This window comes from Canis aureus, chromosome 14 (genome assembly GCF_053574225.1).
Source record: "Canis aureus isolate CA01 chromosome 14, VMU_Caureus_v.1.0, whole genome shotgun sequence".
Lineage (NCBI taxonomy): Eukaryota > Metazoa > Chordata > Mammalia > Carnivora > Canidae > Canis > Canis aureus.
The window spans coordinates 23,779,726-23,923,904 of NC_135624.1; the positions used below are offsets into that span (position 1 = coordinate 23,779,726).

Sequence of the window (144,179 nt, forward strand, 5' to 3'; positions counted from 1 at the left end):
GTCATAGCTCATTTTTCCCCTCTTGTATAGTCTTGTTTTTCTACACCTTTAGAGGTCTTGTTGCCAAGAATACTGCCTAATAATATTCTGCTTATTAATCTCCATCTCAGAGTTGTTTCCCAAGGAATCTGATTTGAGAAAACTACTCCTCTTGGTACTGAATGGTGATGCTTGGTTTGGACTACAACTGATGGATACTTACTGTGCCCTCTGCTTACTTAATGAGGTGAAGGAGATAGAATGATAAGCAGCTAACTGCATTATAAAAAAGAAGACCAACAAAAGCAGATTTTGTTGTCCCTTTTCTTTGCTTCGTTGGTGCTCCATGCAAACTTCTACTTTGATTGTATCATATTATATTATACAATTGTGTTGTTGTCGTAAGTCTCCTGCAAAAGGTTTTGAGCATTATGGGGACAAGATTTCATCTTCCTTACCTTTATATCCCTGGCATGCTGCCTGCAATAAGCAATTTGAGTCGACTTGAGAAGTAAATTAATGAACAAAAATAAGTAACACAATTTGGAAGTTTGACACACAAAAAAGTATGACTAGTAAATGATAAAAATTCAGAAAAGAGGTAAATTCAGAAAAGAGGCAGAATTTGAGCATGGCTTCAAAGAAATTTAGTAGATTTGGGGCATATGGGTACTTCAAACTGAGAAAGCAACATCAGGGTGCGTGTGTGTGCATGTGTATGTGTGTGACAAAGTGGATTAAGTAATTACATTTTGGCACCAGACTTCTATTCAAGATTATATTTGTATTAAACTAACACTACAACCATGCTGAGTTCCTCAAATGCATCCAGTGCCAGGGAGGAGAAGTGGTATTAAATAGAGAACCTAGCTTTGTAAAAATCACCTTGTCTAGGCTTAACAGTTGCCACATATAATCCTCAAAATGGACAGATCCCAAAACAAGCAGCATCTATAGAAGCCTTTTATGTGCAAAAGCCCAGTGATAAAACAGTAAATATTATTCTTTTCTTCAAAAAATCATGGAGTAACAGGTGTCAGTGACAAGAGGTATGGGAAGCAGTGACACATGGAAGAGTCTAACATGCCAGGTACAGTGACTGAGAAAAAAGCAAAGTGCTTTGGGGGCATCTTTCCCCATAGGGGCCAAAAATATCTCAATATAGGAGGTGCTGTTTCATTTGGGTTTTCAATAATAAGTAGCTTTGGCCAGATGGAGATTGGGAAAGGAAATTTCAGCAAAGGATACAGTATGTGCAAAGCCAGAGGATCATGAAACATCGTAAATGAATAATGGTAAAAAACAATTCAGTAGCAAAAACAAAATAGGTTTGCTTTGTGAGCAGGTTGGGGAAGGAAGCAGGTAAAAGAACAAGACAAGGAAAATTACTTTGAGCAAAATTTGGAGGGATTGAAGGGTTTCCGTATTTTACCAAGGCATTCTGGTTGAAACTTTTTTAGGCCACTGGACGCCAGGAAGAGACAAAGAGAGGGGCAGGGGGAGATTTGCAGTGTGAGGACTCTTTAAAAGGGAATTCAGGGCAGAAGATATTTGGAAAAGTCTGTGTCTTTGCATAAAGCCACAGGAAGATAGGACTTTACAGTATGTGACTCTCTTGGCTGCAAATGGAAATCTCAGCTCCTAGTTTAATGATATATATCAAAGGAAGTTTATGTATTGAAAAGTTTATGTAGGGACACCTGGGTGGCTCAGTGGGCTAAGCGTCTGCCTTAGGCTCAGGTCGTAATCCTGGAGTTCCGGATCAATCCCCACATCAGGCTCCCTGCTCAGTGGGAGGGTCCACTTCTCCCCCTGCTCCTCACCCAGCTCATGCTCTCTTTCTTTCAACTAACTAAATAAAAATCTTTAATTAAAAAAAAAAATTTTATAGAGTGCCAAATAACCTGTCACATTTTCTCAGTATCTTCTCTTTCAGGCCCTCAAAATAACACTAAAAACAAAACGAAAGAGCTCCAATGTCTCATGTGCATTATTCACTTAGCACAATTCTTCTCATAAAAAAAAAGGTCCAGGTGTGCCATCAAGGGGCAGTGTGGTGTCACAGCAAAGATCGGGGAAACTGGAGCCATGGGGTCTGGGTTAAGCTCCTGGCTTGCTGCTCTTTTCCTGTGATCTGAACAACGTCCTCAATATCCCTGTGCCTCAGCTCCTTGTGTATATGGTGGGAATAAGAAAAGCATGTTCTTTATAGGGTTGTTGGGAAGATAAATGAGTTAATATGTGTGAAGTGTTCAGAACACAGCCTGGCACATACTCCGTATTACCTAAATTTTTGTTATTATTATAAGGGGAATTTAAAAATGCTTTTTTTTTTCCTGCCTCCGTTTCAACCTCTCTTAAAGTAGTTATCGTTCTTTTGCTTCTCCCTAATATCTCTCTTTCAAACAAACTCTCTTGAGAGGAAGGAAACGTCCAGATAAATGCATCCTAACTGACTTAAGAATGTCAGATCTTGGGATGTCTGGGTGTCTCAGTGGTAGAGCATCTGCCTTTGGCTCAGGTTGTGATCCTGGGGTCCTGGGATTGAGTCCCACATTAGCCCCCCTACAAGGAGCCTGCTTCTCCTTCTGCCTGTGTCTCTGCCTCTTTCTCTGTGTCTCTCATGAATACATAAATAAATCTTAAAAAAAAAAAAATGTCACATCTTGCCGGTGGCATGGGCAATTCCCAGTGCTTGACAGTAAGTGATTGAGGTTTTATTATCCATGTCCTTCACCTTTGTACCTCTCAGACTGCAGCCAAGCCTGGAGCAACCAAAGGTTTAGGGCCAAACATTTGGACATGCTAATTGTGACCACTACTTTTGGCACCTCTTCATATATGGTCTGACACCCTTAATCAGATGTTACCCATTTGTTTGTTTCCAAACAATGTCAAAATTCCTCATGGGCAAATTCTCTCCTCTGCTTCTCTATGTTCACAATACCTGGCCCCGTTGTGAGCCTAAAGCAGGTGTTCAGCAAATACATGCTGAGCAACCCGCAGTGGCAAAGCTCTAGAATGGGAAATCACCAGTTGGTTGATGTCATATACAGACTGCATTTTCATCTTTTGCTGCAAAGCCCTCGTAAACGTCTCAAAGCTCCTCCCCCCACCATGTCCTCTAACCACAGACTTAAACTCGTACAGTTTTTCCGTCATCTGCACAGTTAGATTCTACTGCACGCAACCGTGTTAACATAACAACCTAACAGCTAATGTTTATTGATTGCTGCACTGTTTTAAGAGATTTACTTTCACTATCTCACTTATTGCTCACAGCGTTCTTGTGAGCTAGGTAATGTCGTTATCCTCATTTTATGGGTGGGGAAACTGAGTTTTAGAGAAATATGTCCAGCTATAGTTACCCAGCTTAGCAAGTGGTAGAACTTGATCTCCCTCAAGCCCCAAAGGCTGACTCCAGTTTTTCGCACTAAACTAGCATCCCGATGCATCCAGAGGCAAACCATTCCACTTCTGAAATGTACCGTTATCATTCCTCTCTCCCTAGTTTCATTCTTGTTTCCCTGACAAGAAGAGTCAGGACATCTCTCTGCCTCTCTTTTGCCATCTACTGCTAAGGAGACTGCTCTAATGTCTCATCCATATAGGTTTTCACATTATCTTAAATCTTCTGAACTATACTGTGCTTAATTTAATGTATTGTTTATATATGTTCTACTAACAGGTTCATTTGGTAGGCTTACCTCTCTGGAAATATAGCCTTCCTTCCTCCATACTATAGCACCAAGCTCAGTGCCAAACCCACTTTCAACACTCAGTATGGAGTTAACAAGTGGTGGATTCCCAGAATGTAATTGTAAGAATGCTGGATCCTGGGTTCCTTTATCAAATGGCAGCCTGATGGTTTATACCCACTAAAACTTCATCATCTGTGCGTGCAAGTCTCCATGGGGGCAACTATAGGCACAAAAGTGGATTGCCACAACTCTGTGAGTTGACGGAGGCATATCCAAGTGAAGAGTGTACTTTGATGTGATCAAATGCCACCTAAAACAATGTGACACAAATTTACATGAGAGGCAATAGAAAAGAAAAACAGTATTTTTGGAGAGTCTGTATCTTTTCCCATATCCACCTAACATGAAGGATAGGCAGGCCAGAGATGAAGAGCAAAGAGCTAGGAGTCACAATGAGCTAGGTACACATATCATCTCTAGAATCAGTTCCCAAAAGTTTTTTTTTTATTTTTCATTTTTTTTTTTTTAAGCAGTGTTGTCTCAAATGTTTACTTTCTCTCTCTCAGCTCCAGTGGTAAAGGTCTGAATTTCATAACTGCAATACCAGTGCATCCAGCGTGCCCGTCAAAATTCCCTTTGGTAGCAATTAACATTTATTTTACGAGCTTTTTTTCTATTGGGGGAAGTTTGGGCTGGAATAAGCTACAGAAGTGAGTGGGGCAAAAATAAATGGATTCAGAGTTGAACAAACAATTAAAATCTATGAAACTGTAGAGCAAACTAATCCATGGTGAACATGCTGCTCCAGAAGCTTTCATTACTTCCATATCTGCTGTTTTTCATCTAGACTCCAGGCCAAGACAGAAGGGGGTCTTTGCTACCCCTACTCACAGATTACTCCATGTAAAGTAACAAACACACAAAATAAAAATTCAGGTCTGCTCTGTAACAAGGTTGACATGTGGTTAATCAACTTTAGTGTAGATTTTAGGCAAAAGTATATACAACCTGCTCAAAAATAACAAATGAACATATGTCAAGAATCAAACAAAAACCAGAATTGCAGGAGAGAAAACTTTAGAGATTCTCTCTTAAGCAAATTTATGACGTCAAGGATTAGGTTAGAAAAAACACTAGTCTGGTGGGTATTCAAAGGCAATTGTCATTTAGCCTGGAGCCAAGTTCCTCTACTTGCCTACCATATACTCTGCTCTATCAGTGACTTTATGTTACTTAAATGGAGTTAAAGAATGCATCGGGGCATAGGTTTACCAAAGAAAAGTTAAAGGCTGATCTTAGTGGTTAGAAACCACTGGGGATTAGAACAGGAGTGTGAAAGAGCAGGAAATTTAACAAATGGCCTGTGGGCCTGTCACTTTGCATCATGTCTTGATTTGATCTTTTTCTGTGGGTTATCCATTCTCAGGTCCCCTTCCCTCCAAGCGCTATTCTGCTCTTTTATGCTCTTAAACCATTCTGCTCACATTTCGTACTACATAATTGAGACCACAAAGAAACCAACTAGGGATGATGTGAAACTCCTTTGTAAAAAAAATCATATGTGACATGAGTCCAAAAAAATAGCACTAAGACAAGGATTCAACCCTAAAACTCACTGAATCAGATTCTTCCAGAGTAGATGCTGCTTTTTGGAGAAGGTATTTTGTTTACTGTGACATGCACTGCCAATTCTTTTATGCCATCAGATGTGGCTTGTGACCTACAAATAACTCATCTAACTCTCAATTAAAAGAGTCATTCTCATTTGTGCATTTATGATACTTCACCCTGTCCATCTTGATTATGCTTCCTGGTATTCCATATTTCATGATTTTGCAAAAGCTCATCTGTTCCTGGAGTGTTGTTTTCCTTGGAAAGCTACATCTACTCTAGTTTTGTCATCTGTCACTCTCCTGAACTTCTAAAACACAAGATTTCATATAGAAGCTATTTGCCTTTTTGTGCTATAGACACGTCACATTCCAGTGTATAATTTATGAAATTCTAGAAAGAATGTAATATGTTTTTTAAGTTCATAAAATAACATACATAGGATTACGATAGAAACCAATGTATGGAAGTACAGTTATCAAAATACTAAACAGATTTGTGATGTATAATTATTAATGCATTTAAAAATAAGTACTAGCAGTTACTATAATTTCAATAGTGTGGTAACTTAAATAATATTTTGAAATATATGCAGCACTGAGGTGTGATATGAAAAACTAGAAATCCAGTGACAAGTCATAAGTGTTGCTAAAACCACTGTGTGTGTGTGTATGTGTGTGTTTTCTACATTCATAATGCAAAGAAACATGAAGTTTCAGTTAGAGCCAAGTGAAATTTCTAAATTCTACCCAGCTGAGAATGCCCGATTTATTACTTGAAGAAATTCCTTATCATCTACCTTATTAATGCAACTAGCTGGTATAATCAAATCACAGACACACAGCTTCTTCTCTTTATACTTCCTTCAGAGAATGGGCTACTTCTTAGCTCTTTATAGTAGCTGAATAAGAAGTAACTGAGTATAATGAAATGAAATTCAACAACTTAGGCATAGCTAAAATGTGCCAAGCCAACCACACGCATTCCCAGAGTTAGTTGGTTATATTGTTATTTGATATAATTTCTCTTTTGCTTTGTAATATTCTTAAGTGTTTGCATTCCTGTCTCTTCCAGTAAATTGGGTATTCTTAAGAGTGGACTCTGCATCAAGTTATCTATGTTTAGAGCTTAAATAAAGTGGCCATAACAGTACATCTGTGGAATAGGTTAAAATAATATAATGAGAAGGAAGAATTGATACATTTCCAAGAGAGTAAGAAAAGCCAAAGTTTGATGCAAGAATTTGGACTAGAGATTCTTGGAAAATTAATACAAATAGGAGAGCTAAAGTACAATGAGTGTGGTGGGGCTCACACATAATGTTCTTCTGTTCCTTTTTATAATTAAATTACTATGTCTTTCTCTTTTAGAATATAGCACAATCTGTAATTGTCAACAATGTGATAGAATATGAAATATTTCTGAGGATATTGTGGGAAAGAGAATGTAATAAGCCAGATAATCATCCTTGTGGAAGAATCCGAGAGTAAGATAAAGGAAAACCAAAGACAAATTGTAGAAGGAGTTACTGGACAGCAGAAATGGGATTACGATAATGTGGTGATATTTGAGTCTCATGGAGGCAAAAGTTTCAAGAAAAATTAAAGCTGATAAATTGAATAATTGGAAGAAGACTGATAGAAGTGCAAGTTTACTAAAGATCTGAAAACATCATTGAAGAAAATGTAGGGAAACAGAAGTAGTAAATATAGAGCTTTTCACCAATGACTGTAAATAGAAAATATTAGACAGCAGATTGCAGGAGTGTCAAAGCATGAAAATCTTATGGTTTTGCTTTTATATTACTTTTAAAATTTTATTTATTTTTTTGAGAGTGAGCAACCACCATAGAACAGGGGAGCGGGGCAGAGGGAGAGGCAGACTCTGACTGAGCCACCGGGCACCCCTTGTTTGTTGTTGTTGTTGTTGTTTTGAGACAAAGCAAAGTCTAGACAAGCCTTTGGAGAAGGGGTGGAGATGAGGGAGGATACAAACGAAAGATGAGCTAATTGACCAAGATGAGATCATTGAAAGTCTCTAAAGGGATAGGAAGGAAGTGAATTTTGAGGCTAATTGAGGAATGAAGTTTCAAAAGGAGTAGAGATACATATTTCTCTGAGTCAAAAAAGAAAGACAAAAAATGGGTGTAGTTACAGAGAATTAAAGTTCGTAAGTTGGTAGAGGAAGAGGCCCAGGAGAGATTGCTTGGATGTCTTCATTAAAGTATAAGGTGTAAATGGAGGAGAGGAACATACTGCTGTCCTTCTTAACCCAAAGCCAAGCTGGAAGGGTCAACCTGGGTACTCTCCCCCATGGAAATCTCTGAGGCCAAACAAGCCAGGTTGGCATGGAGTTCTCCAGCTTAGGAGAGTAGCCATGGATGAAAGAACAGGACTGAGGGTGAAACGGACCATGTACGAGGAGGACATACTACTAAAGCAGAAGAACATTTTAAGTGGCAAGAAACTGATGCATGCTTATGTGACAGTTATATCAGGTTTGTCTATTTCTCAGTTAAATATAAATTCAAAGAGTTAATGGATATAAACTCTTTAGGATTTGAAGTTAATTCCATTTGACCAAATGGAGGAATAGTGTGATGGAAAAGAGTTACTTTCCTTTTGGATCTTGGCATGCAGAAGCCAAGATTTGCAAATGCCCCATATGAAATCCAGCTTTTAAAATGCTGAGACCGTTGGACTTCAATAGAATTCTGACACATACGTGTAGAACAATTCTAATCCCATCCGGTTGCTCATTCCTTCTCTTGCATTATGCAGTGCTGACAGAGTGGCCACATTTCCCAAGAGCTCCCTTTTCTTCAACGCAGATGTTGTTCCAGTTGTGATTTTTAAAAACTGAATGTTGCAGATTTACCCATTGTTTTCTTTTCCTGCTGTGACTAATTCCAACTATGGCCAAAGGTTGACCTGGTCTCTGAGAAAAAGAGTCACATATCTGCCTTGTTCTTTGTCCATGGAGAACCCAGGGACTCAAGGGGACATCCTTGCAAATACTAGATACTCTCCTGTAGCTAACCAAGTACCAATTGAGACACATTTTTGAAAACAAGTCTACTTTCTTATTTTCATTATTCCTGACCTATGCACCATTCTTTTCCCTTAGAGGAAAATGCATTCTCTTAGATACTCACTTACTGTAGATTTTGTTTTACAGAGTGTCTTCCTTCTCAGACTGAAAGAATAATTCTAATGTATTTATGATAAATACTTTTTACGTGTAAATGAGGCTTCTTTTTTTTTTTTCCTGGCACATTTTTGGGTTAATCAGGTGTATCTCCGATCTCTTTACAGAATGTAGGCTAGAGAGTTGAGTGTAAAATGCTAAGAGATATTAACAATCCATTCAGATTACTGTTTTTAGAAAAGCATAGATGATAGAATGGGTAAAGGAAATTAAAGGAAAGCAAATGCAGACCAGATGTTGGATGGCAAGTTTCCACTTTGAGAATAATAAATGCAGGCACTGGGCTGCCAGATGAGGTTAAAGAGCACAGATACCAACTTAATTTAATAAAGAAAGAGATGCTCTTCATTAGAAAGGCCGGTGCCAATTGTGACAAAGGATGATTATGAAACTGCATTTTCTTACCCTGTCCTTCATTTTTATTGTGGAAAAAATACATATAAATAGACAGGATCAGCATTCACAATGACTCCAACTTGCCAGAGCTTTAAACATTTAAATACTGTAGTAAAGAAGGCCTAATATCCCTATGATTTTGCTTCCCTGGGGGTCTTTACCAGGAGTGGAGCATGGCTTAAAAGCCCCAGAGGGAAGGAAGAAAGTTAGATAAAGGAGGAAACTATACATAATTAACAGAAGCACTTGGGTTCAATCAATAAACTTGGAGAGACTCTATGTGGTGGTTACATTTATTTGGGTTCTAGATGAGAAAACACGAGTGCAGAGGCACTGTGTGTTCTAATGAAGTTCATAGTGCTAAATGGCAGATGAAGATTCTCTCCCCAGCTTCCAAGTATGACAACCAAAATGTCTTACACACACACAAAAAAAGTCTTACTCTTCTTCTCCATATTTGCCATGTAGCTGGTATCAGCACTGTGTTAGTTTCAAACACCTGCTGAAAAAAATTATCATAAACTTAGTGGTTTAAAATAGCATGTATGCACTGTCTTTGCGTTCTCTACATTAAAGTCTGATATGGGTCTCTATGGCCTAAAATTAAAGTGATGATCATGTTGTCTTTTCTTTATGGAGACTCTAAGGAATAAAAAATTTCCTTGTGTTTTATTTTTTGTTTTCATCTTCAGTGGCCAAGGAGTATTGGCCACCCATACTCCTTGGCTTTTGGCCACCTTCCTCCATCTTCAAAGCCAGCAATATTGAACCTCTCTGACCTTTAGTTTTTCATCACATTTACCTCTGCCTCTACTTCCCTGCCTCCTGCAACCACTTCTAAGAATAATTACGATTACATTAGGCTCACCTGAATAATCCGGGATAATCTCCCCATCTCAAGGTCCTCCACTGAATCATATCAGCAAAATTCTTTCTGCCATGGAAGGGGACATAGTGATAGGTTCCAATGATCAGGATTTGGACACCCTAGGACATTATTCTGCCTACCACAAGCATACAGCCTCTCAATCCTCCAATGAACCTTCTTTACCACCCCCCATCTAACTGTTTCCAGGGTTCATCTTGCTATGCTATTTGTGTCTTTTCTTCTTTTCTTAGTTCTGCCAACTGAATGCCCTACTTGATCCTTATTTTCCAGAATAGATCCATGGTTAAGAATTATTTCTCCTGATTAATTCCCTGTATGGCCTATGAGAATGAGTAGTGTCACTCAAAGGGAGAGGCAGACTGAATGATTTACTCTCTTTAGATAGCTCATAATGCCAACAAAATACATGAGCAATATTGTTGCAACAGCATGGGCAAGCAGGCTCTGAGATGGAGTTTAATGTGTAGGTATTCATTCAAGAGTTGAAATGCATCTCTGAGGAAGAGAAGGAAAGGAAACAGAAGAAGTTGAGCAATGAAGCAGGTCTCAAAATGGCCTCAGACAACCCAGTGGAGCCCTCCAAAACTGGAAGGATTCTTCAGGTACATCTTGCAGTGGGCTGGAAAAGTGGGCTTTTACCTCTGTACTCATGTGTTTCTGAATAAACATTGCCTCTCTCCACAGCTGAGGCAAGCCCTTTCCTGAAGGAGGGTCTCAGTGGCCAAACACTGTGCATACCAAATTCCCTTCTTTCCTGTTTTCTCTACTTTATTTTCTTCTTTTAATTGTCACTGTTGTTTCCCTTCAACTCTATTCCTTTACCTTTAATAGTTCTGTGTCTAGAATTTGCTGAGCATGAATACTGAATCTGTTCATTTTGCAGATGACACAGAACAGCTCTCATGGCTTATACAGTACACTCTTACTCGATATTCTATGGAAGTATATAATCACATCATAGGGGGACTCATGGCCAAGAGCATATTTAGTATGGTTTATGGCCCTCCAAAAAGTATTTGGGGTTTGAAAGATCCTTGTGTTTTAATCTCTTGGATTTCCCTTTGCTGTCTCATCACGATACAGAATTTTCTCCATATTTTATTCATTTATTTTTTCCTTTTATCATGATATCCTTCTGCATTTTTCTGTCCTCCCAAAGATAATCATTTTAGGATGTGTCATGGGTATAGTTTTGTGGAGGTTTTTGTGCTGTTTCAAAAATATATTGTTTTGTACACTACCTTGACTAAATCTCTCAGATAACCAAGTAAAACTTTAATTCTTCTGCCAGTATTGCTACACCTTCCCCAACCCCAACAACTAGCAATTCATCACACAAAGCTAGGAATCAAATACTGTAACTCTACGCCTTTATGGTTTCTTGCCTTCAACTGTTTTTTATATCCCCTTGCTAACTTCTCAGTTCAATATGCAATTCTCTAACTTTTCAACTGCAAGAATCTCTATCCACTTCCAGATTCTGCTTACTGTTTTCCCCAAAAGTTTCCACTCCATCAGTAACCAAAAGTGCAGTCATCCTGTTCCATAGAGCTAAGTATGCTTGAAAATCTTTACTAGTTCTTTCTTGGTTATTTTATTTCCACAAAATCCCTTGTAGGAACAAGAGTAGTTAGTAGTCACCAAATATGTGATCTCATAAAATACATTAGTTTATATCACCCAAATATATCTTTGGTTGTCTGGTTTCTATGTATTTGTCTATGTGATCCTCTTTGTTTGATGTGTTTTTCCTGAATCTCTGATTTATGAATCCTTCCTATCCTTGAATTTTTCTTTATAATTCCTCCTCTCTAAATCCTGCCCTGAGTTCATTTCTCTCCAGATGCTCATTATCATTCTCTCCTGCTCTCTCTCTCTCTCTCTCTCTCTCTCATATTTATGCATGTTTGCTTTTACTCTTGGTCTTGGGTAGCCCAAAACACATTCTACTTTGTATTGTATTAGCCAATCCAATTATAATATAAATACCATATACACAAGGACTCATTACTTTATATAGTACACTCTTGACAGCATCTTATACAGAACTCTGGGAATATTAGATGTTAGATAAATTAATGTTGAGCTGCATTTAAAATGTAAACACTCCTTGGTGGGCAGAGCACAAGGTTTAGAGTTGTCCAATCACTATGTCATACACCTGAATCTAATGTAACATTGTATGTCAGCTCTACTTCAATTAAAAAATAAAAATAAAATGTATTCTTGCTGATTACATTGAGCTTAGTTGAAAAGAAGTTGGGAATTGTGAAATAGCCATTAAGTAATCAGAAAACCACCAGAGAAAATTCTACAGCCAGAGTATCCATCCTTAGAAGTCACAATTAGGAACTACTCAGTTCTTTTCTAAGAATCACTCATTATTTTTACAGCTGGGGAAGCCTTGAGAAAATGTTCTAGTCTGAGAGATCACCTTTTTCACAGGCTGATGCCAAGCTAAAATAAATTCCATGAAAACAGAAATATTCCAAAGCGAACTAGGAAATAACAAACAGAAAATACCTTTTTCTTTATCTTTGTGAGTTTATTTTTATAACATTGATATTTTTCCTTTCCTCTAGTTTGGTGTCTCTTGTTAGGAAAAATAGGCACAAATTATATAGCTCATTCTCTATAGATGTCCATTTTCCTTATGTTGCAGACACTGTAGTTAGATCATTTATTACAAACACTTTGCTACAGAAAATCTTTCTCTCTTCATTCTTAATCTCAATCAAAACTAGAACACCTCTCTCCCCCCTAACTTTCTTACACAACAATATCAGTTGGTGTCCCATGGTCATAATTTCTTACAGATTAGTAGTTGGTGATATAAATAGCATTTAGCATGATAATTAGAAAAAAAATGGTTGAAACTATAGCCATTGTACTATGTTGGTATAGCTTATATAAACCATAAAATAGGTTTTGCAAAACTCTATTCTGGAAAACACTCATCCTGACTGTACGATCTAACAGCAAACGCGGAATGATATGTCCTTCTTAGAAATTCAATATATTCATTAGCAGTTAAGATTCGGAGAAGTCCTACTTAAAAGAAACCTATTAAAATGTTTTCATAGCCAGGGTTTTACTTTTGCTTTGTATGGCTCCCATCTTTTAAAAAAAAATAGATAATTTATTAGCATTTATAAGATGTTTGAGATCTGCAGATTTATAACAAATTAGACTTAGATAGATATGATAAGACTATCATAGTGTTTGGAAAAGACTGAGGTTTATTTCTTTTTCATGAGAAAACAAGTCCAAAAGTAGGTATTACATAGGTATTATGATGGCTCCATAAGGCTGTTGGGGAGATAAGCTCCTATTTTTCTACTCCACCATTATAACATGTGATTTTCCTCGTTACGGTCGTGGAATTGTAAAAATTGACTGATGGTTCTCTGATGCCTAAATCAGTGCTAGATCCCAGAAGAAAAAGAAAGCACAAGATGAAAAAGCCAAGATAAAATCCTTTTGAAGAGATCTTTCTAGAATTACCACTGATCACCATTACTTACACTACTTTTGTGCTTGGTCACATGGTTACACATAGTTCCAAAGGAGGAAGGAAATACAGTTTTCAATCCTAGGTGGGCATATTCCCACCGAAAATAAACTTCCATTACTCAGGAGAAAGAACAGTTTAGATGTCATGACGGGAAACTAGCAGTCTTTTCAACAATTACTGTAAATCTAAAGTGTTGAAACAAATAGCCATTCTATCAATTGCTTCTAGTTTTCCAGCCTTCCTTTATTCATGCCTTCTATTTTTTTTCCCACAGTGATTCTAGGTTGAACCATGTGAATTGCTTTGGCCATTAGGATAATTACAGACTTGCCATAAGTAGAGGCATAAAAAATACTTGTGTGTGTCTATTCCTCATTTGAATCCCTGTCATACCATGAGAACAATCCCAGGAAGATCTCTTGGAAAAAGAGAGACCATGTGGTACAAAGTCTTGTCATCCCAGTTAAAGATATCCTAGAAGAGTTAACCTTTCTTCAACTGACATAAATGCGTGAGCAAGCTCAGCTGAGATCAGCCACGCCTGGCTCAGATGGGCAGAACCACTCTGCTGATTCATAGACAGGAGAAATCATAAAGAGATGTTGTTTTAAGTCACTAAGTTTTTGTGTGGTTTGTTACATGGCACAACTAATTGTAGCTAGCTGATAGAAACCAGCTGTCTATGCTAAATCTTTCAGCCAAACAAAGTAGTTGAGGAAAGATTAAGTATTAAATTAAACTATTAAATAATGACCTACCCAGGATATGTTTGAAAAGCTGAGAAATATGGAATTTGTAGCAAAAGCAAGGGAAACTTTGAAATAATGGGTCCCTGGGGTGGTGAACCATCCTCTCTATCTCTTCTTACATTCAGCGAATGCCCCTCTGTACCTGCTGATCAGTGCTGTTAAGCAAGGTTCCCATCTCCATGAATGATCTGCAAACCCTATGCTCATTCTACAATATTTATTTGAATTTTACCTAACCCTGTTTAGTTCCCTTATAGTCCTCCACTCAAGTTGAAGCTAACTGATTAATTAAATAAAATACTCTCAGGATACCTGGGTGACTCAGCAGTTGAGTATCTGCCTTTGGCTCAGGGTATGATCATCAGGTCTGGGGATCGAGTCCCAGTTTGGGCTCTCTGTGAGGAGCAGGTTTCTCCCTCTGCCTATGTCTCTGTCCCTCTCTCTGTGTCTCTCATAAATAAAATCTTTTTTTTAAAGGTTTTATTTATTTATTCATGAGAGACACAGAGAGAGGGGCAGAGACATAGGCAGAGGGAGAAGCAGGCTCCATGCAGGGAGCCTGATGTGGCACTTGATCCTGGGACTCCAGGATCATGCCCTGAGCTGAAGGCAGGTGCTTACCCGCTGAGCCACCCAGGTATCCCAATAAAATCTTTTAAAAATAAATAAATAAAATACTCTTGGTGTAATGTTATGAAACTGGACTATTTATACATAATCGTATAGTATAAGATTTAGGCAGTGATTTCTAAATTGCCCATATAGTAAAAATTATATATAAACTATATTATATATAATATATGACATATAAAGAAATGTTACATATAGATATAGATAACTAGATATATGTCTTCCTGAATCTTAATACAATGAGTATTTCTAAATGTTTACATTTGAAAAAAATCCACAGGAAATTATGAGGAACACTTAAGATTGAGAAACATTGCCCAAAAGGATATTAATCTGCATTGATATTTCTATTGTGGAATAACAAAAATTGAAGGATGGGACACATTAGTGTATGTTAAATCACTTCGAAAGATAGATGCTTATTAAATACGTGTAATAGATCATGCCTTGCTACCTGAAAGTTGGAATAATGCAAACTTATTCCTTTAAATAAAGACTATTCATTACAAGTAATTTTTTTAAAACTTGACAATGGTTTGATGTTAGAATGCTTTTAATTTCAAGTAAATCCATCAACAGTGGCTGAAACAAATAAGGGATTGCTTTTTTGTGCCTGTCTCTTCAAATTACAAGGCATCTGGAGAGAGCTAGCTACTGGCAGTGGTTCAACAGCTCAGCTGCATCACGGTGACTGTCAGATCTTCTCAGCTTTTACTTACATATATACAAGGTGAATTGCAAACTTAGGCATCATACCCATGGATTTTAAGGCAGAAGGAAAGAGCAGTAGCTTCGGGGTACTCTCTAAAGCAAACGCTCTTCAAAAAGCCTCTGCTTATGTTTCATTTGTCTAGTGCTGTGTTAAAAAGCTATCCTTGGATAAAAGGGAGGCTGGGGAGATCCTAAAAATCCCTAGGCATTGTAAATGAAATACCTAAAGGAAATAAAGTGTTCTACAGACTGCCTAATAGATAATAAGCCTGCCAAAAGAGGCATTATAAAACCAAAAAATAACAACAATAGCAACAAAACCCCAAAAAACAAAAAACTGTACTCAGGATTTTCAGTTGTATGGTAGCAATATCTTTCATTGTATCACCATGAAAATTAAATAAGACAATTTCAGAAAAATTTATTGAGCTCTTACAGATATCAGGTAGCCTTGGCTTTGGAGACAAGTTAGAATAGTACAGAGTCTCTATTCACAGAGCTCACTTTCTAATAGGGAAACTGAGTGTAAATCAATAAATTCAAGAATTGATAAATCCAGGAAGAAGACAGAAGTAGGTTAAATTGAAGAAAGGGATTTATGGTTGCCAGGGAGAGTGGGGGGTAACAATGGTTAGGGAAGATCTTTCTGAGGCAGAGGAAGACCAGATTATTAGGAAGTAGGACATTCAAACAAAAGTTTTATCCAGGAAAAGGGGGTTGGATTTTGTGTGTGAAAACAAATTTAAGTGAGTGTGGCTAAAAATCAATTCATAGAGTAAAGAGTAGTCATCTGAGCCAACTCAGGCAAACCCTGCCTACAATTAGGGGCCTATATTTGGGTAAAGTATAGTGGAACACCATTGGTTGATATTTTAATCAGTGGGGTTTATGATTTAAGGAATGCTTTTTTTTTAGAGATAATGTTTATTTTACTTTACTTTTTAAGATTTTTATTTATTTATGAGAGACACAGAGGGAGAGAGAGAGAGAGGCCGAGACACAGGCAGAGGGAGAAGCAGGCTCCATTCAGGGAGCCCCATGTGGGACTCAATCCCGGGTCTCCAGGATCACGCCTTGGGTCAAAGGCAGGCGCCAAACTGCTGAGCCACCCAGGGATCTCTAAGGAATGCTTTTTAAAAAGATAACCATAGCTTCCCTGTAGAAGATAGAATAAAAGAATACAATATTAGAGGCAGGGAGACCAATATAGGTGGGAAATAGAAATGGCTCAGATTGTAGAAGTGGTAATAATTAGATTCAAGATATATTTTGAAGGTATATCCTCCTGGATCTTCTATTTATTAGATGTACTCTATGAAGGAAGTAGAAGAATTCAAGAGACAAAACAACCGAGTGAAAAAGAGTGTCATTTACTGAGATTAGTGAAAGCTTGTAGGAAGAGTCATTTGGGGGCATAGGGAGGAAAGTAGCTCTGCTCTTGCCAATATAATTTTGATGTGCGTATAGTACTCCCAAAAGCAAGCACAAAATAGAGGGTATGCATTTATGACTATGCAGCTCAGGAGAGATTTTTTAGATTAAACCATTCAAACCACTGTAGCAGGGCACAAAAGTGAAAAAGAACTGTGTGCTTGAAATGGTCCTAACCATCAACCATTAATAAAAGAAAAGGAGTCCACAAGTCTAGAAATGTGGGCAAAGATTCACAACTGCAGACAGGCTCTTCCTGAAATCTGTAGCATAGAACTAACGATGAGGACACAAAGGTGGTCAACCACAGTGAAACCCACAAAAGTAGAATAAAAAATGTGTGAAGTGTGTATGTAAACACACGAAAAGCAAAGTTGAAAGCATTTTTCCAGTGACTGTGATAGAAGAGTCTCCAGTGAATTGCTCATGTAATAAAGTCAATGGCATTAGAAGAGGAATTGTCTCCGTGTTGGTCCAGGCCTTTCGTCAGTTTGGATAGTTAGTGCACAACATTTCATGTGCAGTTGTCATGTCGCAAAGGGACACCACGTGACTTGTGGGACATCTCTATCAAGAAACCAACGAATCACTCCACAGATGCTGTTCAGAGTGCTTGCTTGCTCTGATGGCTGCCCTACAGTGTCTACTTAAAGGCACCTCAGTGGATCCGCCACACAAACTGACTAGCTACTAAAAGAATGTTTGTGAATGATGTGAAAAAAAATCCCAAAACTTCTGTTCAAACCAATTTGGTTGATCCTTTCATATTCTGAAGCACACAAAGAAGGTTTCCTGGGAGTAATTTCTGTTCAGTGTCCACATTTCATAACATTTATTGGATTTATGCAATTCTCTTGACTCCCCCCTGCCCCCAAAGCACTTTCATATGTGGGCTTACTTTAGACTCAGGACACTTCACGGAGATGGATAGGATAGCCATATTCATCTGCTTTTCTGAGCCAGAAGCTTCTTCAGAATGGGAAATACTTAAACTATAGCCAAAGAAACATCCATTAATGACCTGTGGAGGACCGGTTTCAGTTGGAACTACCTGCATCTGGTCATATCCTAACACCCTAAAAGTATGTTCTTTGGCAAAATTACTTCCAATATTAGGGATTTGGAATTGCAGCCAAACATTCTTACATATACAGATATACTGACCTGGCAGAGATGTTACAGGAAGGGGGTGAAATGTAAATCCATACGGCAGCTATACAATTTACGTATTTTGCAAGATGATGTATTCCTCCTTAGGAAATTGAGAAATAATAGTTACTTCAAATTATCCTCGAAGATCATACTTTATTAAAACTAACTGAACTATTAAATTTATAATATTTTTCTCCTATACAATAATTAAAAGCTGTGGCTGCTTCTCAAAAAAAAAAAAAAAAAAAGGAGGGGGGAAGAGGGGGAAGAGAAGAAGAAAATAAATTTCAAAAAGATTTTGCCTTTGTTTAGATATTTTTGTGGTACCTTTCATTAATGGCCATAAATAAAAACAATTCCTGATTATTTTTCTTCAAAGTTTTAATTTTTCTCTTTATTTAATTATAATTAGTTGTGATCTTCATTTTCTTTCATATGAATAAGAGAAAGAAATTTTGAAAGAAATTTTTGAAATTTGGAAAGAAAGAAAACAGCACTACAGAGAAACATATACTGCATGTCTTCTTCTTGGAAATCAATATTTAAACAAATCAACCCATAGACATATAGCTTGAAAATTACAGATTTGTTTTTAAGCTTCCTGTTTTTAAGCCTCTAAGACTGAAGTACCAGAAGCACAGTTAGCTATTGAAAAATCTTTACCTCAGAAAAAAAAATTTATTCCCTGTCCTCTTTGGCCACACAGTTTGCGTGTGTTTATGTGTGTTTTTTAATGTAGAGCCCAGTTGTGACATATTTGTTTTCTTTTGTATTCTCCCAACTGGCTGAAAATTAGTCAGATGAATAATCTGGCGTCAGTCTTCTGGTCCCTTTTCTGAAGCCTGGTATTAGCAGTCCAGCTCATTTAAATCTCTCCTTCACTCTAACTTCAAGCTCTCTCTGCAGAACTGTACCTGAGCACCATGTGCTACTTAGTTGCCTAAAAGAAAAACTCTTTTGCACAGAAAAATTACATTTATTAAGGAACACACCTAAATACTATCATTTCTGATAAAAGTGACAGTTGGAATCATTTGAGAACCGTGCAGAATTTTTCTGGCAGCAGTTACCCTTAACAAATGTACTGCGATGCTGTGTGCTGGATGTAGATTCCCATGGAAAAGGGAGTAGCTCCAAAATCCTAATAGTACCATGTGGTCTGGCCATGAACTAAAGCTTTTCAAACCATATGGAAACTCATTACTTCAAAGCACTTCCACAGTCACCTTATTTTATTATTATTTTCACATTAGCGCTATAGCATAAGGGAAAAGTGGAAAAATATTCCCAGCTTATAGATGGGGAGACGAACATGCAGCAATCATTGTTAATTTCCTTATTTCTCCTAATGTCACCAATATTCTCTTGGAAGTTTACCTGTTCATTACTTTTTAATAGAATCGATTGAGCTATTACTAGGATTTATTCTTTCCCCTCCATTTCTGGCATTAACATTCTAGACCACAATTTCTTCCCACATGCCTAGATTACTTCCATAACTTTCTAGATTTCTCCCTACCTATGTTCTCTTCTCCTTTTAGGTTGTGTTCAGAATTGATATAGTTATAAAAGTTTGGCTCAGTAAAAAAACACAAGAATGTTCCAAAGAAAGGGAACATCAGCCTGGAGTGTTCCTGAGGAACTACAAGATGTTTAGCTTCCCTGGAGATTGTCATAGAAATGTAAAGGGTTGTGTAAGATGAGACCATAAGATAAAGTGAGGAGCAGGTTATATATCGGCTTTTACATTCCATTTCAAGGAATGCTTATGCTGAAAGCAAGGACGTTTTAAGAGCTTTAGGTATGAAAATTGCATAATCAAATGTGGATGCTTACAAAATCAACCACACTCATGCTGTAAAATGAAGAAAATAAATTAGTCCATTGGGAGACTGTACAGTTTGGGATGGGAGGTAATTAATTTGGAAGCCTGTCAGTAATCAGGCCAAGTGATTATGGTATTCTGTACTAAAGTGCTGGCAATGGGGTGAGTAAAGGTAAGTTGCTTTAAAAATATAGAGGAAATAGACTTAAAACACATGAGAAGTAACCTATTAAAAAATCAAAAATAATTCATAAACTCTAACTTAAGCACTGGTTTTTAATGGTGATTTTTCCTCAATAGCGAACAACAAGAGTTAGGTTCTAACTTGGAAATGATGAGCCTGGAATGATTGGGTACATCCAGATGGGGATGTCTCAAGGACAGTTTAATGTACATGACTGAGGGTCAAGAAAGATATACACTTAGGTGTCATCTGTATAAATGGAGCAGCTGTTGAATGATTACACATATGGTTGTGTGTTATATGCAGGATGTTAAAAAGGGTGCTGTTTATTTTATCTATCTTCTCTACTTGGGGCACCAATTTGGGGTCAAATATATAAAACGATTCTTTATCCAAAGTGGGTAAGTTTAATTTTACTAAAGCGATGAAAAAGGTGGTATAAAGCCTAAAAATTAAATATACATAGGTACTTATGATGAACAAGACACTGTTCGAAATCACTTGCTTTTTGTGCCATGTAATCCACTTAGAAACTCAACAGTAGTCCCCACTTTACCTCAAAGACATAAAATAAAGGACCATCATTTACCTAGAAGTCCAAGAATGGAGCCAAATCATGTATACAATTTCTTGAAACAGCATGATTAATTCACATTTATTAATGATTACTCTATGTCTAGCATGACACTAGATGCTGTGTACTGAAGTCTCTTTTTTAGTTTATATTAGGTTACACTACATAACCCCAAATAATGAATGGCACAGTGAAATGTAAACATAAATACATATATGCACAGGTGCCCAAAGGAATCTACAACTCATTGGCAGCTAAGCTCAGTGTATTTCAGTCCCTCTTTTCTGAGAAGCACATAGAAGGGAAAGCCAGCCACCTGCTCCCAGTGCCCCTGAACCCTGATCCAGAAACAGCCTGACCTGGTGGGATATGAAAAGTTTATTCTCTAATAGTGAACAAGGTTTCAAAAGAGCTTCGGTGAACTCCTGTGATTTCCTATCCACATTTCATTCTTAAGGTAATTCTATTTGAATGGCCTTTTCAAAATTTAAGTTCTATATTCTCATGCTATTTCCTCATCTGGTTTGTTCAGTTGGACACTCAAAGGTCTTGTTCTGATTCCCCTTACCTAGTTACATTTGATAAATTGGCATTTCGCCCTCACTTCAGCTAGGCTGAATTACACTTTGCATTGCTGATCTTTCTGGGGTTGGGGGTTCATGCATTTCTTTAGTCTCCAGGCTGCTCCTTTGCTTCTCTACTCTGAGATCCATTCCCCACTCTCCCTGCTTTGCTCTGTCATGGAAGTCCGATTGCCGCACACTGCAATTCTGGATGGTGCTAATTAGCAAATGGGAAGTGTTAGCAGTACGAGGAGGAAGGGACAATCTAGGGTATTTTTTCCCTTCACTTGGATTTGGGCGCCAGCCTCTGGGGTGGCCGTGTCTCCCCCAGGATTCTAGATTTTACTGGATGTGCTGCTGACTCCTGACCCCTGTTCTTTCTATCTCCTTTAACTCTCCTGCCCAGGGGTGTTACTAGCCCTCTGCTTTGTTAATCTCTGGTTTGTTTCATTTGTCGTCTGATTGGCTTTTCAGCCACCAAAACTTTTATGCCTATTTTGCTGTATGCAATGTCCTCCATTGAACTACTTGGTATGAACCATGTTTTCTTGATCAATCCCAGATTAGTATACTTTTTCATCTACTTCTAGCTGAGGATCTTCCAGCTGAATTTGAACTGAATAAAGACAAGATAATGATAGTCCAAAAATAAGTATTTTCCCTATGATCCAGCCTTGACTTTTTTTCCATGACACTCTCTTTGGTTTTCGTTATTCTTTATATTCCTCTCTTCTTGACTCTTTTCTTAGGTTTTCCTCACTTATTAGGATTGCTTTTGCTCATTTATTACTCATTTGTTTGTTCATTTGTTGCCATATCCCATGCTCTTCCATTATTGGGGTTATGACTTTTTTATACCATTTCTAGCACACATTTGCCAAGATTTTTCAGGCTGTCTTACAAAAAAGGTTAAAATGCAGACTTTGTATATTCATTTTTCCATAGTAGATGTCAATTTTATTTTGAGTTCAAATATATTTAATGTGGAAAATACAACTCTTAACTTCCATAGCATTCCCTACAAAATTGTTAGCTACAGCTGTCAGCAAATGCTCAAGAATTCAAGAGTGGCTTTTAGATCTCTGCTAAAAGGGTGGCCTTTATTAACCTCCTTGGCTTTTGGCTTTTGTAAAGAAAAGATGTACTTCCAATGAATCTTGATTCGTCACACTTGCACAGAGTCATACACACGCACACTACAAAAATACAGCAAAACAATTTTTTCTACTTTTCCTTTTGCATTATTAAATCATTGTCTCTGCCTGGTGTTTATTTAACCACTTTTGGCATATCTACATATTAGTTATAGAAACATGTAACACATCCTGCCTTTTAAGGGATGTTTATCTTTTCTTCTTTCTTTCCCGATAAATAATGAACTTTTTGAATACCTTAATCCCACTTGAGTGTCTGACAATCCTTGCATAAAATTTGCATACAGTAAATGTGCAATAATTGTTGGTTAAATAGAAATAAATATAAAAACACTTAAATGTAAAATGTTTAAAATCAGAAGTAACTCCTTCTCATTTTGGAATACTGTTACCTATTCTTTTTTTTAATCCATCTTCAGTAGATAATGCTATTAGGGCTCTGAAAGTAACAAATACTTTCATAATATTTTGCTTGAAAAATGCATGACCCAGATTCCATAAGATTATGATGGAAATATCTTCCAGTGCAAAACTTGACGCATGGCAGGAGATCAACAAGTGAATGCTGGTTGAAAAAATGAATTGCCAGTCCCTGAGACTGTCTCATTTGTTTTCATAACTTCTACTTTATTCATATTTTTATCCCTTTGAACTCTTAGCACCAAGTATTTTCTCAGTATGCTTTTACAAATTGAATGAATGAGATAACTTTCACACGTTGATTCTCACCTACTTTGATTGCTTTGGAGTCTAAACCAAGTTTCACTGGTGGAAGAATGGAAAATATTATACCATTACCTAGGAAGTGTTATGTGGATCCTATCTTTGAGTCATGAATTTTACAGCTGGACTTTTATCATGTCATTAGTAGATGGCTCATGATCTAATTCCTCCTTGGAGCACAGGTAGAGGCCCAGTACACTCCACAGTTATATACCTCCTATATATAGTTTATTGTGAGTATTTGAAGGCAGAAATGTCATCCTGTTCATCTTTGTGCTTTAAAGGTTCAAGTCCCATCACATTGCACCACTGCTACTCTGGCCCTCTGAACATTTATAAGAGTCATAGGTATATAGTTGATATATAATAAATGTTTACTAAATGAATAATTTAATAAAATAATTGACTCATGCAATTGCCCTGAAAAGCAGGGGAATGAAGCAGCCAGCAGTACTTCCAGGAAGCAACTGAGAAACACCCTTTGGCACCCACCATTCAATCAACTTAACATCAGCCTTGAAGCTTAAGAAATAAAATTAAGGGCCAAGTAAGCATAGCTCAAGCCAACTACTTTTGCATTCCCCAGGCCACTGATTGCCTCACTAAATCTCTCACTTTGCTGAATATGTGAAATCAATTATTATTATAGGATACAAAAGACAGAAACTTTTTGGAAAATTGTTTTGATTATTAATAAAAGATGACAATGTCAAGGCATGAGTTACCACCATAAAACTCCACGTTAGCATTATTTGAATTCAGTAGAACAAAGACAAGTAGATTTGTCAAATTACAGCCCTGATTGTGTCTCCTATGCATCTCCATTACCCAAACCAGTGTAATGTTCTCAATAGTTGCTTTCTTCCAATAAGGGAGCACTGTAAGGTCTTATAAAAATACCTAACTTTCAGGTTCCCACAGAAACTGAGGGAATCACCCCAGATCTAACCTCCCACTCACCTTTGTCAACTTCACTGCCATTTTATTTATTTGATTTCTGCCCAGTTTCTTGGCCTCTAACTTCGGTCCTTCAGACCAGAAACCTTTGAAGCACTGTGCAGACTATCTGTTCTTGACTCTGTGCCAACCTTGGATATTGCCTTAAAGATTTGCCTGACTTGATTTCCAGCTTGAGAATTAGCATAGCTCTACTTTTATCGTGGTGCCCATCTCTGGTCCTTTAGAAGCTCAAACTTCAACCAACAAAGGCCCAGGACCCTTTTGCTTCCCCAAGAGGAATGAATGTTCAAACAGAATCATCTCCTTCTGTAAACAGTGATCTGTGTCCTTTTCCTCACCCTCTTTCCCCATTTAAAACCTCTTTGTTTGCATACTTCATTTGTCCAGTTCTTACTGACAGTTCCAGACTATCTCAGCCATCAACTCAGGAAGCTATACTAACCAATTTGTAACTGAACATCTCAAGCATACCTTGATATGCCTCTCATTTTCCCCTTATCTCCTCCTGCCTCATATTTGAATAATCTTTTAAGGTATAAATATGTTATATTAACTCTGTTAATGACTGTGATTATTTTTGAGAGCTCTAGGGGAGCTATATTATATAATTCTTGGTATCTCTCACTGTACTTGCAGAGTGCTTTGCACACAAGTAAACCACAGAATGGTATACAAATGAATATTTAAATGTTTAGCTGTTTTTGACCAATTATTCTTAATATTGGCTTCTTATGACTTATTACCTTGTGAAATATTTTGTTAGTTGCATATCTAGAAAGGTTGATAAATTCAGATCAGCTCCACCATTCTTGTGTAATTATTATTATTTTCTAAATGTTCAATAATTTAAATAGTACTTATGTACAATTAATTCTTGATTTGATCTATGGCATAGGTCTGTGCCCAGGTGCTTGGGAAATTGACTTTGACATGGAGGTTTGGATGCAGGCGGCTAATAGGGAAATAAACTAGGCAATAGCACCAGTGCTAGTGTGAAAAACAAAGGATTCGACAGAAAAAGTTGAACTCCAATGCAAGTGAAAATGAGGCCTTGGGGCACCTGGGTGGCTCAGGTTGTGATTCTGGGGTCCTGGGATCGAGTCCTACAACAGACTCCCTGCAGGGAGCCTGCCTCTCCCTCTGCTTATGTCTCTGCTTCTCCTTCTGTGTCTCTCATGAATAAATAAATAAAATCTTAAAATAAATAAAATAAAAAATGGGGGGGGGGAGGGAATGGAGCAGCCATAAGGACTAGTTATATGAGTGTTGGTTTTCTCAAAAGCATACTTGGAGAAAATGTTAACTTTTTAATGATAGATTTAATATATTAATATATGCCAAGTACTTAGTGTAATGCTTATCATATGGTCACTGCTCGCTGAATTGAAGTTGCCTGAATCTAGCTTGGAGGCAGGTGTGAGTAAGTCATAAATTAACTATGAAATGACCTTTATGGCTTTAGCAACTCTATAAGATCCCATAGTGACCACATTCATTATTAAGTAATCTGGTCTTAATCCTGATAACTGATTTTGAATTTATGACTCCTCTTTTACTCCCTCATCTACATCTCTTCAACTGCATTGTTAATCTTTTCAGTCCTGTGCGTGTCATATCAACTTCCTCCCGTTACCTTGTCTCATGATGTTCTACTCTATTTTCTTCCAGAAAGTGAACTGTCCCTCCTCTCTATAAAATCACATCTTAAATGTCCTCTCTCCCACTTACATAAGGCTTCCTTATGCAAGGATTACTTTGTTTTTTAGACTTCTTTACCTCCTCCGAAGTCTTGCACTTATTAATATGTATTACTCTTTTATAAATCAGGATTTTGGAGATTAATTTAAATACAGTAAAATTCACCTTTTGAGTTTGCCAAATGGCAAACTGTCATTCAACCAAACTACCATTAAGTTGTAGAACATTTCAACTACCATGAAAAGTTTCCTCATAACTATTTGTGGTCAGTCCCATCCTCCTCCACCCCCCATACCTGGTGACCACTAGCGGAGTTTCTGTCTTCACAGTTTTGCCTTTCCCAGAATTTCATTTAAACAGAGTCATACAATATGTGTTTTCTGGCATAATGCTTTTGAGGTCCATTCATTGTTTCATGTATCAATAGGTCATTCCTTCTAATGGCTAAGTAGTATTCCATTACATGGATATACCACAATTTGTTTATATATTTACTACGTTGATGGGCCTCTGGCTTGATTTCAATATTTAACTATTATGAATAAGTTTATGTAAATATTAATATACAGATCTTTGTGTGGAAAATGTTTCAATTTTTTCCCATTAATAATGCTGAGGGAAACTGCTGGATTATGAGGTATAATTGTTTAACATTACTTGAAAATTCCAACTTCTTTTTGTACATATTTGTACTGTTTTGAGTTATAAAAAACTGTGTTTCTGTTTAATCACAAACTAATTAAACTGGGTAAATATTTTTTTAACTTTAGATACCTACTTGCTATATAGTAACACGTCGGTGTGGTCTTAATTCGGATTTTACTAATGACTAATGATGTTGAGCATTGCTTCCAGCCAGCTATGTATCTCCTTTGGTGGAGTGTCTGTGTAAATCTTTTGCCCATTGAAAAAACTGGGTTATTTTTTCTTCTTCTTGATTCCTATGAGTATTCATATGTTCTAAATATGCCTCTATCAAACAGGTATTTTGACCATATTTTCTCTTCATCTGTAGCTTGTCTTTACATTCTCTAACAGTCCCTTTGTGAAGCAGATTTTATTTATTTATTTATTTATTTATTTATTTATTTATTTATTATTTTTTTAAATTTTCATGAGAGACACACAGAGGGAGAGGCAGAGACAGGCAGAGGGAGAGAAGCAGGCTTCATGCCAGGAGCCTGATGTGGGCCTCAATCCCGGGTCTCTGGGATCATGCCCTGGGCCGAAGGCAGGCGCTAAACTGCTGAGCTACCCAGGGATCCCCCTGTGAAGCAGATTTTAATGTTGATTAAGTCCAGTTATTTTTTTCTAGGTTTCCTTTGTGTCCTATTTAAAATATCTTTGTCTAATCAAAAGTCACAAAGTTGACAAAGTCCTCCTGTTTTTTCTCCTGGAAGTTGTACAGTTTTAATTTTTATATTTTTAAGTCTGTGATACATTTAATTTCTTCTATAAGGTGTAAGGTAAGGGCTGAGGCTCATATTTTGCATGTAGATGTGCCATTGTTTCAGCACTCTTTGCTGAAAAGACTACTTTTCCCTTCAAATTACCTGGGAAGTTTTTTGTAAATCAACAGAATATATACGTATGGATGTATACCTTTCATTATGGATTAGTGAAAAGATCATGATTTTGGGGTTATACTAACATTTAAATCCTGTCTCTATCATTTTCTATGTTTTCTAAGGCCATTTATTATGAATCAGTTCCTTAATCTGAAAAAATAATTAAAATATAAAATTTTTGAGGTTTAATAACTGTAAAATAAGCAAGACATATTAAATTTTTAGTGTCCAGGCAGTACTCAAAAGTGGTATTTGTGTTTACTTGTTTTTAACAATTTTCAAATCTTCCCTTTCTAGTTAGATGAGTAGTCTCTTAAGTCAGGGACTGTTTTGTTTTGTTTTGTTTTTTTCTAATTCTACAATTACAGCCACAATCTTCAGGGTAGATATTGTGTCCTATGGAGGATAAGATACTGAGGGTGGTTTGAATTCTCAAAGAAGATGATGAAGACCATGACCACTGGCTGTGTAAGCAAATTATTAAATTAATCAAAGTTCAGAGGAGATCAAGAATGTTGGGCTATCTCTATGCTCCTTAATCATGTACATACTGCTTTGTTTTATCCTCTCTCTGTTCAATAGGACATGAAATTCAACATAAATCCTACTGATTTAGACCAAAGATCAATAGCATTTTATTCACTATAAATTGCTTCATTATTTTGCAGGGTCTCTATTCTCATAACCTAAAATTAACCGTTTCTTTAAAATTGCCCAAATTCCAAAGTATAAGTCAAACAAAATTGTTGATTGCTTTGGGAAGGGTTTTATGAAGTTAAGAGGAGCAGAAATACATTGCTTTCAAGGAATTTGTTATTTAAAATGAATGCAAAAATGTTTGCAGAATAGATTGTTGAACTGGGAGTCAAATTAGTTTGGTTCAAATTCCACTCTGCCTTTGAATAAAAAGCAAGTTGTTGAACTGCCTTAACTGCCAACTTTATTATCCATAAATAGGAGCTAATTCACCTCAAAAGGCCTTTGCATGCACGAATGAGATAATAAATGTGAAAGCACTTTGTAATCACTAACATCCTATACAAATAAAAGTCATTGTTATTACGATGATTCAAAGCCAACTCTAGAAAGAATATGTTATTTGTTGATCAATGAAAATGACCCCTGGAGACCTCCTTCCCCTAGTCAAGGAACACTCTACTAAGATGTAATACTACCTGTCATTTCACCATGTGCACTGCATTGCTTTATGTTAAATAAGCCCTCTCAGATTTCCTTTTAAAATGGCAATACCTCCTAAAGAGTAATAATTAAAGTCACAGCTCAGAGTGCATAGGTCTCAAGGACTTTCTGTTAAATACCTGGCACCTGAGCAACTTTTACATGTGTCTTTTCAGCAGCTCTGACTAGGGCAGCAAAACATAAAAACATGAGTCCTAGAAGACTTGAAAAGAGTAAATGGGGAAAAAAAACCAACCTAGAAACTAGAGAATATGTTAGAGAGAGGTAGAAAAGAACAAGAGTCTCTTTCCAATTGTCCAGGGTAAGCCTTGTAAATAGCAGACATTAAAGATATATTGCACTGATAATTATAACCAGTATGTATTTTTTAAATTACTGAGGTATAATTGACATAAATAATTGCTTGTATTTAAGTGGACAATGTGATGAATTGGGGCCTATGTAGATGCCCATGAAACCATTACCACAGTCAAGAAAATGAACAAAACCCTCAACCCTCTGCCTACTGCAAATGTCATCCCTCTGGTTCCTCCCATTTTCCCTTCCATGGCCTACGTCCATCATTCCGTAGTACTTTGAATTTCTTAGCATTTTATGAAAATAGAATCATATGATATATATTCTTTAAAAAATCTGGTTCCTTTTTTAAAAAGATTTTATTTATTTGAGAGAGAGAAAGAGAGTGCACAAGTGGAGAGAGGAGCCAAGGGAGAGGGAGAAGCAGACTCCCCACTGAGCAGGAAGCTTGATGGGAGGGCTCAATCCCAGGACCTGGAGACCATGACCTGAGCTGAAGGCAGACATTTAACCAACTGAGCCACCCAGGCACCCAAATCTGGTTCCTTTCACTCTGCACAGTTATTTTGAGGTTGATCCAGGTTATACTATGTATGAAGTTAATTCCTTTTTATTGCTGAATAGTATTCCATTGTATGACTATCAGTTTGTTCTTCTACATGTTGATGGATGTTTGGATGATGCCATTGTTTAACTTTTATGAATAAAGCTTCTATGAACACAAGCATACAACTCTTTCTATAGACACTTGCTTTCATTTATCAGGTAACTATCCAGGAGCAAGACAGCTGAATTATATGTCAAGTATATTTTTAATTTTGTAAGAACTGTTTTCCAAAGTGGTTGCACCATTTTGCTTGACCACCAGCAGTTCATTGGAGTTCCAATTCCTCCATATTTCTCCAATACTTGGTATGGCCAGTGTTTTTTTGTCTTAACCATTCTAATAGGCATGTAGGGATATCACTATGGTTTGATTTACATTTCATTAATGACTAATAATATTTAGCATTATTTGATGTGCTTATTTGCCAACTATGTAAATCTTCTGTGGTGAAATGACTTTAAATTTTTACCTTTTTGTTGGTTTGTTTTATCTTCACATCATTGGACTTTGAAAATTCCTTATTTTGAGTACAAGTCTATTATCAGTTAAATGCTTTTCAAATATTTTCCCCAGTCTGTGATGTATCTTTTCCTTCTCTTTGTAGACTGTTGAATCTATTTCTGGACTATATTCTGTTCATTGACCTATTTCTCTATCTTTACACAAATACCACATTTTTATTACTATAGCCTTAAAATAAGTCTAGAAATCGGTAGTATCAGTCCTCCAACATATTCCTTTCTTTCAAAGTGAGTATGGCTATCCTAGATTATCTTTCCCTAAGTGTTTTAAATCTGTTTGTTAATTCAACAACAGGAGGAGGAGGAAGAGAATTCTGGTGGAGTTTTGGTTGTTGTTTCTTTGAATATTTAGATCAATTTGGGGGAGAAGTGACATAATGTTGAATCTTCCAATCTAACTTTATTTCTGAGCAATAAGTAAGGCAGTATGCTATCGTTTAGTTTTCTTGTTTCTTGTGCTTGAGGTTCATTGAGTTTCTTATATCTGTGAGTTAATAATTTCCATCAAATTTGGAAAATTTGCAGGCATTATTCCTTCAAATACATTTTCTCCTCTCTCCAAGGGATCCAGTTTTATGTATATTAAACCATTTGAAATTGTCCCACTACTTGCTGATGATTTATTCATTTTTTAATAATTATTTTTTCTGTCTGTTATTTATTATGGATAGTTTCCATTGTGTCCTCAAGTTCACTCGTCTACTGCTGCAATGTCTAGTCCATCCTTATTCCCAGCTAGTGTAGTTTTTATCACATAAATTTTAATTTTCACCAGTAGAATTTCAATTTTTTTCATCTTCCACACATCTACTTACTGTTTGAACATATGGAATAGGATTGTACTAACATTTTAATGTCCTTATCTGTTAATTCTAACATATGTGTCTGTACTGGGTCATTTCATTTGATTGCTTTTATTCTCATTTTTTGGTATACTTTCCTACTTTTTTGCAGGTTTCTTTTTATTTTTAAATGTATGTCAGATATTATGAATTTTATCTTGTTTGGTGTTGAATTTTTCTTTTCACTCCTTGTTGTATTTTGTAGTTTTCAGTTTTGTTCTGAGATGCAGTTAAATTACTTGGAAATAATATCACAGATTTCAAATCTTGCTTTTAAGATTTGTTGGGGCAAAAGATTTTTAAAAGCAGTGTTCAGAACAGGGCTAATTATTCCTCATTACTGAGGCATGATCCTTCTGTCAACCTTTTTTGATATCCTGTGAATCATGATGTTTTTCTAGTCTAGTTGATGGAAGCACTCTTCTTGGCTTTTTCTGACCTTTGGTTACCTTTACCTCTAATTCTTTCACGTGGATCTCTCCCTCTGTTCAGGTTGTTTCCTTGTGCATGTTCAGAATAGTATTCACCTGAAATGTGGCTTTATTTAGGAAAGGACGTCCTCTTAAGTTCTTCTGAGTTCTCTTCCCACACACCTCCCTCCTGTCTGAAACCCTGCCATAGGAACTCCAGTTGCCTAAGTCTTCCCAGACTCATCCCAAGGAGTCCAATATGTTCTGCCTGGGTTTGCCTACTGCAACTTGGAAATTCTCTCAAGGCTATGCTGTGGTAATCTTAGGGTTCACTCCACTGTTTTTTTTCTCTCTGAGATCACTCTTCAGTTATTCAGATGTCTCATGAACATTTTATAAATATTTTGTTGTTTTCTGGAGGGGTTAATCTGTTTCCTGTTGCTTCCTTTTATCCAGAAGCAGAAAGTCTATTGACTATATTAGGTAATTAATTACAACAAACCCCAACGTCTTTTCTAAAAATTAAGAATTATTTCTTTTGTACACAATCCAGCGTAGTTCTTGTCTGCCAAGTAGATGGTACTTCTTGATGTGGTAATTTATGGATCCAGGATCCTTCCAGAGAATGGTTCTAGCATGACCTAAGTCCCAGGAGTATTTTGTATTCATTGGTAGGCAGGAAAAGTGAGCACAAAGAGGATATATTATTTCTTAACTATCTGGACCTGAAAGTGATATCATTTTTGCTCACTTCTCATTGATGAAGACCCACAACTGCAGGTAATGGGGACAAGGAAATGTAGTCCCTGCATGAATAGCCACTTCCCATGAGCAACTTTATGCCATGGAAGGATTTTTAGTAGATGATAGTATACCTATACTATGTAGTTCTTATATTTTTTTAAAACACACATTTTATAAAACCTTTGACATACATTATTTTATCCTGCCAGTGTTGAGGTGTATGTCATTCATGTCTTTATCATCCCCAATGTCTAGCTGTAGGAAATGAGGCTCTCAGACTGAGAGACTTCCTTAAATTCACTTAACTGATAAGTGGCTTTATCTGTGACAAAAGCAATGCCTTCTGATCCCAATTTAGGTACTGTCCCCTCATGTCATGCCATTCTCAATGGATCCTGGGGAATTCAACTAGATTTCATTGTATATACTGAAAGCAACCCCTTCTATCCCTAAAAATATTTGAGATTGGTTTTCATAAAAGCTGTAAGAAAATTAAAACCATACTATTATTGTGTGATTTGTTTCAATTTGTTCTTGACTGTATTGGAAAGAAAAGTATTTGTACAAAGTGTATATATTGATTTTAGGTGCTATAAACCTTTTCATAAGTTCTTAAAATGCTGGGACCATATTATTTGTTTTAAAGATTTAATTAATTAATTTATTTGACAGAGCAAGAGAGGGAGCAGCAAAGGTGGAGGGAGAAGCAGGCTCTCCGCTGAGCAGGGAGCCTGACATGGGGCTCCATCCCAGGACCCTGAGATCATGACCTGAGCTGAATATATACTCTTGAATGTATAGCTTGGATACAGACAACCAAAAATTGTTGAACTTAACAAATAGTTATTTAACCAGTTAAGATTCCATAGTACTGTAACTGCTGTAAGATGATATAACTGAATGAGAGACAACTGTCTCTGAGCTGGTCCAGAAGTTCTTTTGGGGGGCTTTTAGGCACTTGGCAGATGGGCCATTTGAGAAGTCAACTTTCTTCTGCCTTGGATGCCTTCTCCAGCTTAATAGCATAGTTCCTACTCCACCGGAGAGAAATACAACTCAAAACAATCCTGTAACCAAAGAAATATCATGGTGCCCATCCAAGTTCTCAAGTGAGAGTAAGATGTATCAGCATGCCACCATGCTAGGATTTAGGGACAGTTGCATAATACATTTCACAATGAATAGACCCATCAATTGCCAAGATAATTTAATTCTTAAAGCAGTCAAAACCCATTAGCTTGAACTTAATTCAGCCTAAATAATATGTTCTCTCCCAATAGCCCAAATGGCAGAAAGACAATGCCCTAAATTATTATATGCTATACAAAGCCAAGGTATACATATTTTAAATTTATTCCATTAATCTTATGATTCTCTATAGCTTTATATGCCATTCTTAAATGTGTGCATCCATTAAGCAATTCATATTTTATCTTTCTATAATCTATACAGTTTGGAATTTTTTTCAATTAGTATTATTCATTGCCTATGATTGGGAAAATGTGGCTCAGAAATGAAATTAGGCTTCTGGTTAAGATGGAATAGCAAGCAGTGGATTTACTCTGCTATGTGAGACAAGAAAACATTCTCAACAAATAGAGGAAATAAAAGTTTGGAAAACATTGGAAATCAAAAAACGAAGGATGGTGATCCCTGAGAGATGAGAACCAAAGTAGCTGAGCCCAGTGACTGCCCCAGCCTACTACCTTGAGAGAATCTTCAGGCTTCAGTGCAGGGAGCAGAAACCCAGGCAGAATCCAGAAAACTCCCTCAGTTGAAGAGATGGTTCTGAGTCCAGGAAGAACAATGTTCTAAAATTTGTGGAGCGGGGTACTAGAGGGGTGATTGCTGCATAGAAAACCCTGGAGATTCTATGGCATTGGTGATATAGACTAATGAAACAGAAGAGGGAGCGTAGAAATAGACTTAACACATTTGAACAACTAATTTTGAAAAGTACAAAGGCTTCATTAAGAGATTAGTCTTTTCAATAAATGTTTCACAAATGACTAGGTAACCATAAGCCAAATCAGTGACTTTGATCCATATGTTGCAACACATACAATAATGAACTCAAAATAAATTACAATACTAATTTTAAAATTCAAAATGACAAAACTTTTAGAAGAAAACATAGAAATTCTCTATGACCTGGGGTTAAATAAAGATAACTATAGAGATGGTTATCTATTTAAAAAAAGATAAATTGGAAATTCATTAAAATTAAAAATGCCTGCTCTTCAAAAGACACTGTTAAAAGAATGAAGAGGCTAACCACAAACAAGGAAAAAAATATGCACAATTCAAATACCTGATATATAGCTTGTATCAAGAACTCCTAAAACTCAATAAGGAAACAAACCAATAAAAAATGAGCAAAAGATATGAACAGATAGCAATTCACCAAAGAAAGCAATTTAGCATGTGAAAAGATATTGTCAAGGGTAGGATCATTAGAGAGAAGCACATTAAAACCACACTGGGTTATCCTTAAACATGTATTAGCATGAGGGTGCCTGGGTGGATCAGTCTTAGGCCTCTGCCTTCAACTTAGGTCATGATCTCAGGATCCTGGAATAAAGCCCCACATCTGGCTCTCTGCTCAGTGGGAACCTGCTTCTCCCTCTTGCTCTCTCCTTGCCCCAACCCTGTTTCAGCTCTCTTCCTCTTTCTCTCTCAAATAAATAAATAAAATCTTACCACCACCCCCATTTTAGCATGACAAAAATGTAATAAGACTGAAAATACAAAGTGTGGGCAAGAATGTGAAGGAAATGAAATTGCATAAATACTGGTGGAAATGTGAAATGTAAACTATTTTTGAAATCAGCTTGGTAGGGTTGGTTTTTTTTTAGATTTTATTCATTTATTTGAGAGACAGAGTGCATGAATGGTGGGGAGGAGTGAGTGAGAGGGAAAGAAAAGAGAGAAGCAGGACACCCCCCCCCCCCCACTCCCTGCTGAGTGCAGAGCATAATGCAGAGCTTCATCCCAGAACTCCAGGATCATGACCTGAGCAGAAAGCAAATGCTTAACCAACTGGGCTCCCTGAGTGCTCCAGTCTGGTAGTTTCTTAAAATTTAAATGTGTACTTATCATATAGTATAGTCATTCATCTCACATATCTATTCAAGAGAAATGAAACCAAATGCCCATACAACTTGTATATAAATATTTATTTTTAATAGCCAGAAACTGGAAACTCCAATACTCATCAACAGTAGAATGGATAAACAAAGTGGTGTATCCACACAATGGAATACTACTCAGCAGTAATAAGGAATGAACTATTGATACATATAAACACATTGCAAGATCTCCAGTTATGCTCAAGGATGACAGATGGGTTAAAAAGAGTTCATACTGTATGATTATATTTATAAAAATTCTAGATAATGTGAAATAATATATAAGGACCAAAAGCAGATTGGTGTTTGTCTAGGAATGGCAAGTGGAGATAGAGCCGCGAGGAGAGGCCAGCGGAAAACATTACAAAGAGGCATAAATTGGGGGTATATGTGATGGTTACACTCTTTGTTTTGATTATGATGGTTTCACACAAATATATATATATACATATATGTCAACATAACAAATTATTCACTTCAAATATGTGCAACTTACTGTATGTCAATTATACAATAAAAAGGGTGTTTAAAAAAAAGAAGTGTCAATTATTTTTCCCATTAAATCAACAGATATTTACTAAGCAACTACCATTTGCTATGAACTATGTAAGATACTGGTGATAGACTAGTGAATAAAACAGAAGTGGTCTAATGTCACAGAGGTTCAGCTACTGGGGAGAATGTGGATTCTAAGAAGTCATTGCAGGAAAATGTGATACATATTGTGCTATGATTAAATACAAATTATTCAAATAACATAGGCATAACTATTATCGGCCTTGTTGTCCAAGTCCAGTCCTTATCCCAGAGGCCAGTAAATGTTCTAGGTCATCTGTAAATTTGATGGGCAGTTCCTGTACACTCAGGTGGATTTTTACCTCAAGCACCTGCATTTTTCTGCCTGAAGATTTTTCTTGATTGCTGGAACATGGCCAATTGGCACAGGGGAGAGGCCTGAGGTTCTAGGGGATAAGCACTATTGGATTAAAAAGATTCTTTAACATTTGGAAACCTGTAAAATCCAGTGTTTATACTAAATCTGTTATTGAACACAAAAATGTACTTTGCCTTTTTGTGATTTTGTAGTTGTACAATTAGTAAACACATTACACATAAGATGCATAGAAATTTAATTATGAACTCTGTAACTAGCAGTGATCTCCATAGAACAGCCAGAGTAGTAGTACAGTGCCATACATGTTTTGTTCTTGGTTTCTTTTTAGACTTTTTTGGACACAACTAAAGTTTTTAAAGTATTTAAGACTATAGAAAAATCAAGGGGAATAGTCTCTTTCAGAAGAAAGCACATCAAATCATATCTGTGATCATTATAATATTCCATTTGATGCATGGAATTCCTTTGATTCATGGATGCTTTATTTCACTTTTTAAGTGAATATTAACAAGCACTTGCTATGTTCCCAGCAGAGTCCCAGGGCCTGGGATGCGATTTCAAATAGAGTGATAAGGGCAGGTGTCAATCAGAGAGTGATATTTGAGAAAGTATCTAGAAGTAAAGAAGAGAGTCATGCAGATACGTGTGTGTGTGTGTGTGTGTGTGTGTGTGTGTGTGTGGTGAAGTCAGGGGAGCACTGCAGGCAGGGAAAGCAGCAAGTATAGAGACTCTGAGTGTGAAGTACGATTGTATGGTTTGAGGAAGGGTACTAAGATCAAATGTGGTCAGAATGGATTGCACAAGTACTAGAGTATTAAGAAATATGCTTGTTAACAGGGGCCAGATCATATAAGTTTTGCAATATGCTGTAAGGGCTTTCAATTTTATCCTAAGCAACAAGGAGAATCATTGGAAAATTTAGCTAAGTTTTAGAGGGATCATTTAAGCTACTCTCCTGAGATTAGACTGTGGCTGGGTCAAGGGGAAGGGACAAAAACAAATAAGCATCTTAGGCAGTGTTTGCAGTAATTTAGGTGAGGTAGAATGATGATGTGACCAGAGTAGAAGTGTTTGTAGTGGTAGAAAGTGGCTAGATGATGTATTTCTTTTGAATGCAGACTGAAGAGGTAATAATAATAATAGATTGATTGTGAAATGTTGGCAAACATGACAATATGACTCCAAGTCTTTGTGGAAGGATGGATTTATTACAAATTACAATTAGGAAAAGAGTGGGAAGGTACTTAATGGTGGGGTAGGACTAAGAGGAAATCAGAAGTTCAGTTTAGTACAAGATTCTATGAGACGTACAAGTGGAGATATTAAACATATATTGAGTATATAAATCCTAAGTGTAAGAGAGAGGTCCTGGATGGAAATACACATTTGGAAGGTATCAATAAGTAGATAATTAAAGATATAACATTTGATGAGTTCATAGAGAAAGTGAGCAAAGATAAAGAATTTAAGAAGTATAATGAAATGTCTTGGAGCACTCAGCTGTTAAGCATTTTAGGAGACGAGAAGAGAAAAGCACAGAGACTGAGAAAGGAGCCTGATATTATAGGAAGGAAACAAAGGAGAGTGTGATGTCCTGAACACCATGGAAAGAATGTTTCAGGGAGAAAGAGGTAGTCAACTATGTTAAGTGATTTGGTAAGTCAAATATACTGAGGAGTGAGAATTGAGCGTTGAGTTCAGCAATGTGGAGGCCTTTGGTAGCAATAATGTGCATCTTTTTTTTTTTTTTTTTTTATGGAGTGATAAAGGCAAAATTCCATTTGGAGTGGTGGATTTAGGAGACAATAGAAGATGAGGAACTGGAGACAGCTAGTCCAGATAATCTTTTCAAAGTTCTAAGCAAGGAACTTTGCTTTAAGGAGATGAGGGAGTTGGGGGTGATAACCAGCCAGGGGAAGTAAAATCAAAAGAAGTTATTTTGTAAAAAAAAAAAAAAAAAAAAAAATGAGAGAAATATCAGTGTTGGTGCTGATAAGATTAATTCAGAAGGTAAGAAAAGATGATGATACAAGGGAAAGAGGGCAATTGATAGAGTAGCATTCTTAGTATGTAAAAGAGAATATAACCTAACTCAGAGGAAGGGGTTAGCTTTAACTAGGGGCATGGGCAGCTCACTGACTTTAAAATAGGCGAAAGAATATGTAGATAGCAATATGGCAAAATGGATAGATATTTTCATATCTATAGGACTTTATAGAAATTCTATTCTGAATGATTCTATGAAAGGCAATGGTGTTTTATGCCCACTTTTGCCCTACAAAAGGCAGAGTTCAATAGTTGTGGCAGAGACCCGATGACCCCAAAAGCCTAAAATATTTACTGCATGATCCTTTTTAGGAAAAGTTATCTAGAGTTTGGAGCTTCTAAGTTCCAGCCTACTCATGTATTCAACAAATTTTTAGTAAGTGTTTACTATACACCATATTCCTTGTAAGGTAGTAGGACAAAAAAAAAAAAAAAAGCCTACTGGCATTATCTCCCATTATTTTCACTGCTCTCATGCCTGGTTATCTTCTTCAACACACCGTTGAAGTAGCCACTGCCAAGATCATTGGTAAGCACTTAAATGGTATGTAGGCTGGAGAGTCTCTATCTTACTCGTTCTCTTGGCCAATTTTGAACATGTTAATACATACCTAGATAGACTGGATAGACCCAATTCTCAAGACCCTACAGTCATCCTTCAATCATCTTTATATGGGAAGTTTCAACTATTTCAATAAACCAGAGATAATCACAGATGATGTACAAATCACTGTCTTGGGAGTTTGGAAGGTATTCACCAAAATGAAATAATGGAGGAGATGTTGGGACCATAGGAAGAAGTTAGAAATAGTGATTTGGGCTGGAAAGAAATGCAATTTTGAGAATCATTAGCATATAGATAATAGTCGAAACTATGGGAGTAGAAAAAAAAAAGAGAAATCTATGGGTTATTCAAGGAAGTTAAAAATAACCAGAGGACAATGGAGTAGTGCCATTCAATTCAATTAACTTATTTTCCCCTAGTTCTCACTATTTATCAGGATAAATGTAGAATTTGAGCAAAGTAATAGAGTCAAAAAGTAAAGAGGGAAACCAACCCCAACCTTCTATATTACTCAGCAAAAAAAAAAAGTATATTCATTGAATGAATATACAAAATATACTGTATTTAACTGTATTTTTTAAGAGTTTTTACTTATTTGAGAGAGAGAAGGACCGAGAGTGTGCAGCGGGGGAGGCGGGGGGGTGGGGGGGAAGGGCAGAGGGAATCCCAGACGGATTCTGTGCTGAGTGCGGAGCCCGAGTTAGGGCTTGATCTGAGGACCCTGAGATCTGAAACCAAGAGTCAGACACCTAACCAACTGTGCCACCCAGGCACCCCTTCATTTAACTGTATTTTGAATACATTTCTATGACCATAAATTATTTAGTGCCTTGTCATTACATTTACATAGCCAAGCGACCCAAGTAATATTTTTACACATTTTTCAATTTTTACAAAATTCATTTAGAATATTTTATTCCTTATCTAAATGCACTACTTTAGAGGTTATTTAAAAGTAGCATCGTGGCTTCCTTCAGGCCACTTTTCACATTACAACATGTCAAGAATGGCTGTATTTGTTGAATGATGGCCCGAATCTTTTTTAAGTCTTCAACTTTCCCACTTTTCTTTTTCTTTCTTTTTTTTTTTAGCCTTAGCATATCATTTCCCATGATCGCAGAATCAAAGCAATGTTGCCCTGTTATAATCCTTCCATCTTCTTGTTTCAATCTATAAAGAGCAATAAAGCTGTCAACTTCCTAATTCTTCCTCTGTCCACCTCTCTTTATGAGCCTGAGGTTCATTTATAAAAGGCGAAGCTGTTAGGTGCACTGTTGGTGGGCTGGGTTCTCAGAACTATACAATTTCACATAGAAAGCAGACTTGGGGTGTTTCTCTTCTTTAAAAAAATACTTCTAATAAAGGCAAGAGAAGCAGCTAACCCTATGGCTCATTTGATTAAAACACTGCAAATCACGTAGCACTGGTTTTAAAAAAAAATTGTGTGAAATAATTTAAACTAAAAAATAAGGGTTTAACTCAATACATTTTTTAGGCAAAGCTTTTCCTAATATATAAAAATGCTTTTATAATGTATTACTTTGGCCTTAGTTTCTCAGTTGCAATATAAGAGGCATTTTACAAAATGCCACCCCTTTCTAAAGTAATAGTCACCTAGATGAGGGTTTCTCGATCTTGGTCCTACTGACATTTTGCACATCAGAAATGTGTGTTTGTGAGAGGCTGTCCTGTGTATCTCAGGATGTTTAACATCCCTGGCCTCTTCCCATGAGATGCTAGTAGTGTCTCCCAAGTTGTAATAAGTAAAAAATGTCTCCAGACATTGTCTAATATTCTGTAAAGGAGAAAGGGGATAATAATGAAGGGTGTAAATTTAACAAAACTGATTTTATATAATGATGATTATTGATGAAGAGGCTTTAGAGTTTTAGCTTGTTTTATATTCAGTCTCTGTCCCTCCCTCCTTTCCTTCCTTTCTTCCTTCTCTTCTGTCTCCCTCCCTTTTTTCCTTCTTTGCTTTCATGGGTAAACCCTTATTCAACAAGCACTTTACATGGAAATCCAATGTGTAAAACCGGACATGAATGTCCAAGTGTAGAAGTCAAACAGATGAGCTACACTCCTTAAAATGCACTTATTATGATTTTTATTTTCTGTATTTGATGATGTTTTGACATCTTAAATGATGTTTTGACATCCTCCCTCAGCTAAACCTTTTCTAAGTAAAGGGCTTGACTGAGAACACTTAGTTCATAGACAAGCCAACCAATCTGAGTACTTCGCCCCAACCACCTCCTTGGTTAATTTCACACACTAAGCCAGTGCCCTTTTATCCTCTGTTCTACGTATCCGTATCCAGCAACCAGAGATCACCCCTATAGCCCAGAGCCTGCTGGGATTATTCAAATGAGTAAATCCCAAACTGTATCCTCTGCCCTGGCTTGCCTTTTCCCGTGGAATCCCCAGTAAAGGCTGTGACTCGAAATTTGCCCTCACTCCTGTTTTCTGCCACCTGACCCACACCTGGCACTTTCCCTGGTGGCCCAGCATGACGTGGGTCCCTCCTGGGACAGGTGAGTAAAAGGAACTTCTTCCCTCCAAGGCCCATTTTCATTTCTTCCTATGGCCATGCCAACAAAACCACAAAAGTCAATATCTACCTATTAAAAGTAAATGTCAAAAAATAAAATAAAATAAAACAAAATAAAAGTAAATGTCTATTTACTTTTCCATCAAATCCAACATGTAAAATTTTATGTTGAAGGCTAAGGTGTAAATGTCTGAGAGAGGGGTTGCTCTCTTTGACTGGTGTGGTCCTAAGACTGACTATATTAATCATGCTTTTTAAATGCTCTGTATCTTAGGATGATTATTTACATTCTTAGAACACTTACCCCCTTGACTCTGCCTTAGCTTCCAACTATCCAGTCAGTGACCACTGCCTGAACAGGTGCCGTCTATAGCTTGCTTTCTTTATCCTCATAAATGAACTAAGGTATGTATTATCATCCCAAAATCAGAGAAGTGGCTGATTGCCCAAATTCAATTGTTATTTTTTTCCCATTGAATATACGTTCTTAACTCGAATCTTCTTTTTTTAAAGATTTTATTTATTTATTCATGAGAGAGAGAGAGGCAGAGACATAGGCAGAGGGAGAAGCAGGCTCTCTGCAGGAGCTTGATGTAGGACTTGGTCCTGGACTCTGGGATCAGATCACGCCCTGAGTCAAAGGCTGATGCTCAACCGCTGAGCCACCCAGGCGTCCCTTAACTCGAATCTTGAATAAGAATGAGCTACTATATTAGGCTTATGCTATATTCAGTATGCACACCAACATTAAAGATTAAACGCTGTAAACCTGAAACTAATATAACATTGTATGTCAACAACACTCAAATTAGAAGATTAAAACTGAAAAAGATGTTTAAAAAGACTGTTGTCATCCTTTATTTTATGGATTAGCTTCAACCTTATCCATCTAAGTTGTATCAGTTTGCTTCCTCACAACTGACTGCCTTCAAACTAAAATGCAGATGTAAATGTGCCATCTTCGCTAAATAACATTCTATTATTTACCATATACAAAGTAAGCTCCTTAAGTAGCATATGGGGTTCTCTAAGATACAGCTTTTGCCTCCCTCTCCAGATTTTTAAGTCACTCCAACAGCATTCAATAGTTCATAACTTTTTCAGTGTCTACTCCTACCCTCCATGTGTTTCTGACCTAAGTGCACATGAATCTTTGCTTGGAAGAGACCTTTTTTTTTTTTTTTTTTTTAATGATAGTCACAGAGAGAGAGAGAGGCAGAGACAGGCAGAGGGAGAAGCAGGCTCCATGCACCGGGAGCCCGACGTGGGATTTGATCCCGGGTCTCCAGGATCGCGCCCTGGGCCAAAGGCAGGCGCCAAACCGCTGCGCCACCCAGGGATCCCGGAAGAGACCTTTCCTATTAGCTAATTCCTTTTTATCTTTTATGATGCAATTTATGGATTGTCAACCTTGGTAAAAAAAAATCTAACCTTAACTCCAGGTTATATACCCTTCTATTCTTAATACATTTACAATAACCTTCTATCTCTATCATTATCCTTAATGTAAAGGAATAAAATTATCTGTTTTGATGTGTATCTCCTCTATTATCTGATACATTTCTTAAGAACAAGGTTGTGAAATTAATTTTATTATCAATACATTGAATAGAGCTAGGAATATAGGAAGCATTGTATAAATCATTGTGGATACGTAGATTAATTTTATCTAAGTAACCTCAACTTACAACTAGGTTAAATTTTTATAATGATAGTAGACAAAAAAAAAAACAAAACCTCTTTTAAAAATAGGACAGTTTCCCTGGCTTGCCTAGAAAGTAGTATTGAGTGCAAATCTCAAGATGAGAAGGTGTGGAGAGATGTACAGAAATCTATCACCTTTTTTTGAAAAGCAATTATATGACACTTTTCTTTTTTACTTATTGCCATAGGCGGAATCATCTTTGAGGATAAAGGATGGCATATGATATTTCAGGGAAATTTAATAATAGTCAGATATAGAACATGACTCATCGAGCCTTTAAGTGGAAGGAAAAATGGTTTCAAGTTGCAGTTTCCAATTTAGGTAAATATATAAGACACCTGGAAGGCATATGTGTTTTAAACTTTGAAACTAAAGTAAATGAGAGGGTTGGGAGTCAGAAGTGAGAGAGTCAAATGGTTTGTGGAAAGTATAGATTTAAGTGATTTTGTTGAAGTAAATTATATTCTTATAAGACCAAAAATGGTGAAGTCTTTAGTATCTAAAAGCCTAAATGAGGTCAGTGGTTAGAAGAGAAAAAGATTTGCAATCAGGTAGGTACAGGTTTCAAGGTGGTGTTTGTTTGATGACAGCATTGTCCTGGTGTGGATGCTTTGTCCTTTACAAAATCTCAGTGATTCCTCATACCATGCTCTCATTTCCTAAAATTATTTGTCTTTCCTTCCCGATATAGTCAGAAGACTGCAAGACTGCACTGGAAAAGCAAAGGAAAATTATGTCCTCCTAAAACCATGTAAACTTCCTTCCTTGACTCTGGCAACAAAATCTAAAGCCTTGTTTGATTATACCCTGTAAATTAAGACTGACATATCATTCACCAAGGATAAATTTAAAGGATCTATTCTCGGAAGGCATCTTTAGGCTAAGATCACAAAAAGCCCTGTGTGTATACAGTATCCAAGAGTGATGTAATGTGTGAACAATTATAATATGAGTCACTAGGATCCTCTCTACCTTTGCAAAAGCATTTCTTTTTGAAAGCTGTGTTTTCCAAAAACATCTTTCCTTCCTCTGCTCAGTAGCCTCCAGGGCTCAACACTCTACTACTAATCTTTTCTTTGAAACAAAAATCAATTCCTCAACTTTTCCAGCAGACCATGTTTGAACTTAATTGAAGGACACCTCTGCTACAATTATGTGGGAATGTTAGAACTAACATTTCCTAAGAGCCTATCGAAATGTCAGTCATTGTATCATTATTGTCATACCATGAGGTAGAATTTTTGTACCCATTTCACAGATGATAGGAGGAAGTATTAGTACAATACTGTGATTGCTTTCCCCTACCTCTTAGAATTGCCTACACAGCAAACTAAAAGAAAGGCACATTTCAAGGTCAGAGGACAGTTAGGCCTTTTCGTTTGGCAATACTCAGGAAGGACTGGTGGAGATGTCTAGTACACATGGTACACTCTCAACAGTCTCAGAGAATTCATTCACAGGCCCAAGGTCATATGGATGATAAGGAATAGAAGATCCCTTCAAATCTAGAACAGTTTGAATATAAAAAAATCTGTTCTTTCTGCTCCATCATATTGAATTCGTTTCAGACTCTCCAAAGTGCCTTCATACTTGCTACATGTGATCCCCACTGCAGAGATTTATGGCCTATTGTTTATACTCTGTCTTCCCAAATGTTCCTATTTTCCTTGTGATTCTAATTACATTTTACATGCCGACTACATTTTTTAAAAATTAAATGTCCCCGACGTCTGCTATGAAAGTAAGATCACTGGCTCTGAAATTATTTTTATGGAAGATGCTTTAAAAGGAAAAGAAGCTGATTTTCCCCTTCAAGCATTTGGAAATCTCATTGGAGAAGCAGAACATAAATATCTAACCCATAAGGGAAAATTATTTGTGTATATGCACACACAAATTAATAGCCTGGATTTTGGAACTGGAGATTATTGGGATTCAGAGTAAATTTGAAGGTGCTCTGGGATGATATTAAATTGGAAAACTTAAAAAAAAAGTGATGCCTTGCCAGCTGTCTCTTGAAAGTATATGGATTTTTCTTCAGCAAATTGGATAAAAAATATTGTGAGGCACTCTTGCAGTATATCAGAGTGGGAACGACGAGACACTTCTGGGCTCAGTGTCATTAACAAGATAAGATTAAGACTAAGTTAAGAATCCAAATGTTTCCCAAGTGTTCACTGCTAGTTTTAATGTCTTCAATTTTTAGACTTATGCATTCAGCTGCCTATAAGACATAGATATTTCATTTTTTCAAAGGAAACTGAAACTCAACATGTTTGGGAGTTAACAACTCTTTCTCCTTTCCACATCATGAAACTCCGTGTTTCCCAGGGGTTCCTTGCGTTGAAGGAGAACCTCCACTCTAGTTGAAAAAGCCAAAAGTCCAGGAGTGGAAGTTAATAGTTTTCTCTCCGGTATTCTCTAGGTATGACTGGTTTGCTACTGTGCTTCAGTTTCTTTCTTCCATTCATGCTTCCTAATTCAAGTTACAACCAGAGCTTGCACAGAATCCTGCAATTCCTTCCAGCTGTCCCTCCTATATTCATACTTGCCTTCCTCTAGAATGTTTCAGTGTGTCAACAGGTGTAAGGGTTGTTTTTTCTTTTTGAAAGTTAAACTAATTTAACTCTGAAATATCTCTGCTGAAAACACTTGAGTGGCTTCCCAGAGGAAACTTCGACATGTCTATGAAGCCACACAATCTGGCTAAGCCTTTGTTTCCAGACTCAGCTCACACCTCAGTCCTCCTGCCTTTACAGGCTTCATTCTCCCTGGCCTTTGATTTCCTCAGGGGAGATGAGTGGAGTCCCTGCCCACATAAAAACTGAACACACTGCTGCCTTTGCTTGGGAGGCTTTCCCCTCGGAATCCCCGTGCTTTTTTATAATTAACTGCAATCATTGCTTGCTTTGGTCTAGGACCACTCCCTAAGGAAACTCTTCTCAAGTACCTAGATCAACTCAGGTTATCTCTAGAATGAATCAGAGTAAATAACAACATGACAACAATAACAAAACTAGAAGTAGATGGCTAGAAGAACTCTGTCCAGAGCTTAAATTTGATGTATTGGTTTTGGCCTCATGGGACAGTTTTTTGGGGAAAAAAAAACCTATAGACCTTCTTCCTAGAAAAGCAGAAATAGCCAAAGAGGTGAAAATTTGCATAATACTATTATACTATCTGTAGGCAAATTGAATTTAAATAATGGGGATCCCTGGGTGGCTCAGCAGTTTAGTGGCTGGCTTTGGCCCAGGGTGTGATCTTGGAGACCCCGGATCGAGTCCCACATCAGGCTCCCTGCATGGAGCCTGCTTCTCCCTCTGCCTGTGTCTCTGCCTCTCTCTTTCTGTCTCCCATGAATAAATAAATAAAATTTTTAAAAATAAGTAAGTAAATAAATAAATAAATAAATAATTGTATAAAACTCTTCTTGAAGACACCGTATATTTTGTAAGCCCAAGTTAAAATTTCTTATGAGTTTTCAGATGTTGTGGTTAAAATGCATTTGCACAATCCCCATCACAGAAACTTAGATTAAAGAGATCTAGAGTACACTTCAGGAATTGCTGGTTGTTGTTTTGTCTTTTTTAAAACACGTACATGTTCCCAGTATTCATAACTTTCACACCATTGTGAGAAATGTTACTAGAAAAATCATCTGATAGCTGAAACAGAAATGATGACACAGTCTTTGAAAGTATTCTGGTTATTAGATAATTTCTGGGGATAAAATGTACAGCATGATGACTGTAGCTAATAATACTGTTTATATATTTGAAAGTTGCCAAGAGAGTAGATCTTAAAAATTCTCATCACAAGGAAAAAGAATTAGAACTGTATGAGATGATGGATGTTTTCTTGTTTGTTTATTTTGAGGCGATGGAGGTTAACTAAACTTATTGTGGTTAATCCTTTCATAGCATATACAAAGATGAATATTATATTGTATACTTTAAACTTGCACCGTATTATATGTCAATTATACCTCAATAAACTGGAAACAGATATTCTTGATCAGAAAAAGAGGAGATCAATAAATTTAAGATGTCATTCATTTGCCGCACCATGTAAATTTGTGTGCACACCTACATGCCAAACTGTACACAGCAAAACATATTGCTTTGTAATACTTATGGTATTGTCAGATTTTTCTCTTCCTCGCGTACATCTTCACTGTATACCATCATGGTTTGCCTTGATTTAGCTGTTACCTCAGGTTGGTGCTCTGGGTTCAAGACACCCTCAACTCTAATCAGTAACCTGTCCTCTTGGTGCTCTCCCATGTTTTATTTAAACTCTAGGAAAGGCACTGTTTGCAAGACACTAGAATCAGCTACTGGAATTCTTATGAAATATGAATTTCAAAGCAGTCTTATCTGCCAGACATGATTACATCAGTTTCAGGTTTCTGATTGAGACATTTAGATTGAAAGAAGGAAGCAAATTTACAGATCCTGAGAAACTGTGTTGGCTGGATCCAATGCTGAAATTCTTGAGTCATCGTGTTACGTAATCATTGCCTTTATGTGTAACTACTGTCATCACCACCACATGGGCACTGGTAACTTCCTAGAGCAAGCCATACCCGAGTTTCGAACTTAGAACATCCAGGATATTCCAACAGCTTAGTGCAGATCTGGCACATAGTAGGTATTTCCATATGTTGAGTGAACCAAAATGTGCAGACACTGAACACACAATGAAGGAATCTAGAAAATGAAGAATGTTGGTGTTTTGTTTTGTTTTGTTTTTTCTGCTGTCTACTCATACTCTGTTGCTTAGGCATCTGGAAATGAGTGTGATTTGAGGGCTGTACACTAATATCTGATCACAATCTGGCTGGGTGAGCTTAGGAAATCATTTCAGTTGTCTGTGATTTTACTTATTGTAAAATTTCCAACAGAAGTCTGACTAATTGGAAATGTCCTGTTATCCATTTAACTCACCAAAGGAGAATGGCAATATAAAAAGCAGACACATATATTTGAAAAGAAACTGTGATGTTTTGCCATGACTTCTATACACCTTTAATTCATTTTCCTGTGACTTCAAACCCAGTGGCAGTTCTTCAGTATGAAGAACTCTGAGTTCAAAATTGTAACCCATCCTCCCACAAATCACTGTCATGTCTCTACAATCATTTAATATAGGATCATTTCTAGCCACCATACTCTGCCTACAAAGGCTAGAAAATGCTGGTATATGTTAGAAGATTTCTCATAAAGTAAAAAAAAAAAAAAAAAAAAATGAGTATTTGGTAGTTCCTTACCTCCAGGTATTGGGTCCACCAACTGTGAATTAGTTTATCTCTGGTCTTCAGCAATTTGATATGTATTTCTCCTCACCGTGATTTCTCTTCCTAGTTGTTCCCTCTTCTTGACTGTGATTCCCACACACCGCCTCTTTTCTCCTCTGCACCCAGTATTACCCTCACTTCTCTGACTCTGATGACTCCCGTTGTGCTAATTCCACTCCACTTTGAAATATGCACATATACCTCTTGTGCTGAAGCAATGACAACCATCAGAAAAAAACTTACTGCTCTCCTGATTTTTTTAAAGGAAGGCTTGGGTTTTGCTTTCTTTCACCACCATTTTACACAAACTCTTATGTCAATCTCATCGTTTGCTTTTTCAACATTTATTTTGCCCCTTTAAACTCTCTACTCAAATTTCGTGACAAAATAGCCTAGTGATTAGAAGCATCAATTCTGGTGCCAGATTGCTGGGTTTCCAATTACATCCTCAGTTCTTTATAGTTGAATGATATTGGGCACTGGATATAAAATCTTAATGTTTCAGTTTTTGCATCTGTAAAACAGGGATTTAATGCACACACCTCAAAAAGTAGTTATGGAATTAATTGAGTTAAAGCAGATAACACAATTAGAAGTGTGCTTGTCACACAATAGGCACTCAAGAGTTATTAATATCTTCATCATTATCATCACCATTATTATTATTATAACCATTCTCCCAATTCTACTGAAGTTACATTGTCAGTAACATTTAGGTAACTCTTGATGTGCCTAAGTGGTTCAGCGGTTGAGCATCTGCCTTTGGCTTAGGTCGTGATCCTGGGGTCCTGGAATCGAGTCCCACATCAGGCCTCTCTCAGGGAGCCTATTTCTCCCTCTCCCTATGTCTCTGCCCCTCTCTGTCTTTTGTGAATAAATAAATAAAATATTTTTAAAAATCATTTAGGTGACTCTTAACTTTTAAAACCAGTAGATTTTCATCAATCTTTTTTCTTCCTGATTTACATTCACAAAATGTGGCCCTGTTGACCATTTGTGTCAATAAGAGTCCAGTGTAGAAACAAAGTATATATTTCAAGCACTATGGGATTGAATACTGGGAATGAGTTGCTTACAAAATTATTTGATGGATTGGAGGAGTAGAAGTCAGAAAGGACACCACTGTACTACTGAATCCAAGAGCACGTTGTCATTCATATGACTCAGAGGTCAGGAAGCTGCTTCTGCCCTACCACTTCTATCACTGCACATGCCCTTCTGCTCATGAAGCTGGGGTCTAGCTACTAGGATCCGAATCCTATGACTAAACTGTTCTAACATGTCACATTTCACCCTATTGCTTGTTAACAGAAATTGTAGCAGGAAAGAGATCTCCTTTAAATTTTAAGCAAAGGAGTTTGGGGCATGTAGTTTTTAGCTTCTTTTTTTCTTTTATTTTGTCCTGAAACTTTTGTTCTCCTAATTTCACTGTCACTTCTGCAGAGCTAACTACCAAACCTCTACTCACAGCTCTGACCTCCTTTCTCTAATCTTGAATCTGTAACTCCAAGAAATATTGGAAATTTCCACATGTATATTATACCATAGCCTCAAACTCAGTATATGTGTAGCATAATAAAACCAAAACCAAAAGCAAATACAAATTTGTATTTTTTTAATAAATTTATTTTTCATTGGTGTTCAATTTGCCAGCATATAGAATAACACCTAGTGCTCATCCCATCAAGTGCCCCGCTCAGTGCCCGTCACCCAGTCACCTCCACCCCCGCCCACCTCCCCTTCCACCACCCCTAGTTCATTTCCCAGTGTTAGGAGTCTCTCATGTTCTATCTCCCTTTCTGATATTTCCCACTCATTTTTTCTCCTTTCCCCTTTATTCCCTTTTACTACTTTTTATACTCCCCAAATGAATGAGACCATATAATGTTTGTCCTTCTCTGTCAATCCAACTTTTTGTATGATTCTAATTTGTGATACATTTTTCTCCCTAGTGCTCAGGTAAAAAATTTGTTTATCATACCTCATATTTCACCTACTCTTGTTTATACCTAGTTAAATGATAGGAATTCTAAAAGAATAAAAAGACTGGTTTCCCATGAAAGGATCTTCATACATGTCAAATCTCTTATTTTGGCTTTTCTTAGAAATGGTCAGTAACAGAATTTACATTTATTATCGCAGCATGATATTACAGTGAATTTCTTTAGCTCTGAATTGCAGTGGATTTTTATATTTAACCACATATAATTGGGAATGTTGACATCCCACTATGAAAACTGGGGAATCTAACAAAGAGACCTACTCAATGCAGAAATTGTTACAGCATATGATATAACATTACTGACTAGGAATTAGATAAAATCAGACAGATAAAAATTTTTATTTTTGATGCTTACTAGATGTTTGACCTTAGGGAAGCTGCTTCATATAATTAATCCCAGGTTTACTTAAAGGTAAAATTGGTACCCACATCATAGAGAGGTCATCACAAAGATTAAATGTGATAATGCTACAATAAAGTGCTTATATATTACAAAGCTATAATCATCAAGATAGTATGGCACTGGCACAAAAACAGACACATAGATCTTTGGAACAGAATAGAGAACCCAGAAGTGGGCGCTCAACTCTATGGTCAACTAATCTTCAACAAAGCAGGAAAGAATATCCAACAGAAAAAGGATAGTCTCTACAGCAAATGGTGCCGGGAAAATTGGACAGCCATGTGTAGAAACTGAAACTGGATCGTCTTATACCATACACAAAGATAAACTCAAAATGGATGAAAGACCTAAATGTGAGACAGGAATCCATCAAAATTATAGAAAATACAGGCAGCAACCTCTTCAACCTTGGCTGCAGCAACTTCTAGATATGTCTCCAAAGGCAAGGGAAACAAAAGCAAAAATGAACTATTGGGACTTCATCAAGATAAAAAGCTTCTGCACAGTGAAGAAAACAGTCAACAAACTGAAGGCAGCCTACAGAATGGGAGAAGATATTTGCAAATTACATATCAAATGAAGGGCTAATATCCAAGATCTATAAAGAACTTATCAAACTCAATACCCAAAAAACAAATAAGCCAATCAGGAAGACATGAACAGACTTTATCCAAAGGAGACATACAAATGGCCAACAGACCCATGAAAAAAATGCTCAACATCACTCAGTATCAAGGAAATACAAATCAAAACCATGATGAGATAGCACCTCACATCTGTCAGAGTGGCTAAAATTAACAAGTCAGGAAACAACAAATATTGGTGAGGATGCAGAGAAAAGGGAACTCTCTTACACTGTTAGTGGGAGTACAAACTGGTATAGCCACTCTGGAAAACAGTATGAGGTTCCTTAAGAAGTAAAAAATAGAACTACCCTATGACCCAGCAATTGTGCTACTAGGTATTTACCCAAAGATGCAAATGTAATGATCTGAAGGGGCACCTGCACCCCAATGTTTATAGTAGCAATGTCTTCTATAGCCACATTATAGAAAGGGCCCAGATGTTCATCGACAGATGAAAGGATAAAGAAGATGTGATGCTGTCAGAAGGATGAATACCTACCATTTACATCGACGTGGATGGAACTAGAGGGCATTAACTGAGCAAAATAAGTCAATCAGAGAAAGACAATTATATGGCTTCATTCATACGTGGAATATAAGAAACAGCACAGAGGATCATAGGGAAGGGAGGGAAAAGTGAATGGGAAATAATTAGAGAGGGAGATAAATCATGAGAGACTCTTAACTCTGAGAGTTGCTGGAGGTGAGGTGGGTGGGAGGATGGGGTAATTGGGTGATGGGCATTAAATAGGGCATGTGATGTGATGAACACTGAGTATTATATGCAACTGCTGAATTATTGAACTCTATATCTGGAATTAATTATGTACTATATGTTGGCTAATTGAATTTAAATTAAAAAATAAATTAAAAATAAAATGCTTAAATATGGCAGTAGTAGTAGTCTCAAAACAAACAATAAATTTTGATTAACTTTTTTGTTTGTTTCAATGTGTTGTTTTTATTTAAATTCTACTTAGGGGCAGCCCGGGTGGCTCAGCGGTTTAGCGCTGCTTTCAGCCCAGGGTGTGACCCTGGAGACCCGGGATCGTGTCCCACCTCAGGCTCCCTGCATGGAGCCTGCTTCTCCCTCTGCCTGTGTCTGCCTCTCTCTCTCTCTCTCTCTCTCTCTCTCTCTGTCTCTCATGAATAAGTAAATCAAATTTTAAAAAATAGGGGATCCCTGGGTGGCGCAGCGGTTTGGCGCCTGCCTTTGGCCCGGGGCTGATCCTGGAGACCTGGGATCGAATCCCACGTCGGGTTCCCGGTGCATGGAGCCTGCTTCTCCCTCTGCCTGTGTCTCTGCCTCTCTGTCTCTCTCTGTGTGACTATCATGAATAAATAAATAAAATCTTTAAAAAAAAAAATTTAAAAAAATAAATAAATAAATTCTACTTAGTCAACATATAGGGTAATACTGGTTTCAGGAATAGAATTTAGTGATTCATCACTCACATACAACACCCAGAACTCATCACAAGTACCCTCCTTAATGCCCATCATCTATGTAGCCTGTATCCCGCCCACCACCCCTCCAACAACCCTCAGTTTGTCCTCCATAGTCAAAAGTCTCTTATGGTTTGTCCTCTTATGATTTGCAAAAGTCTCTTATGGATGTCCTCTTATGGTTTGCTTCCCTCTTTTTATTTCTCCTTCCCCACGTCGACCTATTTTGTTTCTTAAATTCCACATATTTGTCCTTCTCTGACTTATTTTGCTTTGCATAATACATGCTAGCTCCATCCACATCATTGCAATGGCAAGATTTCACTCTTTTTGATGGCCAATATTCTATTGTGTACATATACCGCATCTTCTTTAATCATTCATCAGTTGATGAACATTTAGGCTCTTTCCATACTTGACTATTGTTGATAATACTGCTATAAACATTGGGGTGGATGCACCCCTTTGAATCAGTATTTTTGTATCCTTAGGGTAGATATCTAGTAGTGCAGTTGCTGCATTGTAGGGTAGCTCTATTTTTAACTTTTTGAGGAACCTCCATACCGTTGTCCAGATTGGTTGCACCAGTTTGCATTCCCAGCCACAGTGTAAGAGGGTTCAGTTCTCCTTTCTCCACATCCTTGCCCACATCTGCTGTTTTTTGTGTTATTAATTGTAGCCATTCTGAGAGGTATGAGGTGGTATCTCATCATGGTTTTGATTTGTATTTCCCCGATGATGAATGATGTTGAGCATCTTTTCATGTGCCTCTAAGCCATTTGTATGTCTTCTTTGGAAAAGTGCCTGTTCGTGTCTTCTGCCCATTTCTTAACTGGGTTATTTATTTTTGGGGTGTTGAGTTTAGTTAATGTTATCATTGCTGATATTGATGCCATCTTCCCTTCTTTTGAATATGTTTTAGGGTTATGCTGCAATTGGTATAATTTGATATTCATTATTAAACTTTGTAGATTCACAGCTATAAAACTGATTAGAATCACGCAGGGACCTGGAGCATAATTTAGTGTCAAATCCTAGGGTTTCATGTAGGTAGCAGATGCACTATGTTGCATAGATTGAAGATTATACGAAACGTAGGGCTGGTTCAAGTCTTCACAATCAATTTATAAATATTGGTATTTAAAGTGATTACTTTTGTTTGTGGTGGGGGAGATTTAGGTGCTAACCAAAATTTGAAAACCATTAGCCTGAGTCATTAGTAAAAATTGTTCTTTTCTACTACACATAATGATATACTATGTTGATATTTCCTAATAAAATGTGAGTTGCTTTTTTTTTTTTAAAGATTTTATTTATTTATTCATGAGAGACACAGAGAAAGAGAGAGAGGCAGAGACACAGGCAGAGGGAGAAGCAGGCTACACACAGGGAGCCCGACATGAGACTTGATCCTGGTTCCCCACGATCAGGCCCTGGGCCTAAGGCAGCACTAAACCGCTGAGCCACCCAGGCTGTCCTGAGTTGCTTTTTTTTTTTTTTTCTTTTTTTAACTTTGCTACACACTGCAAATACATTAAGCTGAACAATGTAAGAAAAGTCTTACTAAATTAAATACTCACTTATGCTTCTATTTCTCCATTTCAATAGTGGCTTTTTGATTGTATGCTGAAATAAGACTGAAACCCTGCTATAACATTTTATTAGAAATCACCAGGAATTATGCACTTTGGGTCAGAAACAGTCTTACAAACATATTGCAACTGATAAGATAAGGAGTTCCCTGAAACTCTATACATGAAGCTGGCTTAATAAAAAAAAAAAAATTTCAATACATGAAGGAATTCATTTATTAATTAACTACTTAATGAATTTTAACTTAATTTTCCATTACACTTTCCTCTTCCAATTTCAATTCCAAAATTTAAAAAAAAACTTTATTTTTTTTACATTAGATATCAAATAACTAAACTTTGTGAAATGTGGACAATTTTTTTCCCTGTCTAAACAGATTTTAGAACCACTTTTCTTTCAGCTCCTAGATGTACCCACAGCATACAGTTGCCAAACAAACTTGAGAGGCCACAAAAGAACAGAGTTGAAGAAATGAGAACATCATAGAGAGGAGGAAGTCGTCACCAAGGAATGAGCACATGTTGTTCTTCACCATGCTGAGCACATCAGTGCACAGAGCACACCCTGTGACATCCCACCGTAGACATATTTCTGGCTTCATCTAGGAGAAGCAACAAGTTCACAGTCTCTGCTTCCTCATGGCAGCAAGAGACTTTGCTGAAAACTGGTATCATTGGGCTTGTCTCCCTTCAAGGCCTAAAACATAATAACCAAAAGAGTCAAACATGTTCTCTCCACTGTGACAGGGGGTGTCGGTGGGGAAGCTCTGCCTGCTTGGCACAGACAGCTCTTTAACGGGGAGGGAGCAGAGTTTTGCAAGGCAAGGGAGCTGAGGGAATGCACTGAAAGCCACACCTTTTGGCATTTAAATCAACTGAAAATATTCTTTGGGGACTGGGTTTTGGAAAACTTTTGTTCATGATGAAAGCACAAGTTCTTTTTTTTTTTTAATAAATTTATTTTTTATTGGTGTTCAATTTACCAACATACAGAACAACACCCAGTGCTCATCCCGTCAAGGAAAGCACAAGTTCTAACAGAAGTTCTGTCGCAGAGCTAGAGCTTAAGAAGTAAACTGCAAGAAGACATTCTTAAAGAAATTCCAGGGTTCTCAAGAGATGGTAGCCCACTTGAGACAGATGATGAAGGCTATGGTGGGAACACAGACAACCACCATTATGGAGTCTACAGTAAAGCAGGAAGGTAAAATCACAAAAATACAACCCTGGTAGAAAGTAGTACATGTGAAAAGAAAGGTACAGATAAATTGCTCATGGGATCAAAGAGTGGCAGGACAATTATTTCCATTTGGGAGAAATTACCTAAAGCTTATAGAAGATGTGCAATCTATAAATAGTACATGGTAAAACAAAGATGGAGTATTAAAAAAAAATGGAAAACAGTTTGAAGCTTTCCCATCTCAAGGAAGACAATTGTGTGTCATGTTATTTTACCTTTATTGAATTAAAAGTAATTAGAATCCATTCAGCTAAAACACCCTATTGGAATTTTAAATGGGATTGTGTTACATTTATAAATTAACTTGGAGAGAATGGATATCTCACAAATATTTAGTCTTAGTCTACAGGCTTATCTCACTGAATTAACCCACATTTTTCTCTATTTGACCAAGAGGAGTGTGTTGGACTGTTTTTTCTTCATGTAATATCCATTTCCATTGTTCCATCATGCAGTTTGTTTTGTCTTGGTAAGTATTTGGATTTCTTGTCATTAAAATATTATTGGGCTTGGAGTGTGGGATAAGATCATAGAATGACCCTGTCCAAAAATAATGTCTGCCTCTGGGGTGAGTGTAATAAAGACTATGTAGCCTCAAGACAGAAAATGTATTTTCCAGTGAGATTCAGTCTTGTTGTGTGTTTTCTTAACCTTTGCCACACTCATCTTTCTATATACACTATGCCTTCTAAAGTGTGAAAACAAGAAGCTAAGACTCCTTGATTTAGAGTGGATTAAAGAGATGAATTCATGTTGGGAAATGTATTCCCTACTGAGAGAACATGTTTCTACCCATCTCACAGGGGCATAACCTTTGAGACTAGCAATTTCTGTGGAAAATCATGATTATAATCAATTTTTAAATTTCAACTCACATTGCTTAAGAGATCATATTTTTGGAACCAATAAACTATGTCTGAATTTAGACACCACCACCAAAGCAGTATGGTCTCTAGAAAAAAAGTTAATGGGTCATCTCCCTATTGCTTAAGTATTGAATTAACATATATATTCTTAATATATATTCTTACAGGAGATTATTAACTGTTCATAGACAAATTAAGAAAAAGAGATATATGTGGTTTTGGATTCAGTTTGAGGTAAATGTATGTTCTTGGACCAAGGGTCAATAGATGCAGGTCAGGAAACTATGATCTATCTTATTCAAGATTACCTTTAAAAGTATTAGCTTGCAGCTACATATGGTAGAGATAAGACCAATCTCAGTGTAGATGATCGCAGCATTTGTTGAAAACCAGAGAGGGTCTAGAGAGGAACAATACCTATATTTAAGAACTCAGAAGAGAGCATTCTCCCAAACTCTACCCTCCAAAATGAAGAAAGAAAAAAATTTTAAACAAACTATTGTCTTATTTATATGCTTTGAAAATGACTTATAAAACATTAAATAAGAAGAATTTTTGTCAAACTAGCTACTTTATATCATGTGTTCAATGCTAATTTTAACTAAAAATAATCAAGATTTTATTCTGTAAATTCAACAATATTTTTCATTATATTCATCATCATATATTACTCAAATAGAAGTTGGTCTCAACATATAGCTACTTTAAAAGTATATGATATAAATTATTAATTTTGTTAACATTAAAAAAATCCATCTATTTTATGCAGAGATTTCAGATCAACTTTCAATGCTACTGTTACAATCAATACTACATTTTTACTTGAAAATGTGACATGCCCTAGTGATAAGTGACAGGGGAAATTGTTGGGCCAGAAAATAGAGCTTCCAGGAGCAAGCAGCATTGAAAGAGCGATTTGGCTGAAACCTATGATGTCTTATATGGGATAAGCCAATGCTCAGAGAACCATTTTCAAGTCTTGCTCTCACACCCTTAAGGTCAGAGGAAAGTTATTGGAAGCATTTCTTTGGTGTACAGGCCAATTTTCCTCACATCCTATCAACGTGCTCTAGCATGGTGATGAGGTTAGAAAATCTTGAGGCTGAAAACCTAGAAATCTTGATAATGAGGAACCCCGGTATTTCTGTCTTGGAAAATATGAAAGTCCTGGAGAAATAGCCATCCAAATCCAATGAAAGAAACTAAGCTTCCACCCAAAACTTTGATCAAATCACAGGGGGAAAAAATCAATGGAATAAAAGTAGTGCTAGCTCTCACTTAGAGCAAATACCCAATTTGCACTGAGTATAGAGCCAAGATGAAAAAATCCAGAGTGGGCAGCCCGGGTGGCTCAGTGGTTTAGCGCCGCCTTCAGCCCAGGGCGTGATCCTGGAGACCCGGGATCGAGTCTCACGTCGAGTCTCACGTCGAGTCTCACGTCGAGTCCCACGTCGAGTCCCCCGTGGAGTCTCACGCGGAGTCCCACCTGGGCTCCCTTCATGGAGCCTGCTTCTCCCTCTCTGTGTCTCTGCCTCTGTGTGTGTGTGTCTCACATGAATAAATAAAGTTTTTTAAAAGAAGGAAAATATCCAAAGCAATGAATAATACCAGAAGCACATCCAGATTTTGTGTGGCCTGACACTTATATACTTTGTGAGTTCCTCCTTTAGAAAATTAACTTTAAATACCATACTTTGTGAAATTTACAACCAAGCCTACAGTGCTATGACCCCTGCAAGAGCCTTGGAAAGAGCCCATGCAGTTACAGACTTCTTTGCCTTTATAATATCTACCTCTGAGATAATCTATTGAATGGAGGAAGCAATATATAAGTTTAGTATCTACTCTATAACTCTTACAAAGATTGTATGTAAAAATATATCGCCTACAGTATAATTAGTACACATTTCAATGAATTTTCATTTCTATTTTACATAGTTATCAAGAATTGATTTCAAAAGAGAGGATGCAGAGAAAAGGGAACCCTCTTACACTGTTGGTGGGAATGTGAACTGGTGCAGCCACTCTGGAAAACTGTGTGGAGGTTCCTCAAAGAGTGAAAAATAGACCTGCCCTACGACCCAGCAATTGCACTGCTGGGGATTTACCCCAAAGATTCAGATGCAATGAAACGCCGGGACACCTGCACCCCGATGTTTCTAGCAGCAATGGCCACAATAGCCAAACTGTGGAAGGAGCCTCGGTGTCCATCGAAAGATGAATGGATAAAGAAGATGTGGTTTATGTATACAATGGAATATTACTCAGCTATTAGAAATGACAAATACCCACCATTTGCTTCAACGTGGATGGAACTGGAGGGTATTATGCTGAGTGAAGGAAGTCAGTCGGAGGAGGACAAACATTATATGTTCTCATTCATTTGGGGAATATAAAAAATAGTGAAAGGGAATATAAGGGAAGGGAGAAGAAATGTGTGGGAAATATCAGAAAGGGAGACAGAACGTAAAGACTGCTAACTCTGGGAAACGAACTAGGGGTGGTAGAAGGGGAGGAGGGCGGGGGGTGGGAGTGAATGGGTGACGGGCACTGGGGGTTATTCTGTATGTTGGTAAATTGAACACCAATAAAAAATAAATTTAATAAATAAATAAATAAATAAATAAATAAATAAATAAATAAACATTCAAGTAAAAATAAAAATTAAAAATTAAAAAAATAAGAAAAGCAATATAAAATAAAAAAAAGAGAACAACACAACAGGACTTTTTGAGGTAGTTCTATAAAGGAAAAGTCTGTAACATTTTCATACGGGTGTTTTGAAATAGCATCTATTTTACTATGGTTATTTCAAAGTTGGCATTCTCCAGCAGGCTGGGGATCTTGACGTGTTTTTAAAAAGCACCTAAACATTGATTGATTAATTGATTGATTGATTGATGACTACTATTGCAGACCTGGTTCCTAGAGAAGCAGATTCCAAGATGGAGATTGGCATGCAGAAAGTTTATCAGGGAAAGCTCACAGGATTCGGGCTAGGAAGGGAAAGGTAGCGAACTGGGTAGTGAAGGAGGTTGGTAATGATGCAGTCACATTGACGACCTCTGTCAAGGCCATAAGGGGCTCTTAGGATGGAATTTTATTGTTAATACTACTGAATTAAGTAAAGAGAGTAGTGTTTTATATACCTACATCAACCATCATGATATACAGGCTGCCTCTGGAAGCAGATGGGACCTCGATGAGATGGCCCTTTTTAAGCCAGGACAACTTCCAGAGAAGAGTTATTAGATTAGGGTTGTCATTCAGTTACTCTCTCAGCATCTAGGGGAATGGTTCCTTCAATCTTGCAAGCTGATCTGGGACACATGGCTCATGGTCCACTATAGTTTACTTTTTGTACCATGCAGCTCCCCCTCTTCAAAAAATGTTTTCTAGAGTAGCTCCTCCAAGATCCTGGCTGATCTCCTGATGGAGGAAATGTACAAAAAAACAACATTTAGTAGTGCTCTCCTCTCCCAGTAAACTTCCTTGTCCCACTGATACGGACATCATGGTGCTCATTCTCTCCTTCTTCTATCAATTCTAAATTCATTTTCCCCTCAACAGGCACTTGTATAGGCCTAGGTGGCTTACCTGGTGGTATAACATAGATCCTTATCCCTGAAAGGTATCAGCCTCTAGTCCTCATGCCATGGTCAGGCTATCACTACTTCCCTCCTTCATTTGTCATATAAAATGGCCAGGGGTATAATAAGAGACATTGAAATGGGGAATTTCTATGCCAAACATCTGTCTCCTTGCTAGGGTGCTGGCTTCTCTTCTTGTGGGCAAGTCACACATGGTAAGGAACCCAAAAAACACACAGGAAGTAGCTATAGCTTAAATATAAACAAGACTTTTGCTATTTAACCCAGTAGAGCCAAGGAACCAAGAGCAAGGAACTAAGAGCTCTAAACCCAGAAAGCCTGGAAAGCCCACATTTGTGAAAATAGGAAACACAAATTATTCCTTAAGCAAGTCATAAGAATGGTGATAAGTGAGTGCATTCCTACTTTCACACCTTGGTTCCTGGGTCTTTGCACTGTACATGTTGAGGGCATAGTGCCATATAAAATTTAGTGTATTTATTGAATACACGAGGGTGGCTCTTAATCCTCACAAGTCATTATTTTGAGATGGTGCCTCATCTGTGCCTTCAACAGGCCATTCCACCGTTCTATCAGGCCAAAAACTTAGTGATATAGAGAGGAACATTGGATCCCATCATTATATGCTCATTACCTCTTCTTTTTATTACAAAATGGATTCTATGGTCTGTTACAATAGCTTGCTGGAATCCTACATTAGTGGTTCAAATACTTTGCAAGCTCTAATGTTAATTGAAGCTCTGAGGGTAGCAAAGGTAAACTAAGGGTAGAAAAGGCAACACAATATCTGGAATATGTACCTATTCCAGACAATGGAATAAAGTCTTCTTCCTTCTATAGTGGAAGAGACCCACTGTAGTCAACTTGTCTTCAAATAGGAGATTTGTATCTTGAAGAAATGACACAATATTGGAGACTTTGCACTGGTCTCTGCTACTGACAGTTTGGATATTTGCCAAGAGCAACAGCTAGATCAACTTTTTGTGAATGGGAACTCAGATTTTGGGGCACATGAGAGCCTCCATTTCTGCCAAAATAGCTACTCCTTTCATATACCCATTGTGCCAGCACCAGGGTGGTCAATGACAGAAAACAGCAGTTTTAATTATCAGCAGGTTCAGTCATTTATCTAGTTGGTTGTTTCTGTTTAATAGTACTTGCTTTCTACTGGCATTTTCTTGTGATACAAAGACCTCCACACACTGTACTCCCATATTAACATCCAAATGTCTCTACCCCAAACCTCCTTTTCCCTCATCTTCCAATTATTCTCTTCCTAAATGCGTTGACAAACTAGCCAAGTCATCTGCCATCACCCAGAAGCACACATATATACTAATCATGGTCATTTCTCTATCCACAGAAAATGGATAACCAAGTATACCTCTCAAAGCTCTGCACCTGATTTAGGCTCACTAGGTTAATTTTTTAAAGATCACTGGTTACTGGGGGCTGCAGTATGTGCAATTTACTTTTAGTTTGCCCACACATACAAAGCCAATGTATTAGTAAATCAATATGGCTGTTTTTCTCCTCTGTCACCTGGTCATAAGGATCATCCCCATCTATCCACAGATAACAGTTGAGGTATAGGTACTGGTATAATAGTGTTGGATGCCATGGGGGATCTGGGCCATCAGTTCATACAACCTCTACCTTCCAGACTTGTTTGTGTCCAATCCCTGATTTACCACTTCAACTTTAATTTTTATTGATTCTGGACTGGTTTGAATGTATAATTTGGTGGTTTTGACAGACTCAGCTCTTGATGGGCCATTCTGGCACTTATTCAGGCATTAAGGTTAATATCAGGGATAATACACCCTAAGGGATATTTTATAGAACTTGTATAATCCTGGAACACAGAAAGCTTTGCTCCAGAAAAATAGGGATCTACATTGTGATTCTATTATTAGGGTGTTTTTGTTTGTTTGTTTGTTTTTGCCAGTACAGACATATTTGATCCTATTGTATTTGCTAGAATGACGGCACTCTATCTTGCACATAATACTGACCCCTTTTTCTTCTCTGGATCCCATTTAATCTTTGAAAGTAATTAACCATATACACTTTCAAGGTGTTTCAGGGTCCTGCCTCCTGGGGAGCCAGCCTATTCAACAGTGGATTTCAAATCTGAAAATTCGTTCATGTCAGAAAAATAAAAAGGGATCATCACATTTTGCTGGAGGCAGATTTCAATTTCTTATTCATCCATCCATGATATCTTTTAGTTATTTAGATCAAGCATCGGCCATGTTAAGTGCAAATTCATCTTGTCCCTAAAGATCCCATCATTCTGTGGGTCAAGAATTTATGACTGAAATGTTGACCTGGCTGTTCATTACAATAATTGTATCTTCTTTCTAATGTTAAAGTACTAACAAATACTTTCTTTATTCTGAGGATCCCATCCTTCTCATTGTTATGAGTGAGGCCAGTTCTGTATTGGTATCAATTACTATCACCCTTCTCCTGCAGAGCAGAGCCAACACTGAATTTTTCAGTGAGGGAAGTGCCCCTCTTACAAGTAAATTACTTGGTTGCTTTGGTAAACAGGATATTCCATAGGTGCTCCTGCAGATTTTAGTAATCTGGAAGTTTAATAATCCTTACATAGGATATGCACTCCAGCATGTCTACTCAGGACCATTTAGTCATTTATTCCATCATTTCTCATGGCAATTCTGACTTAGTTTACCATAAGTTATTCTTTTCTCCAAACTTTTAAGGCCCAACCTAACAATGTGCAAACCCCATCTCAAAAAGTTTTGCTAGGAATTAAATAGTATTGCTCTCAATCATTACATTCTTCTTATCTTGTCAAGTTTTATGTTCTGCCCCTCTTCATCTCGTATCCTCAAAATCCAGATCTGTATGTACTCTCTAAGTTCCCAAAGTACAGTATGGCTAGTTCCTAAGGATCCTTTAATATGCTTCTTTATATCCTTTGTAGTATCAGCACTTTCTGGGCAGGTTATCTTAGTCTAGTAGCCAGAAATGAGAGGGGGGTCTCCTAGAGAGATGGCTCGTATTATATTGCAAAAAAAGTGGTTCTTGCATCATCTTCATGCAAAAATCAGGAGTGATTTTCTCGAACAGGAAGGGGCAGACCATGTTTTCCCACAGACAGTATTTAAGAAATAAAGGAAGAGTACCAAGTCCTACTAAAAGTCTTTCAGAAAACAAAGGTTTTCACTCATCGCATAAAGCCAAAGGCATCACAAGAAATGAAAACCACAGCCCAATATCTCCCATAAACATAGACACACACAGGTCCATTAATTTGTAAGCATAATAAGCCACTGCTGAGGGAGATTGTGCCTCAAAGCCTAAATATGTTTATAATTTTGCGAGTTAGAATAGTAAAATCACACAAATCTAAAGAAAAATGCACCATGGCCATCCCATGTACTCTTTCCTTTATTTTGTATGTTTTAGTTGATTTCCTATAGAATTTTATGCTTTGTGCTATTCTAATGAGTAAAGATTATCTGGCCATTCTTGATTTGCCACTGAATTTAAAACAGAACTATTAAGAAATTAGCAATATAGAACCGGCTACTTGTAAAAATGTGAAATAGCTGTTTCTTTCATTGAAGGGAGTATGCAGTGTGATGTATTAAATACAATAGGATATCAGCTATTATTGTCAATAATCTACCTTCAGAAGAGACAGATGTTGAGTTGGAAGACTCTAGTTCAAATCTTAGCTTTTTTTAATGGAGTGCTGGGAATATTACACATGTTACCTGTTTAAGAGTGTATAACTCAAGGTACATGGCCATATATCTTTCTTATTTAATTGTTGCATAAGATACATTACTTCTTTCTAGAAACATACCTTCAGAAAAATATCTATGGTGTATTGAAAGAGCAAAAATCAGCAGAAAGTTGGTATTTAACAATGTCATGGAATGCTCTTTGCGGTACTTAAATTCTGATATGTCACCTACCACCTGCATATCTAAGCAGTTTTCAGACTTTCAGGATCATTCTATTAGTGTATTTTCAGATTTATCAGTTTTCTCTGGCTATACTGCAGTTGTGGCTTTCAGAAACAGACAAGAAGGGAACCGAAACTAAATTCCTTGATTGGTTGAGTCTTCCATCTGATACTGTTGAATGTGTTTCCTTCTATTTGTTCAATGTGTCTGGGGCAGGATAGGCAGATATCTAGATTCTATTTTCCTTCATGATACTGAGTCTTTCACTTTAATTGAAAAAGTGTATTATCTATCTATCATCATCATCTATCTATATCTATCTATCATCTATTTGTCTATCCAACTATCTATCTATTGATCAATATCTCATAGCTAAAGCACTATTTAGATATAGGAAAGAACAAACTTTAGGATTTGCCAATCAAAAGTTTTAGGTTTTTGTTTTGTTTGGGAGGATACATATCTCATTTAGATCTCAACTAAAACTTTTAATCTGGTGAATATAAATGTAAAATCTGTCATTTCTCACACATAGCATGTTATTTCTTTGTATGTTCCTGAAAGCACAGGTGTCTGTGCCTGCCTATCTTCCCTATTTGCCTCTGGCATCAAATTTGCAAATAAGATCAGCTGGGCTTCAGTTACAATTCTGACAGTTGGTTATAGTGAGACTCGGGTCTTTCTCTTGGTTTTTGAGTCTTATTTTGCTCTGAAATTTACACTTTCCAGGGAAAGCCTCGGGCTAAGAGATAATGAGTCCTTTCTTGTAAGATAGAAATTTGGTATTCCAGGAAGAATCTCTGTTAATGAATTCTACAGCCCCAAATGGGGAGGTGCTCTAGAGAAATTTTTTTGTGAAAAAAAAAATTTTTTTGTGAAAAAATTCTTAACCATTTTGTTCCAACAGAGTTGAATTTTCTTTGCATATATTTTTGGGTTAGCGTATATTGTTTCATCTCTTTTGCACACTTATACATTCTGCTATTAGTTATTCTTACCTATATTAAAATCAGCTAATATTCTTACAGCTAATTTCCAACATAATCCTCTTATATAGATCTGTTATTTGCTTTCCCTAATCTCTCCTTTATGTTACTGAGTACTCTGCCATTTGCTTTACTTTTCCTAAAGTTTATTCTCCTTTTTAAATGTTTGTTTCCGCTCACTGTTTGCTTTCTCAAGAAATTCACCATTAATTAACTCTTCCTTCCTAGTTTTTAAACATCTTTTGGAATGAATATGGCATATAAAAAAGATATCATTATCCTTAATTTATGTAAATTACATATGAGATTACAAAGAACCATATTTAAGAAAACCTCAAAAAAAAGTCAAAGAAGGTACATTCATTAGAAACAAAATTGTCTTTTTTAAAAAAACTTCCAAAAATATATCAATCCATATTTCTCAAAAGGATTGTATAATAATCCTGAACTTATTTGTACACATCATGTATGTTTACACATGGTGTGAATCAACACATCTTAGGAGGAATGGCCATAACTCTTATTACTGTTCTATCTATTCTTCAGGTTTTAAATTAAACCAACTAAACAATTAATTTATCCACATGATTGTCAGAAAGAGCTCTTAATTATAAATTTTTGCAATGATAATATTCACTCAAACTAGGTTAGTTTGAAAAAGTGTGTATATGTGTATGTTTGTATGTCTGCCTCTGTATTAAGAAAAGATGCACACTCTCAGTCATTGGCTATGTCTTTTTGTTTCCTCCCCATCTCATGTGCTCTCTGTTATAACTTCTCTTTGTATTTGGCTCCCTTTCTACAAATCCAGTTTTCTCTTTTGCACGTTCTTTGCCGAACTTGACATCCTACATCTCCCTAACTTACAGGTTTTCCTCCAAAGTCACACTGTTGATAAAAACTAATTAAAACTAGTATGTCTTGATTGTATACTCCTAGGGCAGAATCTAATTAATTTAATTCATCCTGAGGAAACTGTGAACTAAAATCCTTTCAAACCAACTCTCCCAAGCTTACATACAACCATCAATGGCTCTTCTCGTAGATAATCCTCTGACTACTGGCTATATTAGAAGCTGATCAGCATACCCTTTTAACAATGTCATAGGTATGAATTTTTAATATTTACCATGAATAGAAATGTGAAATTTACGCTCTATAAGTAGCAGTTGTTAGGAATACAGCTACACTAAGGTAGCCTTATAAGAAAAAAGCACTCTTTACTCTCTGGGACAACTCTGCAGCAGAAACACTTGCTTTTCCTATATTGATACTGCTGCACATGCTCAGAAGTGTTTCTCTTTCCTACCTGGAAGAAGATGAAAAGAGTTCCTCAAGAGACCCATATACTGCTGAAGTATATTACATTCTTTCCCTTCTGTTCATCAGTGTCAGCTATTAAGACAAGTGGCATTTCTGGGGCTTGCCTCTTGCTAGTGAGTACTCCTTAATGTCCAAAGTATAAAGTCTGAGTATAGACTTTTGGTAATCATTGAGATATTTTGCTTAGATTATGCATCCATACCTCACCTGATTAGTAATTGCCAGAGGGACAACATCAATTACTGCGCACAACAACACTTCTGGATGGCTGGGCTTCTGTGAGTACAGAAGTCACTTCTCAGAAAACTGAGGCATGAATGAGGAAAACAAACAAAAAAGGTGTGTCTACTACAAACACAAATTTGTTACTAAATCATTGCTCTTTCATGTATTGAAAATAAATCCCTAGCAGAAATGTTGAGATGCTAAGAAATCAACATCATATAAAATATTGGGTCCAAATGGCAATAGAATTCTGTTCAATTTGACCTTTTTTGCCAGAGTACTCCAAAGTGTTGGCTCAAAAAGACATAACTTTCCCAGAGTATTGACATCTTTCAACCATACTAAATTCTAACTAAAAAAAAAATCTATGTATCTATCTATCTATCTATCTATCTATCTATCATCTATCTATCTATCATCTATATATATTTTAGGTTTAAGTGTTTTACCTTTGAATCACAGCGCCCTTTCAAATACATTTATGGGCCTCCACTAGATTCTAGGTACTGTGCTGGGAGGAGGGGGTGCAGCAGTGAAAAAAAAATGAGAGTAAAATATCATTTTTCCACATCCAAAGGACAAAAATTTAGATGCTAAATTTTTCCCTTGGGATCATAAGCAATCTCTTGCACTGCTGGTACAGTATAAATTTTGTCAACAAAATTGGTAAACAATGTGGCCAAAGTTAGCATCATTTGATATTCACAAGCCCTGAAGCCCCATGATAATACTCTTGCCTCAAAGACACAAGTTCACCATGGCATTAGTTGTGTAGTGTGGTCTTATAGGTAAACTAGAATTGTATTAGTAGGCAAATGGGCAGTGGCTGGAGATACCAGCTGTATATACAGTGATAAATCTAAAAATTATAGTGCTGAGTAAAAAACAAGTGAGAAATGTATACCACAATAATATCCATGCATATTAAAGGTTATACAAATATAAAATACCAAAAATTATTATACATGTACATGTATACATACATATGCCTGCACACATGTTATATGTACATAATACATACATGCATGTAAATATGTAAAACATTTGAGTAGTTATCTCTTAGGAAGAAATGGTGCTAAGGATTAGTAATAAAGTAGGAAAATCAAACTAAAGCAGATCAAATTAAAACAAAAAGGTGTCCTTGTATAGACCAAAACTTCCAGAAGCATGGTGGACCTTGTGCACCTGTGTATCCTCCCCTTTCCCCACTCACACACCAAAGACATTTTTTTCAAGTGAGAAAAATGGCATAATTTTGACTTTCCTGGAGTTCTCATTCTAGCAAAGTAAATTCATTGACTCTAGGGGGTTGGAAGAATAATGTCACACTGTCCATTTAATGCTTACACATTTTGCCTGGCATCTTCCTGAAATGTGTTAATCAAGAATCCAAAACCAGGAGAATCGAGTGTATCAGTGTGTCCTGCATTTGTAATTTTTTTGTGGAGTCAGAGATACTGTTTCTTTCAAAGTTCTCTTCAGCATTTCTCCTGCTCTCCTTTCTTCTTTTTCTTCCTATTCTCTTCAAACATTCCTCAGGTGGTTGTGTTCTTGCACCACCTGATCTTAGATACATCAATTACTCATGGTCCCAGGAGCACTTGGATAGGCATACTTACTTGGAAGCAACTTGGTTTATTTGGTTTCATAACAAGACAGAGAAGTTTTTATCGACAAACAAATGTAAACTGGAATTGTTTTGTGGACTATTAAGATGTGTGCCTGGTGTGACGTGACAAAATAGCCTCAGGCACTCTCCTTTGTGCCCTCATACTTTGAATATCCTCCACCATACTGTACTGCAATAATGGGCTGAGAACCCCACCAATGCTTGAAGACCTGGTAAAAGTGGCCCACAATTCAGATCCTGAGGCAGTTAAAATGTCTTTTCATGAATTCCCACAATTCTTTGTGCTTCTTTCATCTTCTGTGTTCTTGCACCCCTACTTTCTCTGTCTTCGTTGAGTCCTAAGTCAGTGGTAGGCAGACATGGCCCCCTTGTTTCCAGCCATTAGAAAACAGACTGGCTTTTACTAGTTCAGCAACATTACTGGGTATTTCAGGATTACCAGGGTATAGATCATATGAACAGTTCCTCAACATTTTGCTGGGCCTCAATTTACCCTTTTTCAAAACCCAAGCTCCTGAAACCTAGTTTTCACATTGTTCATTCAAGCATCCTTTTCAAAACTTATCCCTTTTACTCTATTCAAATTTCATCTCTTTCTTCAAATTGCTTCTCACATAGTACTGACAATATGGTCAACAAAAATTGTTTTTTTTTATCTTACAATAGCTATAATTACTTATTAGCATATTGATTCTCTGTGTTATACTGGGCACACTCTGGTAGCGGAGATCTTCACATATTTATCTCTGTAACCCCAACCCAGAAGAGGTATACCCATAAAGTGTTTGTTGTATTAATAAATGTATTAATTCATGAATAGGAGGGTGATTGCCAAAATAAAAAGGAAACCAAGAACAGTTAAATACCTCTAACATGAGGCATTATAGCCATAGACTTTTAAAAAGTCTCTGAATTAAACTGAAAACAATATTATAAGTGAAATGAAAGGAAAGGTGTTTCAGTGATCCATAGAAAGCAGTTTAATGAAGTATAAAGGGCAGTGTGGTGGTCCCCAGTGTGTCCTGCTGTATTTCCATCCCTCTGTAATCTCCTCCCCTAGAATTTAGACTGGCCCTTTGATTCTCTGTTGATAACTGGAATGGATAAGGCATGAGATATCTGGGGCCAGGTTCTATGATGCCCTGCAACTTAAAATGGATGTCTTGGAACACATGCTGTAGGGAAAATTATAACCATGTAAGAAGTCTGACTACTCGGAGACTACCATATTCTGAAGAAACCCAACTTGGCCACATGCAGAGGCCATCTTAAGAGAAAGATGAATGACTAGGCTCCAGATCATTCCAACTGAGATGCCAGACCTGAAGGAAGCATCTTAGACATACAGTCCAGTACAGATTTCAATGACTGACTCAGTCATGGATTTAGGCAGATTCTCTTGGATTGCTGATATTCTAAATGCATCAGGGTGTCAGTCATCTTAAAACAATATTATATTTGGGCAATAAAGCCTCTGACTAACTTCCTGGTTTTTGACTTGTCTTCTACATGAATGAATTTCTCTGCCACATATATTTTTCAGTTTTTCTCATTTTTGGTCTAGATCATTTCTTAGGAGATTTTCATCTAAAATTGTATGATTTTTTTTTTTGGCCTTAAGAAGTAAGCTTAGAATATTATGTTATCCTTAGCTCCTAAATTAAAATGCATTATAGAGTCCTATTTCAGTAATATTTATTTTCTTTTTTTTAATAATTTATTTTTTATTGGTGTTCAATTTGCCAACATACAGAATAACACCCAGTGCTCATCCCGTCAAGTGCCCCCCTCAGTGCCCGTCACCCATTCACCCCCACCCACCCACCCACCCCCCTCCTCCCCTTCCACTACCCCTAGTTCGTTTCCCAGAGTTAGGAGTCTTTACGTTCTGTCTCCCTTTCTGATATTTCCCACACATTTCTTCTCCCTTCCCTTATATTCCCTTTCACTATTTTTTATATTCCCCAAATGAATGAGAACATATAATGTTTGTCCTTCTCCGATTGACTTACTTCACTCAGCATAATACCCTCCAGTTCCATCCACGTTGAAGCAAATGGTGGGTATTTGTCATTTCTAATGGCTGAGGAATATTCCATTGTATACATAAACCACATCTTCTTTATCCATTCATCTTTCGATGGACACCGAGGCTCCTTCCACAGTTTGGCTATTGTGGCCATTGCTGCTAGAAACATCGGGGTGCAGGTGTCCCGGCGTTTCATTGCATCTGTATCTTTGGGGTAAATCCCCAACAGTGCAATTGCTGGGTCGTAGGGCAGGTCTATTTTTCACTCTTTGAGGAACCTCCACACAGTTTTCCAGAGTGGCTGCACCAGTTCACATTCCCACCAACAGTGTAAGAGGGTTCCCTTTTCTCCGCATCCTCTCCAACATTTGTGGCTTCCTGCCTTGTTAATTTTCCCCATTCTCACTGGTGTGAGGTGGTATCTCATTGTGGTTTTGATTTGTATTTCCCTGATGGCAAGTGAAGCAGAGCATTTTCTCATGTGCATGTTGGCCATGTCTATGTCTTCCTCTGTGAGATTTCTCTTCATGTCTTTTGCCCATTTCATGATTGGTAATGTTTATTTTCAAATTTAGTACTATTCTCAGCAAAGTCACCTGCTTAGGTAGGCCTTTTATAACAAATAATAAATCTCCCTTCACTAAGATCTTCTTTATCACATTTCCAAAGCTTAAGAAATACAAGTATAGCTAGGAAAAATTCTTTTATATGAAAAGAATTTAAAAATCAATTTATACAAATACTGTCTTAAATATAGAGAACAAGCTGGTGGTGACTAGGGGGAGGTGGGCAAAATAGGTAAAAGGAAGGAGTACTTATCATGATGAGCACTGAGCATAGAATTCTTGAATCACTATATTGTACACCTGAAAGTGATATAACACTATATGGGGGATCCCTGGGTGGCGCAGCAGTTTGGCGCCTGCCTTTGGCCCAGGGCGCGACCCTGGAGACCTGGGATCGAATCCCACGTTGGGCTCCCGGTGCATGGAGCCTGCTTCTCCCTCTGCCTGTGTCTCTGCCTCTCTCTCTCTCACTGTGTGCCTATCATAAATAAATAAAAAAAAATTAAAAAAAAACATTGTATGTTAATTACACTGGAATTAAAATTTTTAAAAATAAATTTATATGCATAACAAATAAAACATTTGAAATAATAAAGAGTTTAATTCAAAATGTAAATTTTGAATTCAGTGTTTGTCAGAATCTAGTTTCTGTTTCAGCCGTTTTCTTTTTCTTTCTTTTTTTTTTTCTTTTTCTTTCTTTCTTTTTTTTTTTTTTTTTTTTTTAGCTCTAGAGAAAACTGAATCATTCCAGTCATTCCTCAGTTTAGGATCTTGAGGTGGTCATGGCTCTTTTCTAATCAGTAAACCTTAATATACAAGACTCTGGCTTCAGATGAAGGTTATATGGATTTATTAGGCAAATTTCATCCTCATTAAATAATTTCCTGACAGCTCACTTGATAATACATTTACACATTTCTTTTCCTCCTAAAATGAAGTCTGTCAAAAAAAAAAAAAATCTACTGATTCAGGAGTTTGGTTATTTCAGCAAATACGACTGCAATATGATAAGGCTTCTTGGCTAAATATATTGCAACCAAAACAACAAAACAGGAAATAACAAAAGAATATGCAGGCATTTGTACCATCCCTGCTTATAATGTCATGGGAATTCAACCTGTATCTTATATTTCCATCTGTTAATGGTTTCCAAAGCAACAATCTCCTGTTATTCACTAATTCTGCTGGATCCATGTGTTCTCTGTACTCTAATTCTGGCATGAGTCCCTAATATTTGGATTTATTTTTTGGAGGCAGTTTCCTATAAGTGCAATATTAAAAATAATGTGCCCATTTATATCTACCCTATATTATGCTTCCTTTATATGGCACTCAGTTTGGAAAGCAATAATAGTGCGGTTTTTAGTGTTTTTAAAAATATAACATTAATATCTGCTATCTCATTTTATTCTCCCACAATCCTTGGTCTGGGGTTTAGTCTAAGCAAATTGTCTAAGCTTTCAAAGCCAATCACTAGCAAAATAGGAACTTTTCTTCTAAGTATCATGCCCTATCCAGGGGAATCTTTTCTAGCCAAGAATTCCTAAAGATTCCCTGACACATCTCCACTAGGAAAATTGTACTTCATAGACCTATTAGACTGACATTTTCAAGAGAATTTTCTTCTTGTTGACCTTGTTGGTGTGTGTGTGTGTGTGTGTGTGTGTGTGTGATTCAAAATTTTCATTCTAACAACAAAATATATGCCCCTTACTACTGTCTTCTTTTCTACTTTCCATTGCATTTTAGTTTCTGTGTTTCCTTCCTTTTTCATGGACTTTCCCCTCACATTTATCTGGAATCACAGCACCTCTCTTATCAGTGAGGCTGCTTTTTCCAAGTAGGTGAGCTCATGCTGTTTCCTGGATACTGAAAACAGCCCAGTATGACATGCGATCACGTCTACTCTAAATGCTCTGCCAACTTAGCCACCTGCCACATTTCTTCCTACAAGTCCTCTGGGAAAGGAGGGTGCTTTCTTTGTAATCACAAGTTGATTGAGTCCTAGTCCAAAACACACCCCAAAAAGAGATGCATGCACTCTCCGATTGTCATATGCTGGGTTAATTATTCTTCCCTTGGGTTCCTAGAGCACTTTCTACTCACATCTGTTATATTGTATTTATCACACTGCATCCAAATGTATTTTTTATTCATTCATTAAACGTATATTAATTGTGTGTCTACTATGTGTCAGGATGAAAACAGAAAAATATCACTGTTCTCAAAGAACCTCTAAACTACCAGGAAAAAAGAGACACAACATGGCGCATATCATGCATTTTTGATAGAACGTTAAGAATCATGGTCCTTTCTAGAAAAGACCCCATCTGGGAATCAGGAGAAAGTTCCCCAGAAACAAATAATAAGAACTGTAATGAAGCTACAATCATCAACTTCTTTATAACACCTCATAAAGATTCTTTTATTCCTTCCTTAAAATAATCTTGTCAGTTTTTTTTTAATATATCCACATAGTAGAAAATAAATTAAGAGGCTTAGAAAGGTAAAAACACATATGGTGAATCTGAAAATTATTTTCAAAATCAAATATCCAAAACTCAAACATGAAAGTGCCCTTCCAAAAATAATATTAGAAAATCCAGTATATTGGTCTGTGCTATATTGCCTTATATATGAGTATTCCAGTAGGATGGGTAATTTCCTTCTTACATTAAACACACAGCCATAGTCTTGTTACTACCTTCCTAAGAATTTTCTCTTTTCCTCATGCCAGCAGCCCACCTCACCCCATCTCTTACAACACAAACCCTGGGGAAAAAAGCAGAGTCTACCTAAATGTTAGTGTCTTCATCAGGGCAGGCTTCTTATGTGGGGATAAAAAAGAAGAAAAGATTGTGACAGGCCTGGAATTGAACACTCCCAAGTAACCCACCCTCCCCTCTACCACTCTGCCCCTGCTCACCCCATGGTGGAGTGGAAAAGGTAGCTTTTGTCCAAATGGAAGCCAGGTGTTTGGGGTAAATAAAGCTAGAACCTTACCCTGGGAAGTTATCTGGGTGAATCAGCCAGTTCCTCAGATAAATTACAGATTTATTAAAAAAACAAACTTTTTGAACTTGAGGAATATGGGTTCCATTCTAAAACTCTAGCTCACTCATACATCTTTTCTTCTTTTATTTTTTTTTTAATTTTTATTTATTTATGATAGTCACACGGGGAGAGAGAGAGAGAGAGGCAGAGACACAGGCAGGGGGAGAAGCAGGCTCCATGCACCGGGAGCCCGACGTGGGATTCGATTCGACGTGGGTCTCCAGGATCACACCCCAGGCCAAAGGCAGGCGCTAAAACGCTGCACCACCCAGGGATCCCTCACTCATACATCTTAGTGATATAACTATTTTAAAAATCCTGTCACCACCAATATCATCAGTATCCCAGAGGGTCCCACTGTTCTTTCCATGTTCCCTGCCTCACTCTTCATTTTATCACTCAGTAAAGTGACTTCTTGTCTACACTGTCATTCTATCTCATGGCCTTGACTGGGAACATTAGCCTAAAGTAAAATTGGTCATCAGTGTAGATTTTTAAATTTTCCTTATTATGAGATTATACATGGTAATTAGAGAAAATTAGGTAAAAAAAATAATAAGGAAAGGAAATCAAAACAAGCCATAATAAAATCACCCATATTATCAACAAGAGATACCACGTATACTTTGGTTGACAAACGGACTGTTACTGGTTTCCATCGTGGGATTATGGAAAAGGTTCTGGTTACCACCTATCAAGGAATATTGTTTCCTTGTCTTTTGAATCAAATACACATAAGATTCTGATGATGGTTTAAGTAATCTTTTATTGAGGGTACAATTAATTACAGGAGGTTAGAGGAAGAAAATTAGAAATTAAACCTCTCATCCATTGATCTTATTATCTTATACCTCAAAAAGTAAAAAGGTTTATTGCCTAAATCTTTAGAGAAGGCCTCTGGGGTATTCTCTTGGTCTCTAACTCTCTCCCTTCACTTCTCATGCCCCATGGTCTTCTACTAATATTTTCTTTCCCATTTGAGATTTTTGCACTATATCCTCTTCTGGATGTGCCACGTCTTCTCCCAGAAAAATAATTTCCTACTTACTGTCCGTTTTTCAGGTTTTGAATCTCAAGAACATTTGGAATTCTCTGAAAGTCAGTGACTTCTTCTTCTGCCCAGTTTCTGCTGTGTGGTTTTAGGATAGAGTGAAGTGATGCTATGTCCAGTGTCTTTACCTACTTGGGGAGAGTCAGTAGGGAGTTTCCACTCTGGCAAGTGTTTCACATTTTCCTAAGGTTTCTGAAATCCTATACCTTACAACCATTAGGAATCATTGCTTTGTGAAATCTTCCTAACTAACATGATATTCATCACATATACTTAATGCAATCTAATCCTTTTTTTTTTTTTTTTTTTGAGGGGGCAGGGCAAAGTAATGACTCTGACCCAAGGAAACATTTTCACCATTCCTCCCCCACCCTCACCCTACCACACATACTACTTATAGTGAATTCATAAAACTTCCTCATTTAACTAGAATCACTTTTCATAATTCCTAGGTTTCTTTTTGATGATCTGAGAAATTTATAGTTCACTTGTTATTTTCTCCTTCATAAATATTTGCCATCATCATTTGGTTGCCACTGCATTATTTAACCAATGGTAAAGTTCTCAACATTTTGAGAGTATTGCTCTTGCTCCTATTCTAAACAATGCTATCATCACTCTCCTAGTAGCTAAATCTTTAAAATTATCTCGTTTTGGCCTTTGAACAGTAGCTAGAAGTTGAATTCTCCATCAGACTATGAAATTTATAAGAATATTAATCCATATGGCCAAATTTGCTTGCTGACAGATTATATCAGTTTTCATTCTAACAGCCATGTTTCTAAGTTTTTGGAAAACATTAAATATCTTGGCTTGTTAAAATCTTTATCCACTTGGTAAGCAAATATATCATCTAATTGTTATTATAAATCATGCGTTTATAAATAATGAGAAGGAGTTTGGGGAAAAGAGAATTAAAATAAGAATCAAGTAATGAATGTAGTACGTACTGTGTGACTAATATGAGTAGAAGCATGAATTTAAATATTGATTTTTTTTATTCAGATTCCAGAGCTTCTTTCTCAAATATCTGTTTTTCTCAAATCTGCTGTTTTAATCTATAGGAAACATTTTATTTTTGCTATTTTAGAAATTCTAGCAGGCAAAACTCTTTACATTTCTATACTTTTAATATGTTACTTTAGAAATTCTAGTAGGCAAAACTCTTTACATTTCTATACTTTTAATATGTTACAAAGCATGTTTTCAGCTGTGTTAGCTTTGTTCAATGGATGATTTTGCTCTTATTTAAAAATGAGGAGGAGGAGGACATTGAGGCCCCCGAAAGTTCAGTGACTCCACCACAATCACATATCTAGGAAGTGCCAGATCCCACCCAGCCTGTATAGGAAAAGAAGAGAATCAGTGCTTCTTTTTGCTCTACCTCCTGGGAAATTCCCACATTAACATTGGCTCAGTGAGTAATGAATAGATTCTTTCAGAAATAGAGTTGTCACAGTCTGATCTAAGTTAGCAAGCTTTCATTTTGCGTAGACAAAGAAAACAAAATGTTAGGCTGGCTTCTCAGCCTGAGGGCCTCAGAGAGAAGGAAGCTGTCTAGAGCTGGGATCCTTTCAGCTACACTGAGCATGAATTAGCTGACTAGAAAATACACGGTCTGCATGAATATGGGCACATCCGGATTGTTATTTACCCTCACTGGAGGGCAGGTAACCTGATGCGACCACAGACTGTAGACTTTAACAGGCTGAGGAGAAGAATGTAGATTTGGATCCTCTATTTGTATAGCACCCAGAAGACTTTGGGAACCAATAGCTCAAACTACAGGGAAGCTGTGAACACTAGCTACCCATCAGTAAAAATGCAGAAAATTCCTGGACAACAGAAGTCCCCTCTATCCTTTGCAGCCGGAGAGGAAATATCATGGAGAAAGGCTTATAAATAACTACTCATGTTTGATGTGGGGAACAAAAGCTCCTGGAAATTATATTTAAGGCCTGAGGACTATAATTTAGTGTTCTGAAATCTATTTGAAGAGAAAAGTCTCCAAGATGGTTCAGCCACAGTCAGGATCCTTTAAGCACTTCCGGGTTGCTTACATCTAGCTCCTCTCCTCAGTGTTTTATACAAACACAATTGCATATATGCTAAGCACAAGCAGTAAGTACTCTTGTCCTCATTTTAGAGGAGAGTTAATTGGAACTTAGTACAACTGAAACAAATAATTGACAAATGCCATTACTTTCTAACGGAGGTGGATCTTGGTAAAAGAAAAGCCATTTTGTTTTAGTATACACCTTGGATTTGGATATAAGAAGGAGAACGCAAAAGTGGTTGCCAGTGTCTGGGAGGGAATGGGCAGTTGTTGTACAATGGGTATAGTTTCAATCGTGCAAGATGAATAAGTTCTAGAAGCCTGCTATATAACATAGCACCTGCAGTTAACAATACTGTATCATGTACTTCAAAATGTATTAACGGAGTAGATCTTATGTTAAGTGTTCTTACCACAAAAATAATCAGTAAGTCAGGATTACAAGAAAATTTTGAGAGGTATTTGATTTGTCTATCCCCTTGATTTTGGTGATGGTGTTATGGGTATATTGGTATGTTATTAAGAAAAATGATAAAAAAAAAAAAGATGAAAAAAGGAGGAGGAAAAAGAAGACTCTGGAAACCATCTGTGAAAATGTTACTCTGATAGGCTGGTTGAAGGCCCTTTAAGGCATCAGGTACAAGTGACAGTTACTTGTGTTTTTGTTTTGCTGTGATATAAAACCATCATAATCTTTAGAAAACTCAGGCTTTTAGTAGGAAGTTATATCTGAGCTGAGCTATAGTGAGTAAAGTGAAATGGATGGAACTCACTTCTTGGTAGATCAGTCAGATATTTCTGGACCCTCAGTAAGGCCCGATCTCCATCTGCCTCCATAAATTAAAGACAGTAAAGTGTATCCTGCTAGTGGTTTTAGATGATACATTTTCAAAGGTTATGGTTTAATGCTGGAGATTTGTTTGTATAGTGGAACATTTTTTTATGAGACCTTTGTAATGAAGACAATGCAGGAAAAAAAAAAAGAGGAAAAAGAAGAAAAATGAGGAGGAGGAATAACAAGACAACAAGAAGAAATCATTGCATTTCATCGTGGAGAATTTTGGCTTTTGTAGCCATGACTGAAAATTACCATCTTTATTTTAACTCCCCCAACAATAAGATATCATCAAAGAAAATTGGCTGTCAAATTACTTCACAAATTAAACTGCAGCATAACATATCTCTCTGGGAACTAAAGAAATGAGAGACCTAATTTTTTATGACATTAGAGATCATTTCATCCAACTTTCTCATTTTACATATAATGAAACTAGTGCTGAGAGGGTTTAATGTCAGCTGCCAAATTCCACAGTGGATTTGCAGCAAAGTCTTATTGAAAAATAATAAACGTATCCTATGGAGATGTAGTGGTAAAATACAATAAGAAATGAACTCTGAGAAACAAAATTTGCAAGTATATCTGCTTCTATTATCTGATATTTTTCTGTGAACCACAACATCTTTACCAGTTCTAAATGGTCATGTATTCACTTCTTGTTCTTTTTTTTCTATTTGTTGTCCAAAGTAATTTGGAATACAGCTTTAATGCTACATCCTTTCATATCTTTCCCATCTCTGACCAGTGAACCTCAGTCACCCATAAAATTTAGAATAACTTGCTCTACAAACAATAATGTGGAGCCTATTGGATCTTATAAATCACTGAATGTCAGTTGAGAGAAAGGATATGGAAAACTCAGGTTGTTTGAGTTCTTGTATGTGGTGCCAGAGAGAGGCAGAGATACAGGCAGAGGGAGAAGCAGGCTCCATGCACCAGGAGCCCAACGTGGGATTCGATCCCGGGTCTCCAGGATCGCGCCCTGGGCCAAAGGCAGGCGCCAAACCGCTGCGCCACCCAGGGATACCCAGCTTTCTCTTTTATCCTAGAAATATATATATGTTGAGCAATATTCCATTGTGTATATATACCATATCTTCTTTATCCATTCTTCTGTCAATGGACATCTGGGCCCTTTCCCTATTCTGGCTATTGTGGACATGGCGCGTTACATACAACTGATAAATCACTAAATTCTACCAGTGAAACTAATAATACAGTATATGTTAACTAAATTAAATTTAATTAAAGAATTTTAAAAATTAAAAAAAGAAATGTGTGCGTGTGTGTGTGTGTGTGTGTGTGTGTGTAAATTATGTTCACTAAGGAAAGTGAGGAGATCTTGGTGTTTAGTTTTGTTTGAATGGCCCAGAACTAGGCTAAGATTTTTACATTTTTACATGTCTTGCTTTATTTATTATATTGATTTGAGGGAAGTATTTTTATTTTACAATGTGGAAACTGAGGCTCAGGGACAGAACCACCTTACCATAAGTGACATAGATTCCTTTAGTATCTAAAAGCAAATGTCGCTACCTTGGCTTTGGAGCCTATGTGATTCTAAATAAATCTGGTAGTAGCTTAGGTCTCCCACCTCTCTCATACCAGTCTTTACTTTCTTTCTATATTTTAATTGCATTGGCTTTCCACATATCAGAGATTTCTCTGCCTTATGGCCTTGTGTCTGTTCTCTTGCCTCGCCTCTTGATACAGCACATTTCTCCTTACTCAGTTGTTGTTCATGCCCTCCTCTGAACTTCTCATCTAAAAGAGGTCTCAGCAACCTGTTCCTTAATAAGTATCACATTATACAATTACATAATTTTTCTTTTTATTTTACAATCTGTGAGGGCAAGGACCTTAGAATAATATTTAGAACAAACTATATGCACACAAAAATGTGAAGAAATGAACACATTTAAAAATGGAAAAAATTAATAAAAGGAATTGAAACCAGGTGTGTTTCACAATGCCCAGGCTCACCCTGCCTTCACTGTTTTATTTGTTACACTCCATTGCCCAGCTAATCTACACCTATATTTAGGCTCATTGGAATATCTTCTTTCTTTGAACTCTGTGCCCTAGAACTTACAATGAATTGATGAGACTTGTTGATCAATAGCTCATGGGTTGATAGCTTATCTTCCCATCCTAATTGTACCTACACAAGCCATAGGTTGTGTCCATCATTGTGTTAGGTGATTTCTCACGAGTGACATTCTTCACAGATCACTGACAAAACTAGATGCAGGATCCAATGAAAGGACCAGGAAATGGAAACCCACTATCTGTCCAGAGAGGAGAAGCAGACACATTTGTGAATACAGGTAATGACTCCAAAGGAAGAATGAAAGAAGAGAGAAAAGAAGAGAGAGAAGAAAGAAAAACAAAGCAAAGAGCTATGTAAGTGAAAATAGTAACATAGTAACTAAGGATTACAGTTGTGTCAGCTCTTTGGACCTGGTCAACTTGGTTGAGATAGTCTCCAATTATTCAATGAAACACTAATATAGGTGTTGCTGAGAAGAGATTTTATTTTTAATATTTTATTTATTTATTCATGAGAGACACAAAGAGAGCCAGAGACACAAGCAGAGGGAGAAGCAGGCTCCATGCAGTGAGCCCGATGACTCCAAGATCATGCCCTGAGCAGAAGGGAGGCGCTCAACCACTGAGCCACCCAGGCACCTCGAGAAGAGATTTTTTAAATGTAATTAAAGTCCTGAATCACTTGACTTTAAGCAAGGGCTATGGACCTAAAAATAAAAATAGCCAGTTATTTTACCAGCATAGTTTATTCAGAAATAGCAGAGGAATTGCAATTTGGGACCTACAAACGATGGCAAACCACAGGCAGGTTCCAAGAACAAAAGAGAGAAGAGTTCTTTTATAGAGAAAAGTATGGGGGTGGAGGAAGTGGTGTTGGGAGGAGTTGTTTTGAACAGAAGTCCAATCCATTGGAGGAAACTGGGGGTCTGAAGTGTATAGTTTCTCATTGGTTAGTAGATGAAAGCATCTCATTGCCTGGGCTATTGCTAAGGCAGGGAAAACTTTCTTCCTCCTGCTAGGGGGAAAGTAAGCCTCTTCCTGCCAAGGAATATATAATAAGCAGGACAGGTGGTATATGCATGAGAGCTCCCCCTCAGGGATTCCTGATTCCATTTTCAGTGAGGCTTCCCTTTATTAATTTCATAGGGAGATTTTCCTAGATAATCTGGCTGGGTCTGACTTAATCAATTGGAAGTCTTAAATGCAGGGCTGAGGCTTCTCCTAATAAAAAATGGAAATTTGCTTCCATTTAACCTGTTGAATAAAATAAACTGCCTGTCTTTAGGCACTTTGAAGGACATCTAAAATTGGTGAAAATTCACATATTCAGTTAAAATTACTGAATGATCCTTAACTGCAAAAGGTTAATATTAATTGAACACTTGATCACACTGTTTTATGAAATTGGTCAAATATACAGTACCATTAAAAAAAAAAACAAGTGAAAAGCAAAGACTATGAATTAGAAAGGAAGATATGAGAACCACTCAGGGAAGCTGAGAAAATGTTTCTTCTCCCATTCTCTTAAACAGCAAAAGCAAAGCAAGAACAAAAACAAACAAAAAGCAACTTTTTCTCAGGGTTGTTCAGTAAAGCAGTAGAGATAAATTACCAAAGTTCCCACTTCCCACCGTCTCCCTTGCAGAAATTTGGCTTTGAGGGACTTTAAACCTAGGAGCTGCCAAATTTTGATTCATTCATCTTGGCAACTGCCATGGAGACAGGCTTCTAAGATGGCAAACTCTACTGTTTTAATTGAAATAGATTATTGTGTTTAAAAGAGACACCTGAGTCCATCAGTGCCCCTTTCCCAGGGGTATTATTATGATGGGGTCTGAAATGTTCCAAGACTTCTGAAATGCCACTGCATTTCAGTGCCATAACGCGACTGCATTTCATAATGCAATGAGAAGGACAAAATGCGTGCTTGGAGAGAGAAAGGATGAAGGGCCAAGTCAGGAAGAACTTGAAATAAAAGGACATCAGAATGTGGGAAATTCTTTCTGTGAGCATCACATTTGAGAAACGTGCCAAATTAACCCAGAGCCCCCATGCTCTCTGCTTCTTAGCAGAGTTCTGCAATGTGCTTTGCTCAGGGATAGCCTCTGAATGTACATTCTGAGGTCTTTGCACACATGTTCACTTAGAGTGGGTCCAAAAAATCACAACTCTATGGGCCCTGAGTTGTATGTAGAAGCAACCTGGATATATACAGACAAGAAAGTACAAAGGTGGAGAAAGGAAATCGGCCCTGGTTCAAGAGAAAACCAGCTTCTGACAGGCCATGGTAATGTTCCTTTGTCACCAGCCCTTGCTAGAATGAGAGCCTAGATGTGTTATGGTGTTAGAGAGAAAAGATGTGGGAGGAACCCAAGGGCAGATCATTTCCTCACCATCTTGAACCAGTTTGAATCTGATTTCTACTAAAGGAAGAAGCTACAAGAGCATGGACAAAGTAATATCTTGGCAGTGTGTTACGAAAGGTTAGGTATTACCTGCCCTCACATCCACCTACTTTTTGCTAGACATTTGCCAAAATAAAGGGTCTGCAAAGTATGACTCACAGATCAAATTTGGCCCATAGCCCATTTTTCTAAATAGTGTTTTATTGGAATGCAACCACACTCATTTGTTTATGTGTTATGGTTGTTTCCTTGTTACAACCGCAGAGTTGAGAGTGCTTTGCAAAACCGGAAAATGCTTTATGACCCCAGGCCTAAATGTTAAGGCTATGCAGAAGGATAAAACACGACCCTTTCTTTGTCCACAAAGATACAACAAATCTGAAATAGGTTATTTTGAAATAAGCTGTTACATGTGGAAAAAAAAAAAAAGATATCTATACCATGCTACCATAGGAATACTTACATTAATGTAAGTATTCCTATTCAGCCAATGCTATTCTTCATGTGTTGATTTAGGAAACCAAATTTCCTTCCATTCTTGACTCCTTCATTCAAATTACATATGGGAAAAATGAAAGTAGAAAATGCTCATATAATTCTTAAATCCCCAGGACACTCCCACACATATATGGACTTTACACATGCCACTTCAAAGGAAAGTTCAAGGATGGTGTTTGCAATTAATGAAGCTGAAATGATTGGTAACACAATTAGCAAAAAAATAACATTAGGCTAACTCATACCTTACACAAAAGAATACACCTATTTTTAACAATATAGAAGGATATTTTTATGACCTTATAGAATGGCAATATCTTCTGGAATGACACTAAAAGCACTAGTCATTTAGCCTATTGCTAAATCATATTAAATTTAAGAATGCTTAGAGACACCTTTAAACTAGCATTTAAAAAAAAGATATATCATAAAGTGAGAGAAAATAGTTGCAACTGTAGACTTCTGTAGAACAGAAGACTCAGAAAGTTTTTTTTTGCCTTCATGCTAACTGTCTAAAAGGATTTAGTTAGAGAAGAACCTGTCCCAGGAAGGAAGCTATAACCATAATTAACCATAATATAATATGAACTAGGTATGGTAGAAGGGAACTTAGCAAGGCCTGTTTGATCAACGTCCTCTGTGCCCCATTTTTTCTGAATGGCCCAGCAAATATTCGTTTATCATTTACTCTTTCCATTCTTTCTATGAATTGCCTTCCATCTCTTTGCAGCCCCAGATCCCTACCCACTTCTTCTCAATCTACAATAACATATATAATATGTTATATAATAATATAATATATAATATATATTATATAATATATAATAACTTCGTTTTACCTGTCTTTGGAATCTCTCATGTTTATGTGGATTCCCCATGCGTATGTAATTAAATCCAATTTTCTGTCAATCTGTCTCATGTCAATTTAATTCTTAGAGCCAGAAGAATCTTGAAGGATAAAATAAATTTTTTCCTCCCCAACACAATATTTGTAACCAACAAGTACTAATATTCAAAATATAAAAAAGAATTTCAGGGATCCCTGGGTAGCTCAGTGGTTTAGCCTTTGGCCCAGGACGTGATCCTGGAGTCCCGGGATCGAGTCCCACATTGGGCTCCCTGCATGGAGCCTACTTCTCCCTCTGCCTGTGTCTCTGCCTCTCTCTCTCTCTTTCTGTGTCTCTCATGAATAAATAAATAAAATATTTAAAAAATAATAATTTCTGCAAAACAAATTAAAAAAAGATTGACAACAGAACAAAAAACAGCATTTACAAAGATTAAATTTGAGTGGTTATTAAATATATGTAAAGTGTTTAATCTCTTTATTATTAAGAAGAGGAAGTAAATTTAGGCCACAATAAGATAGGACTATCTACCTAGTAAATGGGTGGCCAGTTGAAAACAAGACAAATATTGACAAAGATGTAGAGCAAGAAAAAGACACTTGAAGTCCTGATGGGTTTGTAATTTGATAAGACCATTTTGAAGTTCAGCTTTATCTAATAAATTTAATATACATATTCTCTGATCTACATTTCCATTACATTCCACTCCTTACAAAAACATCTTCTCATTTGCAGTACTTACATGAATAGGAGTGTTCATAGCAGCACTGTTTATTATACATAAAACTGGAATAAGCCCAAATATCCATCAAAAAAAAAATCTATCAGTAAGTCATTGTGTATACCTAGCAATGAAAATAAATGAACTATAGGTAACAACACTGATTAATCTCAAAATATAAATACAAGTATAAATATAAATAGTGAGCAAAATATAAGACCCAAAAGATCTATAATAATAATACATAATGCAATTTATATGAAGTCCAAATGTAGTATTTTCCTTGAATAAATAGGGTACCTCCATTTGATATAAGCTTCCTTTAGTCTTTTATATATAATTTTCTATGAAGATTTATATAGATTTAGCAGTTGTTGTCTTAGGGTATTTTTGAAACATATTTTATTCTTCTTTGAAATGCCATCATTTAAAAACTTACATTTATTAATTTTTTTCTTGGTTCATAGGAATTTGATTTCTTTTTACATTGCACTAATAACAAGTAATCATTTTTCACAAGTTCTAATTATCTTTATTTATTTAATTTTTATAAGTAAAAAGTCATCTCTTTATAAATAATAGCTGTCTGATTTTTTCATTTCTAATCCCTTTCTTTTATTTTGCTTTATTTTATGTATCTATATCTTTTTTCTGTTTGAGATGTCAGAACTTTAAAGCAATGAAAAATTAATGTGGTGATAATAAGCATTTGATCTTTTTCCTAATTAAAATGCTTCTATTTTTCAAATCTCTATATTTAGAACTTTTAACCTTTAACTATGTTACATATGAAAAATGAACTATATTTTTCATGTGTTATTTTATTTCTTCAATTATTAACAACTTTGAATAAATTTCCAGTGTTTATCAATTCCTTTTATTATCTTTTAAGAGTTGCCTGTTTTTCTCTTGGGTCAATTCTTTTTCTTTAGAATTATTTAATTTATTTTAAATCTACTTAGTTTTTGTTTTTGTTTTTTTTTCTTTTTGTCTACAAACTGTGGCAAACTGTTTTTTTTTTTCTTTTTGTCTACATACTGTGGCATCATACATGATAAATAATGATACAGTGATGTATCATACAAATGTGATTCATTATTTTATGGAGCTTTTAGTCTAACAGTGATAACACTTCTACATTTGGGAAATTAGCAGTATCAATCATATGCTTGTTGTAAATAATTTTCTCAAGTTGTCTTTTGTGTATTTTATATCTTGCCCTTGTCTTCTCATCCTCCCTCTCTCCTTACTCCTCCCCTGCTCCTCCTTCTTTCCTGTCATTTCTTTCCTCTTCTTCCTCAACCCTTCCTTCCATCTCTTATTTCATTTATTCTCTCTAACCTTCTCCAACTCTTTCCTCTTTTATTTCCATTAGCTACCATTATCTTTCCCTATTGACCTTTCACTCACTTGTGTTCTATAGATAAATGAAATTTATCAATATTTTTCTATATGAATTCTGGGTTTTAAGTTATTCTTAGAAAAATCTACTCTATGATAAAATCTGATTATCAAGTATTATCATCTTATGTAAATCATTGTAATTAACAATGGTTATATTGGAATATATATCTGGAATTTAGATGTATTGTTTCCAAATGACCAGCCAATCCTTTATAACATTAGTATCGTATAACTCATTTTTGCTACATTATTTGGAATTCTGCTTTCAATTTTCATATCTATTTGGGTCTCATGCTAAGTCTACTTTGTCTTATTAATCTTACATGATTCTCCTTGTGCCTGCCCCTTACATTTAAGTAAATTCTGAAATAGATCTTGATACCTGGCAGCATTCTTTTGCTTTCATTACTCAATTTTCAAGTCTTAATTTTTAAAAATTCCATATTTGTTCTTATATACATCCTTTAGAATAATAAGGTTATCAAATAAATCTCAAAATTCCATGCTGCAGTGACTTTACTTTTTATTAATGGATAAATATGGTCTAAATTGACATCTTTTCAAACTTGCATTTTTCTAATCAAAAACAAATACAACAGGGGTTTTATTATCTAGCAATACAGATGATTAGATGTTCAGAGAAATTTTCTAGGTATAAAATAGCTAAAACTGTTCAATGGACAGTTTAAAAATATATAGTTAGCTTAGTAAAGAAAAAGAATATTTTCTGAAAAAATGTGAGAATGCACAAGTTCAGACAGACAAACAATTGTTAAAGCTTGCCTTTGTCCTGGGGATGTTGGATTGTTCTTGGTAGTTTAGCACAGTTGGTTTACCACTCCAGAGCTAAGAGATAAAGTCTTTTAAAGTCCATGCAAAATGACAAGTCTATCTGATAGGAGACCCTTACATAAAACCTGAACCCTGAGAAAGATAACTCACAGTGAATGAACAAGGAAAAACAAAAACAAAGCAAATGCTTACTCTCAGAAGATGTGAATGTATCTAGGCATGTGGAGAGTAGAAGGAATAGAAGGGAAAAATATCCCCCTGGGGTTTCCCAACCGAAAGTCTGATCTCATGCTTATGTAGAGAGAGAACTCACTCTTCCTTCACAACCTAAAAATATGGCAAGGAGATAATTTAGATTAAAAAGACCCCAGATAGGAATGCCTCTATGACTCTAGAGACACAAACACAAACTGTCCCTGGGGAAATGAACTAACTAACTAACTAAATAAAACTAAACCCAGAATTTAAAGGTCAAGTTTCAAGGATTATTAACTCACAATGAATACATAAGAAACAAGCAGAAAGGACCAAGATTAATCATTAATATTAAATAACAGAATCAGAGACAGAAGCACTGCTGATATTGAACTATGAGACAAAGCACAAATAATTGATTTTAATATTTTTAAATGTTTATAAAGTATAACTAATCCAGAGGCTATTAATAATAGTCTTTTGAAAAAAATTAAACATTTCAAGAAAGTTTAAGAGCCCAAAAGAATTAAATTTAGAAATTTAATAGCAGTTTAAACATGGAGTTACACAAAGTCAAAAGGAGAGTGAAGCAATTTGAAGATAGGTGCAAGTTAAAAGCCAAGAAGGACTAAGTGATATAAACCCTGGAAGAAATACTGAACTACATAATAAAATAATAAGTGTTTTTTAAAACATCTGTCTACTTAGGATTCCAGAGGAACTAGAATAATGAGATCAAGGACATACCTGAAATATAATTGAATATTTTCCACTCTAGCACAAAGATAGGAATAGCATTTTCAGGAATCTCTAATACTCTTAACATTGGAAATTTAAAATATTAGAGTAAAATCAAATAACATGACATTAAAGAGATGAACCAAAAAAGCAGCCAACATTTAAAAACAAATAGTTTACTTACCAAGAATGAGACAGATGATTTCGCAACAATAAAAAGATAAACCTTTGCAAAGTAGAATAATATCTATAATGTAAGACAAGAAAATAATTCTCAGGACACATTTCAAGAGCAAATTAAGAATTCAGACTTAAAAATTGGAAAGATTTACTAAAGAATTATTAAAATATATTCAAGAAAAATACCAGAATAGAGGAGATGAAAAATGGAAGAATAATAGAAAAATATATATGGCTATGATAAGAAAAATTATTAAACAAAACAAGCATAAATACAATAAGTATCTAATTTTTGGACTTACAGTTTACAAGATGGAACTTAGTCACTCAGTTGCAATAGCATTTCATTCAGAAGAAAATACAGCCCACACTTAAAGTATTCTAATATCCTTGTATTGTTTAGAAGACCAAAAACCTGTTTTGTTCAACTATATATAAATTTTGTTAAGCCAAATTTTAAGGATAGGTAGTACCAGTATGGAAAGAGGATATAAACTTCAAGCTAATGAAGAGAAATAAATAATGAAATTGAAAAGAAAAATATTGTATCTAAGGAAAATGAACATTAATTATAGGACAAAGATACATGTCTTTCTCCAGTGTTTCAGTGGGGCTCCATCCCTGGCAGACAAACTGTCTCTTGCTTTGCTCTATTTCCTTTGCCTTTTCAGTCTAAATTGTGGCCTACAAGGTGAGGCTGCCAGACCCCACCCTCGGAGCCAGTTTTCTTATGAGTTTGAGTTTCCTTCCAATTCTCTGTTCAGCTCTCAGATGAAGCTTAAATCACTAATGTTTAAATCACTTGGCATGAGTGTCACCAAGTACAGGATACAGAGAAACCTAGAAATGTAGAAACTTTTTACCTATGTTTTTTTGAAATATAAAGATCCAACCACAGCATGAGAGTCTTACTGTAAAAACTTTAATAAAATTGCCCATGGGGAAATGACACTTGGATTTATTAGGTGAGTAATATATCAAAGAGGTGACAGTAGCACCACCCTGAAAAGAGTAAATCTTCAGGTGGGACCATTTGGCAAGGACCAACTGCCTGAATGTGATGATGAGCCATGTCTTTACAGCAGAATAAAGTACCCTGCTGGGTTGCATCGACTTTTGTGTCTTCCATAAGCAAGAAGAAAAAGAAACAAACTCCATAGAAACCTGCTAAAACTCAAGCCTAGTTTCCCAAGTTTGTTTATTTTCTTGTTCTTGCTGGCTTTTAATTTAATATAATCATCCAAGAATTTTTGCACTAAATTATCTTTGTTTTTGCTATTTCCTATGTAGATTTCTGACCAACTGGCTTCTCCAAGAACAGGTTCTGAAATCTAATCTTTATTTCCTTGACTGTTTACCTTGTTGTTTTAGCCCTACTATTCAACTTTGGTCTTTCCAGCCCATTCTGTTCATGGTATCAGTAAAGTGGTGGAGAGTTCTAGAGATAGAGCCAAACTGCTTGGGTTGAGTTCCGACTTTTGCAACATTATAGTTGTGTTGTGTTTAACATTTGTGCAAACACCGAATCTCTGTAAAATCCATTTTCTCATAAGAACAATAGAGAAAAATAATCTGAACCAGAAAAACAAGCAGAAAGCGGAAAACAGTTATAGACATGCAGTTCACAGAAGAAAAACTACCAATTCTCCAACACATAAATTAGAAATAGATTCATTCTTTTAGAGATGCATTTTTTTTCTTAGGTTGTTAGAAATGATAGATACTGGTAATATCTTGTGTGGGGATACAAGAGAACAAGAACTCTAATAAATTCTCATGGAGAATGAAAAATAATTCTGGCTTTTTAAAAATAGTATCTCTCCAAAGAGATATTTTTAAAATGTACTTTATAGAAATATTTGCATGTGTATAATATATAGTAACAGCATGTTGATTGAAAATTTCATTATGTTTGCAAAATTTTGAGAATATCCTAAATCCATCAATTATAGAATATAATAATATAATCATGCTACATATTATGAAAATAATATTTTCCTAATATATTATGAAATAGAAAATCAGGTCATAGAATAATACATAGGTACAGTATATGCAACATACAAGAACAACATGTAAATAAGCACAGTTTATATTTAGTCATTCTCAGTGGTATGGTTAATTTTTTTAGAATTGAAATACAACCATAATGATTGGTAAATAGCTACTTTCCTAAACTCTACAGGTCAAAGCAATTGGGTATGACTCAGTTATTTAATTCAATGCTTCCCAAACTTCCACTGATCAGAAAATTTCATAAAACTAAATACCGACATAGACTTACCAAAATTTATTTCACTGAATTAAGCCATTAAGACATCAATAATGTAATTTCACCATCAGTTTCTTCAAGAAAATATTTCAACACCAAAATAGTAAAACAATACCTATCTAGGAAAAAACAAAAAAATCTTTAACCTGAAAAAAATGACTTTCAGAAAAAATAGAGGATTTTATTCTAGTTTTTTCTATTCCCATAGGAAATTTGGTCATAGATCTTGTCATTTATGAAATAATGATTTAGATATCTCCTTCTTATTTGTGTCAATATCCAACAACTAGAGAAGCATTTGTGCAGCTGAAGAAATGTAAGCTGAAATTCACACATCCACTGAGATAGAAACATAGGCAACATGTGAATGAGAAGATGAATTTTAACCTCAGAATCAAAACTTGCCTTGCCAATAATCCATGCCACTAATTCCCAACTCATGCTGTCGACTGGAATTACCTAGATAGCTTTAAAAGAAATGTGATACATTAATCCCATCTCTAGAGATTCTGATTCTCTTGGTCAGATGTGGGGCCAAGCTTAGGTATTTAAAAATTCTTTGTGTGATTCTAATGACCAGCTAGTCTTGAGTCACTGGTCAAATTATTTTAATATGCATAATGAAAAACAATAAATTAATAGAGTGAATTGTAAGCATTCACTTTGAGAAATATGCTTGAAAAACAAAAAATAAACAGAAAACAATAAAAACACGAGTTTTTCACAAATCATATCCAAACATCTCATTTTGTCCTAGTAAACCAGGGATCAGATCATTTAAATTACTAAGAGTCACAGAGCTACATTAAAACATTGATATCAAAAATAAATAAATAAATAAATAAATAAAATAAAATAAAACATTGATATCAATGTCAAGTCTATACATAAACTTTTACCCTGCCTTTGAAGATGGTATTTCTTCTAAATATTATGATTATAAAGGTAATTTTAATTATATAATTAAATATAAATGTAATTATAAACATGATTATAATTTATGGAAATTGATGCAGTATCTCATATACTAAGTTTAAGGTGAAAATACACGGGTTCCTTATCAAAAAGTAGTACTTATTCTTCATGCAAGAGGTGTGTTAAGATAGGTCAGGGGTGTATTTCCTGAGTGGTTAGAATTTGGAGACAAATATAACCTATAAAACCAAAGTGTAGTTGAGAACTGTTCTCTTTCCTCAAAACATACGAAAAAATTTTAGGGGGTATTTCTTAAGATGTGATACTATAAATTACACCTCTATTAGTGTTGTAGAATAGTAAAAAATGCAGATTCATTGTCTGGAAACAAGGTCTAGAAAGATGTCTATGTTACAACCGCCTCTTGTTTCTTATTCAAACCAAAATTTGGAGACCATTATTCAAGGTCTGAATCAGGTGATCCCAGAACAGACTTTAAAAGCCACAGTTCTGTTTATGATACATCTTTCTTTTATTTGCCTATTGTGTTCACATGGGAGTTAGAAGAACTATGGAGTACAGGGCAACACTTCTGAGCAGGGTTTTAAGTAAACCACTGTAGTGTGATTCATACTGAGAAGTGATGCCTCCCAGTTCCCTTACATAAAGTAGCTGGTGCTGAGTAGGGAGATTAGGGGAAGAAAACACCATCCTCTAATCTTTTCTAGACTTTCAGACTCCTGCCACCCAGAACTCTTCCTATCCTGCCAAAATAGAGATTAACAAGCTTTACTGATACACAATTCTCATTTTCCTGTGGCTTTTAAAATTCATATTAGGACTTGGTCTTTGAGTACCTGTTCTCTTATCCGTAGCTCCTGTACATCTATGTGGATAGTAAGGAATTTCTAACATTGCAAGACTATTGCAGAAATAGCTATATTGAAAATGGGAAAATACTACTCCAGGAAGGCATACAATCATTACAATGGAAAGATCAAATCCAATTTGATTGCAATTTGCTTAGAATTTGTGGAATACCTTTATATCTATAATCATTTTTGACAGGTAGAAAATAAATCATACAAGTGTTCAGAAGAAATTAATTTCCCTTTTTTCACAATCAAGGCAACAGTGTCTAATATTAATTCCCCAATGTTTACTCTAATCAAGTGAATATCTACTAGGTTTCCAAATATATAATTTTTATCCATATTTTCCATATTTTCTCTGCCTTCCTAAATTCGAATTGCTTAAGAGTCCAGCTTATTCTTACCTGGATGCAGCTTCCACTGTGTTTTTCCATTAAAATTGAGAGACTGGTGTTTCTGTCTCCTGGAAGGAGGAATCTACAGGAAGACCTCCAATATATAGACATCTTACATATCTCTCTTAAGAGATTCAAGAAGTAGTTATGTGGTGGTTGTAGGAGATTCTACAATAGGCTAACAGAATTGACTATAAACTGGTATTTTATTTCTAGAAATGAACTTAGTAATATATGTTACAAGACTTATAACCATCTATACCTTTTATACTAGTAAGATCATTTTTAAAAGTTGGCATTAAAGAAATAGTCAGAGGCTATCAACATTGTAATTGGAAAGATGTTCATTCTAATTGGTACTTTATTAGAAAGCTATTGAAAACATCTAAATATTCATCATCAAAAACACCTATATAAATTATGGTTCATTTATTTTAAAGATAGTTAACTTGTAAAAAATATGTTTTTAATAATACTTAACCAACTGATTATTTCTCTCCACTTAATATAAATAAATATGACATAGAAAATTATAATTTATCCTAATCTTGGAAAGAGTGTGTATATGCTCCACTCTCTTCTGGGCTCTGGGAATATAGCAAAAACCCAAATGGACAACTCTATTCAGGTCATTTATATTCTACTAAGATGGAAAGGTGAAAGATTGGGAACCATGCAATCACCAAATAAAACTACAAATAAAGAATATAAAAAAGTCATTAAGAAAATAGATCTTAAATGTTATCACACACACGCAAACAAATGGTAGTTATGTGAGGAAATGTAAAGTTAACTATTCTTATTGTGGTGATCATTTTGCAATATACATATATATGTATCATATTATCTCATGGTAAGTCTCAAGCTTACATATGTTATTTGTCAATAACATCTCAGTAAAGCTAAAATAAAAAAGAAATCCAGTGTCTGAATTTCAGGTACACAGAAGCCACTGTGAAAGAAATTATACATAGGCATAAATGCAGTTAAAAGATTCTAAGGGAAACATAACAAAGTATCTCTTAATGCGAGTAATTACAGATAATTTATATTTTTTATGTACAAGATTTCTGAGCTTGATTTCTGAGCATTTTATTTTAGGTCCCAAAATAATTATTTTTTTTTATTTATGATAGTCACACACACAGAGAGGAGAGAGAGAGAGAGAGAGAGACAGAGACAGAGACATAGGCAGAGGGAGAAGCAGGCTCCATGCACCGGGAGCCCGACGTGGGATTCGATCCTGAGTCTCCAGGATCGCGCCCTGGGCCAAAGGCAGGCGCTAAAACGCTGCGCCACCCAGGGATCCCCCAAAATAATTAAAAGTGAAAAAGCAAATTGACTTTATAGTATAGTGGGGGAAAGATGCCTTCAGTATTCCTATCCTCAGACCAAACACATTCCAATAATCAACTTTAGTAATGCACAACTCAATATCCAGACATAATCAGCCACTTCTTTTAAGGTAGTGTTTTAGATATCAAATGAGTTCAAAGGAGAGATGGGTTAGGAGAAGTCTTAAGATAAAGAAGAGAAGATTGAACAGGATGGGTCTCCAAACTCTTGAAGCCTCTCCTTTAAAGGTGTGTTAACCATAGGAAGCCAACTGAAGGTTGCTGGAGGTGAGGTGGGTGGGGGATGGGGTAATTAGGTGATGGACATTAAGGAGGAAATATGATATAATGAGCACTGGGTATTATATGTAACTGATGAGTAACTGAACTCTACCTCTGAAACTAATGATATACTATATGTGAATTAATCGCATTTAAATAAATTAAATTTGAAAATAAAGGAGGTGTGATCTTACACCATTTGCTTCATGAAGCCAAGAAATTAACATTAAAAATAAAACTGAAGCCCTGTAAATTCTAATCTCTTTCTGAGACTCAGTGGTGCTAATTAACTGAAGAGGCTGAAAGAGTATAAACTCTGTAGGAAGAGACTTTAGCCTGCACACAGATGCGCCAATTTTGTATTCCCCGTGACACAAGGGTTAGTCTTACACCACTAATTCTCAGCCACTTCTACCTCCCTTTCATGTCACTGTCATCTTGTAGTATGTAAACTGAAACTTGTTTACATCTACCCATGGCTTCCTCTTACGTATTTACCATAACTAACAACTTACCAAGTCACTATAACATTCTCATGACAGCCCTTCCTTATCCTATTCTGCTGTTGATCTCATGGGTTAAGATTCTTCTGTTTGGGTTTAGATGTTATCCTTATACATTCCCTACTGCTAAGTTTTTCATGAACCATCTTTCTAAAGTGCACATCTCATTACTTCATTCTGTTTCTTCATACAATTTGATAGGTTACCATTACCTAGAATTGTTTTTTGCAAACTTTTAAATTTTAGGTTGATAAATGACAAGTGCTAGCTTAGTGCAATGACTAGCACAAATATCAACAAATATCAACCCTTTTTTTACGTCAAATAATTTCCAGACCCCCTCTATATTACACTGATTATGGTCATTTCTATTCATCAAGAAAATGAGTATTGAGAAAATAAAAATGAAATCCTGTAATGAATTTGCATTAATCTTGGAAGCACTTATATACATTTGAGAAATAGTAAAATAGACATGTATATACAATATAGTTCATGGATAATGCTTGGTGAATCTATGAACTCTGTGTTCAGCCCCTACCTCTAAACCACTCTACAGTCCAAATAAAAGAATCCTTAGATTGTAGGGTAGTGCCACAATTTCTTAACATGTTATCATAATCCCTACCCAGTTATGCTATAATCTTCCAAGCCTTCTCTACCCCCATTTCCTTTCCATATCTAATCTCAAGGATGTTATGATTTGTCTCTTTTACCCTTCATCTAAGATACCACTGAATTTATGCTTATGGATCTCATCATCTTATACATTTATCATATGTTTATTTATATGTCTTTCTTTACTGTAGAGTCCACTAGAGCAGGATTATGTCTTTTATAATTCCAAATATTAACGCATTATCACTTCCTGACCCATTCAGTATTTGGGCTACATGGCTGTTTTTTACTCAGGAATTTTCAGACTCAAACAAATAACATGTAGAGGTGGGGGGAGCCAATTGGATGGCCCAGTAGGTTGGGTCCAACTCTTGATTTCAGCTCAGATCATAATCTCAGGGTGGTGAAACTGAATTCCATGGCATCAAGCTCTGCACTCAGTAGAGATTCTGCTTGAGATTCTCTCTCTCCTTCTGTCCCTCCCCTGACACACACACACTCTCTCTCAAATAAATAAATAAATCGGGATCCCTGGGTGGCGCAGCGGTTTAGCGCCTGCCTTTGGCCCAGGGCGCGATCCTGGAGACCCGGGATCGAATCCCACATCGGGCTCCCGGTGCATGGAGCCTGCTTCTCCCTCTGCCTGTGTCTCTGCCTCTCTCTCTCTTTGCGACTATCATAAATAAATAAATTTAAAAAAATTCAAAAAAAAAATAAATAAATAAATCTTTAAAAGATATATATACAGCCTATGTGTGGCACCTGGGTGGCTCAGTCAATTAAGCATCTGACTTTAGATCAGGTCACGATCCCAGGGTCCTGGGATTGGACACTGCATCAGGCTCCCAGCTCAGCAGGGAGTCTGCTTCTCCCTCTTCCTCTGCCCCTGCTTGTACTCTCTCTCTTTTGCTCACTCTGTCAAAAAAATAAATAAAAAATAAATAAACTTAAAAAAATATATACAGCCTGTGAAAAAAATTATTCAAGCAAGTATTAGAAAGATGTATTTAAATGTTTTCAATTTAGAACATTCATTTCTTCTAGATGTTAGGGAAGTAACTGTTTAATTTTATGGCTAGAATACACACTTAGTGATTATGAAAATGTCATCAAGGGACAACTTGGATCTGCTTACCAATATCTGTGTCCAATATGACTTGCTATGATGCTAATGGCAATTTTGCTTTTTGCCAAAATTGTGCATTTGCCCTGATCCTTTTAGTTGGAAGCCAAAGATTGCTGAGAAAATCAAATCTCTGATAAGATTCAGAAATAAAATGTATTGAATAATTTATGGTTTTAGTTAAGTTCCTACTATTTATTCTTCATTACAAAATGACCGCATACAATTTGACGTTTATATAACATAATTAATAGCACCTGCCCTAGGAAGTTTGGCACAGTACAGCCTTCCATGGACCCCAATATAGCCATACACAGCATGAACTCCAAGTATTGAATGTCCCTCTGGAAAAAATAGACAAAGACTGACAATACATTTGAAACATACTTTCCCACTGGAGTTTATGCAGAGTCAACAGAAAAGTCATCAGAAAAATATCTATACTTTGAAATCACTGATGGGTATACATTCATCCATCATTAAGTAAATTGCTACTCTAAGAAAAAAAATGCAAAGACAATATATTTTGAACATTTTTGAGCAAAGCACTGAGAGGAATCTATAGAAAGGAGGGTAATACAAATAGTCAGAACCAGTGTGAGAGATAGTCTCTAACCTCATGGGATATTTAGTCTATTGGTTGCTCAATATGGACTCTCTCCACTCCCCCACTTCTCATTCATTCTTCAGTATCTGACATCCAGTTTTGGCCCCTATTTGACGGGAGACATTGTTACTTACCTACTTTAATGTCTGTTCTGATTCTTTTTCCAATAGTATGAGAATTTTAATCTTTATCTGGTTTATCATTCAAGGGACAAAAAAATATATATTAGGAAAGTTTAGAGACAGGAATCATTAGAGATTCTTTACAATTTTATTTTTTTTTTCAGGAGTGGCTAATTGACCTTTAGATAATGTAGGTAATGGATTTTGTGATTTGATATGAAGGACACCTCTAAAATGGAACCCTTGCCTAAAATTCCCTTTGTACTTTCCCATTTTGTCACTGTGACTGAAATGTCACCACTATTGATACATATTCCATGGCTTTTACAATGCATACTCAACTGTTCAAATTCAAATAAATATGGGTTTGTTATTTTTAACCTTCACCAGAAATAACATACAATCTCTTATTGATAGAAGAAACAAATCTGGGATCCCTGGGTGGCGCAGCGGTTTAGCGCCTGCCTTTGGCCCAGGGCGCGATCCTGGACACCCGGGATCGAATCCCACGTCGGGCTCCCGGTGCATGGAGCCTGCTTCTCCCTTTGCCTGTGTCTCTGCCTCTCTCTCTCTCTCTGTGTGTGACTATCATAAATAAATGAAAAAAAAAAAAGATTAAAAAAAAAAAAAAGAAGAAACAAATCTAATTGGTGGAATGGAAAAAATTAGAGATATTCTAAGAATTCTTAATCCCACCGAATAAATTAAGAAAATCAGTTGAAAACATACCTATAGCTATATTTCTTATATTGGAAATAGAAGGTCTTTGCTCGGGCATCCACTAAGGGAAAAAATCTAAAATTGGGATATAATGATATTCCTTTCCTAAAATAAAATCTTTCTCTGTATATACTTTGGGAAATTGAGTATTAACAATAACAGTGGGGAAGAATGGGGTCTCGGGATTTTATTTCAGCCTGAGAATCTAGAAGCCTAGGAAGAGATGTCTACTGAAAAATCTGCTTTCAGTATAATCATTTAGAATAGGAAGATAAGCCTTCTGTCAGACTTGTAGAGTGAAAGTGCTTCTATTTTAGAGGAAGAATTCTTTTTTATCACTTACATATTTAAAGAAGGGATTTGCAAAGATGTATTATACTGATAATTTTAGGGTCTGAAGAATATATTCATGAATTTAATAAGATCCATTGAAATGAGGATCAGATTTATATTTGAAAGAATGAATGATGAGCAAAAGATGATATATAATTATGAGCTAAATGAGCTGCTTTCAGGCAAATACGAGATTAAGGCTAGTCAGACTCCATCCTCAAGAATTTTAGACCTGTTTAACTCAGAATATATTCAGGATATATGTTTTTTCCATCTAATCCACCGCTTTCATGTTCTTTGTAAGTTTCTAGCACGCATATCTAACCCTTATGCTCTTCAATAACATACACTTCACCCTCAGTAATATCAATGTTCATGTTTTTCTCTGATAGAAAGTGGTCATCTGAGAATCACAGAATCTACAATAAGGAATAGACCTAAGTGCCATTTGTACTGCATCTGAAGTGCATAAAAAAAAGTCAACATGAATTGCTTTGAAAGTCTGAAGAAAACTATGGACTCCCCCTTTTCTGAATAATCACACGTGTCTGGGTGTGGATGTGTGTAGATACACACGAACACACACACTCCATACACACATCACACACATATATACACATACATATATCACACACACACTACACACACATACACACTTTACACACATACCACACATACACACACCACACATCATACACCACACATACCGCTCATATGCATACACACATGTACACACACACATACCCATTTGATACAACTACTTCACTGACAAATTTCCTGAAACCCTTCTACAAACTCCTTGGATTCTCAGATTCCAAGAGAATAACTCTAATTTTAAGGATTTTACATCTTCTCAAAGTCTTCCACTACTATTTTATGCCTGAATAGCCTCAAATTGTTGTCCTTTGTTTCTGCAATTTGAATCTTACATTATCAAAATATAAAATTGCCCCTTAGAAATAGAACTTGATTTTCTCCACCTGTTGAAAACCTAGTTTTCTCTTGATATTGTTGCTACGTTTTTTAACCTTTACATTTTTTAAATAATAAATTTATTTTTTATTGGTGTTCAATTTGCCAACATACAGAATAACATCCAGTGCTCATCCCGCCAGGTGCCCCCATTTTTTTGATATGACAACAATGGCACAGTAATAACTGCTATATTTCATAATTTTTAATACATTAATTTTAAAGAAAAAATTGTCAACCATATTAAATTACAGAAAGAACAAATTTTTAAAAGATTATCAATTCAGAATTGTGGAATTTGATAATTGAAGGAAGCAATATATCACAAAGGAATGATCAGAGGACAGAGAATCAGGAAATCAAATCCTAATTCTTAATTATACAGTCACACAGTAGCAAAGTCTGTCTAGAAATTCTAAAAAGTTTGGAAGACTTTATTACTTTTTCTTTCTTCTTTCCTTTTCTCCCCTTCCTTCATTTTTTTCTTCTTTTTTTCAGCCTATGGTAGTAGCCTTTAAATATAATATACAAAAGCCCAAAATCAAGGTAAAAGTGGCATTTTATTAGTATAACCCTATTTTGCATGTACTAAAAACCATCATCTTACAACATTGACTTCATTAATATAAATATTTGAAATAAAGAATTATGGAAAATGTTATAGTTTTATTAACTGTTAAAAGTGATACCCTTTGAATAAAAGGTTAGCAAATTCTCTAAAGCACATGATAGACTGATAAAAAGGCATGTTCAATTTGTTTAGCCTTTTGTGTGATATGAAAGCTCGGATAGATGGAAATTCCAAATCTGAATCCCAGCTCTGCCTCTTGTAAGCCATGTGACCTCTGACAAGTCATTTAAACTTCCTAATTTTCTATTTTTTCTTTTAAATGAAGAAAACCCTATCTTTCTAGTATGATGTTAATATTAGACAAATGTCAAAAGGGATCAGCTCAGTGTTTAATACACAATAGTGAGGCAAAAACAAAACATTTCCTTTCCTCTTTGAAACAGTCACTTCTATTTTCTCAGTTTAAATTTCAGAAAATGTAAAGGAAGATGTTATACTAACTCCTCTATCCAAAGAAGTTCAGAATCCTTCAGCTAGTCAACTCCACAGCTAATTTGGGCTCTTGTACCTGGCCTACACTGCTGGCATATGTGCTACTTCCTTTAGCACACCAATATCACGAGAGACACAGAACAAATCAAGTTCCCATGCACTTTATCAGTGTCTGTAAGTGGCAGGAAGTACTGCAGAAACTGATACTAAAAACTAGACAAAGCTTTGGTTTCTTTAAATATCTAGGTAAGGAAGAAGTCAGGGCAGAATCAGCATACAGCACTTTTCATGGATTTCCATTTCTCCATCATTATTTCAACAACATTCGAAAACACACAGAATTACTTGCTATCAGAACTCAGCTCCCTTTGATTGGAGTGTTTCCTGGACTAATTTTTCTTATGCTGAAAATTAATTTTAAGCATCAACCTTTGTCAGCCATGATTCAGAGATCAGTCTGCCCTTTAGAGATTCCACAAAGAATAGTTGCCCAATACTGGAAACTAGAGAGATCATTCAGCTCTAAGATATGGTGAAAATTCCTGTGGTTTGAAAACCAAGGCTTTCATGTGGCTTCAGGATGCCCTTTGCCTGCTGATTCTTTTGGGAAGTCTATATGACTCATTGCCTGGGAGGACACTTCATGCCCTCACCAAATAGTTGGTACATAATGATCAAATGAATGTAAGTATCATTGCTGCATACCTAGGCCTGATATCAAGGTGAGGAAAACTTAATGTGAATACAGAATAGGACGGGAGAGGAGCAGTTTTGTGTGGTAAGATCCAAAACTTCATTGGAATAGAGTAAATGAAGAACCCAGAACCAATTTGTCATTAGTAGAATCGCTATGGACTTTAGGCTAAGTACTGAAGGTCTACCACTCAAATCAAGTCTAAGAAAACACTGATATCCTAGATAAAGTAGAGGCAGAAAATGAAAGAGATGAAGTGAGAGAAAATTAATAATAGAAATTTAGTGTTTGCCTAGCCTTGGGAAAGTCACCCTTTTGAAATATGAATTAAAATTTATCAATTTATTTTTAGTCTATAAAGTAAATTTGACAGATGATCTGTGAGTTGTTTGTTTTGTTGTTTTGCTCAACTTCACCTTATTTTAGGTCTCTTCTGTGTCAATGACTTAGAAATTATTCCTTTTACCTGAAAATTATTTTCTTTTGGGGCATGTAGGTGGCTTAGTTGGTTAAGAGTCTGCCTTCAGCTTAGGACCTGATCTTGGGATCCTGGGATCCAGCCCCTGTGTTGGGCTCCCTGCAGAGCACGGAGTCTGCTTCTCCCTCTACTCCTTCCCCCTGCTTGTGATATCTCTCTCTCTCTCAAATAAATAAAATCTAAATAAATAAATAAAAGTTATCTTTTTTTATATTTTGTGGCTATGAGGAGCAACACAGAAAATGCATTGTAGTAGAAAAAGAGGAAGATTTGTAAGGGAGACATTATTCACCAGCTTGGCCATCAGTATGCTCATCCTGTCGCCGGTGGGCTCTAGTTGTCTCATACTGGGAAAAGGTCAACCCTCCACAAATTAATTCATCAAAGCATCATTTTTTTTGAAAATTTAACTTGACAAATTAATCAATCTACCAAAATCTTCTTTGATGATGATTAACATCCTCATAGATATAAAATCTTATTCTGAAAAGAGTGTTCTTGAATCTATTCAGTCAGTATCAACTTGTAAGAAACATTTTTAAAGGGATGTTTGTTCAACTTTTCAAACCTGAAGATTATTGGATGACTTAGTTTTTCTCTTAAATTCCATTTTTTGTAATGATAACTTAAACCTCATTTGATATGTGATTCCATTCTTTATGGATTCCTTCAATCTTTTCAAAGTTGTTTCCAATTTTTCTAACACTTCAGTTCTTTTTAGGGATTCTTTACAAATTTTTTTGATTGAAAATTTTTCCAGTATTATGCTGAGTGAAGTAAGTCAGTCGGAGAAGGACAAACATTATATGTTCTCATTCATTTGGGGAATATAAATAATAGTGAAAGGGAAAATAAGGGAAGGGAGAAGAAATGTGTGGGAAATATCAGAAAGGGAGACAGAACGTAAAGACTGCTAACTCTGGGAAACGAACTAGGGGTGGTAGAAGGGGAGGAGGGCGGGGGGTGGGAGTGAATGGGTGACGGGCACTGGGTGTTATTCTGTATGTTAGTAAATTGAACACCAATAAAAAAAATAAATAAATAAATAAAAAGAAAATTTTTCCATATTTTCATATTTATGTACAAATAAAAACTTGTTCACTTTATTTAGACAGTTTGTAACGCTTAATATTAATCTAGTTGTTTTTAACTGCATTTGAAGATTTTCCCAAAGAGTCATTAAGCCTTAGTTTTTATTTTAATATCATGACAGCTAATCAGGAAACATTCACTGATCTTTGCCAGCTCCCTGATACTGAATCTTAAAAACTGGTGCAGAGCAAGAGGCCCCTCTGCTGGCAGAAAGACAGGCAGGAGATTCAATGCAAAACACCACCCCACCAACCCCAGAGAAGCTTTGGGGCAGAGCAGGGCAAAAGGAAGGGAGGCTAGCAGCAGGAGGGGGTATAAAGATGCCTATATCCCCAAATCAAAGCTCCAGAACTTTTACTTTAGCCTTGCCAATTTACCCCAGCTGAATTGCTGTAGACTTTAAAAGTAGATTAAAATATAAGTTTGGATAAACTCGGTGAATTAAGTGAACTAGTTGTTTGGCTAAATAATCCTATGGGCAATGTACATCTCAATAAATCAGTGTCAGAATATTCATTTTAATCATAAAATAAAAGGCCATGACTTTAAAATTTTACAACTCAAATCAGTATCCCTCTAAGGACATATTTGCTAAAGTAGTCATTTCATCGCTTTCCTCATTAACTCACTTACGCATTCAGCAAATATTTGCTAACTATCATGTGCCAAGTATTATTTTGGGTGATGAGATGCATTTTGTTAAGACTGCGCAAATTCAATATTGTAGGTTATATGTATATAGAATACAGAAAGAACAAAAAGAATGGTATTGGTTAATTCCACTCTTGCTGGTGACATGAGAATTAAAAGGGGTGGGATGGTGTTAAAAAAGAGGCAGCTTTTGACATGATTTTTGCAATGAAGTTGGAAAAGTGAACTCAAGAGGAAAGTGCATCAAGGTTAAAGGAAGTACATAAGACACAGTCGGTATGATGAAAGGCTGAGTGCGAGGGATGATGCTGTGAGACCACAGACTACAGGGAAGGCAGTAACCCAATTAGGAAGAATCATAAGTAAATGTGCAAGGGGTTGGGGGGGGGGAGATAACTAATAGACCACTTTAATGATGGAAAAGAAATCTTTTTGGAACACTGGTAGATGACTGGAGTGGGCTGAGGCAAGATTTTAGGCAGATCCTAATGCACTATTGCAATAGTCATCGGGGATGAGCTAATGCAATAGCTTTCATGCTGCCATATGCAGACTGATAAGAAATTCAGGAGGTCAAAGATGGCTTATAATATGGTTTGATATCACAAGGAAAGGAATTCCAACTTGGCTATGTTGATTACAAAGTTCTCGGATATACTTTGGTGTATTGGTTAGTAGTCTGGCCACAAGAATAGTCTCAGACTATTAGCACGTTAGCTCTGAGTACTAAACGTGATCATACTCTTTGAAGAGATAGATTTTTAGGTAAGTGTGTATATCACACACTTACTTGTATTACTTATTTTTATTCTTGCTTCTCACCTACTCTTGATAAGGAAAAGGCAGATCCTAGCCAGTAGATCCTTCCAATATTGGAAATTGCAAAAAGGTTTCTTATGTTATGCCAATAGAGGGGAAGAAGATTAGGAGTGCAAGTCAGTGGTCTGTGAACCCTCTAAGTTAACAGGATGTATTATGTCTAATTGAAAAAGACTCTTTCCTTCTGCAGCAGATCCCAAGATATTCCAAAGGCTCTCAACAGATAAATCCAGTGAATTGAGCAGGGTTGATCTTTCTCTCAAGCAAACTGTAGTTGTGGTTTTTTCAGTGACTACCAGGTATGTCTAGATGGGTCTTGGTTTATCCCATTCCAAAAACCTTTAATTCCACACACACACTCCTACATTACCAAAACCAGCCATTTCACTGTTTTAGAGTTGTACTAATTTAGTTAGTAGTCTAGTGATATTCTACAGGGAGACATTAAACTAGTGAGAGCAGAGTATACAATGTGCATATGATGCTATCAACAAAAAGATATTAAATAATTCCTCAGGAAAGATGGAGGTTCTATTTATCACTCATGTTAACTGTCCAAAATTGTGATGGACCCATGGTGGTCAAGCAACACTGCTTAGTCATCCAGAGTTCCAAATTAATTCTATCTGTGTTGCTCCATGACTCCTTAGGGTTTGGACCTTGTCTGAAAAATTGAAGCTGCCAGCTAACAGGAAGCTCATGGACAGTTATTTAAGAAGACCAAGAAGTTATACACAACACTTTAGGAATGTGTAATATGTCATATGTATGGAAATATGCCTTGTATATAATATATATGTATATACATAAGTATATACAGATATGTACGTGTGTTTGTATATGTTTATAACTGGAAGTAAAACTGTAGAGCTAATGAGCTCATCTATTGAGTGAAAAGAGAAGATTATCAAGAACACATTAAATAAAAGAACTAAATTCTTTAAAGAGCAAACTAAGGCAAGAGTAAGAAGATTCAAAGTAGGAAAAAATTGTGGTCATGTAAATTGAAAGAAAAGAAATTTTGAGAAATTCTGGATGCTATGGGGAAACCAAACAAAATGAGAACTGAAAGGGACCTACTAGTTTAGCCAATTAAGTGATTATTAGGTATCTTGGTCAATATCAAGTAGGGCATGGAACCATAAAAACAAAAAGCTATTTTTTTTGAAGAATGAAGATAAGATGATTATTACATAGACCAAGCATATATAAGGAGAGCTGCAGACTGAATGAAGTTTAAGTGAAAAAACTGAGTTAAATATACAAAGATGTGGTGGCATTTGATTTGTAGCTTAGAGAACTGTGACAGATTTATCTTGCTAGTTTGTACTGCATTCTGGCAGACTTATATAATACACATATCATATAAGTATGTAATACATATATCATATATATACACATATATACACATAATACATATATCATATAACATCATACATATATGTATATGTAATACATATATGCATAATTATAATGTATTTGATATCTAACAATAAATTATGTATATAATGCATACATATATGATACACACTATACTCTGACACAGACTTACATAATAATATTTGGATAATACTACTATACTAATAGTAATAATACTAATACTATTACATAATAATATTTGGCTAATACTACTATAATATCCAAATTTTATATGGAGAGAAGATTTGGAGAAATTTTCTTTTTTTTTTTAAAGATTTAATTTATTTATGCATGAGAGACACACACAGAGACAGAGAGAGAGGCAGAGACACAGGGAGAGGGAGAAGCAGGCTCCATGCAGGGAGCCCAACATGGGACTCAATCCCAGGTCTTCGGAACCACACCCTGGGCTGAAGGCAGTGCTAAACTGCTGGGCCACCCGGGCTGCCTCTTCTGATTAACTTAGTTCTCTCCTTATACCAAATTGAGCTAGAAATAATTTTGCCTCAAAAGTGCTCCATTCTGCCTTCCCAGATCATGGCTATCCTGTGAGAAGTGAGTTAACATAGCTAATGCAAGTCAAACTTTCATGGTGTCTAGCTTGAAAGTCAAAAAAAAAAAAAAAAAGATAATATAATAGGAGGAGAGAGACATAAAGTTTCAATGGAGTTTCTTTTCCTTAATTATTATATTTTTAGATTGAGAGCATGTTTATTCCCTAGGAAGAAAGCTAGTAGAGATTGAAAATCTGAGAGACATAAAATGTGAGAGGAAGGAGGGGAGAGGAGAGAGAGAATCAAAAAAGAATCAATATTTAATGGAAATTCTTAGTGTTGAGCTAAAAAGGATAGATGAAAGTTTTGACAGTTGAAAAAAGAGAAGGGAAAGGTCTTTCTCTGGAATGAGGTGGATTTCCACACACAAGGAAATCTTATCATTCATCTTAACTCTTTCCTTCACAGGTGAGAAAGTGGACACCCAGAGAGGCACAGCAACTAGCAGGCAATCTGAAATCTGAAATAGAGTCTTTAGCCCTTTTTTTTTTTTTTTGGTGCTTTACATATTTTTAATAATTTTGTCATTTTTCTTTGAGTTCTTTTCAAGTCCTCCTTACCCTATTTAAATTTTTGTGTCCTGAGTCAGCCATGAGTTTCTAAGGGAACTAATTGAATAAAATGCTAGGAGACTATGCTCCATTTAGCATATCTCTTGGTCACTTTTTTTCCTTATTAATTTTTCTCTCTCATAATTTATTACACATTTTAATCAGACATGACCTATCTCTAAGTCTCTAAATCTCTCCTTGTTATCAGATAATATCTAGACAGTGCTCAGGCTGAGAAGCTCTGCATGATGCCCACTGCAGCATCCAAGTTAAACACACACAGTATTATCACTCTCATCAAAATAGTGAAAAAAAAAAAAAAAAGAAAATGTTCTCTGCATGGTCAAATTAAATCTTTACTTTTAAATACAGTGAAAGATTATTTTCTCCTTTTTCCAGAGCAGAAATCCTAGCCCTGCTTTATTGAACCCCATCCCAGTGACTCAGTTTTTTATAGGCTTGCTCACCAGTCCTCTGTTTCAGACATTAGTGACTGAGGTACAACACGCCATTTACTCTACCCCAAGGGACTTCTTGGTAAATATCAGGCAGTAGCACATGGGAGCTATTGGGACCCAACCCAGACTCTGCTTTTCCAGATCACTGCCTATAAAAACTTGAGTGTCATGGAGAAAGCAGAGCTCTGTTATGTTTTTCTTAATGGATAAAGATAAAGCCAACCTAAAAGGGAAGGATATTGACCACAAAATAGACTCTTCTAGTCAGAATTGTTATACTGTCCAAAGCCACTAAAATGTTATCATTTTAGATTTGCAACTGCTTCAGTAAGCATCTAGCATCTTTATAATGTTTGGCTTCCACCTCTCAGCCATGAGGTACGGTTGGCTTCATGTGCAGTCAGCTGGACTGTTATTCTTGGGATTCTAGGTAGGTCCTTTGCAACATGTGATTTTTTCCTGAAAGAGGCCCTTACAAGGACTTCAACAAATGGTGCAGAGAAATACACAATCTTTTCTACCATTTCTCAACCCCCTGGAAGCCCATCAATACAGAGGAGCCTGTTGTGCCTTTCTGCCCCAGCTGGACTAGGCCCAGTCACCAGTTTCACCTCTATGAACCCTTAGTACTTTTTTGTCAGTTTGACTTTTATTGATTATTAAATTAACATTGTGAAAAGGAGAAAAAAGTATAAAGAGGAAAATTAATGTATCTAAAATCCACTACCCAAAAATAACTGTTATAAAAATTTTAGTGTATTTTTCTTTTTCCTCTCTCTTCTACTTGAAATGAGAGAAAATATGTGATACATTACAAGAAGTACATGCAGTTCAGGTTAGCGTGACGGGAGTTTGGAAATATGGGTAGGAATCACATACTTAACAATCTTTTATTTCCCTACGACATAATTAAAAGTTCAATGAAAGGCAGATATCTTTTACCTTTTAATAAAGCTTACAAATTGGAATGAAAAATAACATTTTGAGCTCTTGATCCACACTGGCAAAGTGCTTGAGAATATTGAGAAAGTATTGAGAACATTTTAACGCCAAAAAAGTAAAACTGGTAAAGAATATAAATAGATCACATGCACACACATGCACAAACACACAAAATTCATAAGATGGTATGGATATCCAATCATCATCTATCAATAAAATGCAAATAAAACCAATACTATATATATATATATAATACATAACATATATGATACTGTATCAAATATATATGCATATATAATTGTGTATGTGTATGCTATTTATGGTCTTTACCAATTTTACTATTTCAACATAAAAATGTTTATATACTTCGGCGCTATAAATCCATGCTTAGGAATCTATTCCAAAGGAGTACTTAAAGCTGTGGTCTGAAATATGTATTTAAACATATGCATGAAAGCATTCATTATGGTGGTGAACAATGCAAAGCAGTCAAATAATTAAAAATAAGGAAGTGAATGATTTTTAAAACATCCATCCAATGGGTTACATTACAACTTTTGCTTCTTCAGCCTTTTCCCTACAAGTGTCTACTGCTCTATAGGCCCAAATTCACAGAAATTATGATTGAGTTCTTTCCTCCAAGTTTTGCTGGCAATTTAATTTCCACCACTTACCCAGAATAAGGAGTTTTCACTGGGTAAGGGAAGAAGCCCACCTCAAAACTTCAGTCCTTGTTTATTGATGAAGCATCCCTCATGTTAATCAGATAAAGGTCCATTATCTTCTAACTGTTTTTATAAGGCACCACTAAGACAGAAAGAGGTAAGATTTTATACCTCTATTAGCAGAGTAAAACAAAGAAAACAAAACATTTTGCAATGAGCAATTAGTCAACAAGTAGAGCATGGACTGATTTTTGGACCCAGGAGTGTTTATAAAAATGTATGATGTTGTTTCTTCTTACTCCACTCCTCCATAATCTCCTGATCTTGACTCCAATGGCAGAGGTAATAATTGCTTCCATTTTATGGAAGCACCATATGATGGGGTACACGGAGCCAAGCTTCATCACACATGCCTATTACTTTACATAGTCTCTAGATAGAAAAGACAAGGATGCAAGGATGTCATTTCTCTGAGGGCTTCAAGAAAGGATAATGATAGAAGACTATCACATAGAAAAAGAAACAAGTGCATGATCCAGATTCAACAATTATGGATTTACAACATTTCTATCATTCATTTCTATTCCATGCTGTTTATTATAACAAAATTGACTAGCTGCCTGATACAGTGCTAATTTCTACCTGAGAAACTCTAAACAATGTTTTACAAAAACCTGAGGTTTTTTTTTTTTTTTTACTGCATAATCTAGCCAATTAAAATGAATGGCATCCTGTCCCTTATTATGTTCACTTAAAATACCCTGAGTTTTGCCATTGGTGGCCAGAGAAAAAATACTGTTATCCTAGGAAGCATTTCCCTATGCTGCCAGATTGTCAAATCAAGGAACTCATTCTATTATCAGAGAGATTATTCCTTACCCTAAGCAAGAAGCAAGTGAAATCTTCTACACACCAGTTTACTTATTTACTTACTACCTATTATTTATTGTTTGTAGGTGTGTGCATATTGTACATGTGTACACATCTGTTCTTGGAGATTTATTTTTTAAGATTTTATTTATTTATTCATGAGAGACACACAGGGAGAGGCAGAGACATAGGCAGAGGGAGAAGCAGGCTCCTTGTGGGGAGCCTGATGTGGGACTCACTGCAAGACCCCAGATCACAACCTGAGCCAAAGGCAGATGCTCAACCACTGAGCCACCCAGGTGCTCCTGTTCTTGGAGATTTAATGGGGTTCTACCTGGACCTCTATAATTTGAAAGGTTTTTCAGTGGCTGTATGTTTAATTGTAGGGTACAGAATAACAGAGCCACATTTGATCTAACAAAGGCATGAAGATCACTTCAAAATCCTTTACTTTAAACTGGAAGCAAATACTGAATATGATTATAGACTGTCTCCTTAATGAAGGGTAACAGTAGTGTGTGTGTTTTCAGCCTGCTGACCTACCCTACAGATTTCAGATTTGCCAGGGCCCATAACAGCATGAGCCAATTTCTTAAAAGCTCTCTTTTATTGCCTGTATACAAAAGTATACATACTCATGAGTACATAAACTTATATATAGATAGAGGTATATACATTATGTATATGTATATGTATATATATATATAGAGAGAGAGAGAGACACACACACACACACACTCATATGTATAACATATATATATGAGCACAAACGTTGTAAAACAATTTGGTAGTTTCTTTTTCACTTTTTGTTTGTTTGTTTGTTTTACAACTTGGTAGTTTCTTAAATGTCAAATATACACCTACCATATAATCCAGCTATTCCGCTCCTGATATTTACTGAAGACAAAGGAGAGGGGCACCTGGGTGGCTCAATCAGTTAAGTGTCTGCCTTCAGATCAGGTCATGGTGTTGGGGTCTTGGGATGGAGTCCTGCATTAGGCTCCCTGTTCAGCGGAGAGTCTGCTTCTCCCTCTCCCTCTATCCCTCCACCTCATTCAGGCTCCATCAATCTCTCTCATATAAATAAAGTTTTTTTTAAGATTTCATTTATTCATAAGACACACACAGAGAGAGAGAGAAGGGGAGAGAGAGAGCGAGAAAGAGAGACAGAGAGAGAAGCAGGCTCCATGCAGAGAACCCGACGTGGTACTTGATCCCGGGTCTCCAGGATCAGGCCCTGGGCTGAAGGCAGCACTAAACCACTGAGCCACCTGGGCTGCCCAATAAAGTATTTTTAAAAAGAGAGAAAAAGAATGTCCAAAGACCTACATGTGAACATTTATTATAGCTTTATTTGTATTATCTCAAAACTAGAAACAGCCTTCAATAGGTGAATGAATAAGTGAACTGTGAAAAAAATTATAAAATGGAATATACTTGCAATAACAAATAGAACTAATGGCACATAGTACTAATGGATAAGTCACAAAAAAATTATCCTGAATGAAAGATGCCAGACAAAAAGAGGTACATACTATGTGATAGCCTTTACACATAGTCTAGTATACATAGGGGTTGGTATTTCTTACATACACACTATGTACTTTTCAAATATAATTGTTGGTTTACAAATGGGCCTCTCCATGTCACTCTTTGCTTAACTTTGAGGTCCTTAAGTACAGTCAAAAAAGATATTCGTACTTCTATTTACTGTTTTTCTTACTTTACCTGATATGTAGGTTTTTAGTAAATATTGCCTATATTATTGAGGCCCTAAAAGGTATTATCTTTCAAAATCTTATAAATAACTGAATAGCCTATTACCTTTTTAAAAAGAATCCAGGAAAAAAATAAAAATAAAAAATAAAAAATAAAAAGAATCCAGGACAGCCCAGGTGGCTCAGTGGTTTAGCGCCGCCTTCAGCCCAGGGCCTGATCCTGGAGACCCGGGATCTAGTCCCATGTCAGGCTCCCTGCATGGAACCGGCTTCTCCCTCTGCCTGTGTCTCTGCCTCTCTCTCTCTCTCTCTCTCTCTCTCTCTGTGTCTCATGAATAAATAGATTAAACCTTAAAAAAATAAAAAGAATCCACACTCTACTCCATTAAGCTGTAATAACTATTTTAAGTAAAGCTCAAATTTAAGGACACAATAAATTCTGCTACTAGGAAACACAAAGTCCTGATGGGCTAATTGGGGATGGAATTGGTCTCACTGTAACATTTGCTATTCATTTCTTAATTCATTCAAATATTGAATTCAAAATTTTTGGTTTATCCTCCCCCTCATAGAAACAACCAGATGACAATGCTGGCTGTCTTCATGAAGGCCCATAGAGACCCTTCAAGATTTCTTGACACTACCCAATCCTCAACTAACACAGGCTGCCAAGTACTGTTTGTAAAACAGAGGTAGGATTGTGGGTGCCATAGACCCATCTGTGGCTTTAGAACAACTCTTGTTTTAAGAAATGCCTTTTTTGGGCAGTTTAATGCCACCTTCAGCCCAGGGTGTGATCCTGGAGACCCGGGATCGAGTCCCATGTCAGGCTCCCTGCATGGAGCCTGCTTCTCCCTCTGCCTGTGTCTCTGCCTCTCTCTCTCTCTCTGTGTGTCTCTCATGAATAAATACATTAAATCTTTAAAAAAAAAAAAGAAATGCCTTTTTTTCTATGACCTATTTCAAAGAGAGAATATGTCAGTCACCATCAAGCAGATTTGGCATTAATATAGATGGAAGGGCTGAGGTGGTGAGCGCATGACTGGAAACTAGAAATCCCCATGGTAAAGTCTTCCCTACTCAAGTAAGAGGAGTCCTTAAAGACGACAGTGCAATTTGCAAACTTTGGTTGAGAATGTGCCCTTTGAGATTTTCTTTTGGAGCTGCATTTTATGAATTGCTAAAAACAGAACCCTAAGTAATACTTGTAGTGATCCCAAGAGATTTTTCTTCCCAACTGTTCACAAATCAAGTTCTAAATGCCATTAAATTCATTAATTTCTCAAAAATGTCCTGGGTTTGCTATTTCTGAATATAATCATACCAGGTTGGTTCTTCTATTCTTTCATATCTCTGTTTGTGTTGGGACATTTAAAATAGTGTTAAATTAATCAAGTTAATAGAAGCAAGACTGAGTTGGCAGCACTGTATTAATAAAGACCATTTTGTATTTCTACAGTGTTCTTTCTTTAAGGAAACAAAAACTCAAACACTGGGGCTTTCATTAATCTTGAAGATGAATATCTTAAAAAAGAAAGAAGTATATTGTGCAAGGCATCTTTCTGGAAAGCATTCCAACACTCACACTTTCAATTACTAACTTATAATCAACCATGTGCCAGGCACTGAGATACAAGCATGTATAATAAAGAAAGCTTTAACCTAGCAAAGAGAGATAGTCAGGTAAACACTTAATTGCTGTAGAATTTCGTAGCACCATAATTATGTAGAAAATCACATGCAGAGGTTCTCAACTCCTATCTCCCCCCAACACATGAAGGATAAGATACAATTCCATTAGTTACAGTTGCTGTTGCTCCTGCACTCAAAAATAGGAGAGAAGCCATAAAAAGAACATTGCACACAAACATACAAGGTATAGAGACAACTAAATCTGACTCGTATGGTTGGAATGCAGAAGGTAGGATATGAAGAAAGGAGTATTAATTGTGTGGAGACCTAGTGGGATACAAATTCTGAAGCATTTTATATGTCACGGTAAAAAGTTTGAGCTTAACCAAGATAAGTAAGAGCCACAGAAAAAGTTTTACATAAAGATAATACATTTCCATTTAGAAATTTCTATCAGGTGGCATTAGAAAGAACATTTTTAAGAAGGGCAGCTACAGCTAGAACATGGACAAAGCTGCAGGATAGTTTCAAAGGCATGGCACTAATATAAACTCAATGCTGCTTTTACTTCCTGATGACAACAGCACTGACATCAAGCTCAATTGTATTCTCAGTCATGACCAAAGTCAACTTTGCAGTTAACTAGGGAAATTTAGGGACTTATCTACGGTGTTTTCTCTTCAAGTATAATTAACATACAGTGTTATATTAGTTTTCAGGTATGCAATATGATTCAACAATTGTATTCATTCTTCAGTGTTCATCAGGATAAGTGTACCGTTAATCCCCATCACCTATCTCCCCCAGCTGCCAGCCACCTCCCCTCTGGTGACCATCAGTCTGTTCTCTGTACTTACAAGCCAGTGTTTTTGGTCTCTCTTCTCTCTCTCTCTCTCTCTCTCTCTCTCTCTCTTTTTTAAGATTTTACTTATTTATTCATGAGAGACACAGAGAGAGAGGCAGAGACCTAGACAGAGGGAGAGGCAGGCTCCATGCCGGGAGCCCAATGCAGGACTCGATACCAGGACTCTGGGACCATGCCCCAACCCAAAGACAGACGCCCAATTGCTGAGTCACCCATGTGTCCCTTTTTTTCTTTGTTCATTTGTTCTGTTTCTTAAATACCACATATCAGTAAAACCATATGATACTTACTGTTCTCTGACTTATTTAACTTAGCATTATATCCTCTAGATCCAACCATATTATTGTAAATGGCAAGATTCCATTCTTTTTATGACCGAGTAATATTCCAAATATATATACACACACATACACACAAACACACACACACACACACAAATCTTTATCCATTCATCTATTAAGTTGCTTCCATATCTTGGCTACTATAAATAATGCTGCAAAAAACATAGGAGTGTATATATCCTTTCAACTTAGTGTTTTTGTAAATACCCAGTAGTGGTATTACTGGATCATATGCTAATTCTTATTTTTAATTTTTTAGGAAACTCCATACTGTTTCCCATTATGGCTTCACTAATTTGCATTCCCACTAGCAGTGCTCAAGAGTTCCTTTTCTCCATGTTCTCACCAACAATTGTTATTTCATGTGGTTTTGATTTTAGCTATTCTGACAGGCATAAGGTAATATCTCATTGTTGTTTTGGTTTGTTTCCCTGGGATATTTAGTGATGTTGAGTATCTTTTCATGTGTTTTTTGCCCATCTATATGATTTCTTTGGAAAAAGGCAGCCTGGGTGGCTCAGCGGTTTAGCACCACCTTCGACCCACGGTGTGATCCTGGAGACCTGGGATCGAGCCCCACATCAGGCTCCCTGCATGAAGCCTGCTTCTCCCTCTGCCTGTTTCTCTGCCTCTCTCTGTGTGTCTCTCATGAATAAATAAATAAAATCTTAAAAAAAAATTCAGGTCCTCTGCTCATTTTTTAAAACTGGATTTTTTTTTCTGGTGTTGTGTTGTAGAATTTATTCATATATTTTGTATATTAACCCTTTGTCATATATATCAATTGCAAATATTTTCTCTATTTAAAGTTTGCCTTTTTATTTTGCTGATTTGGTTTCCTTTGATGTGCAGATTTTTTTTTTTTTTTGGCATAGTCCCAATAGTTTAATTTTGCTTTGTTTCCCTTGCCAAAGAAAACAGATCCAGAAAAGTGTTTCTGTGACTGATGTCAAAGAAATTACTTTCTATCTTTTCTTCTAGGAATTTTGTGATTTCGTGTGTCACAAATGTTTAGGTTGTTAACCCATTTTGAGTCTATTTTTGTGTATGGTGTAAAAAAGTGTCCCAGTTTCATCCTTTTGCATGTAGCTATCTAGTTTTCCCAACACCATTTCCTGAAGAGATTGTCTTTTTCCCATTGTATATTTTTGCCTTATCTACTAGTTAGTTTGATAAGTCCCTTTCTGTATCTTCCAGGTTACCTAAATGTAGTGTTGTGGAATTATTGATTCTCTCCTTGTGAAAAGGGTAGAGAGTTCAGTTACTCCCATATTTCTGAGAGGCACAGAGAATGAGGAAATATCACCATTTCTTTCCAAGCGCTCTCAGAAAGGACATTTCGTCTTCTGAGATGTGTAGGATGTGAACTCTGTCAAAAGGAATTCAGAGTGTCTGGTTGTTCCTTATCTAGAAAATGGGATAGTAATTCCTACCTTGCCAGACTACTGTTCACAATTACAGAAATGCACTCAAAGTGCCCAGGTTAATGTCTTTTATAATAGATATTAACAAGCCATGATCATTTGTATAAAGTATTGCTTAAATTCTGTAAATTATTCCTATAAAAAGAGGCCATGAACCACAGGAACACCTGGGATAAGGATGTAAGGAAATCTAAAGAGGAAAGGGACATGGGCAACAAGGATTCAATTATGTTATTCATGAGATTTCATAACATTTGACAGAACTTCTGACATTCTGGAACATACGGTTTTTTAAGACATGCAGTAGTGAAAGATGGGGGTGGAGGAACTGGGGCAGATAAGAGTCTGTGTGTAGAGCTGTGGTGTCTGTCAGGATGGTAACTATCAGAAGAGATTAGCAGGCATCTAAGGAAGATAGCAGGGGTTGAAAGGACCAACAGAGGGAAGATAAATGTCAAGAAACTTAGAAATGAAGGGTAAAATCTAATGTTATCACTGGAGTTGCTGAAAGACAGCCACAGTGCTCCTATAAAGCTTCCGGAACTGAAGTAGTCAAAGGAGGTACATAAAGAAGAAGGGGAAATCCTGTGTAATAACAGAAGTGGAAGAAACCACTTTAGGAATCCCCTTTGGCAGATGAACTGAACAGCAGTCTCTGGAAGGCAGACCCCATGCTTGGAAGTTGCAGCCAAACAATGTCATCTCCAAACTTGCAAATTTGACATGAGAAGTTTGAAGCTCATCTGTGCTTATACTCAGATTTTCTCCCTTTTTACATGTAACTCTGAGATTATCTCTACAAACTCAATCTTTCCACCACCACTGGGTCAATATCTTTATATAGAGAACATATCTACTACTTTCTTGGGAACTCCAACTCTAAACTCAGGAAGAGCATCTGTTCATTCACTTAACCAATGGGCTAGGCTCTATGCTGATTTCTGAGAATAAATGAAAAGACAAGCATGGTGTCTACTTTATGGAACACTGAAAGAAGAATAATATTAAATGACTAATCACACAATTACTCAATCCTTAAGTAATCCTGGTTAGAGCAGTTTATATCTGTTGATTAAAGCTCACTCTAGGCTGGTAGCCTGTCACTGTCATTCATTAAAGCACAGTTCACCTGGGAGCCATAGGTATTTATGCTGCTTGCTAATTGGAACCAAAAGTTCTTAGCTGTTACCCACCCTGGCCCCACCCTCATCTTCTGGGCCCCAATAATTGCATGGGAGATTGTGGTAGAATGGAGAAGAGTGGCCTTGCACCAAGCCCATGATTCACTTTTGCTTGTGCTTTGAATCTCAAACTTTTCTTTCATGAAAAACTCAAAACCTGTCCAGAAGACAAGGACAGGATAAATGGCACATCACACTTCCTTTTTCCATCTCTCTGATCTGTGTACCAAGACCCTGTAAACACACACACACACACACACACTGTATACCTCTAGATAAACTATCTTTCATGTATATCATTTCATAGAAATGATTAAATCTTATATATTTGTGTTTTGCTCCATTCCTTATAAAAGAATCTCTAAGAAACTCCCATAAGCACAGATTAAAAGATATTTAACTTTTTTCCCTTAAGTCATTGCAAAATAAAGGTGAAATATTAAGATAGGTTTTGACAAGTTGACACATCCTTACAACTATAAGGAATTTCTGTTTACTCCTTTAGAAATTTGTGGAAGTATACATCAAATTGAAGAGTACATTGACCAATTCTATTCCAGGAAATATATTTATTCTGTAACTCCTTTGATAAGAATTAGTACACCCATGAATAAGGGGTTTCACAAAGGATTATAGAGCATCCTACCTTAGTGGCATTTCAAGCTGGTCACAATTCTTACATAAGTCACAAAAATTGCAAAACGAGAGGCACCTGGGTAGCTCAGGCTTTTAAGCATCTGACTCTCAGTATTGGCTTCAGTCCTTATCTCAGGGTGGTGAGATGGACCCTGTGTAGGGCTCTGAGTTCAACATGGAGTCTGCTTGTCTCTCTTCCTCTGCTCCCTCCCTCTCTTGAATAAAGAAATAAAAATATTTCTTAAAAAGTATTTAATGATATATATATGGTATTTCTTCGGAAAACATTATGTATTTTCCCCAAAACACTTATTATTATCTGAAAGTATATAGTGTATATTATCTATCATCTATCAATTATTTATCTTTTGGCCTGTTTTCCTTCATTTAGATTGTCATATCCATGAAGTTTTCAATGCCTGCAAGAATTTTGGACAGTAAACATAAATTGACTCCTCTGATCCATGAGTGTGGTACATTTCTCCATTTAGTGGGGGCTTCTTATATTTATCTAATATTTCAGTTTTTCACAGTTCAGGTAATGCACTCATTTAATGAAATTTAAACATTCATGGGGTCCATAGGTGGCTCAGTCAATTAAACATCTGACTCTTGGTTTTGGCTCAGGGCATGGTCCCATGGGTCATGAGATCAGGCCCCAGTCAGGATCCACATTCAGTGGGGAGAGTGAGTACTTGAGATTCTCTCCCTCTACGCTTCCCCTCACTTGCACACATGCACTCTCTCTAAAACAAATGATTCTTATGTTCTTAATACTGTAATTTTCAACTATTCATTGATAGTATATTGAAAATCAATTTATTTGGGGGCATTGATCTTAATTCTATTTTTTTCTGCTTCTTTTGGATGTATTTTTGTTCTTCTCTTAGTTTCTTAAAATGCAAGCTTAAATCACTAATTTGATAACTTTGAAGCTATAAAATTTTCAAAACACCACTTTAGCATTATTCCATAAATTCGATATGTTGCATTTCACTTTTGCTTCAATTTAAAAGATCTTTCTATCTTTCTGTGATTAGCTATTTGATCCACAGTTTATTTTTAAGTGTAGAGTAAAAAATCCCAGGTATTTGGCCATTTTCCACATATCTCTGAGCTCATGATTTCTAGTTTACTTTCACTCTGGTCAGAGAATATACTTTGTATTGTTTCAGTTCTTTTAACTCATTGAGACAATTTTTATGGCCTCGGATATTCTTTGTTCTGCCATGAACAGTCAAAAATAACATATGTGTATATGTATGCATATATTATACATATATTTAGTCAAACTGGCTGATAGTGATGTTTGTGCTTTCTATATATTTACTTATTTTCTATATCTGCTAACCTTGAAACATTGAAATATTCACCTGTAACTATGGATTTATTTAATTCTTTTCTTTATTTAAGTTCTAATAGTATTCATACATTTTGAAGTTATTTTATTAGCTACATAGCTGTCAACTGTTTTATTATTATATTATGACATTATTTAGCCTTCTTTATCCCTGATAATATCCTTATTCTGGAATACTTTTTCTGATGGAAACACCACCACTAATAATTCTTTTTAAAATTTTTATTGTGTTTTTCTAGAATCTTTTCAATTCTTTTACTTTTAACATATATATTTTCAAATTTAAAGTGTTTTTTCTGTATGTAGCATGCAGTTGGTTCTTGGGATTTGTTTTTTATCAAATTTACTATCTTTTTTTTATTGATATGCTTAGATCAGAGGTTGATAAACTTTTCTGTAAAAGGCCAGATCATAAGGGTAACTGCGTGGCTCAGTTGCTTAAGCACTGGACTCTTAATTTTGGTTCAGGTCATGATCTCAGGGTCATGAGATCAAGGCCACATCAGACTCTAGATGTGGAGCCTGCTTAAGATTCTCTCTCTCTCTCCCCCCGCCTCTCTCCCTCATGAACTCTCTCTCAAAGAAAATGCCAGATCATACCTATTTTCATGTTCTCAGGCCATTAGGTCTCTGTCATAACAAATCACTTCTGTCAGTGCTGTATAAAATCAGCTATAATTAATATGTGAACAAATGGGCATGGTTGGATTTGGCCTCAGTCTGCAGTTTGCTGACCTCTGATTTAGATCATTGAGATTTAATATGATTATTGATATGATTGAGTTAAAATCTTCTCAGCTGTTTTCTATTCATTTAATCTGTTCTTTGTTTCATTTACTTTTTTCTTCTTTTGGATTGAATATCCTTCCATTGTCTCATTTTATGTCTATAATCAGCTTACTAGTTAGAACTGTTTTATAATAACATGTCCCCTTCAATAGATGTTGAATCTACAATATATGTATTTAATTAGCTGTGGTCTATATTCAAATAATATAGGGCACTGTAGCTGTAATCTAAGGACTTTAAACATATTCCAAATGCATTCCTCCTATCCATCATATGAATTTTGTATTACATTTTACTTTGACATATACTATAAACAGACGGATTTTCCAATTTTTTGAGTCTTAATTAAGAGCAATTAAATGGAGAAAAGATTATTTTGTATTCCTTATTCCAACATTATTAATTTGTGTACATCTGCTGTTTTTTGTTATTGGATACATGCTAACTGAAGTAGTGGGATGGGAAGGGCATGCTAGGTTTCTTGATTCAACATCAATCTTAGCCAGGTATTTTTCTTTTAAGTAGACTCCACACCCAGCATGGAACCCAACATGGGACTTGAACTCATGACCCCGAGATCAAGACCTGAGTTTGGGTCAAGAGATAGAAGCTCAACTAACTGAGCTATCCAGGTGTCCGTAGGCACTCTCCTTTTAAATGTGTTAGTCAAGTCCAGTCAGTAGAAAGAGAGCTTAGAGTATTTGAAATGGGGATTTTTAATATAAGGAGTGATTAACTATGAGCAAGGAGTTACATATTGCTAGGAAATGAAAGAGACCTCAAAGAATATCATTGAGTTGTTGGGGAGTAACCAAGTGTGAAACAAATACGGAAGCCTGGGCTCTTCCCGAGGCTGGACTTCAGTCATTGTTGAAAAGGCTATAATTGCAGCCCATTGGATAGTGGAGAAGGCTCCTGAATTCCTCCTGGTCAAGAGATTTTCCACAGTTGGCATAGGTGCTTGTGGGATTAGATTGATGTGCAAAGCAGTATGAGTTTAGAATAGCATGTAAGAAATTCCCCCTTGGAGTTCCAGAAGGCCACATTGTGGGCAGGAAATCACTTTCTAAGGTGTTGAAAAAATATGCTGTGAATCTGTCATGGGGATGCTTTTGAACTTGCTGGAAAGCTAGCCAGGGTACAAACCAGATTCAAAAGAAAGCCACTGAGAAACAGCTGAGAAGAAAGGGAAGTATATGCAACTGTCTGGAAAGCTGGCTATGGAACCTGAAGAACTGAGTAACTGACCATGTGAGACACCACTGAACATGGGGAAGCCAGCTGGGCCACCCATGGAATTCAATGAGAATCTGCCCATATGGGTGGCTTCTAAACTTGTGAAGAAATTAGATGGATAACCCCTGGAACTTGCCCAGATATTGTTCTTGGGGAGAACCATTGGATTTGCCTCAGGGAAGTCAGGTGAGACATGTAGCACTCTCCATTGTGTGGAGTAGGAAATTCTGAACTAGCCAGTTGGGGCTTCAGATCTTACTGGGTATCTCTGTAAGTGATGCTGCTGAACACCTTGGACAATCAACTATGAGAGCTGCCACTGAAATTCACTGAGAATTCACTCTCCTGGGTGTCAGAACACTAGTCCAGCTTCCCAGCAGCAGAAAGAAACAAAGCAGTTTAGAACCAAGATGAAAAGCTCTGCTTTCCCCGAGTGTCCCTCCAATGCCCTCTGCTGTTTAAACTTTTTTTTTTAAAGTTCCATTATCATAATTGGCTGAATTTGGAGCTGAGAGGTAAGAAATTAATAAATGGTCCAGTCTATCCCTTGAGCCTAATCCTAAAAGGAGGATAAAATCAACCCAAACATCATCTTTGTGAATCTAGCTCTTGAGACCACTTATGGTACAAATTCTGTATTATGTAAGTTTCATCAGAGATGGAAACCACACAAAAATATTGAAGAATAATGAACTATTTCCAAGGCAATGACTACTAAAAGGGAATAAAAGAAAATCCTAAAGAACCATCTACAGCTGAGAGAAAGTACCCCAGGAAGACAGATTTTGAAGGAGATAATCCTTAAGCCTGGGATTCAGATTTCGTTGGAGGATACAGGGCTCCAGCACTATATCTGCTGAATTGCTTATGGTCCACAGCCTGTGAACTGAGTAGGTGGGTTAAAGACTACCAGCTGGCAGGACAGAAACCTCCCTCTGGAACACTGGTGATAGGAGGGTGGTGAACAGAGAACCGTGGACCAGAACTGGAAGGCAGTGATTTTTTTTTCCCAAAAAGCTTATCAACAGACTGAGGTGGGCAGGCGGAAAATTCACCAGGAAGCTGTCAAGCTGTCAGGTATGTTGTTGAACTTACAGGGAACCTGCCTGGGTACCAGCTGGACTCACCAGGAAGTCACTGGGAAGATGCCAGCTAAGGGGAGGGTACTATGAAACTCTCTGGGGAGCTGTCTGGGGCTCCCAAGAAGGATCGGAAAAGATGGCCATGGGGGAACCTCTTAGTGAAGACATTTCAAAATGCCACTGAAACTCACCCGGTGAGCTCTAGAAGGCACTATCATACCAATATACCAGCCCCTGACTGGTACAAAAAGCAGCAAAAAATTCAGAATCAGGAAGAGAGGACTCATCTTCCTCCAGTGTTCTTTCAAGGAAACAAAATGTTTGAGTGTCACTTAGGACAAGGTAGGACAGATTTGGAGTTTAGAAGCAATGAATCAGTGGTTCAAACACTGGATCTCCATGCAAGGTCTTCCCAGGGATCCTCTCCATAAATGATCTGGGCCCTGGATATATTCCTTCCCTTGATCTAGGCATAGAAGGTTTTCCTTCTATCAGCTTCCCTTCTGTCAGTTGCAATGGTTCTTCATCCTTTCCAGAGAGTGAGAGGATGAGCTGCTTCAGGATGATATAGGAGACACAAGGGTCCCAGACCTTCCACCAGGCCTACCTCAAAGGGAGGCTTTCTTTTCTCTGAACTTTCCTCAATTTTTCTTGTGGGAAGTTAGTGAGGTCTATGAAAAATCCTTTAAGGCTCAGGGTGTCTAAACTGCCACAGTGGTCCACAATCAGCCACTATAGTGTTTTGTTTAAAAATGCAGCTCAATTCTTCCTACTTTTTAGAATTCCCCCCCTCCCCAGAAACCAATGACCACTCCAGATAAGCAAATCCTCCTGTCCAATCCTCTTTAACAGTGCCTATCTTTGCTTTGATTTGAGGTCCATTGTTTTCACTCTGACCTCCACTCTCTGATGAATTCAAGAAAAGTTGTGACTTAGCAGATTATCCAGTGTGTATTGTTAAGTCAGAAGCAATGCTTTTTATATTTTAAGGGGAAGTGGAGAAACCTTCCCATAAAATGTTATATTTGAAGAAAAGTGAAAGAATAAATACGAGTAATGCTTTAAAAAAAAAAGTAAAACACTTCTAGTCATCCAAATTAGAAGTTTTTTGGATCACCATTATTTCCTTCATCTGGATACATACTAGCTATTTAATATTCCAGTTAAAATGTGTTATTTTAAGTTTAATACAATAGGTTTGCATTTCATACAAACAGGTTTAACTAAACCAGAACCAGGAAGCTCTTATTTAAATATCCTTTTAGAACATCTTGTTTGAATTGAGCACCTATAACACTGTATTTAATTTTCAGTCCATTTATTATTAATTCATTTATCTGTTCATGCATTCATCTATTCATATAGCCACATATTTACACCCATACACGTTATATATGACAATAATATTAAATATTAGAGAACCAAAATAAAAAAATAAAGGAGAAAAGCATATTAAAATACCTATTCCACATCACAATTTAGGACTTGAATGTCTTCAAAATGTTTTTTTATGCGATCTTTTTCTTTTATCTTGGTTCTCAAGTTATCTCCTGCTCAGTGCTGGGTACTTTATATTCTCTATTCATCAAAAACTTGGCAGGCAGTTTGTATTTTTAAAATATAATAAATGTTGCTTTCCTTTTTTAAAAAACTCAATATGGTTCAAATTATTCTGTAATTTAGCACTGTAATAAATGGATAACCACAAATGTTTGTTCTCCATTGTGTTACATATAGTCAAATATTCCAACTCCCTCACCTTAAATAATGTCTTCTAACTGTTCTCCATCATCCATTGTTAGCAGTCCAGTTTATTTCACTGTGTTGTATCTGATAATTCCATATAGGAAATGTGAACTTGAACTCTTCAGAGTTTTTCACACCAATTTGAATAAAGTCCAAAGTCTGGAACTAGGTCTAAAATTCCCAGAATGATCTGGCTTTTATATTCCAAGCTTATTCTTTACATGCTGCAACATTCTTTTTTCTTTCCCCGTTGCTTGAAAATTTCATTATCCTCTCTGCCTCTCCATCTATGTAAAAGCTGCTCTTTCTGGCAATAATCCTTTCCCCCAGCCAATAATCAATACTTTTCCCAATTTCCTCACCAATCATCTCTCTCTTCTCAGACTAAACAACAGGGTCTACCAAAAAGGGAAAAAATTTAAATCCTGTTTATTTTCCCTGGTACTATGTGCCAAGAATACAGCATAATCACTCCTGGGACCTGCTTCCCAGTGCTTGTGTATCACATCATCCCTGCCAAATGCTAAGCAACCTGAGGGCAGAAATGGTATCTACCTTCTATGCCAGATTCTTTCTGAGGAATGCAAAATTTGGCAATATCGAAGATAATAAAAATTTGGAAATGTTATGAATAATTTTTAAAACAATAAAACCAGGGGTACCTGGGTGGCTTAGTGGTTGGGCATCTGCTTTTGGCTCAGGTAGTGATCCCTGGGTCCTAGGACCGAACCCCGGATCAGGTTCCCTGAGGGAAGGCTTCTTCTCCCTTTGCCTATGTCTCTGCCTCTCTGTGTGTGTCTCTTGTGAATAAATAAATAAAATATTTAAATAAAACCACTCTTATTCAAATATATTTCCCTCCCTTCCCTAATTGCTGAGTTTTTAAGATCTATTTTTAATATGTTAACTGTTCTGTAACCGTTGTTTACTATTATTTCTTTATAGCATGACTTAGTATGTGATTCTCAGTTGCTCAAATTATGTTCTAAAGTCATTTTCACATCAATGGTGATGTTTGGTTACTCATATTGGGCTACTTTTCTGGCATGTGAGACTCACGTTCAGAAAAGAAAATACACAAAAGAGGTATTTTCTAAATACCTAACTGTGTTAGGTGCCATTGGAAAATAAGGAAGCACAAAAACATTAATAAAATAGAATGTTTCCATATCTGCCAATAGGTGAGAATGTAGATTGTATCAAGTCAGTAGTGGAAGTGGAGACAAATATATTTTTCATAGGAAGAAGCAGTAGACTCATGTGGAAAGTTTTCCAAAGGACATGAGAGATAAGAGAAGTCAAGGGTATACTTAATCTTAAGCAGCAGGACAAGTTTTGATAAAAGTAAAGAAAAGGTAGAAAAAAAAGAATGATTTAATTAGAACCAGAAGTGCATGAGTTTTTGATAGAAGCTCACTTTGAAAAGCCAAGGTATTGACAAATTTTGAATGTTAGGCTAAGGGGATTGAACTTAATTCAGTGGTGAAAATGTACAATAGAAAATTACTCATTTCTGTGCGGCATGAAGTAAGCTGTGTTTGAATGGTGATGTGCTCAGGCAAGCACAAAGATAGGCAGTGTATGAAATAACAGAGCTCAGACTGAATGTGCAAATTGTACAAAGGAGAGACTTAGAAATCTCCATATACTACACTGAGCTTTGGGATTACTAGAGGGAGGATACAGGAAATAACAATGAACAGAGGAGGGAGAAGTTTTGAGCCTAGGGGAGGAGAAGGTTGTAAGTGCATTCGGAGTGTAATGTATACAGGATTATACAAAAAAATGTATGTAAAGTGGGAAGGCATTGTGCAGGTACATATAAGATGAATCAAAACAGGATAGAATGAAGCTGAGAATTGTATCTCCAACAACGTAAGACTAAAGAATTTTTCTTCAGTAAATTAGTACAGCAAATATTTTTCAATATTCTTGATATACATGATATTGGGATATTAGATGCTGAAAATAGGAAGATGAATAATAAAGTTCATGGCTATATATAGATTCACAAATGTGAAATAAATACACATTTATTAGAATATTTCTATATAAAATAATGCATTTCATTACATTTCTCTGTGGACAAATGCTATGGTCTGAATGATTGTGTCCTCCAAAATTCATATGTTGAAACCTAACACCCAAGGTAATATTAGGAGGCAAAGTCTTTGAGAGGTGATTAAGTCATGAGGGCAGAAAGCTTACATATGGAATTAGTGTCCTTATAAAAGAAGTTCCAGAAAGCCTAGTCTCTTCTGCCTTATGAGCCTGCAACAAATAGTCTCAATCCAGAAGAGGGTCCTCAACTCACCATGCTGGCACCTTGTTCTTGGGCTTTCACCCTCCAGAAGTGCATAAAATAAATACATTAGTTCATGGTATTATAATAGTCTATGGTGTTTTGTTATAGCTACTCCAACAAAGACAAGTTACTCAGAAGCACATGGCAAAGAGACCTCAGCAACCCAGAAGCTCTGAGAAGACTCCCAAACTGAACAATGATAGAAATTATTACAGTCGTCTCTTTGGAATATACTAGTACTCACTTGTTTTCCCCTAGATTTGGCTAGAGCCTCAGATGCTCTATATTTGCTCCTTGAAATGTTGAGCATCTATGATGCCCCAACCTTCCCAGTTTAAGATTTCTTACACCAATATCTCCGAAACCAGTTTTCAAGAATTGTTATAATCTGTAAATTTAGTCTTACTTATGTACAACCTAATTGTACAACTAGATGCAATAAATGTTTCCATCCTTCTATTGAAGTATAGTCCATTCTAGTACTTAAATAAAAAGAAAGAGGTTCAACAACCAAATAAATTCCGGCCCACAATCATGTCAACACTCATTAATTTTGGTAACAGCCAAGCAGTATGTATGCCATTCTATGAAGTTAATTCAATGCTCATAAATAAGTCATACAATTAGCCAGATCCTATTCTAGGCTTTCTGGAAATGGTTGACAATAACACAGTTGAGGTCCTAGCTTTTGAACAACTCAAATTCTAAAAGATGTAGTGGATAAATACATAAATTTGGTGTGTTTGATAGTAATACAGTTTGTGATAAATATAAGTCTTAAGAAGTTAGAGAGCATTAAGGGACAATGGGAATCAGATCTAGAATGTCTCTTATACAAAATAATATTTGAGCAGAGACTTGAGTGAATGGGGACAGATACCAACATCTATATCTGGTTAATGCTTTTTCCCAGAGCCTGCCAGCCTTTGAATCCGGGCTCTGCCATTTACTAGTTAGATAACTTTGGAAAGTACTATCTTCCATATCTATGATAATAATACACACCCGCTAAAGCATGAAGTTTAGGGCATTAACTCATAATGCCAAGTATTATATTTAATGTTAACTGAGCTGAGCTTTTATTTACTTCTATACATAGAGATGGGATTTAGGCTTTAGTCAGAAACAATTCTGAGTAGACAGAATTTTCAGTATGCCCATTTCCCTTCTGTGATACGCCCATTATAATCCATAGAAAACAATACTATGTAAGGAATCAGAAATCTTTGATGAAGTTCAAGTACAAGGAGGAGTTGGAAGTGTTTTCATGCTTGTATCACTCAAAGTAGGAAGTGAATAGGTATTAACTGAAAAGAAAAATAGAGCATAGGAAGCTACAAATTCAGACTACATTTCCAACAGTTTACTTACAAAATTATAAAAGATACATACACATTAAAAAACACTAAATTTTAAATTTCTATTTCATATCAAATATGATAGGCACAGTGCAGAAGCATTAAATTGTGCTAATATTTGTTTTTTCACTACATACAAAATAATATATATATTATGTATTAAGTATACATTCAAATTTCTCTGATAATTTATGCAAACTACCAACATATAACCAAAATGCAGAAGACAATTTAGAGACAGCATAAGAGGGAGACTGTTTTACTTTATAACATTTTATATGACTCAGATTTTTCTATGTGCATGTGATTTTAAATGTGAAAAAAATATATTCAAAAATACATATAGAGAGAATAGATATAAATGTAGCCTACTTAAAATATAACTATATTATTTAGTATAATTAATGTGTTACTTATGACTATGCTAGTCAGTTTAAGGCCATACCTATAAATGTGCTAAAAAAGCACAGTGAAGATGTAATTTTCTAATAAATAAATAATAAATACCATTTGAAGGGTATTCAAAGAGAAAGCCGTTAAAAGGGTCACATACAAGTAAGACTACCACAGGTATTTTAGTTGTAATATCTCTATCAATAATCTTCACTTTACTAATTAGCAATCACCTTGTAAGAAGAAATGTTTGTGAAATAGTGTTCTGTTGAATGATTTCAATTGATAGATATTAGTAGAAAACTGACTCCAGTAGTGACACTCCTCATCCTTGCATGGATAACTTATATTAAAATGGAGAGGCTTTCATTGGCAGCCATCTATAAATTCTGGATTTGATCTGCTAATGATTGCTAACTCCTACATCTTTTACTTGACATTTTTCTCTAAAGCTTTCATGCAAGGTGATAGAGCATCCAAAAAGAATTGAGACTTTCTTATCTTGCATGCGAAAAACCATAAAAATTTGGTCTGGATTTTTTTTCTTACTTTATTTAAATTCAATTAATTAACATATATCATTAGTTTCAGATGTAGAGTTCAGTTATTCATCAGTTGCATAGAACACCCAGTACTCATTACATCACATGTCCTTCTTAATGTCTATCACCAAGTTACCCCATCCCCCCACCCATCTTCCCCCCAGGAATCCTCAGTTTGTTTCCTATAGTTAAGAGTCTCTTATGGTTTGTCTCCCTCTGACTTTGTCTTATTTTATTTTTCCCTCCCATCCACTATGATTCTCTGCGCCATTTCTTATATTCCATATGTGAGTGAAACCATATAATTTTCTTCCTCTGACTGACTTATTTTGCTTAGCATAATACCCTCTAGTGCCATCCACATCATTGCAAACAGTAAGACTTCATTCTTTTTGATGGCTGAATAATATTCCATTGTGTATATATACCACATTTTCTTTATCCAATCATTGGTTAATGAACATCTGGGCTCTTTCCATAGTCTGACTATTGTAGACATTGCTACTATAAACATTGTAGTACAGGTGCCCCTTTGGATCACAACATTTGTGTCCTTTGGGTAAATACCTAGTAGGGCAATTGCTGGGTCACAGGGTAGCTCTATTATTTTTCTTAAGATTTTATTTATCTATTCATGAGGGACACACAGATTGAGAGAGAGAGAGAGAGAGAAAGAAAGAGAGGGAGAGAGAGAGGCAGAGACACAGGCAGAGGGAGAAGCAAGCTCCATGTGGGACTCGATCCCTGGACTCCAGGATCAGGCCCTGGGCTGAAGACGGCACTAAACAGCTGAGCCACCCAGGCTGCACGGGTAGCTCTATTCTTAACTTTTGGAGGAATCTCCACACTGATTTCCAGAGTGGCTGTACAACCTGTACTTGAGGTTGTGGAGCAACAAACTTTCACTTTGCTGAACTTCTTTGATAGCTACATTTTTATTCCAAAAGACTTTTGGTAGTTTTACTTGGCTGGATTTTGTTAGTTTTCAAAACTACATTTTATTTTTATTATAATTCTTTTCTAGAAAATATAAATAACATTTACTGTATGCCTACATTATGATAGATGATGGGATGCTGGAGTGGCTTAGTACCTTCAGCTCAGGGCGTGATCCCTGGTCTGGGGACTGAGTTCTGCGTTGGGCTCCCTGTGGGGAGCCTGCTTCTCCTTCTGCCTATGTCTCTGCCTGTCTCTCTGTGTCTCTTATGAACAAATAAATAAAATCTTTAAAAAAAAATATAAAGGGGGTGGCAGCTGGTTGGCTCAGTGGGTTAAGTGTCTGCCTATGGCACAGGTTGTGATCCCAAAGTGCTTCTCCCTTTTCCTCTGCCCCTCCTCAACTTGCCCCTGCCCTTTTGAGCACTGTCTCTCAAATCCTTTGTAAAATTGAAAAAAATAAAGTCTTTACAATCTGTAGCTCCATTTGGAATAGAATCTGAGATTTCACCTGAAATTAAACCCTTGCTTGGCTTCTTTCGCCATCATGCTTCTCAATGCCTTGCTATTTTTTTCTGAGAGAAGTTTTCTAAATAATCATTTCTATCTGAGTTCATGGCTCAGAATATGCTTTTAGGAGAGGCCATCTAAAATGATTGAGACCAAGAATGATCCCAAGCAGCAGACCCTAATGATGAGATTCTGTGTGTTTGGATCACTCACTGGTGAGATGGAAATGAGGAGCCAATCACTGGTAGGAGGGGGAATATCAACAGCCCTTAGCATACTCTAGCCTTAAAATTGTTAAAATTCTCAACTGTGGTGATACCAATGGAAAATATGCTGATTTGACTATAAAGTCTATGGAATAGATGATTATCAAAAGATTTTGATGTTTTGAGTAGAGAAAATGATTAATGAATGTTGGTCAGATACTTAAGGGTAAAGTGTGAAACATCAGACAATTGCCATCTAGTATTTAAAAGAACTTTATCAAAAAAAGTAAATAAGGGACTTTTATCATTTTATACCCTGAGGGCATACACAGCTAAGACTAGGTACAGAATTTAACTTAAGAGTGATGAAATTTGCAAACATTTAAAGAAAGCTGATTTGCAAACTTGGTCAAGTCTCTTATAACAAAATTAGTGTCCTAATGGAGAAGTGGGATCATGAGACTTGGAACGTGATTAGATGTGTGAATTTGCTTGAATACCCAGAATGACAGCTTCTGAGTCTGCAAATATAGCCCACTGTGACAACCATAATGCAGAGTTATATGGACCTTCAACCAAAATTTAGTTTGGATAGAAAGACTCATGACATCACTTACATATCAAGAAGATATCAGAAGGTTGACTATTCATCTACTGAGATTTTTCTGGCAAAAGCAGGGCAGTTCCAAAGGAAGTCCAAAAATGGCTTTGGAAAGAAGAGAAAAGAGACTGGTTTGGGGATTCACAACAGTTATAGTGTGGGGCTAGGATGAAGCTTCCTGAGAATGGTTTGAACTTTCCACCAGCGCCATCGAGGAGAACTTGGCCATTCTTATCAGCTGGCCAAGATATGTACCAGAAAGAAAGAGTGTGGAATTCAAACCTGTCAGCAAACATAAAAAACTAGAGTCACACTATATACCCATTCACCTTTATTAGATTATAGCAACACCCTCCCCACCATTACTTGAATACTATGCAAAAGAAGTTGTCAAGAAAAACAATGCTTAATATCTGTTCAACTCCATTCCATCAAACCAATAGCACTCAGCCTTATCATACTGAAATGCCAAAGTGTTGAACCTACTGAAAAAGGAAAGCACAACTTTCACTAAAAGAATTGCAAACCTTGGATGAAACAGATCTGAAGGAACAGGTGGGCCTGCCTGGACAAAAAGTTTTGAGATCATGAATCAAGAGGACTAGAACACTAATATGGTTGCAATACCATGGTAGACCTTGAACCCACTGTGCTAAATGAAATAAGCCAAGAAGAGAAATAAAACTACTATATGATCTCATTTATATATGGAACCTAAAAACTTAAAATCTAAAATTTAAAAATAAATTTTAAAACTCGAATTGGCAGTTTCTAGATGCAGGGCTGGATGAAATGGGTGAAGGTGGTCAAAAGATGAAACTTCCAGTTATAAAATAAATAAGTCGGGCAGCCCAGGTGGCTCAGCAGTTTAGCACTGCCTTTAGCCCAGTGCGTGATCCTGGAGACCCGGGATCGAGTCCCATGTCGGGCTCCCTGTAGGGAGCCTGCTTCTCCCTCTGCCTGTGTCTGTGCCTTTCTCTCTCTCTCTCTTTTTAATAAATAAATAAGTAAGTAAATAAATAAATAAATAAATAAATAAATAAATAAATAAATAAATAAATAAGTCAGTCAGTCAGTCAGTCCTGGGGATGTAATGTACAGCATGATGACTATAGTTAATGATACTATGGTATATTTGAAATTGCTAAAAAAAAAAGTGGATCTGGAAGGTTCACATCACAAGAAGGAAATTTTTTAACTGTGTGTGGTGATGGATGTTGATTAGACTTATTGTGGTGACCATTTTGCAATATGTGTATGTGTATAACTAATATAATGTTATATGTCAATAATATCGCAATACAAAAATATCAATCTAGTTAAGGAAAAATTGGTTAACATGCAGCTACTACTCTTCCATGATTCAGGAATAATTACTAAGATTATTTTTGGAAGTTCAGGGAAAAAAAAAAAAAGCTCACATTAAGTAATGAAACAGTTTCCAAATATGCTTAGTTGGAATGTGAAATAAGGATCAAAAGCATCAAAGAATTAGTCACTGGAACACCTGGGTGGCTCAGTCCGTTGAGTGTCAGACTCTTGGTTTTGGCTCAAGTCGTAATCTCGGTGTCATGAGATGGAGCCCCATGATGGGTTCCATGCTCAGCGCAAAGTCTGCTTGAGATTCTCTGCTTCTCCTTCTCCCTCTGCCCCTCTCCCTGCTCATGTGCATGTGTGCATATTCTCTATCTCCCTCTCCCTCTCTCAAATACATAAAATCTTTAAAAGAAAAAAAATGAAGTCACAGTAGAATGAATTTATTTTCTTTTTTAAAATAAATTTATAAGGCCAGATATCCTATCAACTGTCATGAGAAACATACTTTTAAGCAATAGTTTACTGCTGTAGTGATGAAATGCCACTTCCTTAAAGGATTGACTTCTGACTTGCTAACAGACTATTTTGTGTTTTTGTTTTTTTACACTTGACTGGCTTTGATAAAGCAAGGTGCCATGTTGGGAAGGTCACATGGCAAAATCTGGGTATAGCTTCCAACCAACAGCCAGTGAGAGACTGAAGCCTTCTGTCCAATAGTTCCGATAGATGGATTACATTGAACCCCTTCCACAAAAAGCAACACAAGAGTACAGATATATCTCTTCTGTCCAAGTGCTCTAGTTATAGATCTGAAGGTAAGAGTGTCTGGTTTATACATGGGATCCTGCTTAGGCCAAAAGAACCCACCTGATGGCAAATGAGGTATTAGTGTGGGCACATGACACTGAATCTACTGATCCAAAAACATAGATAACAGTCAAGAAGAATCTCTTAAATTATCTCTGGCTTAGAAAGAGAAGTTTATGTGTATCATGCCCTGAACTAAAGGCAGACACTCAACCACTGAGCCACTCAGGCATCCCTAGAAGATAATTTTCATTTGAGATTTTTCATGTGGTTGCATTTATATGGAAGTGGGGTAGGAATCATAGGAATAACTTCTTTACATACATATGACTAAAACAGCTTTGAGTTGGCCAGGCATCTCTCTACAATGACCTGCTTACATATACTTAGAGTTCGGAGGTTACAGGGTAGTAGAACTTTGTTTTGTATGTGGTTTTCCAGCTACCCACAGACAAGTTTTCCAAGAGACTCAGGTGAAAACTGCAAGACTTTTAGTTATCTAGCTTTGAAAGTACCATAAAATAATTTGTGTCACATTCTATTAGCCAGGCAAGTCATTAAAGTTGAGCCTCATTCAAGGGAAGGAAAATTTAACTCTATCTTCTGATGGAAGTACAGAGATGGAAGAAATAAATGGCAGTCATCTTTAGTGATTATTTACCAGAATTATTGAATAAATACATGAAAAAAGTGACTTAATGATACATATAATCTTCAAAAAGAATTTGGGTATTGACATTACAATTGCCACTTGTTAGAATTCATTTTTTCCATTCCTAGATGTCTTGAGTTTCAAAGTTTCTATGTGAAATGGAATAATCTACATCCATTGTTCCAATAGTGTTTTTTAGTATCATTTTAGACAAAGTTGATATATTTAACTTTTGTAAGTTTCTTCTTCTAATGTGAGAAGTAAATATTTCAAACTCTGGTTAATTGAAAGAAAAAACTGACATTAGAGCTATGTGTTTATAAAGCAGAGATCTCTTTCAGGTAAAGTTATCTTTCATCTGTTCTCATGATTCAAGCATCATGATCTTTGCTGAACTTTTAAAACACATGGGAGATACTGAAAGACTTAAGATTCTTTTAGGCATTTTGATCTTGTTGATAAATACTCTGATGAATACCCACAACTTTGTGGAGAATTTTTCAGCAGCCATCCCTGCCACCATTGCTACACTCATCTCCTTCACAATGCCACGTTTGTCACCAACAATTCTATGAATTTAACAACTGAAGGTCTCCTGAGGGTTCTCCATTTCCATGGGCCAAACTACAAACCAGAGTAATGCCATCCATTCCACCAGACATAGTGGCAACTCTTAGACTGCAATGTATTAGCCACAAATACTAGTGAGCTGGAGACAATCGTGCCTCAATGGTTGGATTTAGGTTCAAAGAATTTTCACCTCCACCACTGTGACTAAGGTGTGATACAAATACCATGGAAACAAGTAATAACAAAACTTTTCTAAGGGCATAGTTCTATAGTAAATCTGCTCAATGCACTCAATAATAAGACATCATTCCCAAATAATAAGTAACATAAGAAAATGGAACTCTGAGCATCTATCACCCATAAAGTATGTTCCTTTTTCTAACATAGAAAACAGTGATTTAGCCTATAGCCTATGGGATCATATATTTTCAAACAGATGAAAGTCCTTGATTTGGCACAAACTTGCTCTGTCCTTACTTGAGAGCTTATGCTCACCTATAAATGCACAAACATGATGTCTAACAGAAAAATAGGAAATACACATGAACTCTAGTATGAATAGTAATATAAAACAAAGTATTCCTTATTTCCTTATGATTTACTGATACTCATATATCATGGCATATATTTCATGTGCCTTGATTTCCATCATCTTGGAATACTTTCAAACAGGACAGAAATAAAAGAGGAAAGTCTCACCCAGATGCCTCCAGCATTGCAAAATTGTAATAGTTGACAAAATATTCAAATACAGAGAATTGAGTTAACTAAACCCCCTTTATAAGAAAAGTCAAGAAACATGAAAAATTATAGTAAAACCATAATCCCATTTTGAAAATCTAAGTTGAAGTCTGTTTTCTAAGTATTTCAGGCCAAAAGATGATTATTCAGTGCTTAAAATTTTCCAGGAATTGTACTGAATGTTGTTTTTCCAATATAATTTCTGATGGCAAGTATTTTAAGTTTTCATGAGAAATATGAGCTATTCTTAGAACAAGTCCATCAATCCCATCAAATTCCAACAATTAATGCAACAATTGAGGCAAGAGCCAGATACTGTAGGGTCATATATAAGAGGTCTAGATAAGATTTCTGTATTTGTCTACTGGTGTATGATATTTCTTAATGTTTATTAAATCAATTTGTTATTCTCTAGATTTGGCCATAAACCAATATAGCTATGTTCTTCCCTGATTATTGGATTGCTGGGAACTTGCTCATTACTTGCTCCAACTTGCCAAGTTTACTGTATATTAAGATTCATTATGGCAATATCACTGGGCACAATACTTGGCAATAACATTATACTTCATTAATTTTAGTTCTCTACCTCTAGTTTAGGAAATATTTTAAATGTTCTTCATTTTATTGCCTATTAAAACTCTTTTTCCTCCTTTCAGGTGTAGAATGGATTCCAGCAAAAGCCCAGCCCACAATCATGACAGTTCTTTTCTTGTCTATGAGCAGTGGCAGATTTTAAAGTCTACATTGGCTTGTATCTTTCAAGAATGACACATTCTACTATTAGTCATCTCTGTGCCTTATATTGCCTTCTTATTTCTGTGGCATATTAAATTTTATTTTTATGGTTTTGTTAATTTATGGGACATAATAGCTAAAGATTTGCCATATGTTCTGGCTATTACTTTCCAACAAACTCTCCAAAACCTAATAGCAGCCCAGCCATCATCTAACCACATCATGTTAGAGGCCCCAAGCAAGAATTGCCCAGCTGAGTCAAACTACAGAAATGGGAGAGTATAATAATTTTTTTCCTACCATTATGTGTAGGCCCTTTCATTTATATATCTCCCTGGGGTGGGATAGCTGGAATGGGTGGGGGCTGATTGAGTATCTCAAGGCTTCTCCAGATAGCTGGCTTGGGCTTCCTCACAGCGTTACAGTCTCAAGTTATTCAGACTTCTTATGTGGCAGTTGGCTTTCCCCAAGGTGAGCATTCTGAGACAGGAAGCAAAACATGACAGTCTAATAAGGTCTGGGTTCAGAAACTGACACAGCTAACATCCTCCATATTATGTTAGACAAATCCATCAGATTCTATGCAGATTCAGGGGAAGGAGATACAGTCTTCATTTCTCAACAGGTGTGCCCAGAAATCTGCAGCCATTTTTGATCTGTCAAACTTATAAGCTTACTCCACTGAATTCTATTCTTAATGAATAGATAAAGTGAAAAGACTTAACTAATACTTAAGTACTAGGATTTGGATTCAGAGAAATTTGAAGATGTATCCTTGTATCTACTATTTTAAGTAATTATGCTCACCAGTTTATTTTTTTTAATATTTTATTTTTATTTACTCATAAGAGACGCGGGGTGGGGCAGAGACACAGGCAGAGGGAGAAGCAGGCTCCATGCAGGGAGCCCGACGTGGGACTCGATTCCAGGTCTCCAGGATCAGGCCCTTGGCTGAAGGCGGCGCTAAACCGCTGAGCCACCGGGGCTGCCCCCCTCACCAGTTTAATTTATTAAACTGGCATCAAGCTTATGTTTTCATATTCTTTACCAAAGTGGTTACTTTGCTAACAGGCACATCTCCCATTCTAAACAAGTGATTAAAAAGTGACGAATAAGCAATCCCTTTTAAAGTCTACATTGGCTTGTGAATGAACATTATTCTCCATGCTAAAGGCTAGAAAGATAATTTGCAGTAAGGAAGAGAACAAAATTGGAAAGAGGCAACTTTGCACTTCCAACTATCATTTATCATGTTTAAATGTCCTTTTTGAAAACCTATAGATTTTCAGGGTTTTTATTTCCTGTTTCTTATTCTATTCTATGTACTTTACTATCAGAGGTTGCTTTGTGAAAAAACACTTTCAAATAATAAAGTAGTATGGATAAATTTATAAGAGTTAAATAATGCCATAAACAGGATAGTTGTTCAAATATGGGAATGGGACTGGCCTCTGATGACATGTCTGTCACTCTTCATATAAGTGTTTTTCAGAATCTGCACACTGGCTGATTATAGCTGGCAAAATAGAGAAAGAATTGAAAAAAAAAGCAAGAAGTTTGCTCAACTTAATGGCAGAAAAGATGCTGCAGAGAACCTACATATTGAAGTGTGGGAGAAAAAAAAAATAGTAGCTCTATCATGAGACTCGTTTCCCTCCCTGGAAAACATTACAAAAGCAAAAATTACAATGGTGTCACATCATCATTAAACAAAACAAATATTGCCAATGACAGTTGCCGTTCTCATTAATTTATCTTACTAGGAAAGGATTTGAAACCTCTTTTACTTTGTATACCATAATAAGTGACAAGAATAACTCAGAGCACAGGGCATACATACACATAGACATTCAAGGTAGTACATCTCCTCTACGTTTTATATATCAGAATAGCTTGCCCTTCTGAGAAAAGAATATCAATGTCCTAACTATGTCTCCCTAGTAACATTTAGTTGAAGTTTCTCTCAGATTTTCCACCATATATTTTCTCACATTTATGCTTATTGGAAAATTTTGCTCTGATTTGAACATGCCATAATACTAAATGACAACTGACTACCATTGAAATGGACATGATGGTAGTTGTAAACCACGGATTGATAACTGACATCTACAAACCTATATTTTAATACGTCCCATAGCACACAACTAGTATTTATAAGATTCTACAAAAGGTACACCATGACCTGAATAAAACCCATTTTATTTAGATAAGTACTCTATTTGCTCTTTAATAACAGAAAGAAGTTTGGTATTATTTTACAAACTCAAGAGATTGAACGGAAATTGATAAAAAGAAATATTTTTTTTCATTTATCTTTCCACAATTGGCCCAGAGTTATTTTATATATCATGAGGTAACTTTTTCAATTAGGATTATCCCAATGACCTGATAATGTCCTGAATTAGACCAAACTTCATATCCACACACGTACTAGATCTGTATGTCAGAGTGTTGTGGAAGGGTAGTTAGATATGACTAACTCTGCCTTAAGAGAGCAATAATAAGGCATGCGTGGACTTACCACTGTATACTGAAAGGTATATGTACAAAGGTATATTGTACAAATGTAACTTTTGAATATGGAAAACCTTGTGTTGAGATGACCTAATATAAGACTCTTCCTGTAATAGAGAGTCTGACATATGGGAAAATCAAGGGTTCTAACCTATAGATATTTAGAGCCCAAAGACAGAGTGGAAGATGGGGGTGGGGGTGGGAATTGAAAAAAACAATGACAAAAGTTTTCTAAATCTATAAACCCCCATATCCAGGAAGTTCATGGCATTTATTCCATTTGGCTTCCAAGAAAACTAGAAAGATGCATCAAAAACAAGTGTTGAATACTACTATTAAGTAATAAATCTTAAAAGAAGCAAGAGAAAAAGCTTCATTACTGACATAAGGACAAAGGTCAGTATGAAAACAGACTTCTCATCTGAACTGTGCAAGTTGGAAGACAATGAACCAACATCCTAATTGCTGTTTTTGTTGTTGTTCCTTTTAACACTGTCATCCTAACCTTTCTAAACCCAGTGACCATTCCTGAAGGAAATCAAGGTGAAATCAAACTTTTTTCATAAAATCGAGAGTTGAAGACATTATCTCCCTATTTTAAATAAATTCTTCTACTAAAATTGGATGGATGTGTTTATTAATCTGTTTCAAAATGTGAAGATGTATATTCATTTCTCAAAGTAAATTCCTAGAAGTATGGCATAGCTAATAACAAATACACCTAAGAAATAGAAAAGTTGTATAAAAATATGATCATAATGTACTTAGGGAAAGCAGAGAATTACTGACAAGATGAGAAAAGAGAGCCTTGACTTGAGAGTACAAAAGATTTCAGAAAGGGAGTCAACTTCTGCATCTTCTGGATGGAGATCTACAGATAGTTGCCAATTCTGGGTATATGGAAGAACCCAGAGGAAAAGTGCCCTAATATTTACCAGGAATATGTTAATCATACATATTCCCCACCCCACCCCTCAGCCCCAGGACATTTGACACATGACATGGGAAGCTAAAAGCAAATCAAAAAAGCACTTGTAGAGTATACCTGTCTCTGGAAACCAAATTACAAATTAGGACACCCAGGAAGAGATGTGATGCAGAATACATGCTGCTCTCGATAAAAACAGTAAATCATCAGCACGTATCAGAGGTACACTGAGAATCATCAAAGCTGCAGGGCATGGGCAGCCCCAGTGGCTCAGCAGTTTAGCACTACCTTCAGCCCAGGGTGTGATCCTGGAGACCTGGGATCAAGTCCCATGTCGGGCTCCCTGCATGGGCTCCCTCTCCTCTGCCTGTGTCTCTGTCCCTGTCTCTGTCTCTGTCTCTGTCTCTCATGAATAAATAAATGAAAGCTTAAAAAAATAAAAAAGCTGCAGTGCAGACTGTATTCATCTCAGGTCCTGCCTGCATTAATAGTAAACAGTCACCACTCTACCTGTCCAGCAGAGGGAAGTGTAAACCCTCTCAAGATGGCAGTATATAAAGCCTATTCAATTGTTATGCACAAAGTCCAGAGAGCCTGTTCAATTCTTATGCACAATGCCCTTACTTTTTAAAATCTACTAAGCATGTTGAAAAACATAGGCCCACATCACTGAAAATGAAGAGAAATCCAAATATCATAAACTAAATTAGGTTTGATTCAGACTTTGAAGTTAGCTCACCAGAACTTGGAAACTATTATAATAAATGTGATACATAATAAATAGTTAAAAGGAAGACCAAAAATGAAAAAGTGGGAAATCACTAAAGAATTAGAATATATAAAAAATCAAATGTTAAGAAACAAACCTAGTGTTAAAGAGTGTTATGTGTTGGGACACCTCGGTGGCTCAGTGGTTGAGCATCTGCCTTTGGCTCAAGTAGCCATCCTGGGGTCCTGGGATCCAGTCCTGCATCAGGCTCCCTGCATGGAGCCTGCTTCTCCCTCTGCCTATGTCTCTGCCTCTCTCTGTGACTCTTATGAATAAATAAATTAAATAAGTAGATAAAATCTTTTTTTAAAAAAGTGTTATGTGTTTTGAACAATGAAGATTTTTCCAAGGTTATAAGATTGTTTTATTTAGAAAATCAGTCAATACAAATCACACTAAAAAGAAAAATCATATGATAATGATGATTATAGAAAAAACTCAAGATCTTTTCACAGAAAAATCTCTGTTAAAATAATATCAAATAACAACAAAACTCAACCTGATAGCAATATGCCAGGAACAAATTATCAGAAAATGCAACGTTAAAAGGAATCTGTTTTTCTATTTCTGTTTTGGATGAAATAACTAGAAGCAGGTCAATATCTTGCCAACAACTAGAAAAGACAGATAAAATAATATACCTCATTGCCAGCAAAAAGAGCTGTTGATACAGGGGAAGGAATATGATTTCAAAAGAGAGAAATGTTAATTGCTGAGCTAATTTCTCTAGCTGTTTTCTGTAGGCATTTAATAAATCTGGACACAAGCCGAATAGAGTGAAGATTTTATACTCAAAGAGGACAAGGAAATTAGCAGAACTTTTCAGGAAGATTTGGTAGAGGGTGACTCAATCATATAGCCCTTTTCATCAGCATTTGCTGAATTTTTGAGTGCCCAAGATGGCTAATTAAAAACCAAAGCACATTCCCACAGTGCAAGAGAGTTCCCCTTTCTCCACATCCTCTCCAACACTTGTTGTTTCTTGTCTTATTAATTTTCCCCATTCTCACTGGTGTGAGGTGGCATCTCATTGTGGTTTTGATTTGTATTTCCCTGATGGCAAGTAATGTGGAGCATTTTTTTCTGTGCTTGTTGGCCATGTGTATGGGTCTTTTTTGGAGAAATGTATGTTCATGTCTTCTGCCCACATCGAGACAGGACTGTTTGTTTCTTGAGTGTTGAATTTGATAAGTTCTTTACAGATCTTGGATGCTAGCCCTTTATCTGATATGTCATTTGCAAATATCTTCTCCCATTCTGTGGGTTGTCTTTTAGTTTTGTTGACTGTTTCTTTTGCTGTGCAGAAGCTTCTTATCTTGATGAAGTCCCAATAGTTCAGTTTTGTTTTTGTTTCCCCTGCTTTCACAGATGTATCTTGCAAGAAGTTGCTGTGGGAGCTTTCAACTAGAAAGAAAAATACTTGAGTTTTCAATCTTCCAGAAGTGAACAATCATAAAGAATACAGAGGCTTCCAAATGAAAACCCTGAAGAACCAAAGGACTAAAAACAATTCTATGCCTTACCACCGATTCAACTGAATCTTGAATCACACAGTCCTTGAAGTGTTAAAGTGGACAACCACTGTTCAACTAGCTTAGAAGATTGGAACAAAGTAATACAAAGAGCTCCTCCATCTTTTTATAAATAATTTGTATTAATTAAAAAATTACTAGACAAGCCAAAAAGCTAGGACAAGATACCTAATAAAAATCAACAGTAATAACAAAAAAACCCCACATTAAAACAAGACAATAGAAACAAATCTGCATTATATCCAGTTATTGAACTTTATTTTTTTTTTTGAACTTTATTTATAAAAATATTTTACTTATTAATTTGAGAGAAAGAATGTGAGAGAGAGAACACAAGCAGGGGTAGGAGGAGAGGGGAAAGGAGAGGGAGAGGGACAGGGGAGAGGGAGAGGTTCTCATCAAAGCTGCAGGGCATGGGAGCCCATTGCAGAACTCCATCCCTGGGGCATCCTGGCATCCTGACCTGAGCTGAAGGCAGATGCTTAACCAGCTAAGCACCCAGGCACCCCAGTTATTGAACTTAAAATAACTATGATTATTATGTTCAAAAGTAGAAGAAAAGATGATGGCCTATATAAAATTAGGGAGAATATTAACAGATAATTGGAACTTATATAAAATGACTGATTAATATAGCAAGAAAATAGAGGAAAAGTTGGACTTTATTTCACAAGGATTCCCATTTTTTCTGTTGAAATTCTTTTTTTTTTTTTTTTACATATAATTAAATGGAAATGTCAGAGTGAAATATACAATATCTAATATTGGAAGCTGATTTGATGCGTTAATATGCAGACTAGACATAGAAGACGCATCAATAGAACATAACTAAACCATAGATAAAGAAAGAGAAATGTAGAGAAAAGAAGCATCTCAAGTGATATATGATGGTGTTCCAGAAAGGGAAAACAATATGAACAGAAGCAACAGTTAAAGCACTATAAATAGAGGAATAAGATAACATTTTCACTACATACTGTGTTGCATTTTTCAGATTCTTTTACTCTGATTTAAGTGATTGTTTATTCTTTATATATTCAGACATTTATTTGCTAATAGAAAGGGATTCAAATATTTTACATGTACTTTCAGTGTCAAGCCCTCTCACCCCAAAAAAAAGTTCTAATAAGGAGAATATAAAAAGTTTGAATCTCAGAGGCAAGATTAAGCATTAGCTCAGTGGTGGTCGAGAGACATTAGGGTGACCTCATAGAAAAAAAATATTGTTCGTGGAACTCATATACTGAAACTGAGCAAGTGTGTCCACATTTACCCATAATTTTTAAAAAGATTTTATTTATTTATTTGAGAGAGAGAGTGAGAGCACACGAGAGAGCACAAGTGGGATAAGGGCAGAGGGAGAAGCAGACTCCATGCTGAGCAGGGAGCTCTATGTGGGGCTGTATCCCAGGACCCCAGGATCATGAATCTGAACCAAAGGTAGATGCTTAATTGACTAAGCCACCCAGGTGCCCCAATTTACCCACAATTATAAAAATAATTTTATTTATGTTTTAAAGAACTAACCATGACATGGACTTTTGAGAGGTCAATAAAGCATGCTGGGGATGGGGGTACCCTAATCATTTACTTGTTTGAAGAAGAGTAGAGAATGAATCTGAGAGCAAAGAATCTTTCCCTATATCCCTTCACAACTGGCTTCTGAGCTGATTCCCCTGTGTGTAGTACCAGTGGGAGATTCAAGGACCAAAGTAAATATTTAATTGTTTTATCTTCATCTGTGATCAGCTTCTCTAAAAGGAGTTGTTTCCCCTTCATGAAGAGAACTAAGAGAGTCTGATCTGTTGTTCTTTGATAACATCAACCCATTCCTCTCTCCACCTAGCCCTAGAGCCAGAGTGGGTTTCTCATTGCCAATCTCTGGATTGCCTCAATATCCCATTGGACATTTTAGCTCTTTCCATTCTTTGGTAGCTCCTTCCCTAAATTAAAATCTTTCTACTGAACGACTCTGCCTAGGTTCTGTTTTCCTGAGTAAAATCTAACTGGCAATAACAATGCTATCAAAACTACAAGTGGAGGGACTAGCTTAGAGGAATAAGAATAATATTAAAAAGCAAAAAAAATTAAAAGGACATTCAGAAGTATATAATTTATATAATATAGACCAGATTCTTGATGAGACACATTTTTAAAAAATTTATCCAATTCCCTTATTAATAAAAAGATGAGGGCAGCCCTGGTGGCCCAGCGGTTTGGGGCCGCCTTCAGCCCAGGGCGTGGTCAGGCTCAGCCCAGGCGGTCAAGTCCCGCGTCAGGCTCCCTGCATGGAGCCTGCTTCTCCCTCTGCCTCTGTCTCTACCTCTCTCTCTCTGTGTCTCTCATGAATAAATAAATAAAATAAAATAAAATAAAGATGAGCTCATTCATCCAAAGGGAAAAAGACTTTTATTGTTTGAAAAGAGCCTGGAAGATAATGAATAAAGTTTGTTAAAATTATATATATTTAAGGTGCATGGATGAATCTAGAAGACACTATGCTAAGTGAAATAAATAGGACACACAAAAAAAAATAGTGCTGGATTTCACAGGTAAAATCTTAAAAACTGAATTTATGGGATGCCTGGGTGGCTCAGAAGTTTGGTGTCTGCCTTCAGCCCAGGGAGTTATCCTGGACACCCCAGATGGAGTCCCGCATCAGGCTCCCTGCATGGAGCCTGCTTCTCTCTCTGCCTATGTCGGCCTTTCTCTCTGTGTCTCTCATGAATAAATAAATAAAATCTTTTAAAAATACAATAAATTTTAAAAGAACTGAATTTATAGAAGCAGAGAATAAAAATATTCTGAATCTTGAGTATGAAGAGTGAGAGACAGGCGTATCAGAATATTGAGACATAAAGTCACTCAGCCAATAATATACAGCAGCATCAATGAGAATTATACTAAGTTTATAAACATTGCATGAAACGTTTTCCCATTTTTTATATAACCCAGAGCCCATCCATTTTCCAAAATCAAGAAATGCATCTGAACTAACCCAATTTATCATTTTTCTTTTTAATTATCATTTGCCTACAGAAGTCCATCTTTTTAAAGTATACAAGTTGATGGCTTTTCACAGTATTATCACCTAAATACTACAGTGCAGATATAGAAAATATCTATCATTCCTAAAAGTTTTCTCATGAGAGTAGGATAATGGTTACCAGAGGCTGGGAGACAGAGGAAAAATTGAAAGTTTGTAATCTCTGACCAACATCTCCCAGTTATGCAATAAGTTCTAGAGATCTAATGTACAGCATGGTAACAATGATTAATAAAGCTGTGTTCTATATGTGAAATTTGCCAAAAGAGTAGATATTAGGGCAGCCTGGGTGGCTCAGCATTTTAGCACCGCCTTTAGCCCAGGGTGTGATCCTGAAGACCAGGGATCGAGTCCCATGTTGGGCTCCCTGCATGGAGCCTGCTTCTCCCTCTGCCTGTGTCTCTGCCTCTCTCTCTCTTTCTCTCTCTCATGAATAAATAAATAAAATCTTTTTTAAAAAAGGGTAGATATTAAATGTCTTTGCCACACATGAGAGAAGTGCTAACTATGTGGGGTAATAGACATGCTAGTTAGCTTATTTGTGTTAATTCTTTCACAATGCACATCAAAGCATATCAGTGTATATCAAAGCGTCACTTAATATATGCAATTTTTCTATATCAGTCCTACCTTAATAAAGGGGGGAATGGTCTAAGATGAAGACCTCTACTTCTTAAATTTTATAATCCATGTGTCTAACATAAGGTGAATAAAAATGGTAATTATAATAATAAATATAATTATAGTAATTATAATAAATGGTAATATATAATAATAGGAGAAACAAATCCTGATTATATTTTGTTATTTTGCACTCAGATTCTATTGGCTTTGCTTTAGCAAAAAGCTAATAGGCAATGAAAATAAAGAGCAGACAGCCATGGCAGTGTCCTGCTGGAGAGGGGTGTGCACACGGAGAACAATAGTGATATATATGAAGCAAAAGGTTTACATAGTTTTATGGTGTAGTGGGACGAATGCGATAAAATTTTTTTCATAATACTGAAGTATAAAACAGAAAAAGCTACAGGGA

At 36.3% G+C, this 144,179-nt stretch overlaps 1 long non-coding RNA gene across 1 annotated transcript; it reads right to left on the minus strand.

Annotated features, from left to right (window-relative positions):
* Positions 1-17,981: 17,981 nt before the first annotated feature.
* On the minus strand, positions 17,982-87,976 carry LOC144282864 (uncharacterized). Its single transcript, XR_013351277.1, has 3 exons — positions 87,647-87,976; positions 87,349-87,411; positions 17,982-18,070 (listed from the first exon to the last, which is right to left on the minus strand). It is a non-coding gene; the product is annotated as an uncharacterized LOC144282864 (long non-coding RNA).
* Positions 87,977-144,179: the final 56,203 nt, after the last annotated feature.